General features: G+C 38.1%; 2 protein-coding genes and 1 pseudogene across 3 annotated transcripts; 1 reads left to right on the plus strand and 2 right to left on the minus strand.

Moving 5' to 3' along the window:
• Nucleotides 1-3,897: 3,897 nt before the first annotated feature.
• On the minus strand, nucleotides 3,898-41,027 carry FHL5 (four and a half LIM domains 5). The gene is made up of 7 exons (XM_080938688.1): nucleotides 40,922-41,027; nucleotides 40,659-40,732; nucleotides 15,302-15,472; nucleotides 14,391-14,565; nucleotides 12,275-12,444; nucleotides 7,693-7,879; nucleotides 3,898-4,297 (listed from the first exon to the last, which is right to left on the minus strand). Exons 2-7 carry the CDS (start codon nucleotides 40,695-40,697, stop codon nucleotides 4,134-4,136), a joined length of 906 nt encoding a protein of 301 aa, XP_080794814.1. The 5' UTR covers nucleotides 40,698-40,732; nucleotides 40,922-41,027; the 3' UTR covers nucleotides 3,898-4,133.
• A 6,321-nt stretch (nucleotides 41,028-47,348) lies between these two features.
• On the minus strand, nucleotides 47,349-81,644 carry UFL1 (UFM1 specific ligase 1). The gene is made up of 19 exons (XM_080938485.1): nucleotides 81,508-81,644; nucleotides 80,510-80,655; nucleotides 79,263-79,291; nucleotides 78,479-78,576; nucleotides 77,887-78,001; nucleotides 76,137-76,267; nucleotides 71,253-71,311; nucleotides 68,350-68,496; nucleotides 67,029-67,204; nucleotides 65,580-65,759; nucleotides 63,426-63,546; nucleotides 62,642-62,764; nucleotides 53,672-53,789; nucleotides 52,465-52,628; nucleotides 52,253-52,383; nucleotides 50,690-50,770; nucleotides 50,384-50,469; nucleotides 49,780-49,960; nucleotides 47,349-49,146 (listed from the first exon to the last, which is right to left on the minus strand). The coding sequence occupies exons 1-19, from the start codon at nucleotides 81,582-81,584 to the stop codon at nucleotides 48,928-48,930; spliced, it is 2,382 nt and encodes a 793-aa protein (XP_080794611.1). The 5' UTR covers nucleotides 81,585-81,644; the 3' UTR covers nucleotides 47,349-48,927.
• Nucleotides 68,930-70,203, plus strand: LOC308437380 (small ribosomal subunit protein mS25-like; annotated as a pseudogene). The gene is made up of 3 exons: nucleotides 68,930-69,011; nucleotides 69,079-69,112; nucleotides 69,701-70,203. The product of its transcript is annotated as a small ribosomal subunit protein mS25-like (transcript).
• Nucleotides 81,645-144,179: the final 62,535 nt, after the last annotated feature.

The following is a 144,179-nucleotide window of genomic DNA, read 5'->3' on the forward strand; positions in this document are numbered from 1 at the left end:
AGCAGCCCCCGGACATTTCTTGATGGTGAGGTATATAACATGTTCATAGTTTAATGACAACTGGTAGTTTAATGAGAACTAAAGGTCCAATGTTCCTTCAGGGAAACGTTCAGGATGAAGGCAATGTTCTGAGCCCCCATGATAGTGATAGATTGGCTCTAATAGCAGAAACAATACTTGAAGACACAAGGTCATACATTTCAACTTTTATGTATCTATATAAATAATACAACTTTTAAAAAGTCATTAAAATAATAATATAAACCTATAAATGTCTGTTTAGAAGTATTAGTTTTCAAACCATTTATTGGTTCACACATTAAATGTATTGTCTACATTATTACAGAATGAAACAGTATGAATTTCAGAAAAATTTTGTGGGTACAAAAGCCTTGATTTCAATAAAATAAACAAGAACTTAAAACTACCAAGAGTTTTAACAGTTCTTCTAACTCAGAAACCTGAGTAGAATATAGTGAAAATCGTCTGAGTTATGGCAGGTATATCTTTCTAAAGTGAGCTGTTTTCCTGATCTCAGAGACAGTAATTAGAAATAAAAAATGTTTTAACTTAGTAGTCTTCTAAATCTGGCCACTATAAAAAAAGTCAGGGAGGACATAAGATTATTTACTGATAAAGGCATTCTTTTTGGATCAATATGTAGTTAAGGTATTTTTCTATTCGTGCCTTGAGATGATTTTCAAATGTAGTAATTTATCTATTATAAAAATAATAAGAAAGATGCATGAAATAGAAGTAGACATACAAAAGAAGTTGTTCTTTATTTGTTGCATTTACAGCACAGCTAATGTAAAAAATAAATCTTCAAATCGATTTCAAAAATATCCACCATGTGAAGTATAAGAAACTTCTGACAAAAACCACCATTTGTAAAACAAAAAGCTGTACTGTGGCAGCCACAGATATGAAATACCTATTAAAGCATTAGAGAATAATTTATATGCTCAGTTAAATATAACCGTATCATAGTATAAAATCCATTTTTAAATTTAACACATGAGCTATGTCAGTATGTCAAGAACTTTAAAAAGTATTTTTACTCTTACATTAAAAAGTGATATTACTAACATCAGAAATGCTTTGAGGCTGATTTTTCATGTTGGCATTCCGCAGTGGTTTTTTTAATGAAGGTCTTTGTGTTCAGAGGCCCACATTTTTCACCCTGACTGATCTCTTTTACCGCAGTGTATAATGTAGTGTTCCTAAACTCATCACGACTGCGTTTGGAACCCATGATTGTGACAGGATTATGTCTCAGTTCCCCACTAGTGCTAATTTGTCTCCGTCAAGGTTTTGAATGGTTTTGTCAATTCAAGCTCCAACCCTTGTGGGGATCCTACCCTTTTCCCTCGAAAGGGGAAATCCTGTTTTATCACCTTCAGATCTCACAATGTGTCACCTACATCATCAAACGCACCACCAGGCTTAACTTCCTGCTGCTCGAAGGTTGTCGCCTCCTTCCCGGCGCACAGGTGGAGCAGTGGGAAGGTCAACTCCTACCCTCTCTTCTCTGATCCTCTGCCCCACAGTATGCATGCCGGCATAACTGTCTTTGAACACCGTCAGCCTTTTCTCAGTCCTAACCGAGAATGCTGGTCACTTCATTGGCATGTTACATGCTTTTGCACCTTTCGTTCGGGCAGTTAACTTCCTCCCTTCCACTGACTTTCGGTTGCAGCAACATCATTTCTCTCTACTCTATGGTGCAGTATCTTGGCAGCTGCCAAGCCATCAGGCGAGAGACTAGATTCTGACGACTTCCTTGCCCTTGCAGATGTCCCCCTGCATTGTGGATTACCGCTGTTATCTGGATGCTGTCTCGACAGTGGCACATTCCTTAAGCATCAGGGAAGGGCTCTTTGCAAGGGACACTTCGAATTTTCGAACCTAGATCTGTCTTTCCAACTCAGAGTTCCAGAAGTATGACATTTATTTCTGGCCAGCACACATTTGATATATATTTGGCGACTAAGCAGTGTTAAAATAGTTAAATATTTCTATATATTTATGAACTATACTTAAAACACGATAATAAAGTGTTTATCTAGCATGTAATTCCATGCACTTAATTGTAAGAGGTGAAAGATGTGTCCCAGTGGCAGGCCCCATGTTTTAGGTCCAGGGTTTGATTTTAATTATCAGTAAAAAAAAAATTAAATGCAGTCTCTACATTGCCACAATAAACATATAGTTTTGTAAACTGTTTAACCAGAAAATATCACATACTGCATGTTTATCTGTAGTTGGCTAATGGAGAGAATGCTGTGTCTTGTACATGTATGTAAGTTTTGAAGGACTTAGATTTCTAAAGAAGTAAATGCATTATTATTTTCTAGATTACAGAACTGTCAGTATGTCTAGTGTTATCTGTGCCATGTCATTTAATGCATAAAAATACCAATTAGTCTGCATGTTACAATGTTAATATGAGAAAACATTTTGGCCATTGTTACTTCAAGCATACAAATGTGGTTTTCAAATTTTCTATGTGCCAGGCATTCTAGTAGTTTCTTGAAGTTTCTAACATTTCTAAACATCCCTTATAGTTTACACTATTTTAATTGTTGCAATAGCTGTTGTCATGGCATCTCTGGTGATGCAATTTTCACCGATGTCCCCTGGCATGGCCTTTTGGGCTACTTTTCTTAGAATCTTAACACTTAAAGCTTTTGTGCTAGTCTGAATCTCAACATATTACATTTCTGGGAGAGTTCTTCTCCTGAACTTCCTACAGATGAGTGATTGTAACCAAGGGTGAAGACCAAGCCCTGAGAGAAGAAAGGACTTTGCATTTGTCCTAAGCTAGAGAGGTCTGTGATCAATTGGTTTTTGAGACAGAGGTTGTTCATATAATGGAAGAATCCCCACTAAATTTCCTTGAGGACAGAATAAATGTTGATCTGCAGACTGGTGTTCAGTGTTTGGGAGTCTTGGGCATGCAGCAGACTAGAGCCCTGGGGTTGCTTGTTGGCTGTAGGGCAGGTGGATGGTGTGAGCATCCCCTGGGGAGGTGGGGAGGTTGCACTGTGCTTATATGCAGGTCCTGAACAACCTGCAGTGAATTATTATTTGTAAGTGAATTATTTGTAAGTTATTACTTTCATGAGCTTTCTTGAAATTCCACTTTTATGTTCTACCAATAATCATCCATGGGAATTTTTTAAGGCAAAATGTGTGGAGTTTAGACACAATTGTGCGTTCTATGATGCCTTGGATATCTGGATGAAAGTCATGTTCTAACATTGAGTTAATTTCCTAACATTCCTTTTTTTAATGAGTGAACATCTAATGATCTATTTACTCTAAAGTTTTGCTTTTGGAGAGGATAATTATTCTGGTTAGATTCACTTAAAAGAGGAGATAGAATCTGTAAGCATTTAGAAAAGTCACTGTGGGCTTTGAAAATACAATTAATGTAAAATGTGTCAAAATCTGTGGTTGGCTCTCTCTAGGCACAGGTGTAAAGGTCCTATAATTGTTTCATTCTCTTGACTAAGGGACCACTGGTGGTGGAAAATTTATATATGATGAAAATCCACAGTTTTGTTTTTCAACTCTAACTCATTATTTGTGAACAACGAATGACTCCAAAACCATCCTAAAAGAATGATCCTAAAATGTGGTGATTACTAATTGGTCGTTTCACAAATCTGTTCTTTGGCTACTCATATTCCAACTATCCTGTTAGATATAACCAACTGGCTTAACATGCAAACATGTATCTCTTGTATGCTTCTCAATTGGATCTTGCTTTCCTTCTGCAGTTTTGAAAAATGTCTGTCAGCAGGAGCATTCACAATCACTAAGTATAGGCCATATGTACCCCCCCCCACCCCATCCCCAAAGTATAATCCTGTTTCGAACAGTAGAGTGCAGTATTTTGCAAAGAGATATTGGTTTGAGGCTTAGTACTTCATTTCCACTGGACTGTGGTTTTTGTGTGTTTCGTATTATAGAGCTCAACTATAAAGTGAGCTAAACCTTTTTTTGATATATATCCCACACTAAACTACTTCCTAAAATATAAATTAAAAAAAATTGGTGCCGCTAAGTTCCGGATTTAGTGAGAACAAGGGCAAAGTGGGTATCAGTGGGGAAAGACTTGTCTCTTTCTACATGTCTGTTTCTGCTCCGGAGCCACACTTGCGGCATAAGATTTCCGTGTTCTGGGTCAAGAATCCTTCACCCACCAAGGAGACCGAGCACTTCCCACAGTTGAAGCATTCACTGTGCCACTGGCGGTCTTGAAAGCAGATGAACTTGGCTCCTCTGAGGCCTAGAAAGGAATTGGAAATAAAGAGTAACTCATTCTTTCCATGACCAAATTGGAAAGTCAACAAAACCTCTAGAAACTCCTGCATAGAGAGCGCCAGTACAATGTAAACCCGAGTAACTCGGCACTGTGTGGCCCTCCGGCCTCATGTTCAGCTGAGAATTTCAGTCACAGAAGATTCCAGACTCAATTATGCTGTCATCTAAGGAGGTAAAATAAGATGGATATGCATTAAAATTATTTTGGGGATGAGGCAGGTGAAAGCTATGTGACAAGGTTAAAAAGCGACAGCGCAGAGGAGATGTGGAAACCCACAGTATCCAAACACGAGTGTAGTTTGCCCTCTGCTTCATGCGATCAACTTTCCTCAGCTGCAGATTGGAAGTACAACGAAAGCAGTGTATACTTCTGGATATATTAGTGTCCTTGAAAATACAGTGAAAACTGTGTATACTTCTAGATATTTTAGTGTCTTTCTCATTTTTCCATGCTTAACTTTACGTTGAGTAAGTCCTATTTTGGGAGGATTAAGGCACAATTTTCCCGAGACATGAGTTGAGAATTTCCTCCAGACTACTTTAGAGCTATTCCTTAGTAACAATAGTGCGTTGCCTTGCTGCAGCTTCAGCTCAGAATTTGGATGGAAATAGAGGAGTCTCCTCACTCTAAACACCTGGCCACTTTATTCAGGAATGAATTCTAAGATGTGTGGCATACCGCAATAATCAAAGGAAAGTGTCTATCAAATTAAGAGTGAAGGGGGAAGTAGGAGGAACTTCGGAAGAGGAGATGGGAAGGGACATAGGGAGGAAAGTGAATGGAAGAAGTGATATGATTATATTTCAATTAAAAATAAAACAGAAGAAAGAAATAGTCATATCTGAAGTTAGTTCAACTGAAGCCAATTCATTGTACCAGCATAAGCAAATTACATGCTGTAGGTAGATTTAGTTAACATAGGGCACTATACTAAAAGCATTCTAACATAGATTCTTCTAAAATTAATATTGATTTCAAATTGTATTTTTCTACGATATGCAGCATGATGTCATACTCAAGCATTATAGAATGCTTAAATCAATATAATTAACATTACTCTAGATACATCCTTTAAAATTCAGTCTTTTTTTTTTAGATTTTCAATTATATAATAGGTTATCATTCACTGTAGTCAGCACAGCGTGCAATAAGCTTTCCAAACTTATCTGTAAGAATGCATTGCTCCTTAGAAACCTAAGGGTTTCCACAAATTCACAACTCTCTGAACCCAAAAAAAAAAAAAAAAAAAAAAAAAAAAAAACCAACAACAAAATAAAGTTTTCCCAGCATTCCCTGTTGTTTGTTATCTCAGAGGGCTTTGGTTTGAAGAAGCCCAACTTTGGGGCTCTTCATATATTTAAGAAATATTAGAATAAGCTTGAAGTTTTTGCAGGCGTTTCAGTCTGGAGTCAATTCTTAGAAATTCATTTAGATTGTGTCTTCTCATTTAATTGATACCACATTGAGATTAGTTTCTAGTCTGGTATTTCATTTTATGTTACTCTGTAAAAAAGTGTTGGTTTCTTTCTATATTGATTGACAATATTCTGTCTATATTGATTGAAGCTTAACGCAGGTCCTAGATGGCATATTCACTAGAAACATCACGTAGGTCTGTCATGGATCAGAATTGAACCCCATCAAGTTAAGAGCTTGTGTAGGCTCTGTGAGATCGCCGTTAACTGTTAGAATTCTCAAAGAGCTGTAAAAATATTTTGAATTATTTAACATCTTAATTTTCTCATGACAGGGCCTCTTTTTCTCGCCCAATTCAAATGAAATTGGAGCCGACTGTGATGGGAGGGTTTCTTCAAGAGACTCTGGAGTTCTTGTGCTATTGAACATTGGGAAGCCCCTCATTCCAATTGAAAGGGATGGAGCTGGTAACTGCCACCCTTTGCTGGAGCTTCTAGTTGAACAGAAGGCAAGAGTGTTGAGTGGTTAGGGGCAAGCTCAGAAGCCCAGAAGTCCAGAATTGTTCATGTGAGACCTTGAAAGAGCCAAGGACATAGGTAACATAGCTTATCCACAAAGGTGGCATGTGCGGAGCAAAGAGGACCTGCCCTGTAACAGGGCAGCCGCTCTGCTGCTCAAGAGAGTGACTTAGGAACTGTGAAGGTAGCCTGGCTGTGTCAAGCTCTTAATTTGCTTTTAGTTGCAACAATGGATGTGATATTAGTTCCCTCCCCAACCTTGCCAATTAAATATTGGCCGAGTAAAACCTGTCTGCTGGCCAAACACTTCCATGGACCAGTGTGAATCTGAAAAACATGGTGCCCCTGTATAGACAAACAAGATTGAGCTTAACCTGGAAACCACTTCCTCCTTTTGCAGGTGGAAAACCTTCCATTTTTGCTTAGCATAGTAAGTATTTTCCTTTATTTGAATATAGATTCAACAGAGATTAGGAGAGGAAAAGGGAGGAGAGGAGGGAAGGAGAGAGAGGCAGAGAGAGAGAGGGAGGGAGAGAGAGGGAGGGAGAGAGAGAGGGTTGAGGTTGGAGGAGGACAGGGAATAAGTTTGTTGTTATGCAATCTTAGCTATAAATGAAATATGATCTAAGAATCTTGGGACTGGAAAGTGGAAATACAGCTCTGTCACAATACTAATGACAATAAATTGTCTGGAAGGAGAGCTGCTGGGTTTCTCAAGTCTCATGCTGGCTTCAGCCTCTTTCCCACAGGATTAACATTTAGAGACAGTTCTGCGAAAAATATAATGCACTCTTTCAGCTCTGTGAGAAGCTACTTAATGTGGATCGATTTGTCATCTGCATTATTTTTTTTCAAGCCATGTCTCATGTACGTTACTTCTTTAGTAGAATACTATATTGCTCTTTCATAATCAAAAGTTGCTGTAAGTGAATACAGATAAGGAAGTAATACATTTGTTAAAAGCATCTAAAAGAAGAAATCCAACTATTTCCTGTTCTGTGTTACTCTAACTATAGCTTTGGCCATTTTTTAGAGTAGTTTAATTTATCTAAAACCTTTTGTATTTAAAATCTGTTTAGGCTTTCGTTGGAAAAAACAACAAAATTTAATAGTACCCCTTCTGACTCTCAAGTTGGACCCCTTATTACAGCCTTCTCTGACCTTTAAGCTTACCTGTTTTCCTACCTTGGACCATGACTGTCCTTAGAAACCATACTAGTAGGTTTAGTATTTACTTTTTACAGTGTTAACATCTAAACGATATCCTGACATTTCCTTGAGTGGCCCATGTAAAATTTAAAATTGTAAGTGAGTATCTACTTGTGTTTATCTCAAAAGGTGTCATTGAAAGAAATTACATATTTACTTGTATTTCCATAGTTGTCACAGCATCATGGTAGAACTAGAGTAAGATGAAGCACTTACCAGTGATGGGTTTGGTGCAGGCTGCACACTTTTTAGCATAAAGATGGTTATAGCAATCCAGGCAGAATGGGAAATCATCCTTTGACATAAATGCTTCCTCATAAAGCTCTTTCCTGCAGCCGCTGCACAGAAAACACTCTTTATGCCATATCTGGTCACGGAAGGTTACCCCACCAGAAGTTATCACCTGCCAAAGCAACATCAGAAAGGCAATGAGCATGGGTACCCTTGCAATTCAATCTTATGTTTCTCTGTCTCCACACTGGGTGCCCTGAACTATGGACCACACTGTGTGAGGATGCTCTGCGAGTTTTTAGAAAACAACACGAGAAACCAAATATTATGGAGATCACACAGAACATCAGAAATGAAAATACGTCCAATTTTCTTAAACCATGAGTCAGAGAAGAGGCAGAACCACTTTGGACTCTGGGACGCTAGAAAGGAAGCAGGTTCTCGATTTACTTCATCTTTAAATAGGTTTCTTATTTGTCTCTTCAAAAATCTTTTGCTAGGGCTATCATAGTTCTACCCAACATATTTATATCAACTTCTGACCTCATAGAATGCTAGAAAACACAATAAAACAAAGGAGAAACTGTAGTACTTTTCTTGAAACATCTTAGCGTGTCTGAGAGAACACTGAGGGGTGGAGATCATGGGTAGAGCTGACCAGCATAGTTGTAGGGAACAATGCCTAGCTTTTTACCCCATCCGCAGTACTGGATTAAGGAAGACCCTTTCTGGATATCCTCAGCACCTCTACAGGGAATAAACTTGTTCTTTCTAGAGACGAGAAGTCCTTAAGTATTTGATGATGACAGGGTTCTTTGCTACAGCTACTGAGAGATAGCACTGAAACGAGCACATACTCTGTGCGTTCAGTCTTGTTGGAAAGCCATGTTAATGTTGTACTTTGAACAAGAGAGGAGTTGAAACAAGTGACTTTTCAATTTTAATTCACAGAATCGGTAGCATTGTATATTGAGCCTCAGATGCATATCAGGTCTTCATTTTGCTTGTCCAGTGTTGGGGATTGAACCCGGGGTCCTGTAGCTAGGGGGATGTTTTATGACCTAGCTAGCCCACACTACAACTTTTTTAAAGCCAGTTTAATCTTCATGTTATTTTAAAGGTTGGAACATCTTTATTGAGTATCAGGTTGATAAATACTTGCTATGTCTTCCTTACAAGCATCTCTTATTTGAAATCCACTGATGTTAACCCTCATAGAAGTGCTGAGGAAACTGAAATGTGTTCATGTACATTTCTTACAAAGACCATGGAAATGCCATATTGAAGGTATTAGACTGCCACAGATCTGTATCAATTTTACTAGATGTTAAAAAAGTAACCCTACATTAAGCCATCTTTGCTGACAAACACAGACATATTGTTTGTCTACCATACGGGTTTTTGAAAGAGTATTTTACACACACTTTAACCTTATATCAAGATTCTTAGAAACTAAAGATTTTTGGTATGAGTCAATTTTTCTAGAAGTTCGAAGCATCTGATGATGTTCTGAATACGTAAATGAGGAAGGAGCACAGTGGTATGTGAGAAGTAAAGCAACTGAGAATGCCTCCCACTGACTTCAAATGGCTGTCAGCAGGCACAGGCAAAATCATGCTTCCTTTGATTGTTTGGTCAAATGATTTGTAGGCTGTGCTTAAAGGATCAGAAACTTGAAAAATGGATTCTCTGCAAAAAATAATATATCCCAAAGCTCTGTAACATTTGAAAAAAAGTTTGCTCCTGATTATATTCCTTTTGACGAAGTAGGCAGCATAGATAAAATCTAATATCCAAGTCTGGCTTGACCACTGACTTCGAATAAGTATCTTTCCTGGAAAAGTGGAGACAGTAATGTGTGTGTGTGTGTCTGTGTGTGTGTGTGTGTGTGTGTGTCTGTGTGTGTGTGTGTGTGTGTGTGTGTGTGTGTGTGTGTGTCCGTGTGTACAGGTTAGAAGGTTATCTATTGCTCCCCACCTTAGTTTGGGAGACAGGATCTATCACTGGACTTTGAGTTTTCCATTTCATCTGGACTGGCTCTTGTTGCATATTTGTGCTACCAGCCCCAGCTTTTATGTGGGTGCTGGGGAACCTGAACTCTTATTTTCAGGTTTATACAGTAAGTGCTTTACCCATAGTGCAATTTCCTCAACTTAAAAGTAATGGTTTTGAACACAGAAGAGAGAAACTAAAGCACTTAAGAACACATTTAACTCTATTTTTACTGTTAAGAATTCTTAAGAAGTATTAAGCTTGAAATACACAAGGCACAATCGACAGACTATATGGAGCTCACAAAGAAGGATGTCAAAATGTGGATGCTTCAGTCTTTCTTAGAAGGAGAAACAAAATACTCACAGGAAGTAGGGTTGGGAGGAACTTAGGAGTAAGAGAGGAGTGGGGGATGGGGAAAGATCAGTTATGGGAGGAAATGGGGATGATATAGAGAGGGTCAGGAAATTGAACAGAGGTGTGTAGCAATGGGGATGTGGAACTGGGGGTAGTCACCAGCAAGTTCCAGATGCCAGGAAAACAAGAGGCTCTCAGGACACAACAAGGATGATCTGAACTGAAATGCCCAACAATGGGGAGGGAGAACCTGTAGACACCATATCCAGAGGTTAGGCAAAGCCCCCAGTTTGGTGATGGGGCCACCCACTCATCTCTAAGTTTTTAAGCCAGGATGGCTCCTGCCTACAGGAAATACAGGGACAAAGTGTGGAGCAGAGACTGAAGGAAAGACTATCTAGAGATTACTCAAACCTGGAGAGCCAAGAAACCTGTTATAACCGTCTTCTGAGAGGCCCTGACAGAGTTTGACAAATACAGAGGTGGATGCTCACAGCCAACCATTAAACTGAGCACTGGGACCCCAATGGAGGAGTTAGAGAAAGAACTGAGGGAGCTGAAAGGGTTTGCAACTCCATAGGAAGAACAACAATATTAACCAACCAGATCTCCATAGCTCCCAGGAACTAAACCACCAACCAAAGAGTACACATGGAGGGACCCATGGCTCCAGCTGCACATGAAGCAGAGGATGGCATTGTCTGGAATCAACAGGAGATGGGGCCCTTGGTGTTGTGAAGGCTTGATTCCCCAGTGTAAGGGAATGCCAGGGTGGTGAGGTGGAGGGGAAGCACCCTCATAGAAGCAGGGGGAGGGGGGCAGTAGAGGGGATTCTGGACGGGAAACTGGGAAAGGAGAAAACATTCGAAATGTAATTACATAAAATATCCAATAAAAAGGATTAAATTTGAAGCGCAGTTTGGACTACCAGTTTTTTAGTAGAAAATTCAAGCATAACAAAAAAAAAATGGGGGGAAGGGTATTTAAAGGTATGGATGTCAAATAGTTTGGCTTTATTTAAGCAAAGTTTTTTTTTTTTTTTTTTTTTTTGGTTTGAATTGAGAAGACTCCTTTCTCCTTTGCTTTGATCACAATTGTATATATCCAGCTCTTTTATAAAAGGAGTGTATAGTTTAAAATTTAAATAAAAATAATCTGAGTCATTCTCTGTATACAAGCCAGTAAGAGCATTTCATTAGCTTCTAATACTTCAAATCCTATCTTCCATATAGCACAGTCTTCTGCAGCCTGGGAAACAGAGCCATCCAGCTGTCCAAATGCAAATATAAAAGTGGTTTTAAGAGAGCTGTCAGGGCAGTTAAAGCATCCCAGTATTCGGGAGCCAGGGTACCAACACATCACCACGATTCATTGTTCTCCAACATACACTGCCATTCTAAACTCATGATGTTGCCTGTGTTAAGGATCTCTTCGTAGTATCAATACACGTTTTATAAATCACAGACAGGATTTATGGAGATGATGGGCATGTGTTGCTTTTCACATCAAAGCACTTTTTACATCGAAGTGTCAGGTCACGTGTGTTTCTTAAAAATAACGTTTTCCTACTATTAGAAAGAAAGCAAGTCAGAGTACGATTTATTTTGTGCTGCCCTGAGAGATGAAAGAAGTTGTAGCTCTTGGGTTTTCTCTGTCCGAATGCCAACTCGATTTCTCTCATGATCTGTCGCCTACTTAAGTCTACACATCTCCTCTCGGAAACACAGAGCCTGGGGCCCAGAAGAGATAACTAGTTACTAGAAGATATAGGGAAGGTTTCCTAGTACCCTCTTTCCCTCAGTCACTCTGAGAGAAGCAAATCCTTACTTCTCTAAAACACATACTAGTAAACGGATCAAAACTGAACACTAAATGGATCAAAGCTGTCTTCTAGGAAGCAAAGAGAAATGTACCTGTACCAGAACAAAGTGAATGGGACTGAGAGATCAAGTCATGTGTTTATCATTGAATATTAGATCCATGATATAAGGTGGAATGTAGGGCTACTAAAAACAGTAGGTCATCTTCATGGTGACAGTTTTAGTTTGGGATATGTTGAAATTTAAAGATTACCTCATGCATTAGACATAGCATCACAGGGTCACTTCATTCCAAATACACAAGGCAGCTAAAAAACAAACAAAATCCAAAACAAACAAACAAGCAAAAAAGTAATGTTCTGTAATGTTCTGAAGCTTCACCTTCTTTAGATAGTTACCTTCTTACAGAAGTTGCAGTAGTGAGCAAACTCCTTCTCAAAACAAGGCACACAATAATTGCCACTCTCTTTGGAGATCAAAGGCTTGGTTCCTATTGGCTGTCGGCAGTGCTCACACACGAAGCAGGTTTCATGCCAGTAATTGCCCTTAAATTCCATTTTCCGAGACCCTGCACCCCAAAGTAAGACACTGTTAATAGAAGCCGTATACTCTTGTGTTTACTAAGAAAGTGTACCTCAATATTTTAGGTAACAAATGGATTGCACTTTGGAGAAACATTTAGTGTTTCCTGAGACACTAGAGAAAAGAGGAATTGCTGGAGATCTGCTAATAATAATGGGTGCCCATAAAACTTCTTCCCATCTCTGCATAAGCCATGGGAAATCCCTGCATGTAGAATTGTTCGTGGTTTGGATACATTGAGTTTTTGTCATCATCGGGGACAATTATCAATGCCCAGGGCACCACCCCTGAGATTCATATAGTGAGAATGCCTCCTGGATTTATTAGAATGAATAACTGTGAGAATCCTGACAGTAATAATACATAGAGTTGGGGGATTGACTGACTCATGGCATATCAGAGAGAGAAGAAAGATAATGAGAAACAAGAAATCTGCTGTCCATCTGTCCCTTTTAGCTATGAGATAGGAGCTGCCTCCATGAAATTGTAACAACTTGGATGCCTAAATTAGACCCGAACAATTCAGGACACAGTGGATGTTCTAACATGGGGGAAATTTCATCAGGTCTCATGTCTAGGTGAGGAGGTATGATTAAGAGATGTTAAGAGAGAACCTATTAGTATGTCTCAGGGATGAGCCCTGATGAGTTTTCTAATACTAAATAGCCAGTCCTAGCATACATTCTTGCAGGGAACACGCAAAGGGCTCAATGGGCTGTGTTTATACGCTTACTTCTTTATATGTCTATGTAGCAACAAGAGCTAAATAAGAGGATGGAAATTTGAGAGGGGACAAACTTAGGAGGGGTAGGCGAGAGAAGATTAAAAAGGAAAATGAAATAATTGTATTTTAGTTAAAATTTCAAGTGAAGTTATCCCCATGGACCATTTTCCTTACTTCTTCTCAAACCAGTTTGTATGGAGCCATAGAATGATGCCTTTTGGTCCAGTGAAAAGGCCAGACTATGAAAGGAGCTTTTGGTTATACCTAATGACTGAAAGAAAGTTGATCTCTGGATCCCATATGGTAGAAGGTGAGAACTAACTCACAAAAATTGTCCTCTGACACTCCCAAAAGGAAAAAAAATACACAAATGAATGAATGAATGAATAAATGAATGAATGAATGCTGAAGAGTGAGGACTATGACAATTGTCTTGTAAAGATTGATCCCTTAAATGCCCATGGCAGGGTGTTTTCAGGTGTGCTTTTGTTATAAGCTTTATCCTTCAGTTAGTTCTATCTCTCTGGATCAACAAGGCTCCGTGAATTGGGTTCTATGAAAAAGATGACATTGATCACTGCAATAATGTTACAAAATGGCAGAGCACTATAATTTATTTGTTTAAGAAGAATAGAGGAATTGAAAACCAGAGGAAGAAAGCCAGAACAACACTTCTTTTCTTAAAGCAGCTTTGTCTGAATTTTATATTCTGTGTATCAGTGCTTATGTGAGTACAAAGCTGTCTCCCTACGTCTTTACAAATATGGCAATATTTTGTATAACCTTGTAATTTCTATGCCAAACTTAGCCCCTCTCCATCTCTATCTCTCTCCTTCTCTGTTTATGTGTTTGGTATCTTCTAAACAAACTTACGAATCATTTTGGAATATTCCATTACATGTATAAACAGACTTTAATAAATTGTACATATATATTTTACCAAATTCTCTAATTACTTCCATAATAAAATTTTGCATATACTTGGGCCTCTGCTGACTACCTTAATAAATATTTCATTTACTTTTTTTAGGTCAATAGTGACTACATGTAAACATTACTTTGCTACTCTAAGTATAATTTTTCTCTATAAAAGACTTGAAATGAAATTTGTCATAAAAGTAGAATGGGAAAAGAAAGCAGTGCTGTGAGCCAGGGATGCTATGTGAATAGAGATGCAGTTTCCTTAGGCATTGCCGACAGGGTCTCACCAGGCATGATGGGTCTCTTGCAGTGGAAGCACTTGGAGGAACACTCGTTGGAATAGCAGTCAGTGCACAGCAGACGCTCATCCTTGGCAACAAAAGGCTTCTCCACCAAAGAGTGATGGCATTTCTTGCACCTGAAACATCCTTCATGCCAGTGACGGTTTTTGTAACAAAGATCCTTTCAGACAGTAAATAAAGTTAATTAAATGTGTTTGCAGTAAAACAAGCTGTTTTCTAAGACAAGTTGCGACATTCTTGGGACCTAGTACCAGTAACTTGTGCCACTAGCTTGAGGCAGAGTTGTTGATATGTAATCTATAGAAAGGAGACTGTCTGGGACAAAAACCTGGGGCCACTAAAGGCCACCGAGACAATAATGTCACTGTAATTTGTCAATTTTCTCTTTCTTTTACAGCATACCAGACGGGTTTTATAGGGAACACTTTTAATTTTTTAGTTGCAGTATCTTATTGTCCATTGAGACGTCAAATAAGCAAATGGCAACACTTAGTTAAGGCAAAGGCAAGGAAGAGGAGAAGTCGAAGAAGAAGGATAAAGGAGGAGAGTGTGAGGTGAGAAGGTGCAGTCTGTGGGGTTGAGGGAACAAGGCAGACTTTTAAAACACAGAGCACAGGCTTCGGATTTCTGTTTCTTATGTTTCCAGTTTTTAATGTATTTTTACATTCATTAAATGTTGTAACTCAACATTTAAGCTGTAAAATTCTGCAGAAACAGTTTAATTTATTATTATTATTTAAACTCATCCTAAAACTTCCGCCCACCACCACCACCACCACCACCACACAAATTGTCTTAAGTATAGTGTGTAAATGTCAACACAGAGAAAAGCAGCATCCTTAAACAGTTACCTACTGAACACCAGCCGTAGCTGTGTGAACAGAAGTGATTCCTACCTTAGAGTCTGATTCAATTGGCCCTTTACACTGCTCACAGTAGTTAGAAAAGATACGATCATAGCAGGAGATGCAGTATAGATTATCATCCTTGAGTACGTACTTCTTCCCAAGAAGGGACACTGTGCAGTATTGACAATCAAACGGAGTACTTGTCATTTCAGTTTTATCCTGTGGATTAAAAAAATGATTTTGTACATTACATAGTGGCATTATAAATGGTAAGTTCTTTATAAAATGTGAGTCAGGCATTTGAGTTTATACACGACTAGGGAAAATTTCACAAATTTAGGAAGTTGCTTGTAGTCATGGTGATTCAGGAAAGGCTTTGAATTCACGGCAGTTCTTTTAAACTCTCTCTCTCTCTCTCTCTCTCTCTCTCTCTCTCTCTCTCTCCTCTCTCTCCCTCTCTCTCCCTCTCTCTCCCTCTCTCTCCCTCCCTCCCCCTCTCTCTCTCTCTCTCTCTCTCTCTCTCTCTCATTTTTTTTGTTTGTTTGCTTGTGTAGCCTTGGCTGTCCTTGAATTCTGTAGATCAGGCTGGTCTTGAACTCATAAAGATCCACCTGCTTCACCCCCATCCCAAGTCCTGGGATTAATGATGTGTGCCACCACTGCCTGGCCTTCTTTTTCTTAAAACTAAAAGCATCCAAATCCTGAAACAATTTTTTTCTCACCCATATACCAAAGTGGAAATCAGTGAGACATGGTAAACAGGAGCTGTCCCACATGATGTTGGGACCTGCAGACAGCATGGTGAAGGCTGGCATTACATAACTATCAGTGGAATTTCATAGAAATAACAATTCATTTCTCTTTAAATTTGCATAATTAGTGCATTCCCATTTTTACTTCTTTTTTATTTCTAAACATATTAAATTCCCAGTAGGGGTCTTTCATATTAATCCTGAGGACTTCCTGTTTTTTTTTCTCCTCACCTGCTGTTCTAGATAATGACTCAAAAAAAAAAAATACCCTGCTTCCTGCTAGGTTTGGTCATCTAGAACTGTGCATTGAAATGTCCCCCAATCTGAAAACACAAAGTTCCTCTGCAGTGGGATTCATCCACATGCTACACTTTTATGACTTTGGTTGAGCAACGTCCCAAGTATGCAGGTAAAACTATAGAATTCTTTCAACTCCAGCACAAGAGCAGCCTATATATACATACATACACACACACACACACATACACACACACACACACATATAAATCTGGGGTTAGGATAAGACTTTGATTTATTTTATAAACCCAGAAAGGCAGTGAACATGGTATTTTCATTATAGCCAAGAACAATAGCACTAATTCTCTTTGGAAAAATATAATTTGCTATTTCTGGATTTGTTAGAATGTGTTCTGATTCTCTCATCTAGATGTCTTTCATTTTAGAAAAACCAGTAGATCGGGTAATTCATCTGGCGCTGCTTTAAAATATTCGATGCTAATGCTTGTCTACTCCATGTAAAATGCTATTATTAAACCTCTTTTTCTGATTTCGCGGATGGAGTCTGTAGCAGTTTCTTGGCAAGTCTGCATTATTGTTCATTCCTGGTGCACTGATTTTGTTTATTGCTCTTCACAACAAAGTAGAGGAAAGAATGAGGTTATGGAACACAGGGGTCTTTTCCCAGGAAAAATACAAACTCAAACTAGAAAGTTCCCAAAGGGATATGGCCAAAATTATCTGCAAGGAACATTGACTTCCCTATTTGATTAATTTCACAGAAATGTCCATTCCTAGTGAATACGAATCTATTCAAAGGAGCCTGAAAACAGCAGGAAACAGATGTATTCCCTTGAAACATTAAAACTATTTCAAATTACATTTACATCAATCCATAGGATACCATTAACTTCTTTCACTGAATATGGAAATATCATTTTTGTTATGAATATGTATTTAGTTTAAAATGAAAGAAGCATGGGTTTCCTCCTGGGTTGGGAACACTCAAAAAAACTTCCATTTTTCAAGATTTTGGTGTACTGATAAAATAAAGACAAAATTGTCCAAAAGTCATGCTACTCCAATAGTTTATTTAAATCAATAATTTACATTCAACACTCTAAATATAAGGAGAGGAACTCACCATCCTCCCTTCCCAACTACACGGCAGCCTTGTTCTACAGAAAAATTTGCAAATAAGCTGGATCATGTTTCCTTACTTTTTAAAAGACTAAGAACGGGCTACTTAATTCTCATTTTCATACTCAAAAACAGAGAGTTGGGTAGGTTAAAGACAAAGTTGGTTCAGTGTTTGAAAACTCTTATGAGCTTTGCATGTATAGCATTATACTCAATATTAACTCAGTGGTAGCTGTCTTCCTTGCCTTAACTGAGACATAGTTTCCTCAGCTAATTCAGGGAACCGTGACTTCAATCTGAAGTAAGCAAGCAAACCCAATGTTTACTTTTGTCTTCGCAAAAAAAAAAAATGCAGGACTTCATTTTATGATGGCCACTAGTTAACTATGGACGCATAAATACATTCAAATATTTTACTAAAAGTAAAAGGTCAATGTTTATATCTCTATATCTATCTATCTATCTATCTATCTATCTATCTCTATCCATCCATCCATCCATCTATCTATCTATCTATCTATCTATCTATCTATCTATCTATCTATCTATCTATCTAATACACAATTCTTTGGGAGTCAATAGAAAGACCAGTGGGAAAAAAACTTGGAAGATATTATGAGGGTTCGGGATCAGGTGTGGGGTGAGATAGGAGAAAGGGTGAGACAGGAGAATGAATAGAAATCTGTAGCTGCAGGTGTGGGGAGTGGTAGAGGGCATCTCCAGTATATACCAGAGACCTGGGATGGGGAAGGCTCCCAGGAGTCTGTAGGAATGACTTTAACTGAAACTCATAGCAGTGGTGATATGGAACCTGAAGAGGTCATCTCCTGGTACCAGGCAGAACCCCCATTGGAGGGATAAGAACACAGAGATGGAGTAGAGACAGATGAAATGCCCAAGCAATAACCGGCCCAACTTGAGAACCATTCCACGGGCAAACACCAACCCCTGACACTATTAGTGATTCTCTCTTATGCTTGTAGACAGGATCCTAGTGTAACTGTCCTCTGAGAGGCTCCACCTGGAAGCTGACTGAAACAGAGGCAGAGACCACAGCCAAACATTGGCTAGAGCTCAGGGACTCTTATGTAAGAGTTGGGGAAGGATTGAGGACCCTGAAAAAGATAGGAAGTCCAACAGAGTCAACTAATTTAGACTCTTGCGGGCTCTCAGAGACTGAACCACCAACTAAAGAGCATACACGGGCTGGCTCTAGCCTTTTCCCTCAACCCCACACGTATATAGCAAATGTGCAGGTTGGTCTTCATGTGGGTCTTCCGACAACTGGAGTAGGGGCTGTCCCTAAAACTGTTGCCTGTCTGTGGAATATGTTCCCCTAACTGGGCTGCCTGTCTGACATCAGTGGGAGAAGATGCACTTAGCTGTGCAGACTCACTGTGCCAGTGTGGAGGTATCGGGGGAGCAAAGGAGGTGTGAGGGGAAGACTGGGGGAGGGCAGTGATTGGAACATAGAGTGAATGAATGAATGAATGAATGAATGAATGAATGCTTAACAAAATACAGGAAGGAAGAACAGATGAACAAGCAAACAAGAAAGTAAGCAAGCAATCATTTTCAGTTTACAAGGAAGGAGAAAAGACATGTAAGAAGTTGCTTCAGGAACTGAGAACAGATTCTTACTGGGGTTGATGAGTCATACAGGAAGACCTTGAAGTTATAGCACTTTGAACCTCTGACTAAATGCAGTGAGATGGAGAGATTAGACCAAAATAAATAAAATAAGTAAGTAAGTAAGTAAGTAAGTAAGTAAGTAAATAAATAAATAAATAAATAAATAAATAAAGGTCTGTTTCAGTGTGTGTGTGTGTGTGTGTGTGTGTGTGTGTGTGTGTGTGTGTGTGAGCATCATTTTGTATTTTTCTTTCTTGTGTTTGGAATCAACATTTTTTTTTTTTAAATCATAGAAGAACTGCATTGCCCTATGGGTAAAGCTGTGGGCTAGAGGATAGGCGTCACCCTTTCCTGCTGCTAACTTGTCAAAGACAGCAGGAAAGTTTGTTTTTTGAAGGTTTAAAATCCTTGAGCAAACATGCTGTCTCATTATGAGCCTTAAGAACTATTAGTATTAGTAATGTGTCCCTCATGGGGTAAGTCAACACATGTAGGTATGCATGCCTAGTCATTCACATGTGCGATACAAGAGAGACATTGTGTCAAGCTTTCAAATTCATCCCACAGTTGATATAAATTTAAGCTCATATTTTTATCCATCTGCACTATACAGGTTTAGAAGTGAAATGATGTATCACCCAGCACAGGAAGATAAATTTCTTTCCTTCCTTCCTTCCTTCCTTCCTTCCTTCCTTCCTTCCTTCCTTTCTTTCTTTCTTTCTTTCCTGTCTGTCTTTCTTTCCTTCCTTCCTTCTTTTATCTATCTTTCTTTCAAAATTACATATATTTTATTTATATTTAAAATGTTATCCACTTTCCTGATTTCCCCTCCATAAACACCCTGTCCCACCCCCTTCCCCTGCTTCTATGAGGGTGCCCCCTCATCCCCTCCAACCTGCCACCCTGACTTTCCCTTATACTGAGGCATCGAGTCTTGGCAGGACCAAGGGCTTCTCTTCCTATTGATGCCCAACAAGGCCATCCTCTGCTACATGTGCAGCTGGAGCCATGGGTCTGTCCATGTGTACTCTTTGGATAGTGGTTTAGTGCCTGGGAGCTCTAGTTGGTAGGTATTTTTTTAATTGGATATTCTTTGTATTTACATTTCAAATGTTATCCCTTTTTCCCCCACTTCCATCCCTCCTCTCCCTCCCCTTGCATCCATGAAGATGTTCCCTTTCCCAATCACCCTCTCTACTTCAGTGCCTTGCCATTCCCCTACACTGGGAGAACAAGCCTTCACTTGGCCAAAGGCCTTTCTTCCTATTGATGCCAGACAATGCCATCCTCTGCTACGTATGCAACTGGAGCCATGGGTCTCTCTCCATGTGTGCTCAATGGTTGGAAGCTCTGGAGGGTTTGGTTGGTAAGAATATTTCATCTGTCAAGTTATATTTTATGGTGAGGAGCTGATGAGGAGACCGAAGTTACGAGCAGCATATCTACTTATATTCTACTCTGCTGGGCAGAACCAAGAGGTTCACCACAGGGATACTTGACAGATCATGCCAAGCAAGGACAGTGAGAACTGGCTGCCATCCTTGAGGACCTTACTATGCTTCCAGGGCATTTACATGCCTTTCATTTATCTACAAATTCAATAACTATATAAAGTATATTTTATGTAAAAGAGCCAGCTAGAGGTTGTAAAGGCTATATAAAAACACACAAAACTTACAACATGTTGGCAGAGAGCATACACATAACTTACTAAGAGGCTTAGGGCATTTTGTAAACCTCCAAATAAGGTTAGAAAGTAGCTAAGTGAAACAACAAGTTACAGTAATTGAAGCAGCACTCTATGTTTGACAAATGTTCAATCCAAATCAGAATGTTTAGGGGTGGAGAGTAAAAAATAAATCTTTTTCATTTCTTGTATGATTTATGTTCAGCTGAAAATTACCTCCTCAAGAGAGGACACAGGAACTATTCTCAGCAACCTAAGATTCAGGAGCTCCTTGGAGAAGCTGAGCCTGCATAGGTGTAATGTGCATAATATAGATCGTCAACTTTGGCTCTGTTCTCTTTCTAGGCAGAAACATTTGTCAGCCACAGTGATCTCCTCAGTCTCCTATCAGTGAGCGAGTGTTCCGGAAACTCATTTAGCTCTGCTAACTAGAAATCCAGAAGGCAGATGTTTAGTGAAAAGAAGTGTCCCTAGTTTTTGTATAGCAATTTCCCTTGAGCTGCATCTTGGAAGAGATTCTCTGACCTGTAACAGGATACGCAATGTACTCTAGGGTTCCCGTATTCCTAAAATGTAGCCTATGCAGGGTGAGCTTCGGGAATGCAACTGTCTTGGATTCGTTCCCACACTCCTTTAAGGGACTCCAATACACTGGCTGGTTCAAGTTCGGTAGGTAGTATTGTTGCTTTTGTAGCTACCCTTCCTGGAGTGAACCTATTGATAGTGTCACATAACATGCTTTGAATGGTTTCCTACCATTTCAGGATGCCTACAGTTAGTTTCCCAGGTGCTATAACCAGATCAGTAGTGGAGTTAGAGGCAGAAATTGGAAAATGGGCAGGCTGACTTCTGAAGCAGGGCAGACAAAACATGAACTTGGCCGGAGGGTAATCAATACCACCCTTGGTATAACTAACATTATCAAGGGGGTATAGTGCCAATATGCATAAATTCCTTTTACCTTCACAAAGATCCACCAAAGCATAGAATTCGTTTTCTCATTTGGCAGGTAAAGAAACTACTTTTTGAACCCAAGGTCATTATGATGATGAAATGCATGATCTAAGAACTCAATTCTGTACTTTAAAAAACCTGGAGTCTGGTATCTTAACCACATAAATATCTCTGTTCTTGAGTTTATGGGGTAGGGCATTTACTATGGGCTAACACAACTGGGAAGCACACTTATACATATGAGGCATTCATAGACAAGAACAAGAAATTTATGTCAAGTGGCTTGCAAACAGGAGATGATATTGTATTAGTGAACACATTTGGAAAGTTTAACTGAAGTAAATAGATTTGTTGCTTTAAGATTCAATTTATAGTTAGATTTTTTAAAATAGTAAGTAACAGGCTTCTAGGTGACATTTTTGAAAACCTAACAGTAGTGATAGGAATGATTAGAAGGTACTTTAAGAAAATCAACCAGAAGCTTCTATTCCCACTTGATTAATAAATACTGTCTTCATCTTTAAAAGTTGTTACTATCTTTGAGAGGAATATGAAAGAGATTCAATGCTGTCTTTTACATAAAAAAAGTTATTAATGGAAAAATTAGAATAAAACACAAATAAATTCACATTAAATCCTAACACATGCATATATTAAATTACATAGGCTTAGATATGATTTATACAATCATATCTGGCTACAGGCACAGATTTGTTCTGAGAAATGTGTCATTAATCAATTTCATTCTTGTAGTAATGGCTAGAGTTTGTTCATATAAAGTGTAGATAGTATATAGTGCATCACCCAAAAAATTGAAGTTAAAATAGTAAGAAATCAGTAAGTTAGGTAGAGAGACAATCTCAACAGAAACTTCCATCCCACAGAAACCTCACCTGTGGTGACACCTAAGCCAGCAATGGTCACCATGGCAACCAGTGAGGAGTAACTTCTGAGTTCATTAGGTTGTAGTTTAAAAGACTAAGGTTTTAGTTTCAAAGACTACTGGAATTAGGTATTGTCCATCACCTGGCTTGAACACAGGATAACTTATAAAATATCTATGCCATTCCATGCCTGAAAAATTTAAATGAGAGAATAAAAATGAAGGTCAAAGATTGGGAAAGAAAGGCATTGGCTAGCATTAAAAAACAAATTATTCATGTGAGAAAAATGTGATTTAAAGCCATTTTTAATCCAAATCTCATTGTCATTCTTTTACAAGAAAAACACAGCATATGAGTTGTACTTGTGGTTCTTAGTTCCGAGTCTTCAGATGTGAGGATATAACTTGGAGGAACTACAAACACCAAGAAGGTATAAAATGCATGCCAGTTGGGGAGCAAGAGTGCTTGGTAAGAGAATAGAAATTAGCAAAGAATGTCTGCAGTGTTTATTGCTATTCAGCTTCGCCAGGAAGTCACAGACTGTATCAAAGCAAAAGAGGAAAAAGAAGATCAAGAATAGAAAGGAAACAAATGCATTATATATATTTTTTGGTAATCTGATTGGGGAATTAGGCATATTATGCTTTTAGGTTATTAGAATGAACAAAATATGAACATGAAAATCTATCCAATTATCATCCAATGGCAATAATTGGACAGTAAAATTATGAGTGTGATTTTGACTCATCATACATGCTCCGCTACTTTGTCATAGGTCATCACATAGAAAGTTATAAAGGTTTTGATGGAACACGAAGAAAACCCAAGTGGAAGGATGTAAGATATTTATGGAGCTGAAGATTCGCTGTTCTGAATGTGCTGTTGTTTTTCTCTCTCTCTCTACTTGCTTTACAGATAAAACTAAAACACTGTTGGGCTATTTTTGGTGGAGTTTATGAGCTTGTTCTATAAACCACATAAGAATGGAAAGCCTGAGAATAATAAAATTACATTCAGTCAAGAACAAGATGGGAATGGTCCAAGAGTCAGATGTCAGGCCAAGCAGAGCTGCTGCAACACACAGTGTGGCAGAAACACTGTGTTAGCTACACAGATCCCTGGAACAGGAGGTCACTCAGGAATGTACCTACCCATATGGACATGTGATCTGAGAGACAATGTTGCATGTGCCAAGTTGAGAGGGTCTACTGTCCAAAATTAAGTGATGAGGGGAAAAAATGGTCCTTTCAGTAAAATATTCTGGGGCAAATGAATTTCCAAGTGAAAAAGCATGACATTAGGTAGGCACTATTTTTCTTCATGTGAAAACATCATTTCTGCTAGATTATAAGGTAGGTCAAGGCAGAAACTATGACAATACAGACAGTATGAGTGTGTCCATGTAAAAAAGTTCTCAAGACAGAAAAATACCATCCACATGGGATTCCATGCTAAGTTACACATAAGAACTTCTATTTGTCAAAGAAACTAAATTAGTGAAAATAGGCCACAGAGTCAAAGAAGGGTTCACACCCAGAACATGGGAGGATTCCAACAAATGCATAAGGAAGAAAAGGTAGGCAGCTTAAGAAAGACCCAAGAAAATGCACAAGAGGAGAAACAAGAAACGACTTGGAAATGTTCTCAGTCTAATCCATAGTTACTGAAAGAGTTCTGCATGTTCAACAATACCAATAAATAAATGAATGAATGAATGAATGAATAAATAAATAGATAAAAACACAATTATATATGTATGCTCAGAACAGCAGGCTAGTTATATAGCATGACACAGCCCATGTGTCCATGGGAGACAAAATAATAAATAAATAAATAAATAAATAAATAAATAAATAAGTATAATTATATATATAAATATATGCTTCTCTACCATATCATATGGTAATAAAAGGAGATAAGGCATATACATTCTTCCCAACACCAAACTTTACAACCTGTAAAATAGGCAATGGTGAAAGACTCCATAAAGGCTATATAAGTCACATAAATTCTAACCAGCGAAAGACAGTAATCAGAAAAATTTACACACACACAAACACCCCACACACATACACATATGTGCAAACACATATACATCACACATGTGTGTAATGTACAAATACACTCATACACATACAATAAGAAAGAAGGATTCTTTTTAAACTATGGTGGTGTTTATATCATCAGAGTTCAGTTTTAAAATAACTTTTGACTCTGAGTTTAGGAAGTTAGATAAAAGACTAAATATTCAATGAATTCTACTGTATACAGCTGATTTGTTATTCTTGTATTTTACACATATATTATTTTCCAATGTGCAACATGTTAGCTAATTCAGTTTTATACAAACTAAGGACTATTACAGGTATGCTTTCTTACTTTATCTTTTAAATCAGAGCTACCAGGTTTTCACGTAAGAGCTTTTACCGTTTGTTTTGTGATAAAGATTAAATAAATTTGACCCTATGGATTCCAACAATAGCTCTGTGCAGTTCTGTTTTTTTTTAAGGAAATTTATCTCATTGTGTTCTAGCCTGATGGAGTTTAAATATCATATATCCTCTAGTCTAAGTCCAATTAGAAGCTAACCTCATTGATTTGATCATAGCTTTGTTTTCACCAAGGAGGTAGTAATGCTGTTTAAAAATAAGCTCAGTGGTTACCTGCCTTATACAGAGAACATGTGGCCAACGGTATTTAAGATGGCTTTCTTCTCTAATGCATTATTTAGCTGCATAGATGCTCATAAGTTACTTTCACATAGATCAGCCATTTTCAAGCTGTGGATCATGACCCTCACATGGGTTGCATAGCAGCATATCAGAATTTACACTAAGATTCACTGACAGTAACAAAATTACAGTAATGAAGTACCAACAAATAACTTTATGGTTGGGGAGTCACTAGGACATCAAGAAACTATATTGAAGGGTGACTGAGAAACGGCTACAGATGCAAATACTTGTAGTCTTTAGACTCTGCTGGGGTTTCTGGCTGAATTTCATTGTTTTCAGACTACCTTCTGGGGATGATTCATTTGCCTTAGATGTGTTTAGGGATAAATGGGATTCAAAGAATAAGCATGAAGACATTAAAATGCTTGAGGATAGCAGTGAAAAAAATTGAAATCTGAAATGTGTCCGCTGCATGGATGAAACTTGGAGAAGCAGACTGAGTGGGGGATTCCTAATTTAAAATGCACGTCATTGGGTTTACTTTCTCACTTGGGGTCTTCATTTTGAAAAATTTCCGGAAGGTCAGACAGGCATAAATGTGCAGGCAGAAGCATTTGGAAACATCATTGGCCGAGGTATGATATGCACTATTCTTTGCAAAGGGTAGTGGATTAAATCTACAGTACATAATGGCCACCCTTTGCTTGCTGAGGCAGGTGTTCCATGTGCTCTAATCTCTTCTCTGCACCCTTACACATGTACTCAACTGAATTAAGCCACACAATCTACAGGCATGTTTTCTGTCTGCTGGTAAGAACAAAAGAGTTCAAGAATATGTTCCTTAGCAGTAAAGGGCCAGGTAGGCTTTATGAACTCAGTTTGATCCTGAACCCACATGAAGAAGAAACAGAAGTTGTCCTCTGACCTCCTCATGTGTTTTGTGGATTGACACTAGCCCTACATACCATACACACACAAACACACACACACACACACACACACACACACACACACACACGCTAAGAGTTTATGAAAGAACCAGAAAAACTACAAGTAGTATCATTTATACTTTTATGATTTTATACATTTTATACATTTAGGAGTTTTTCATGTTTTTCCCTGGTTCTAAAGATAGACAAACTTACATGTAGTTCCTTCCTTGCTTGTTTGTAACCAAAACATGGGAGAAATGCTGGCTTGGAACTTAGAAGCAGAAGATTCTCACATCACTTAAGTGCAAACCTTTAATTTGTTTTTACAAAATTCATTTGTCTTTTTTGGCCCCTATTTTCCTTAAGCACAAAATCAGAATTCTACTGGCTGCTTATAATTCTACCCAAGTATGCAAAAATGAAGAAGTCTTGGTAGCCTGTAGCTAGAAACTATGGTTCACATTTTGAAGGAGTAGCTATTTTTGCCCCCTCAAAATGCTATTGTAAAAAAAAAAAAAAACAACCAAACAATCTTAAAATAACCAAAGCCATAACTTTCAGACATCAATCAAAAATAACCTTAAACAAGCAACAGAGAATTGTGGTGGAATGTTTGATATTAATCTCTAGGGAAACTTTGCAAGCCTAGATTGTTGGAAGCTTGATGTTTTGTGTGGAGAGTTCAAACATGAATTCTCCTGAGAGCCAATGAAGTACTCTCCCATGAAATAGAGCAGCTCACAACTGCTCCATCTGTTAATTTATTCTGTGGAGATGAGCAAAGAAAAAAAAAAGTACTTTTTATGGTTTCATGGAGAGATTACATTTAGAACTGTTCGGTGATAGTAGCCATTAACTGAAACAGAGTTAAAATATCATTCTCTTGAATCTCTGAATGTAACATTTTATCAGTCATTTTATTATTTCAGAAGTAAACTCATAGGCTTCATAATGCACTTGATTTTTAATCCACTAATATGTAAGTAACTTTCCCTTCTATCTTTCTTTCTTTCTTTCCTTCCTTCCTTCCTTCCTTCCTTCCTTCCTTCTTTCTTTCTTTCTTTCTTTCTTTCTTTCTTTCTTTCTTCCTTCCTTCCTTCCTTCCTTCCTTCCTTCCTTCCTTCATTACTCTCTCTCTCCTCTCTCTCTTCTCTTTCTTACTCACTTTACATCCTGCTCTTTGGACCTTCCCAGTCACCTCCTTCCACAATTCTTCTCCCCTTCCTCTTCTCCACTGAGCAGGTGGATGCCCTCCCCAGGTGTCCCCCTACCTTGGCACCTTAAGTTTCTGGAGGGCTGATGCATCCTGTCCATCTGAGTCCAGACAAGGCATCCCAGCTAGAACATATCCCACACAGAGACAACAGCGTTTGGGATAGCCTCTGCTCCAGTTGTTCAGGTCCCACATGAAGACCAAGCTGCACATATGCCACATATGTGCAGCCAGCCCATGGTTGGTGGTTCACTCTCTGAGAGCCCCAAGGACAGAAGTTAGTTGATACTGTTGGTCTTCCTGTGAAGTTCGGTGGGGTCTCAATCCTTCCTCCTATTCTTTTATACAAGTCCTCAAGCTCCTTTGCTAGTAAGGTAATTGGATCCTAACATCCTAACCACATCTCTTTACTTTAGTCTATCATTACAAATGGAACAATGAACATTTCTGAAGATGTGATTTGAACCTGTCCTACTTTGTGTGTTCTTGCTTAGTCATTCTGGAAAAGATGTTTTAGAAAATCAAATCCAACTCCTGGGTTGTTTTAATCTCTTTGAGGCCTTTTCAGGAATCTTTGGATCAGGCCTTGTTGAAGACAAGCTTAGAGACATGACTCATCCAATAGTACCACTTAGGATCAGTGTATATTGGGGGGCAAAGCAACCCTGTTTCCTAGTGATAAAATCTATCAGAATAAATATAATACACACTGGCAAGTGATCCCTAGCTTTGTATATCCTCAGGTAGTCAGCAACTAATATGTGAAGTTTTACAGAGCTATTAATCATATCAGATTTTTAATTTTTGTTTTTGGTCATCCTTTCTATCTAGAAATTGCTCCATTATATTCATAACCACTGCCAGCTAATGGCTGATGTGAATGGTGCTAGACAGTCATGCCCACCCAACTTGTTCCTGATGCTTCCCTTGCTCCTAATGACAAATGCAAGATGGCCAACAAAAAGTGTATGCACTCACTGATAAGTGAATATTAGCTCAAAGGCTCAGAATACTGAAGATATAATTTACAAACCATTTGAAGGTCAAGAAGAAGGAAGACCAAAATGTAGATGCTTCAGTCCTTCTTATAAGGGGTAACAAAATACTCATGGGAGGAAATTTAGAAACAAAGAGTGGAGCAGAGACTGAAGGAAAAACCATCCAGATTCTGCCCCACCTGGGAATACACCCCATATGCAGCCACCAAACCCAGTCACTATTGCTGATGCCAAGATGTGATTACTGTCAGGAGCATGATACATGATGTCTCCTGAGAGACTCTGCCAGAGCCTTACTAATACAGATTAAAATATTTGCAGATAACCATTGGACTGAGCATGGGGATCCCAATGGAGGAGTTAGAGAAAGGACTAAAGGAGATGAAAGGGTTTGCAACACCATAGGAAGAACAACAATATCAACCAAGTAGAACTCCCAGTAACTAAACCACCAACCAAAGAGTACACATGGAGGAACCCATGGCTCCAGCTGCATATGTAGCAGAGAATGGCATTATCTGGCATCAATAGGAGAAGAAGCTCTTGGTCCTGTGAATGCTTGTTTCCCCAATGTAGGGGAATGACAGGGTGGTGAGGTGGGAGTTGGTGGGTGGGAGGGGGAGCATCTTTATAAAAGCAGGGAGAGAGGGGGGAATCATAGGGAGGAACAGAGAAAAGGCTTTTAACATTTGAAATGTAAAAACATAAAATATCCAATAAAAAGTGTCATCTGCCATTGTAGAAATTTAGACCAGTGAGGACAAAGCAAGCCTGTTAGCAGGGCTACGTCTGTACCGCATGCTAAGTATCTTTTATCAAGACTGACATTTGGGTAGCTGCCTTGGGCTGTGGAAGCAGAATCAGAAGAGAAGCTGTGGCCTTTCCATGAACTTTCTGTCAGTGATCTCAGGGTTAGAAGCCATAAGGGGGTGAGGAGCTGAGCACCAAATAATCAAGGTAGTCAGTTTATTTTCTCTATATTTTAACGTAACTTCACTACTAATGAGCAAAGTCAATTCTTTTTCCATTAGTCACCATAAAAATATGACAAATATACCCATTAAAGCAGTTGCTCCAGAGCAGGGCCAATTAATAATTTCTATTCTAGGAAACTGGAACATTGCTTGGGGCTCCAATCACTATGCTGTAGTTGCTCAGTCCAAACATGGTATAATCTTTAAAAAGCATGGAAAAAAATCATACTATAGCACACCCAACCAAAATTATCCCTTATGATTTTTAAAATAATTATGCCTTTAAGTTATAATTTCTACTTCTGCTTCATATGGGTAGTATTGGAAATTGTTTAATAAAATGAATAAAATGAAGAATATGTTTAGTGTATCATAATTCGTAATGATAATTTATATATTCTTTGTTTAATAGTTCCCACATTCTTTCAAATATCTATAATTTACCTAAATCATAGCTCTAGAATAAAAAAGGGAAGAGCTTTTAGCCATTCAACAAAAAGTAATAAATAAGTTTTTACAACTAATCACATATTATTCTCTGATCTTGTAGCAAACTAGTCAAACAATATGTTTACTTTTTACATTTCCTCACATTGACATGAACCCCTTGGTTTATGATATTCCTAGTTTATGATCTTAAAATTCATTAAACACAGGAATGAAAGAGATTATTTCTTGTCCTTTTAAGAAAAACCTTTAACATTTTCAATTAAACGACTTATGAGAGCACATTTAGAAATTATGTAATTTGCAATCCGTTTAATTAAAGTGATTTATGATTCTCTTAGAAAGGTTAAACTTATACCTTGAATTGCACACATTTCACCCTAAGCTCAGTATGACAAATTACATCTTCTTGATGCTAGTCCTCAGGCTGGAATCCAGTATCACCTCCCTTCTAATAGGTAATTAAAAATGCCTCAGATGACACAGCAGTTGGTGAAGGATTCCTATTGCAGAATATTTGATCACATTGTGAACCCCGAGACTGTTTTATTTACTGAAAGCCCTGTTTCTAGTTTTAGTGTGGCTTAGTACTTCTCACAAGTTTGTCATCCCTCTGGTTGGAATACAGATATGCCCTTAGTACACACCTTAATCCAAAACAATAAAGTTAATGCTGAGTTGTAGAAGGAGGCACTCGTATTTGTATGTGGCATCTAATTCAGTGGCAGACAGATGAATCAGAGAAAGATTTGACACAATAGGTTATGTCCAACTCTCACAAGAAGAGAAAGAAAAGGGAGGCTACCTTAGAGAGAACAGTGCAGAGGAAGAAGGCATCTTTACTGGGACAGCAATAGAAAGACAGGTTATAGAGAGTAAGAACAAGCTAGACACAGGTGAAGACAGAAAGAGAAGGAACCAGAGATTAGATCATACTGCCAGATTTAGTCTGAGGCCAAGCAGAACAATTCAGGAGAAGCCAGATTGAATCAGCCAGTTTGGAAAACATTTTTGAGCCAGAACAGCTGAGTTGAACCAGCCAGCCAGAGATCAGAAAGAACTAGGAAGAGTGAGCTTATTCACCAGCAAGTCTCAGAGGCTGCAAACTACCTAGGCCTAGATTAGACTGTATGTGTTAGGGCCTAGGTAAAGTGTTAAGGCCCAGGTAACTGTTACCTGGGTAACCTGCCATCATAAGGAAATTTCTCCATATGTTCTGTTGGGTAGAAACTTTCTAATGCCAAGATCGAGTACATATTCTGTGCCCTTGGGAACAAATCACAATAGAAGTCAGCAGAATTTTGTATACTTACCTACAACAAACTTGGACATGAACCAACCACCCAGAAGTACTTTCTGCACCTATGTATAAGCTTTTATGGAATTTGCCTTCATAAGCTTCCCATGAAATAAATGCCACACCAGAGAGACACTTGCACCAATTTAAGAAACTATTTGGAATAAGACTTCCATTTTGAGTAGTGGCCTTGGAAAGCTGAAGTTCTCAATGCCTCCCTGGGAACTGACATCGGACTTGGCAGAAAGAGACATGAGCCTGGGTAACTGACATCCTGGTTGGCAAGTTAAGACATGAACATTGGAAATTACTCAAACTCTACCCTGGTTTCCGGTCAACCAAGATTTTACTTAAAAACACAAGAGGCATTGTGATGATAATGCCGGAAGACATGCTTTACTTTTCTCAGGAGGGTCTTTCACAGCCTTGGAATTTTGTGTCACATGCAGGAACTGCGGGTCTCAAATTCTTAGATGTCAACATGTATCTGCGTGCAGTCTTGGTGTTGAGCATGAAATGTAAAAACTCAGTTAACTTTAACATTGTCATGTTACACATAGGGACTAAGCTACAAAGAAGGCATCTACCATACCTTCAGTCTTCTTTCCAGTGGAGTCTGGGAAATTTGAGTGCACCTTTAAATCAGATTTTGCGAATGTTTAATACAACAGCTTTACACTGTTAACCAAATTTACTTGAATGAGCTTTGCTTTTCCTTGCAAAATGTCCATGTATGATCTTTCAAAGTCCAAGCTTAGTTAACTAGGGGGCTAAGGATGAGTCGTTTCCTTTCAGATCAGCTCAAATTAAATGCTACTGACTTATACTTGTTACTGTTGTAGTCTTTTCACACAAATTGGTACTCTGCTTCATCTGTGTGAGCTCATTTCCTCTGCAACATAGCAGTTATACAGCTAATTAATCGTTCATGCAATACCATCTAAAAAAGTTAAACCCTCAGGATAGAAAGGAAGAGAAAGAGAAAAGGAAGGAAAAGGGCAAGTAGGGAAGGGAGTGCTGAGTCTTAGGAGATTCCTTGGATGGCTGGCAAGCCTGAGACAGTTGTCTCTTAGAGCTCATTTTATTTTCTCTTAGAGCATACTTGGGAACTCCCTTTCCCAGATCCTGTCTGGGAGCTGAGGCTGGGAACTGGGGATGTTTGAATTCCTTAGTTTGTTCTGTTTTGTTTTTCTCATCTAACAAATGGGAAAATTGGGTTTAGAAGAAAACACTCCCCCCCCCCTCTCTCTCTTTCTCTCTCTCTCTCTGTCTCTCTCTCTCTCTGTCTCTCTCTCTCTCTGTCTGTCTCTCTCTCTCTCTCTCTCTCTCTCTCTCTCTCTCTCTCATTTTTTTTTTTTTAAGATAACAGTAGTTAGCAAAAATGCTTCAGTATAGTTTAGGTTCCTGGCACTTAGATAATTTACTTTGTGTTGTTTTTCTACAAGGTAAAAAGCTTTTTCTTTTTTTTTTTTTTAATGATGGCTTTCGTTTCAGATGTGGTTTATGAAAATAGAAAAAAAATAAGCTGCTATTTGCAATCCCTCTCCAGGTTTTAATTACCATCAGGTAACAGCATCATAAATGCAGCGGTTTGTCCCACAGCAGAAGCCAACCCACTGGCAGCTGTACAAAGTGAAATAAATATCTACCAAAGAAAATACAGTCTCACCCACCATCCAGTGCAAGCCGGTGTTTGTTTGTGTTTATTATGAAAATTATTGGATTAGTATGGCTATTGGAAAGAAGACACAAAAAGTGGGTTTTGCTTTTATTTCTGTCTCATCAGACAAAATAATGTGGTATGTAGTCTATTTCCCACCAGAAAGTGGTTAAGAATAGTAACACCATAGCCCGAAAGTACAGTGGCGATAACCCCAATCAGTAGCTGTAAACTCTTTTCTTTTTTTTTTTATTGGAGAATTTTATTTTAAAAAACAAAGATAAATGTACAAATTTTAAGCATTTTTGCATAAAAGTATACGAATACATTTTTGTCATTGCTTGTCTTGTTTTTTTTTTTTTTTTTAAGGTTTGATAGTGTGCATTAAGATCTTACTAGTTACAGTGAGCATAAAGTACATGTAAAACAGGATGTAACCTGGAATTAGTCAAAGTTTTCTTGGTGTGTAAGGAGTAAGCATAATGTTTCTTTTCTTTTCTTTTTTTTCTCTTTTCTTGAACTTCACACAGTCTGTGAGTTGTTTCTGGGGTGTTCAGAGCTTTCTGGGGTTAGTATCCAATTATCAGTGACTGCATATTATGTCTGTTCTTTTGTGACTGGGTTATCTCACTCAGGATGATATTCTCTAGATGCATCCATTTTCTTAAGAATTTCATAGAGTCATTGTTTCTGATAGCTGAGTAGTACTCCATTGTGTAAATGTACCACAATTTTTGTATCCATTCATCTACTGAAGGATATCTGGGTTCTTTCCAGCTTCTGGCTTTTATAAATAGAGCTGCTATGAACATTGTGGTGCATGTATCTTTGTTGTATGTTGGAGTGTCTCTGGGGTAAATGCCCAGAAGTGGAATAACTGGGTCTTCAGGTAGTACTATGTCCAATTTTCTGAGGTATCGCCAGACTGATTTCCAGAGTGGTTGTACCAGTTTACAACCGCACCAGCAGTGGAGAAGTGTTTCTCTTTCTCCACATTCTCACTAGCATCTGTTGTCATTTGAATTTTGGATCTTGGCCAATCTGACTGGTGTGAGGTGGAATCTCATGGTTGTTTTGATTTGCATTTCCTTGATGGCTAATGATGTCGAGCACTTCCTTAGATGCTTCTCAGCCATTCAATTTTCCTCAATTGAGAACCTTTTCTTTAGCTCTGTACCCCATTAATAGGGTTGTGTAAATTCTTTTCTTGATAGTTTAAAATTTGTTGGTCATAATGATAATGCTAAGTGAAGAACAATGTTTAACCTGCTGTTTAAATTTTCATTTGTTCTAACTCTCAAAGATTAGGCAAATTGATCCTCAACATTGGTCATGGTCTTTGTCATAGCAATAGAAACCAAACCAGGACAGAGACATAACGTCTTTACTCCATTCTTCTTCTAGACTAGACTCTGGGTCATGGCTTCCAGAACGTTAGCACCCGTACCTCTCATCTTCTCTAGCTAACAGTTGTTCACAAAAATGCAGAGCAAAACCTGTTTTCACCCAGGTTCCTAACATGGGGAACACTCATCCAATGGTGGTGAGGGTGCAAACTCTACAGTCACTATCAAAGTCAGTGAGGTGGTGGTTCTTCAGGAAGATGGGAATCAATCTGCCTCAACATCCAGTTATACTATTCTTGGGCTTAATGACAAACTAAGGTCAAGCACAGCCCATCATTGATGTATAATTCTGAGTCCCCTGTAATATCTGTAGATGCAATGGAGTGTGGAAATAAAGGAAAACAGCTTCTTAAAAATGCTCTATTTATAATAGCCAGAAGCTGGAAGGAACCCAGATGTCCTTCAGAAGACGAATGGATACAAAAATGGTGGTACATATACACAATGGAATACTACTCAGCCACCAGAAACAATGACTTAACCAAATTCTTAAGAAAATGGCTGCATCTAGAGAAGATCATCCTGAGTGAGATAACCCAGTCACAAAAGAACAGACATAATATGCAGTCACTGATAGTGGGATGCTAACTCCAGAGGCTTGCACTCCCCCAGAAACAACTCACAGACTGTATGAAGTCCAAGAAATAAAGAAAACAAAAACTATACATATATTCACAAGAGGACTTTGACTATTTCCATGTTGCGTTTTGTTTTGCATGTACTTTACACTTATTGCAACTAGTACGTTTTCAATGCATACTGTCAAGCCCTTGAAAAAAATCAAGTACTGACTAAAAAACATATTCACATGATTTTATGTAAAATTTATTTTAATGTCTGAAAAAGCAGTACTGACAAAAATGTATAATTTTAAGCAAAAAATGTTTAAAATCTTTAAAAAAATAATAAGCTGTTAGTCTTTTGTGTAGATGGAAATATCTCAAGAAACACTTCTTGTTATGATTAATAATTTGAGTCTTATTTGTAACAGATAAGAGACCAATGTATTTTCCATGTATTTTCATGTTTAAAAAAAATAAATCTTGTTTTGAAGACAAAAAAAAAAAAAAATGCTTTGAGCTGTGTACAGGGTGATTGTGGAAGTCACAAACATTATTAGAAAAGTACAGGTAAAATTTAGAGTTACGTTTTAAAAGCTGAATAGTAGAGAGAGTCTGAAAGAGTTTCTGAAGCTGAGGGTAGCAACAGTCATGATTTATAGGATGTTAATAGGATGGAGGAGTAGAGGTGTATTACAATGGAGCAGAGTCCTAGAGAGTGCTTATAGTAGTTTCCTTGTCCATGCCTGTAAAACGGATGGTCACAGGTAAAGCTGTTTCCACAGGCCTTAAAAGCTCAGCTTCACACAGCCACTACCATCTAGGCCACAATTTGCTTCTTGGGCAACTTTAGAGAGTATTGGAAAAGCAGGTCCATTACAGTAACTAAAATTCATATCTTGCTTGTTGTTTCAACAATTTTATGTGTGTCTATTTAAAACAGAACAAGACTGCAGTTTGAAAATTAAAGATTCTATAACAGAAGATTTATCCTTCCACATTCTTGTGTTTTGCACGAATTTCTCCCATTTGCAAATACTGGGAATAAAATTTTCTACTCTTAGTTTACTCATTCTAAATGTTCCAAGTTACCTCAAGTCTAGGTAAGGGAGAGGAGTGTTCCCACATGGAGCACTTCTCATCTACTCTCCTGAGGATTTGGGTGCCCTGATCTTGCTGTGCTCCCTTTCCTGCAAACAGCTCTCAGTATCTTCCCCGATTATGAAGGTCCTCTGCCTGAGTTTACCTTCTGGGAAAAGATGAGGTTCGTGGCAAGTGTGCATCCTTCTCTTTCCCACAAGTTGTGCTCTCAAGACAGCTTTAATTAACAATAATAAAGTTAATTAAATAATAAACTAATACATTGATCCATTAATTACAGTTGTATATAATTTTGATTGTTTCATAAGTTCTAAAAGGCAAACATATAAGTGAAAATTCCAAATCTACATATACAATATAAAACAAGTTACTTCATGTTTATGTAGCTTTGAATGTGTGTATTGAGAAAGAAGAATCAAGGGTGTAAGAGTATTAAAAATATTACATTCAAGCTTTTTTACACAAAATATTATGTGTGGAAACATGATCTATTCTTTTTTTATACTGGTTATTGTAAAATATCACAAGAATAACAAAGAAATTCCCTCCAAAATGAATTAATTTTTTGATAGGGTCACACTAAGAAGCCATGGCTGGCCTGGAACTCATTATGCAGACCAGAATGGCTTCAAATGCATAGAGATCCACCACCCTAAAAGATCGAATTAAACTATATATCCCAGTGAGTTTTCTTAGAATAATCATTAATTTGTATTTAAAGTATTCTTGAGGTTTAACTTAATTTTTCTTTAGGTATTACATTTGGGCATCTAGAGTATCTGATTTTTCATGTATAATATAATTCATGTCTATTTTGATGTCAAAATAAATAATGCCATGAATGAATGCTGAATATGCATTTTAATAGTCATATATACTAGACAAAGTACATTTCTGTATAGTATTCAAAAAGTTTCCTTATTTTATTTTAAAATACTTCAGCATTAGATAAAATCTACTTGCCATTTTTTTAATGAAAAAGTACATGTATGTGTATGCTCACAGAAACTTCTGAAACTCAGGCAGATAGAGTTTCTAGGTTGAGTCTCTAGAGCAGGTCTACAGCTTTAGCCAAATCTCAGCACCATCTGTTTGAATGTCTTGAATCTTAAACATACTATTAATATTTCTAAATGACAGAAATCACAGTGTAACATTTTGACATATATAAAGCTCAAATTCAATTTCCTAAATAAAGTTATATGAAAATACAGCTATACTCATGAACTTTATTATCACACTCTCCAGTTACAGTGGAAGGCAGCCATGCACGCATAACATAGCACACTGTATTGCAGTGTTGAGTTGCAGTGGGGAGAAGCCACACCCACACATAGCACACTGTATTGCAGTGTTGAGTTGCAGTGGGGAGAAGCCACACTCATACATAGCACACTGGCTGGCTGCAGTGGGGAGAAGCCACACCCACACATAGCACACTGGCTGGCTGCAGTGGGGAGAAGCCACACCCACACATAGCACACTGGCTGGCTGCAGTGGGGAGAAGCCACACCCACACATAGCACACTGGCTGGCTGCAGTGGGGAGAAGCCACACCCACACATAGCACACTGGCTGGCTGCAGTGGAATGCATCTATGTTCACACATAGCACTCTTGCTTGGCCTACATGGCAGCTGCATCACTAGGGTCAGTAGTTATAAGGCCCAAACTGTTTACTTGTGGCTCCTTCACGTGAAATATTTGTTGACCCATGGTGAATACTTTCAAAGTATATTTTGTGCTTTTAATTATAAACTATTTTAATCATAGTTGCTAAGATAAGCTTACATTTGACTAGGATTGTAAAGGGTTTTCTTTAAGATAACACTAGACATCATTGAATTGTGTTTAACAGCATGACTTTAAATGACATTAAATAGAATAGAATTAAATACCCATTACATCAATATTTTTAAAAAGTTAGATTAACACATGCTCTGATGTTAAACCTCTTAACTGAGGTCAGTTTTAAAAAAAAATTTTAATCTGCGCATAAGAAAAGTACTGGATAAAATTAGAGTACAGCTGGTCAACTTAGAAAGGTAAAGGTTAGAAGCTTCTGTCATAGTATAATTATAAAAATGTTCCTGGAATAAACAAGTATGTGTAGTATAACTGTAGAACTAGAAGTCACTTTAAAAACAGAATCTTAGAGTGCATAGCAGCTTAGTGTCACCTGCATTTACATTTTCCCAGATAACAGTTACATCACACATGTGGATGCTTCAGTTTTTCTTAGAAGGGGAAACAAAATACTCAGAGAAGGAAACACGGAAACAAAGTGCAAAGCAGAGACAGAAGGAAAGGCCATCGAGAGACCGTCCCACCTGGGGATCCATCCCATATGCAGCCACCACTATATCCATCTTTTATGCACCCGGTCACTATTGCTGATGCCAAGAAGTGCTTGCTGACAGGAACCTGGTATGACTATTTCTTTAAAGGTTTTGCCAGAGCCTAACAAATACAGAGGCAGATGCTCACAGCCAACCATTGGACTGAGCACGGTGTCCCCAGTGGAGGAATTAGAGAAAGGACTGATGGAGCTGAAGGGGTTTGCAACCCCATAGGAAGAACAACAATGTCAACCAACCAGAACCCCCTCCCCGAGCTCACAGGGACTAAACCACCAACCAAAGAGTACATACGGATGGACCCATGGCTCCAGCTGCATATATAGCAGGAGATGGCCTTGTTGGGCATCAATGGGAAAAGAGGCCTTTGATTCTGTGAAGGTTTGATGTCCCAATGTAGGGGAATGCCAGGTTGGGGAGGTGAGAGGGACTGGGTGGGTGGGGAGCACCCTCATAGAGGCAGTGGAAGGGGGCATAGGATAGGGAGATTTTGGAGGGGAAACTGGGAAAGGGGATGGCATTTGAAATGTAAATGAAAACAATATCCAGTAAAAACAATCAGAGAAAAGAAACATTAAGAGATCATTTCTCGTGAAGAGAATGTGCATATATTAGAAGCATTGTTAGTTCTGTACTGGCAGGAATTTAGCCAGAACTTATGATAGAAACCCACTGCCCAATCACCTGAATTGCATGTCAGTTATAGGTTTGCTCACTAACATTTTTTAAGAGTGCTAATACTTCTGACCAAAGTACTAAATTTTCTTTTTACAGAAAGGAATTTATGCCTACCTATAGTCTGTTCATTCATGTATTATCAACTCATCTACTCACCAACTAGATTTCACCAGTACAGCACTAGAGAAAAACTGGTTAAGGCATTCAGCATCTTTTTTTAATGTCTAGTGCTAATAACAACCAGAGATTCTCTGTTATTTGGGCCCATCCAGTGACGCCTATAGACTAATAGTGTTAGGGTCATCAGACTTGGAATGCAAAACTGTCATGGTGGGGGTTGGGTTCATGAGGCCTCAACAAGAATTTGATAGAGATGGGGGAAAGCCATTCACTCTGCTAGAGGCAGGGTGGACAGTTGAAGGGCTAATGTTAATAAGTGAAAGAAGATGAGAGGAAGAGAAGGAAAAAAAATTATTCTATCTTGTGTCTGTGTTGAGCCACGAGGTGACTCATGGTATCTTTGTGGAGGAGTGTGCCTGAGAGAAGAACTCTTTGAAGCAGAGTGATTATAAAGTTTGACAATGATGCCAGACAACCAAAGAGAGATGTGAAGCTGGGGCCAAAAAGGCAATGGATGGAAATAATATAAATTACTAGGGCATTTTGTTTTGGAAGGTGACTTAGGTATTGTCCAAGTTGGAATCTTTAGCTGCTTTGCCCTGGATGCCCCTCACCATTACATTCAATTTATTACTGTTATTCTGAGAAGAGTCTGTAGGTCACATATAAGCTCACTGTGGTCTGATTGAGAGGTGCATATACTCTTGAGCTGATAATTTTAAGAGGGTTCGAGGTATTTTGGGGGAAGCGTCCCTCATCCACTCCCTATCCTCTTTAAAGGTCCTTCCAGTGGTTACCCAAGAAGCAGACAGGAAGACGTTATTTATAAAACCAATGAAGTGCAAGCTTAGTTTAACTGATAACTGATTCTATACTTCGTGTATTGAAAACCATCAAAACAATCAGTGCTTCCATAAAATGCTCTATAAAAACCGTGGTAGGGATGAGAGGAAAGTTTATCATTAGACATAACTGTCATCCAGCTAAGGCCAACATGGGACATCTACAGACATAGAAGACAGACCTGAGTATACCTTTCCCATGATGCAATTTGTCTTGTGATTTCAGGCATTTATCTTATACACATTCTTAGAAATATTTTGTCTGTGATTTGTGCTAAGTTTGCTAGGATTTACACATGACAGTATTGTAAATCTGAAATAGTGGCCAAAACAACTTAATGCTTTTCTTTCATTATAGAATGATGAATTTTACATTTCATTGATGTTTTAAGCTCCCACATTTCTATACTCCAAACAAGACAGTATGCTGAGTTTGGCTTCTAATGGATGCCAGGTACCAAAGAGATCCAACTAAAAAGGGAGACAGATGAGCACTTCATGCCTAAGTAATGGAATCTTAGTGTCAAAGAGTAACACTTCAGATGCTGTACTGGTGTGGGTAGGAAGCAGCATTTTACTTCAGTCCTTGGAAACAGATTAGGAAATTGCTTTATGCCTGCTTTTAGAGAGTAGTAAGATTTTTCTAGAAATCAGGCTTCTGATTACCTACTTTACATAAAGGCCTTAACATGTGTCCTATACTTAAACACTTTAACTTGCTCTGTATAAGGAATTCGGTCACGAAGCATCCCACGATAACGTTATTCACACAAACAAATTAAGCAGAACAAGAACTCGGACTATTTCCTCTCCCCCCTTTATGACAGTAAGAATGTCCCTGTGTTAAGATGATTACAGACCCAGAGAGGCAATTTCAGCTGTCTGCCACGGCGCTGCATCCATGAGTTTCACCAAAATGAGGAATGTGTAAAACCTAGAAAGAAACAAAGAAGTACCAATCAGCTCTAATTGCCAAGACTCCATGGTTTGCACACATCTTCCAAGCAAAAGTTTATCTTGAGAATTTTCCGGGAAGTTTGTAAAATTCTCATTCTTAAATATTTTTTTAAAGCCAAAATGCCACATAACCAATCATAAAAGCAGCACTGGGGAGAAAACTCACTTTTTCTTCAGCTGCTTTTTCCTTTGACTTACACTCTGGGAGAATAGATGTGGATTTCCCTCTCAATCACAGACTCCAAAATGAACAGAATGCTCGTCAGCATTACATGAGGACTGCTCCCTACAGCCTTTCAATTTTGTAGGAAAAAAAAAAAAAACAAGTTCTTTCCTACAACTCTGTGACACGCACCCAAGACTCCTCCTAAGCCAAAAACCATCACTGGTCAATTCTACTTAAAACCACAAGGAAAACGTTCCCTTCAGAATATCCTTAAAGGGAAATTTGACTAGTGTTAGTATTTGAAGTATCTGGCAAAGCCACAAAGTTTAAAATATAGAACATTTATGCAGACACACACCCTTGAGAATTTCCACTGACTAAGTTCAATTAAGGACATGACTGTACACAAAATGTTCTCTGAAAGTATGTACTTTGTATTTTTCTTCATCAATCCATTTTTGGCTTTGTTCTCTGGTAGCTACAAAACTCCTCCTTTTGGTGGGAAACATCTGAAGGGCAGCTCTATTCTGGCGAACTGTCTGGGGGCAATGAGGAGAACTCTTACCTTTGGAGTTCTTTGTAGACCAGCAGATGAGATGTTCTTGGTTGCTGCTATCAGTTCTTTCTTGAGAAATTTGAGAACTCTTTGAGTGTTGGATTTGAATAAAGTAACTCAGGATAGTTAGCTGCTTTCTGTACTGCCAGTGTGGTCGGACTTCTGCCTGGGGCCCCAGGTGGTGGTACCGATTGTTATGTCATGATTCACATTGTGTGACTTCATGTAAGCTCAGCCTCAGCTGGTCTTCTGAACTCTTCAAAATATGACATGTTCAGAGAAGTCAGATTATATCAGGGTAGAGGTCTGGTTTTGAACTAATCCATCACAGGAGTTCTCAGTGGGTCACACTGACCTATATGACAAGTGGCATCTGTTCTTAGAATTTCCATTTGAGACCATTCTTTCAGTTCAGAAGGTGGGAGAAAAGAAGAAATGCTCTATCATAACTCCATTTATTTCCTGACCACATTTTCATGGTCGTTATTTTATGCTATAAAGGCATTTGTCAATATTTCTAGAAATCAAACTTAGCTAAATATAACCAAAGAACTGGGATATATAGAGGGAATATAGGCCAATTAACTGCTTTTTCATTCACACAGATTTGAATAGTAAGACATGAAAACAAAATATTAGGATTAGCAAGAACAACATCCGATCAACAAAATTGTATCTGCCTGTCACTGGTGATAGAATCTAGTATGTGCTCAACAGGCATTTTCTTCTACCTTTAAGAAAGGAATCAGTATTGGTGATGTCACAGGGCCTCTCCCGATAAAGTTATCAGGCTACTGACCTCTGGATTTACCTGTGCACTTTTCAAAAGGATAGTTTACAGTCAGATTCACCCTCCCTGTTCCCCTCAATGTATCTTTTTGCTTGAACTACTCCAGCAGAAAGTAGAAGACAATCTTTAGGGTCACAAAGTACATTGAGTAGAATCTTCCAGAGCACTGTCAGACGTGACAGGCAGTTCCTCTGCTCAGGCCTAGCCTTGAAACCTGCTTCCTTACTTTCTCTTGGTTAGACGTCCAGTTTCCCCTCTTCCCTGGCAGTTTATTCTTTGTTCTGTGTTTCTCTGGGCAGTCCAGGTTCCTTACTTTACAATTACATTCTATGACCATCAGATCTTCAGTGTCATCTGACATGGCTCTACTAGGTACCCTGGGAACTGCTGGAGTCTTTGTCTGGGGTTTGCAGCCCTTGCCACAGTGAATGAAACCATTTATCATCTTGGTCCTAGTTCTCAGAGCATGACACTTCCATCTACTAATTGTCATCTTAAACCTTAGGTTCCCTCACCTATTCTCAACCTGCCTCTAATTTTAACCCTTTTGTTGGATTTATTAAATGACATCTCTTAGGCGTATCATTATCCTTTCATTACAGACTCAACATAACTATATAAATTGTGTTATCAATTATAAGCATGTGCTTCTGCCCCAGTGTGGTTCTCATTGTCCTTTCTTTGTATTACTAAAAAGCAATGTTTACTTTAAAATGTGTTATTGAGTTACAAAAATGCATGCTGCCAACAATCTGGAAGAGAGAGAATCTAAAACTACTTGCATTCTTAGGAACAGGCATAACCTCAGTATTTATATTTTTCTCTAGAATGTTGTATGTATATGTTAACTACAAAGGGCAATATTTACATATTTGTATAAATGGTTAAATATAGCTTCAGAGGTACACAACATACTTAAGTAAAAAAAAGACCAAGCAAGTGAAAGATCTGTATGACAAGAAGTTCAAGTCTCTGAAGAAAGAAATTGAAGAAGACCTCAGAGGATGAAAAGATCTCCCACGCTCATAGATTGGTAGGATTAATATAGTAAAAATGGCCATAGTTCTAAAAGCAATCTACAGATTCAATGAAAAATTCTAACTCAATTCTTCATAGAGTTAGAAAGAACAATTTCTAAATTCATTTGGAATAACAAAAAACCCAGGAAACTATCCTCAAAATGAAAGAACTTCTAGGGGAATCACCATCCCTGACCCCAAGCTGTATTAGTGATCAATCATGATAAAAACTGCATGGTATTGGTACAGAGACAGGCAGGTAGATCAATGAAATAGAATTGAAGACTCAGAGATGAACCCACACACCTATGATCACTTGATTTTTGACAAAGGAGCTAAAACCATTCAATAGAAAAACAGACAGCATTTTCAACAAATGGTGCTGGTTCAACTGGCATGTAGAAGAATGAAAAAAAAAAGATCAATTTTTATGTCCTTGTACAAAGAAAGCCCAAGTCCAAGTGCATCAAAGACCTCCACATAAAACCAGGTACACTGAAACTAACAGAAGAGAAAGTGGGGGTGAGCTTAGAACACATAGGCCCAGGGGAAAACTTCCTAAACAGAACACCAATGGCTTATGCTCTAAGATCAAGAATTCACAAATGGGACCTCATAAAATTTCAAAGCTTCTGTAAGGCAAAGGACACTATTAAGAGGATAAAACAGGAACCAAGAGACTGGGAAAAGATCTTTACTAATCCTACATTCAATAGAGAGCTAGTGTCTAGCATATACAAAGAACTTAACAAGTTAGACTCCAGAGAATCAAATAATCCCATTTAAAAATGGGGTACAGAGCTAAACAAAGAATTCTCAACTGAGGAATATCAAATGGCTGAGAAGCACCTAGAGAAATGTTCAACATCCTTAGTCATCAGGGAAATGAAAATCAAAACAACCCTGAGATTCCACCTCACATCATCAGAATAGCTAAGACCAAAAACCCAGGTGACAGCAGATGTTGGCAAGGATGTGGAGAAAAAGAAATACTCCTCTATTGTTGGTGGGATTGCAAGCAGGTACAACCCTCTGGAAATCAGTCTGGAACTTCCTCAGAAAATTTGACATAGTACTACCTGAGGACCCATATATACCACTCCTGGGCATATACCCAAAAGATGCTCCAACATATAGTAAGGACACATGCCCTACCATGTTCATAGCAGCCTTATTTATAATAGCCAAAAGTTGGAAAAAACCCAGATGTCTTTCAACTGGGAAATGGATACAGAAAATGTGGTACATACACACAATGGAGCTATTAAATATAATACTCAGCTATTAAAAACAATGACTTCATGAAATTCTTAGGCAAATGGATGGAACTGGAAACTATCATTCTGAGTGAGGTAACCCAGCCACAAAAGAACACACATGATATGCACTCACTGATAAGCAGATACTAGCCCTGTCCTTAGAAGTGAGAACAAAATACTCACGGGAAGAAATACAAGGACAAATAGTGGAGCAGGAACTGAAGAAAATATTATCCAGAGATTGTCCCACTTGGGGATCCATCCCATATGCAACTACCAAACCCAGTCACTATTGCTGATGCCAAGACGTGCTTGCTGACAGGAACCTGATATGGATGTCTCCTGAGACGGTCTGCCAGGGTCATACCAATGCAGATTAAAATGCTTGCAGCTAACCATGTGACTGAGCACAGGGTCCACAATGAAGGAGTTAGAAAAGGGACTGAAGGAGCGGAAAGGGTTTGCAACCCCATGGGAAGAAACCCCTCAGAGATCCCAGGGACGAAAACACCAACCAGTTTGCACACATGGAGGGACCCATGGTTCTAGCCTCATATATAGCAGAGGATGAACTGGCTAGGCATCAGTGGGAAGAGAGACTTTTGGTCCAATGAATGCTTATTTACCCTGTGTAGGGGAATGCCAAGGCAATGAGGTAGAAGTGGGTTGTTAGGAGTGGGGGCATCTTCCACGGAAAATGGGGAGGGGAGATGGGAGAGGGGGAGGAAGGGGATAACATTTGAAATGTAAATACATAGAATATCCAATAAAAATGATATTAAAAAAAGAAAAGACCAACTATAAGCTATACAGAAGAATTCCCATTGCTGGGTTCACAGATATAAATGCAAATTAAAGAAAGAGCATATGTACTCGTAAAAGAAAAAGACTATGCCCAAAGCCACCTATAGAAAAAGAACTCAAACATCTAGAGGCAGAGGAGTTCATTACTATCATGACAGGCAAGTATGGTGGCAGGCAGTCATGGTGACTGGAGCAGCCACCTGAGACCTCACATCTCAGGAACAGAGCACATGAAGCGCCATGCAGCTCTTGAAACCTAGGATTCTGCCCTAGGTGACATTAGGACGAAGTGGTCTTCCTTTCCTCACAGCCTGCTGCTCGTGTCTGTGTTTATTAGCCCAAGAGTCACAGGAAACTGGTTTAGGTAGAACGGCTAGGACAGAGAGTCCACTGCATTAAGTTAATTTACATTTATTAAATACCACACGAACAACTGCATGTTCCCGTGTCCATTTTGTCTGAAGCATCTGCCATGTAGCTAAGATTGGCTTTGATCTTGTAATCGACGAGGCTATAGGTAAGCACTATCATGCTTTACTGAAACACGTATTTTCTGTGCCAACCTCACTTTATGTCTTTAGTTCTTTGTCCAACCTTGATGTCTATAGGAATTAAAGGCCTAAAGGCTCAGAGTTTTCCTTCTGTCCTTTTGGTTGGTTGAGGCAGATAAAGGGTTTCTATCTTGCGCACTAGACTGTGAACACGAGAAAAGTATAGAAATCTAATACATACTTAATCAAATGTGACTTCTTGTGTATGATGCTACTGTGTCCTGCATGCCTGAAAGTCACGGTTCTCATTGAAGGTATAAGGCGCTCCTGTGTATTTTCTCATTTCTTAACTGTCCATGAAAGTAGAACAATGTGTATAACTCCTTTTAAGCCTACTTATTATTTGAATTTCTTAATAGTTAAAAATGGTTATTCATTAAAAAATAACAATCACATCAATGATAGTGACTCAATGCATGTGGAGTATCATACCAGAGTTTTCAATGTGTACTTTTACTTTATCTCTCACGTCCATGGAGGCAAAGACTTTATAGAATTTAAGGAAAACAAAGCTTCCTCTTCACTGTCCTTTCATCCAATTTCTCAGAGTTTTTGATAGAAACACAATAGCAAAACATTATTCCTGTGGTTGCCGGCAGCTTGACAAAACCAGTGATTGTTCATTGGTACACTTTGACTTCATTACCTTAGTAAAGTACTAACATGTCCAAGGTGACCCCGTAAGTTAGACACTTCTCAGTATTCTATAGCATTGTGGTCCTTGCTCTAAGCACAGGGAGAGTCTATCTTTTAGGGCAGTGGTTCTTAATGCTGTGACCCTTTAATACAGTTCTTCATGTTGCAGTGACCCTCAGCCATAACATTATTTCATTGCTACTTCATAACTGCAACTTTGCTACTTTCATGAATTAAAATGTAAACACATGTTTTCCGATGGCCTTGAGAAGCCTACATGAAGGGATCCTTGAGTACTAAACGTTTCACAACCCAAAATTTGAGAACCACTGTTCTAGGGGGTCGGAGTGGGTTTCTTTTATGATGGTGTAAAGACAGAACACAGCAGAACATGAAAGCTACGGCGTGTTTTCCCATCTCTATTATAGTGGCAAGAGTTATCACACCCGAGAACGTTATATATGTGCTGAAATCTGGTGAAGAAATAATTTAGTAAAATAATTTTTTTGTAAACTTTCAAGCAAACAAAAAAATAAAAACAAGAATGTTAGGAATTATTTTTGTGTAATAAGAAAATGTCACCTCCTTTAACAACCAGTATAATTCAAAATATAAGCATTATATAGACTGCATTTAATTACTTTCAGTGTAACATATAAAATAGGATAGACAACTTTATTTTAAATAATGTTCTTAACTCAGTCCATTAAGAAAATATCAGAAGTTACGTCTTTACAGACAAAATCAGCTATACAATTTATAAACGCTTTTTTATTTACTAAAGAAAATATGAACTGTTTGGCAAATAAAATAAATGCAAATAAGATTAATATAGCTTTACATTTTTCTTTCATTTTTGTAAATTAAAATGAGTTTAAGTGATCACATATTTATTTTAATGATAGAGTGTGAAGTAGATATGGATCACTTTTGTATTTGAAACAATGTTACTAAACAAAAGTTAAATAGGTTGGGTACTAATTTGGAAGCTGGATAAGAAAGTAAAGCGATTTTGGAGTCACAGAAATTTATTATTTTTCTTCCTTTGCTTATATGAAAATATACAACAAAAGTTACCCATATAAAAGCATTTACATTATTATCTTGTATGTGTACAGGTGTTTTGCCTGCATGTGTGCCTATACATCTTGTGTATGCTTGGTGCCTACAGAGGCCAGAAAACATCAGGTTTTCTGGGGTTGGAGATACAAAGCATCCATGTGTGCTGGAATCAAAGAGGCCAATGTCCTACCTACTGAGCCACCGCCTCTCCAGCACCTTAATGTTTTCTACAAAGTTTTATCACCAACTTTAACAAAATGTTAGTTAGTAATTAAGCACTTCTATGCCGTATTAACACTTCATCATTTCAGGAAAGAGGCAGTCTTACTTATATATTTAAATATTTTAAAATGTAAAAATTTCATTGACATATAAAATAGCATTCCTTAAGCATTAGGGTTTTAATTTTATTACAATCAGAATAACTAAAATTTTGACAATAGGTTGTTGCTAACAACTTGCTTTAAATTATTGTTCCAAGAAACTGTTTTAGTATGTCTTACGTAATAATCACAGAAAACAAAATATTAACTTTTAAACATGTCTACTTTTAAATAAAATCTCTGCCAGGTTTAAATACACACAGATTCCATGTTCACCAGCACAGCCTAGCTACCTGTTACCCAGGTTCCAGCAAAGAACTAAGAGCAAAAGCAGCCACTGAAATCAAAACATCTGTTCTTTTAGCCACCTAAATCCACGCAGGCTTTGCAGTGTCCTCCTCAGACTTCCCCTCGCTGCGCCCCGAGGCTTGCTTTAGTCATCTGCCCCAGTGCATGCTTCTTCAGTGTTCTCACTTGTCAAACCACTTCTGAGGTCTCTAGAGACATGCATGCAGGAGGCCTTTTACCTGTCCACAGCAAGTACTACAAAATGTATTTGAAAATTTCTACTTCTAAAGCATTCTCTATATTTAAAAAGTAAAATGATTCATTTTTATTTCAGACATATAAACATTTTCTTGTAAAAAATATACAATATAAAGTAAATAGCAAACAAGTTCTTTCCTAGAGATAAAAAGTATTCTTTTTTATTCTTCATTTTAACATCTGGAAGAACATCAAAGCATATAATATGTTCTACATTCAAAACTTTGTGAAGAAACTTTATTACATAAAAAATTACACATAGAATTATGTGAAAAGAAAATGTTTCATGGAGAACTCAGCAGTAAAGCTTCCCATAAAATTTCCATCAATTGCAACACCACTATTTATTTGAACTGTGTGGGGAGGGCTGACGGGAGAGTAGGATGTGCGGAGTGACTAATTTTGTGATCACTCAGCTACTTTGGGGAAAATACTATGCAACAGAAGTAAATTAGGGGCACTATTCCTCCGTCACAGATGATTTCCTGGACTTCAGAACAAGGTCCTTAATGGATAACGACAGTTCCTGAAGCTCTTTCCGTGTAGTATTGGTGACATCGTGTTGTTCCTTGTCTGATTCATCGCCTGACGGATCCTCTCCCTGCCCACTCTTCTTATTTTGACTGACTAACTGCTTCACAACCAATCCTTGGTATTTTACCAAAAGAGTGTGTTGATCCTGTGAGAAGAAAAAAGAAACTGTACCAAGCACGTCTGATTTTCTGTCAACAGAAAGTAGAATTTGTCTGACAGTACAAATGGAAGGGCCTTATGTTCACCAAACAACAGCCGCATTGGTGGAAAGCTGTGTCTTACAAGCAAGGTCTGTGTTCTCAGAGTGTGCATCAGGAGACAGAGGTCCTGTGCAGACCATGCCACAGGAGCCTGGTTTAGCCATGTTCTATGACCTAAGACACACCATAATGAGAACTAAAGAAACCAAGCAGCTTTTAGCTAGGGGTTGGATTCCTTAGATGAAGTGGACAAGACTTCTAAAGTGGGGGGCTAAATCAAAACTAGGGAAACTGAGACCAAAGTTCAGAGATTCTTGCATCTTTCCTCAAAACTTAACCTGTAAAATCAGAGGACTTTTCACCATGGATCTTATAGAATGCTGAAAGAGTCTTAAAGTATACTCAATTAAGAAAAAAAAAATCAACTCCTAACTCTGTCCCCATTCTTGTCTGCATCAGACAGATGCTAATGGCTTCTCTCTCTCTCTCTCTCTCTGATTGGGTACTGGCAATGATTCACATTCAGGACACCCTACATTTAAAAGCCTACAAGTTTTCAGTGTATTAAGATGTAATACCTCTGGGATTTTGTTGTGCAGAAAAGCGATGATCTGTGGGACACATCTTCCAGGTGCATGGAGCATGCTGTGGGTTGAGAACTGAAATAACAGGACTGATGTGAGGTGTAAAATCAGAGCAGGGTCTTCTGTGACCTTCAGCTGGTCAGCCAGAGCCTGCCGGTGCTGGAACAGGATTTGCCTGCAAAACCAAAATCACGAAAATACATAATTAGAGAGATCTCATCATTTAAATATTTTCTCTTTCACATTCATTTTCACCTTCTCTAGTTTAATGATTTGATTCCACAGCATTTTAAGGAGTTCTTTAAATACGGGTGATATGATTACATTCTACTTTAACTTTAGTTGGCTTAGGTGGATTAACATTACACAGAAAGCTATACAGCAAGTAGACTCAACACATACTATTGCTCTTAGGTTGCTGGGATCAAGCAAGGTATACTGACTACAATAAGGTGTACTGTAATGAAGGTCTCAATCCTAATGAAACACACTAGGATCAGGGGCATGAGTCTACAACTCTATAAATGGCCGAGACAGTCCTTCTCGGTCTCAGTTGTGAAGCTCATCTTAGGAGTAGCAACAACAGAATCAGAGTTACCTTTCCCTTTTCTTGTCTCCCTTTTTCACCATAATGTCACAAGCTTCTGTTGCAGAATCCAGACAAGAGAGAAAGTCTTCTATGCTCTGGAAACATGTAATTCCATAAAATACTTGTATAGACACCTAATACTGTTTTGTAATTTTACATCCTAAACACATATAACTTTTAACAGGGCATTTGGCAAACAGAAACTGATTCAGGATTAAATTTTAAGTGCTCCCATCCTCCTCTTCCCTCTACCTTCCCCGAGGATCCTGCACACAGAGTACTGATTTTACATTAACTGCAGTCACAATGACTTACTTTTTCATTCAGAGAGTTGTGGAGTTTTGTGAGAGCTACTTTGGTTTCTTCTGTCAATTTACTTAAAATTTTTTTTCTTATCTGTAAGGGAAAACATTGTTTTGGCACTGTGTTTTTGATATACGGTGGATATAAGATCAAACAGACAAACAAAAATACCCATAAATTCAGTAGTGGAATAGAATGCTAAATGTAATATTATTTGGGGTTTTGAATGTTAGGTCTCAAACCAGAAATAAAATCGTTAAACTACTACAGAGTCACAGAGCTCAGCCCTCATCTTCACAGCCTCCACTAGACTAATGACGGGCCGTGTGGAAACAGAGAACTTGGATAAGAACACTGTCTGTGGCTGCTCTTTTCAGCACCTCCTGAAGCGTGTTTACAGCCACATGGCTCTCACACAGAAGGGATGGCTGTAGGAAGGGCAGGGGGTCTAGTTCTGTGGCTAGACACTTGTACAGTTGTACGTGGTATAAGGAAGCTTTCATCATCTCTCTGTGGATACTGTGAATTGTGGGGTATCGTATACCAGACAGGCCATTCCTTCTAGTGATGTATATCAGGAATAATGACCCAAGGGGCATACTGTGTCTGTGAAGACAGACTAATCAGGGCTTCCTTCTTCCATCTCTTAGTTCTTTGTTAGGCCAAAGAGCAAGAATGGCAATATTGCATTTTTTTAGAAAGGAAATTGGTAGAGACAGGACACATGAAACATTCTAGACAGTTGGATACTGTTGCTCAAAATGAAGGAGGAAGAATCCATTATCTTCCAAGTAGTAGTAGGAGGTAAATAATGCGCTTCTGTCTGGGATTGTAAGACGGACTTTATTATGTAAGGAAGGAAGTACCTAAAATTAAAACATACCAAGAAAAATCATGCCACCTCTGTGGCAACAAACCATAGTTACAGAGGCCACAGCATTAGGTAGATGTGGTTTTGCCACATTCAAAGTCAGTTATAAATGCAGTCAGCCACATGAAGACTTTCTCACTCAGCGTTCCTGAATCTCTAACTGTAAGACAGTCCCAGAAGGATGAGAAGGAAGAGCAAGAGGAGGACTGGTCATTATCACCATAGCAACAGCCCACACCCTTCTACCTATAGGTAACTGGACCAGGCTCAACCATGGCTCTACCTCTCATGGCAAATGCAGAAGTGAAGGTCTTGGGCTTTAGTTTAAGGTAACAGTTTCAAACACATAAACTCAGGAGTTTTATCCTAATATTTAAGTGGTACAGTGCTTTCAAAAGAAAATGGCTGAGCTTCAGAAAACAGGACTAATTATTAAATAAATCAACAAGAAAGTGGAGAAGACTGACAGAAACCATTAGAAAAAAGTCATATTTTATAATGTAATTGAGCCTCTTTACTATAAGTAGTTTGGTCAGATTATCCTTGTAAAATTATGTAAGAATTGTATGATTACTTAAATTCTTTAGTATTTTTCTATATAAAAACTGTTACCTTACTCTTCCTTTAAACTCGTTCAAATGAGAGACAATAAAAACATGCTCAGACTCCAATTACATCAAGCAGCAGGCAATTCCCTGACATACATCACTTGTAATGGCTGCAGGGTCCTCCACTGCCATCATTAAATCTGAGGCTAGGAAGTTGAACATGAGGTTAGTGATATCGGTACACACTGTCTTCAGCAAGTGCTTGGTGAGAGCAGTCTGTGTGTCATCTGGAAAAGAAGGACACTTTAGTACAACTGCCTTCCCTGCAGAATTACAAGAATCGGTGAGGAAGACACTGCTAACGATACCTGCGAAGTGTTTCGTCCCCTTCTCAAACAGTCTGACGTTACTGTAGAAGTTGGACACCTCTTCCTGTAAGTCCTTGACCGTGCGCTTCCTGCCGGTTCCAGAGGCAGACGCGGATGACATGAAGACTGAGCGCACGACCTCCAGGTACATTCTATTAAGGGGCCTGGGACAAGGTAAGTATGTTTAATTAAAATATACTACACTGAAATTAGATGAGACATTTTGCTTATAGTAAAATACCAATTTAAAACCCCCCTTCTTTCTCTAACAGTTAAAATTAATTTGAAAGAGGTTCAGTGAAGAATTTATTTTATAGATCCAAAAATAATTTAAAACAATTTCACAATTTTAAAGCATTCAAAGTAACTGCAGTAAAGATGACAAGAATGACAGTAGCAGACACTCCATGAAGCAGACCTCTAAACATTAATTTGGAAAGTAGCAGAATATAAGTGTGTTCCTCATCTTAAAAATTACCACAGAAAAACTCTCAATTTCTAAAGTACTATTAACATAATGTATTTTAAAAACATCTCTATGATCTACAATAGATTATTTTTAAAAATGGTGTATAGCTAGTAGTATTTATTTTCTATTTTTACAGATTATGGCTCTTTATACATATTTTTATGTATAAAATTTACTTATATTAAAAAAAATCTCACTATTAAAGTTCTACTCTAAAATAAAAATTTAGATTTGCTGAGCTCTTGGATTATCTCTATGAGACTTATGTACTGGGTCTGACCTGAGGGATGACTAGGTATGGTTAATAGAGACTAAGTTATGTAAAATTCCCTTTAGTTTTCCATGTAAACTTAGCTTGGCTGATTCACAGGTTGTTAGTTTCTACACTTACTGTATTGAGGCCAACTTTTCCCCCTCCAGAGACTAACAGTAACCTGTGTTTACTTTTGGCTAAATCAAAATAGAAAGATTGCCTTCTCTTTCAGGTGCTGCTTTTCATGCTATGTAAAGGAGGAGTTAGTGTCAAATAAGACCCAAGACCTACGTGAGCACTTCAGAGGTCCTCAGTGTCGCCGTCCGTTAGTCAAGAGCATCTAAATAAAGGCTGAATGTAACTGAGTTTGGATTCATGATTAAATTAAATCTGAAGGGTTGGAAAAAAGCCTATAACCTGTTTAAGAGGATCTTGGTGAAAATTCCATGCTGTCAGAAATGGGAAGAAGTATAGTTTATACTTGCTTTATTAAGTATTCTGCGAGCTCTGAAATGAACTCCTCAGGAGCATCTTGAATGTGTTTCCTTAAGCAATCTTCAATTTCATCCTGGAACATGAAGGTGATGTCCGGCTTCTTCTTTCCTGTAACATATGTCAGCAACGGGAAAATAACCACCGCAAACAAGACCAGGAAGGTCCTACACACCTCACCAGGCAGCAGCTCTCTCATGTCAGCAAAACTGCTACTTCTACATTCAGACATCCAGTAACATCTCACTGTAAAACTTCAGACGGCAGATCCTTTTAGGTGACCATGTTTTAACTTCCCTCATAAAAGGCTGTTTTCTATAAGACAGCCAGAAGACAAGGTGAACTCTTCCTCCCTTCGAACTTGGGAAACGCAACTAGCCAGACATCAGATGAAGTATATCATCTTTTAGAAACTGTGACGTCTCTTCATTCAACAGCAGACAGTGCAGAGAATTTCCTCCTTCACAAAACTGTGTACTTACTGAAGTCAACAGCTTTTGAATTTACAGGAGAGCTTCAGAAAGAGGCAGGACTTAAATTAAAATTTATATTTTTGGAAAAATACAAATGAAAAAAAAACCCTTATTATTAAAAATAAATTTATTGGCTCGGACCATCTACCACCAGCACCAGCGGACCCAGATATACAGGCCTGGTGAGAAGGGGTTGGCAGAGAGATCTCTGCTGAGCATGCACAGAAAACGCGCCCACACCCTGCCTGACCCAGGGACCAGGAACCCAGCATTGGGCCCACTGTTCCCAGCCAGCGGCTTTGGGACACAGAACAGGTCTTGGACCATCCGCCACCAGGAACAGTGGAGATCCAGGGACACAGGCCAGGTACAAGGGAAAGGCAAGAACATATCACTGACAACAAGATGGCAAGAGGAAAGCGAAAGAACGTACCCCAGGGAAACCAAGACAACCTGGTAACACTAGAACCCAGTTCTCCCATCACGACAAACAGCGGAATGAGAAACACTCCAGAAAAAGAAGACTCAGACACAAAATCCTACCTCAAGATGATGATAGAGATCCTTAAACAAGAACAGGAGGAAAAGCATAAAGAATTAGAAGCTTTTAAAGAAGAAACAAGAAAAACACTCAAAGAACTCAAAGAACTAGAAGAAAACAGAACCAAAGAGATGAAGGAATGGAAGAAGGAATTCAAATAGGAAATAAACACAATAAAGACAACACTAAAAGAGACAACCCTAGAAGTAGAAATCCTAAAAAAGAAATCAGGAGTCACAGATGCAAGCATTTCCAACAGACTACAAGAGATGGAAGAGAGAATCTTGGGGGCCGAAGACAACATAGAAAACATAAACAAAACAGTTATAGAAGATGCAAAAACCAAAAAGCTCCTAACCCAAATGTCCAGGAGATCCAGGACACAATGAGAAGACCAAACCTAAGGATAATAGGAATAGAAGAGGGAGAAGAATATCAACTAAAAGGCGCAGTAAATATCTTCCACAAAATTGTAGAAGAAAACTTCCCTACCCTTAAGAATGAGATGACCACGAGCATAAAAGAAGTCTACAGAACTCCAAATAGGTTGGACCAGAAAAGAAATTCCTCCAGACACATTATAGTCAAAACACCAAGTGCCCAAAGCAAAGAAAGAATACTAAAAGCAGTAAGGGAAAAAGGTCATGAACATATAAAGGCAGACCTATCTGAATCACACCCGATTTCTCAACAGAGACTATGAAAGCTAGAAGAGCCTGGACAGAAATCATGCAGACCCTAAGAGAACACAAGTGCCAACCCAAGCTGCTATACCCAACAAAACTATCAATCACCATAGATGGAGAGTTGAAGATATTTCAAGACAAAACTAAATTTACACAATATCTGACCACAAAACCAGCACTACAACGAATTTTAGGTGGAAAACCCAATACAACGAGGGGAACTACATCCTAGTAAAAACAAGAAAACTCCTAAGCAAGAAAACCAAAAGGAGAAAGAGACACAGTCACAATTCAACCTACAAAAGTAATAATAGCAGGAAAAGAAACCACAATTTCTTGATATCTATTAACATAAATGGACTCAACTCCCCAAAAACAGATATAGGCTATCTGACTAGATACATAAACAAAACCCAGCATTTTGCTGCATACAGGAAACTCATCTCAGAGACAAAGACAGACACTATCTCAGAGTAAAAGGTTGGGAAAAAAACTTTCAAGCCAACGGCTCCTAGAAGCAAGCTAGAGTGGCTATTCTAATATCGAATAAAGTAAATTTCCATCCAAAAGTTACCAAAAAAAAAAAAAAAAAAAAAAAAAAAAAAAGGAAGGACACTTTTTACTCATTACAGGGGAAATCTGTCACGAGGAACTCCCTCAATCCTTAATATATATGCTCCAAATACAAAAGCACCCATATTCATAAAAGAAACCCTACTAAAGCTCAAAAAATACATTTTACCCCACACAATAATAGTGGGAAACTTTAATACCCCACTCACACCAATAGGACAGATCATGGAAACAGAAACTGAACAAGGACACTGTAAAACTAGCAGAGACTATGAACCAACTGGAATTAATAGATATCTACAGAACATATCATCCTAAAACAAAAGAATACACCTTCTTCTCAGCACCTCAAAGCACCTTCTCGAAAATTGACCACATAATTGGACACAGAACGAGCCTCAATAGACATAAGAAGATTGAAATACTCCCATGCATCCTCTCAGATCACCATGATCTAAGGCTGTTCTTTAATAACAACAAAGACAAGAAAAAGTCCATATATACATGGAAACTAAACAATGCTCTATTAAACGATAGCAGGGTGAAAGAAGAAATAAAAAAATTAAGGATTTTCTAGAATTCAATGAAAACAAAAACATGACATACCCAAAACTATGGGATGCAATGAAAGCATAACTGACAGGAAAACTCATAGCTCTGACTGTTTCCAAAAAGAAACTGGAGAGAGCATACACTAGCAATCTGACAGCACAATTGAAAACTCTGGAACAAAAGGAGGCAGATATACCCAAGAGGAGTAGAAGGCAAGAAATAAACAAACTTAGGGCAGAAATAGACCAAATAGAAACAAAAAGAATCATTGAAAGAATCAACAAAACCAAGAGCTGGTTCTTTGAGAAAATTAACAAGATTGATAAACCCTTAGCCAGACAAACTAGAGGTCAAAGAGAGAGTATATAAATTAACAAAATCAGAAAGGAAAGTGGAGAAATAATGACTGAATCTGAGCAAATCAGGAAATTATCAGATCCTACTACAAAAGCCTATACTCAACAAACCTGGAAAATCTGGAGGAAATGGATGAATTCCTAGACAGATAAAAGATCCTAAAGTTAAACCAGGACCAGGTAAACCATCTAAATAATCCCATAACACCTAAAGAAATAGAAGCAGTCATCAAAAGCCTCCCAACCAAACAAAGCCCAGGTCCAGACGGGTTCAGTGCAGAATTTTATCAGATATTTATTGAAGACATAATACCAATACTCTCCAAACTATTCCACAAGATAGAATCAGATGGAATACTATCTAACTCAGTTTTTGAGGCTAAAATAACCCTCGTTCCTAAACCACACAAAGACCCTACAAGGAAAGACAACTTCAGACCATTCTCACTTATGAACATTGATGCAAAAATACTCAACAAAGCTGGAAAATCTGGAGGAAATTGATGAATTCCTAGACAGATACAAGATCCTAAAGATAAACCAGGACCAGGTAAACTATCCAAATAATGCCATAACACCTAAAGAAATAGAAGCAGTCATCAAAAGCCTCCCAACCAAAAAAAAGTTCAGGTCCAGACGGGTTCAGTGCAGAATTTTATCAGACATTTACTGCAGACATAACACCAACTCCAAACTATTCCACAAGATAGAATCAGATGGAATAATACCTAACTCATTTTTAGAAGCTACAATAACCCTCGTTCGTAGACCACACAAAGACCCTACAAGGAAAGAGAACTTCAGACCAATCTCACTTATGAACATTGATGCAAAAATACTCAACAAAATCCTTGCAAACCGAATCCAAGAACACATCAAGATGATCATTCACCATGACCAAGTAGGCTTCATCCCTGGGATGCAAGGATGGCTTAATATACAGAAATTAATCAATGTAATCCACCATATAAACAAACTCAAAGAACAAAATCACATGGTCATCTCACTAGATGCTGAGAAAGCATTTGACAAAATTCAACACCCCTTCATGTTAAAAGTCTTGGAAAGAACAGGAATCCAAGGCCCATACCTAAACATAATAAAAGCAATATACAGCAAACCAACAGTCAACATCAAACTTAACGGTGGGAAACTTGAAGCAATCCCACTAAAATCAGGGACTCGACAAGGCTGCCCACTCTCCCCCTACCTATTCAACATAGTACTGGAAGTCCTGGCTGAAGCAATTAAGACAGCAAAAAGAAATCATGGGGGTACAAATTGGAAAGGATGAAGTAAAAACATCACTATTTGCAGATGACATGATAGTGTACTTAAGCAACCTTACAACTTCCACCAGAGAACTCCTACAGCTGATAAACAAGTTCAGCAAAGTGGCTTGATATAAAATTAACTCAAACAAATCAGTAGCCTTCCTATATTCAAAGGACAAACATGTGGAGAAAGAAATTTTGTGACTTTACAATAGTCACAAAAACCATGAAATACCTTGTTGTGACTCTAAGCAAGTGAAGGACCTGTATAATAAGAACTTCAAACCTCTAAAAAAGGAAGTTGAGGAAGATCTCAGAAAATGGAAAGATCTCCCATGCTCATGGACTGGAAGGATCAACATTTAAAAAATGGCCATCTTACCAAAAGCAATCTACAGATTCAATGCAATCCCCATGAAAATTCCAACTCAATCCTTCATTTAGTTGGAAAGATCAATGTGCAATTTCATCTGGAATAACAAAAAACCTAGAATAGCGAAATCCATCTTCAACAACAAGACAACTTCTGGGGAAATCACCATCCCTGACCTCAAGCTATATTACAAGGCAATTATGCTAAAAACCACATGGTACTGATACAGAAATAGGCACATGGATCAATGGAATAGAATAGAAGATCCAGAAATGAGCCCTCACATATATGGTCACCTGATTTTTGACAAAGGAGCTATAAACATTCAATGGAAAAAGAACAGCCTATTCAACAAATGGTGCTGTTCCAACTGGCACTCAGCATGCAAAAGAATGAAAATAGACCCTTTCTTATCTCCTTGTACAAAGCTAAAGTGTAAGTGGATCAAAGATCTCCACATTAAACCAGGTCCACTGAAACTATTAGACGAGAAAGTAGGGAAAACCTTAGAACACATAGGCACAGGGCAAAATTTCCTGAACAAAGCACCAATGGCTTGTGCTCTAAGGTCAAAGATTAACAAATGGGACTTAATGACATTGCAAAGTTTCTGTAAGGCTAAGGACACTGTCAAGAATACAAAAAGGCAGCCAGCAGAGTGGGAAAAGATCTTTACCAACTCCACATCTGATAGAGGCCTAATATCCAAGGTATACAAAGAACTCAAAAAGCTAGACACCAGAGAATCAAACAACCCTATTAAAAAATGGGGTACAGAGCTAAACAAAACATTCTCAATTGAGGAATATCGAATGGCCTAGAAACATCTAAGGAAGTGCTGGCATCATTAGCCATCAGGGAAATGCAAATCAAAACAACCCTGAGATTCCACCTCACACCAGTCAGATTGGCCAAGATCCAAAACTCAGATGACAGCAGATGGTGGTGTGGATGTGGAGAAAGAGGAACACTTCTCCACTATTGATGGGGCTGTAAACTGATACAACCACTCTGGAAATCAGTCTGGTGATTCCTCAGAAAATTGGACATAGTACTACCTGCAGATCCAGCTATTCCACTTCTGAGCATATACCCCAGAGAAGCTCCAATATACAACAAAGACGCATGCACCACAATGTTCATAGCCAGAAGCTGGAAAGAACCCAGATGTCCTTCAGTAGATGAATGGACACAAAAATTGTGGTACATTTACACAATGGAGTACTACTCAGCCACCAGAAACAATGACTTAACAAAATTCTTAAGAAAATGGTTGCATCTAGAGAATATCATCCTGAGTGAGATAACCCAGTCACAAAAGAACAGACATAATATGCAGTCACTGATAGTGGGATGCTAACCCCAGAAAGCTCTGAATACCCCAGAAACAACTCACAGACTGTGTAAAGTTTAAGAAAAAAAAAAAAGTTATGCTCAATCCTTACACACCAAGAAAACTTTAACTATTTCCGGGTTACATCATGTTTTACATGTACTTTTTTCTCATTGTAACTGTAAGACTATGCACACTATCAAACCTTTGGGGGAAAAAAAAGCCAAGCATGGACAAAAATTTATTCGGATACTTTTATGCAAAAATGCTTAATATTCGTTCTTTTATCTTTGTTTTATAAAATAAACTTTCTCAAAAAAACCCCTGTGAGCTTCTAGAAAAAAATTATCTTTTGCCTTTTCAAAGACAATTCTATGCTAATGAACAATAAAATTAGTATATGGCTACAATAATGGAAATGTTAATTTTGGAAATGTCATGCCTAGCCACTTACTTGAAAAGTATTGGTAGCAGAACAAATAATATTTCCATTATAAATGAGAAAGCTACACCTTTTATATAACTGATCATTTTTAGCTAAGTCAGATTATTGATTCTACAGGTAAAAACTTAACAAAAAAATGGCTCAAAAATCAATTTTTAGTCTTAATGAGTATCCAAACAGTTGAAATCATAGCTTTAAGGTAGACACTCAAAGTTCTATTCTCTTCTGAGATCTGTTCTCCAAACCCGATGTTCACACTAGTCTTTTCCTGTTTGTTTTCTGTAAGCCTTTTACAAGTTAAATTACATTTCCTCCAGTAATCTGTCATCCTGACTTGATTGTGTATTTTAGTTGAGAACCTAATTTCACCCGCCATTTCAGAGATTACAGCATCACCCTTTCCAAGGCACTAGATTGCAGTTAAGGCAGAATGGTTTTACTGCTGTCATGGTGCCTCAATAATCTATGCACAAAACAATGTCACATGCCTCATTTCTCTAAGATTACAGGTGTTAGAGAATAACTTTTAAAAAATTCCTCTTTATCCTTGTTCCTACTACACCTTGGGAATTCATAAATAAACACAGTGAGAAATGACACACATAAAGCTGCTTAGAATAAGGAGAGACAGAGTAAACAGCTTCCTTCATCCTTTAACATTATTTGTGTACAGTACAATAGTAGTTTTTTTAGTCTTTCTTAGTATATTTTAAGGAAAGCCAAAGCATTGTGATGCTTCCAATAGAAGTGCATTATCTTTGTGTGTGTGTTTGTATGTGTGTGTGTGTGTGCATTTAACTGTTGCTGGGAATATAGGGGGGAGTAGTATTGTTTCCTAATCCTTTCTTAAAAATAAGAAAAACCGTATTTAGAAAAGTAAAATATGATGTCTTTTGCAGTTAACTTTGGCAAACATTAAGAAGTCTAGGAACTAGAGTAACCTAACTGCAAAGGCAGTTAATTAATTCATCTCAGATGTACCTAACAAGCCAGCCACACATTGTCTAAGTTCAAACAAGCACATGATTCTCTGCCTCAGCTTCTAACATCGATTCTTCACCTTTCAGAATCTTCAGTTACTTCCTAGAGTTCTTTCAAGGTGGAAAGGTATTGGGAGTGTAAGTTCTGTATGCTCACAAATAGCACCAGGGAAACAAGGATGTTAAATGTGAAGAGCTGCTGCTCCAAAGGAAAAGATGTGGAAAATGGAGGTGGCTAACAGCCTAAGGTGATCCAGGACTGGGCCATACCAAGCTTACGCGTGCATGACCACATGCGCAACATGTCCAGGTGACCTCTGTGTTATCTGTATGGACAGGGACTCCCCCAAATTCCTATAACGAGGGCTGGACATGGCCAATAGCCTAGATGACCTCTATAAAATCTATGATCAAAACCATACCAGATCATGCCTTAAGATGATACATGTAGCTTATTTCTAGAACCCAAATGCATTCAAGAAGTAACATGTACTTTGAGAAGAGTTTTGAAGTAATCATGTCTCTTTGTTCACTGAAGATTTGTGATGAATGAAGACACTTTTGCCAAATTGTACTGTGCATAAATATGCCCACAATAAGCGACCTGTGTCAAGACACTAGACTTTTGAACCAATGCTGGCTGTTGAGAAATGCTGAACCGATTTCCTTCGTGCCTCACATGGCTCAACACTCTGCTGACCCTGGTGGTCAGAGACCCTCCAATCTTTTGCTGTTAGTCTTTTGGGTTTTTTCCCCCCTATTTCACATCTTCTAAAAAATTCTCAACCCTTTTGTTAGAATTCTATCAGTAAACGAGCCAATACTAAGTTCCTCCATTTGCAGCTAATCTCAGGAAAGTAGTAGGATTTCCCAGACACTACTCCAGCATTAAGCTTGATTTCAGTTTTGATTTAGTTGAACCGATTCCCCCTCTACTCTGTATGTGCTGAGATTATAACTGCTTGCCCCCACGCATGGCTTGATTGTAATTTCATTTCTTGTGTTACCACTTTTCAGTTCCTTTGCCTTTTAACTGTCCAGTTTTGTAAACTGTCACATGGGTTTATCACTGGGAGATGAGAGACAGTTAACTAAAGGCTGTGTTGTTTTTACAAGAAGAAATACTACATAACAACAAACCTTAAAATGAGACTTGAATGTTAAAAATCATAATAGTCCTTTTCTGTTTATATGATAATTTCTGGCTTGAAATCTGAGACAGGTTTAAAATTTATATTATTAAACTGTAAACTTTGTGGTCACTAAAAATGCAAAATAAATACCCTTTTTATAAACACATGTAGCTAATTATATTCCCCTTAAGAAAAATGTTAATAAAATCATCTACACACAAATAGTGAACTTGAGGCTACATACCAGCATGCGACGACTGAGCGTCATCATCACTGTCCTCGTCTTTTCTTCCCTTCTTCTTGATTTTCTTAATTTTGTATTCTCTGGCATTGCCCCCTCCTCCTCCTCTTACACTTCCAGAGCCCTCTGGTAGAAATATATCAGTATTATTAACAAGTTTTGAAAAATGATGATACCATATTTCTATATAAAACTATATAACAGAACAGTAAAAAGCAAACTAAAGAAAAATATAAATTCTTTTTAAGATCATTCTTCATATTAATGCACTAAGGATAATAACAATAATAAATCAGATCACTAATCTTCTGGTGTGTCTGAAGAGAGCTACAGTGTGCTCATATATGTAAATAAATAAGTCTTAAAAAAATTAAACAAAACCTTAAAATTTAATTTAGTAGCAAGATTTGCTTCAGATTATCTGTTATAAAAAATGAATCTATTAAATAAAAGAAAACCTTCAAATAGCCTAAGTACAAAGTTCATGCAAAAAAAGTAAAAATTTTCCCAGCAGTACTTGCTAAAAACATCATATTTTTTGAATGTGTGTTTTCAGCCCCTTTGTCAGGATCTGACATCCGTGTATCTAACTTGTGCAAGTACCATGATGTTTGCCCCACACTATGTCTTTGTGGTGCATGTATTCAGCTCCAGCTCTGCTTTTACCTCAGGCTTGCTTTCAGAAGGGGCTATCTGATGTGCAAGAACTGAAATGTGCAATGAAATGCCTTGGACCCTGAACACATACATACACACATTGTTTTTGGTCTTATCAATGATTTATTACCTGTTGCTTTCTTCCTGCGTTCATCTTTTTTATCCTTTTTATTTGTATTAACACTTTCTAAAATGGAAATTTGTTTCAGATCTTCTTCAGTGATTAAATGCACAGGATTATTTTTCATTTCCTGAAATAAAACATTTTTTTTTTTTTTTTTTTTTTTTTGTGGGCAAAATATATGTAACACTTCAAATAGCGGAGAAGTTGCTTATTTTCTTACTCATCCTATTTTCTTATTCTGAGGCTGTCTGCCTTCCTAAGGCATCAACTGCATCTGCTGCTCTTTCAGCTTTGGTACCTGTGCCCGCTAGTGAGAACAAGCGGTACGTACAAACACAACAGCTGAGTGCGGAGCAGCAGACACAGGTCTCCAGTGGTTACTGGCTGGCTGGCCATGAGTAAGAGAAACCCTGGTCTCCACTCCCCCTGCTTTGCTTTCTGAGACTCTTGAGCACAAGGCCACCTGAATACTTGAGAGGACAAGAAAGGCACAGAAACCGCCACCACCCCCACCATCACAGGTTGTAATTCAAATAAATCTATTTCCCTATGACTGAGTTCTTGGTGATTTCTACTGTTTACATTTTAGCAAAAGCAACAGTGAACTATTTCCAGCTTCAGAAATCAGTTCCTTTTAAAATGAGAAATAGTTCTTAAATTTCTAGTGACAAAAGAAGTATTTTTACAGTAAAATTACTATCATTTCCTTTTTGGTTTTCTAAGAAAAATGCTTAATAATGTGAATTCCAATAAGATTGCCTTTCTTTAAACTAATTTTTCTTTAAACAAAGTATTCAAAGAAATACCTGATAGCATGCACACACACACACACACACACACACACACACACACAAACACATACACACACATACAAACACACACACACATACTCACAAACACACACACACACACACACACACACACACACTTCTAGCCTGTATTTACATATATCCTTTCCAGAGTATTAATTTTAAATAAGCAATATAGAGGCCTACTTGTCCAAGTACAGAATAAACATATTTCAATTAACACTTACTAATGTCACATCTATATATTTTTTTTCTTGCCTGCCTAACAGGACAATTGGAGAAAACTATCTCATACTTGCACTAGTAAAGTCTAAAAGCGTATAGCTAAACACAAATGATTTATACATTTAGCAGGTCTGCATGAATTCTATAACAGTATATTAGGACATAGGCTTGTTTTATCCAAGAAGAGGCTTTATACAAAGATCATGGTTTTAACTACAACCATGAACTGGATGGCTATGAAGATAGTCCTAGCAAGCACACTGTTTCAACATACTTTTAGACACTAGTTAAACACTAAAAATCTAAAAAACAAAATTTCTCAGGGGTTGGAGAGATAGCTCAGTGGTGATGAGCAACAACCGCCTCTTCAGAAGACCCAGGTCTGGCTCCAGCACCCACATGGCACCTCACAATAGTCTCTGCTGACCTCTCAGGGCATCCACATACACCTGTGCACACACATACATGGACACACAATGATAAATAAAAATAAATATTTTTAAAAGCATCATTTTTAGATTAAGATAGAATCTTACTATTTATACAGCCCAGGGCAGACTTTGAGCCCAAACAGACTCAAACTATGGCTTTTAGCACCTGAGGACTGGAATTATAGACATGCACCATCATTCTTGAAAAACTAGTAAACTTTGATAATAACATTTCTTTTCTCGTTGAGTTGCCCTGCTTATTCTAATGAAGTAAAATTAATGAGGCTATGCTGGATTAGTGATTGTCTGTGGTGCTTTGTACTAAAAATACGTACAAAGAAATTGCTTTTCTTTCTTTGATCTCCGAGCACAAAATAAGTTTGATTTACACATAGGTAACACCATTACAAACTTCAGTGTTTTAACAGTGGATCAAATCCTTTGGCAACTTAATCTGAAAACTAATTTTATTGGTAAGATTTTTAATTTGTAAAATTAGTTCTCTAACTTTTAACAGGTTCTAATAATCATAAAGAAAAAAATAATAAATCCTAGAGGAGATAAAGAAAGAATTATATAAGATGAGATATTCCTTGGTGGTCAGACTGTTTATTGTATTTCCCAAAAGGTAGCAGGTGATCCAGACGGGAAAGAAAACACTGTTAGGATTTCAGGTGGAAGAAAACCTGGAATACCTTTTCAGCCTTTTGGTGCATCCGTTCGCTGAAGAGTTCTGTACAGTCGTTCACGAATTTCTCACTGACCACCACCGTGTCCCTAAAGACTACAGCGGAAGTGTGTTTGCCGAATGGTCGCATCACCTGCTGAAGTAGCATAGCAGCATCTTCCACCGACAAAGAACTGGGAAGCAGAGGCTAAAATTATGAGCAAGAGGAAAATGAGAAAAATGCAGGGAAACACAGGTTACCTGTTTCGAATGTATAATATAATATACGTGAGCAGACATAAGTATGATTTCCCTCAAGTAACCGCATTTAAGCCAGTGGCTTTCAGAAGCAGTCATGATCATAACTTCCAAGACTGGTTTCTGGGTCCGTTGGCACTTGGCACTCTAAAGTCATCTGCCATTTTTAAAAACCCAATTTCTCTACTTGCACGTCCTGTACAGATATCGAGTCTGGCAAGCCACCACCTGACCGCACAAGACCCTTCATACTTCTTCTCTTCTAAACCTACAAACAAGTCTCCAGCAAGCCCCGATAACTTACCTGTACAAAGTTTCTTTTCAGCTCTATCATCCAAATTATTATTTTGAATTACTATTTTACATCTCTCCCTATGTGCTGCCTGTCCTAAGAGAAGACGTTTGTTTGCCATTTTTATAGCATATACATACAGAACAATGATGCTGATGCATGCTAATACATTAGCTGAGATTACTGGAGAAGAATAAGCAAATACAACAGGATGTCTGCGGCCAGGGCAGTTGTTCATGCTTGGTAAAACATCAGAATGGTTACTTTCAGCCAGTAACTTGACACAGTATAGAATCACCAGGGAAGGGAGTCTCAGTGAGGGACAACCTAGATCAGGTTGGCATGTGGGCATGTCTGTGGAGGTCTGCACTGACTCTGTTACTTAGTAAGGGAAAACTCAGCCTAAGAGTTATCAGCACCATTCTCCGTGCTTAGGTCCTGAGTTGGATGAAATGAAGTAAATCAAGCACTAGCAAGCATGCATGCCTCAGTTTGGTCTCTACTCTAACTGTGGATGGACTATGACCAGCTGCTTCACAATCCTGCTCCTGTGACTTCCCCGAATAATAAATAGATTAGCAACTTGGAACTGTAAGCAAAAACATGATTGTTTATCCTGAAGTTGGTTTCATCAGCCTATCTGTCACAGGAACTGGAAAAAAACCTGAGACAGGTGTACAGAGTTTCAGCACGATGGATGTGGCTGTTATATTATTTTCTTGTTAGTTCTGAGATTTACAGAGTTTTGGATCTGGTAATGAACACTAAAAAAAATCAGCCTAAAATAATAAAATTTCGATTGTAACAATGACTGTTAGAGGTAAGACTATCTTTACATGGCCTATTTCTGAAATGTTAACATCCTAGTAAAAGATCACTTATCATTGGTTTAAGCAAAAATGAGTAACAGAAAAAGGTTAAACATACCGAAATGTCAACCCATGTCCCTGAGCTGATGGCTTCCTCTACTGACGCTTCCACCTGGTCCACGAGTCCTTGGCCAACACAAGTCGCCTTCAAAAACAAGAGTGGGGTATTCTTATACCTTTTCTTTATATAGTTCACAGCATCTGGGATTCCAAGTCTGGATAAAGCATCAAATTCTAGAAATACACAAGGAAGTTGAATACAACTGTCAATCACTCACATCTTCCAGAAGCCTCACAAAAAGTTAAGTTATACACAAACCCATTTTTGACTATGGATGTAATGTACGCTAGTGTTTTCAAGAAATGTAGTGTAACTTGTTCTTTGGGTATATTCCTAGATGACTATTGCTAAAGGTGTCTGTTGGAAATCTGCTTCCATTGCTCCGTGAATACAAGTTGCGTGGCCCCTTCTCCAGCTGGAGGGTTGACCAGACTGCAGAGCAATACAGTGGAAAACAGCAGTGAAGGAAATGGAAACAGCCAAATGTAAAAATCAAAACTGGGATCTAGCTTGCTCATTTTGGTTAAAAGGATGGATATTATTTTTCAAAATGTGTTACTGTCCAACCGGACAGAGCCATTCTCTAAAGTAGCCGATTTAGCATAGCAGACTGAGTTCCGGATGTTAGCGGTATTGATGGTATTACGGCTATTAGGAAGATTACGCTCTAATTCTAATCTGTTAAACGTTGAACACACGTCATCAGAGACCAAGGCCCATAAGCACAGCTCTGTATCTAAGTGTACGTCCAAACCGTTCCTCACACACATGGGAATGTGCAACACTATGCAGATTGATCAGGACTGTATTCAGCAAATCAAGTGGCCACTGCTTTCCGTCCATCAGTCTCCTGAAATCGTGGCAGAACCTCAGAAACACACTGAAGATTAATATTATTGTTTCTGAGTAGTACACAGCTGACAAAGTAAACAGTGAAGAGCTGTCAATAAATATTTCTAAGGTGAAGTAACTGAGAAGGAATAATAACACTTAATAAAACAATAAACACACTACATTAAACATATAATACTTTGGGGATTAAAATCTTAAATCTTTTATCACCTTTGTACATACTGAAGGTTAATGACTATCAATATCTTTTGGTATTTTAAAATTTCAGTATCTCAGCAATAGTAGAATTATCTTCAGTTCCTAAGCCCCACAGAATTAAGTGACAACTTTCAAGTCAAAGGGAACCATGACAATCTATGTAGGCAACCACAGGGAAATGCATGTGGAGACTGGAGTATAATACTTTCTAATAATATTTCAGTGTTAGGAAGACATTTTAGTTTCAAAGAAAAGAAAACATAGTTACCTAGATAGCCATTCTGCCTGAAAAAGGAATCCACCCAAGTGCTCTGTGTCCGGGAATAGATGTCAGGAACAAACACTGCTTTATCCTGTCGCCCGCCAACCACAGTGCCTCGTAAGCGGCCAGTGCTAACCAGTTCCTCAAGCACAGCTTAAAGCAAATGCACATAAGACACACAGATCAGAACGGGGACACAACTTCAAAGGCCGTCTTCCTAAACTTTATGCTTTTAAAAGACAGTTCAAAATTTTAACACCATACATAAAATTACAGTTCAAACAAAAAAATGCCTGATATTTATGACACCACTCACATTACAATTCAGAGCAAATTTAGAAGCTAGTGAAACTCTAACCAGACAATACGCACACACTGAGTAACTGTGAACACAAGTCAACATTCTGGTCATGAAACCGAGGCCGTGGGAGTGGAGGATGCAGTGTAAGAGGGGGTAGAGGAAAGGGGCTATTGGGATCCACACCACATAAAGCAGAAGGGGGGGCTATTTCGGGAGGGAGGGGACCAGTGAGAGAGAGTAGTAGAAATAGAGACAGCTAAAATCAAAAGCTGACACACATCCATAATGAAACCCATGACTCTGCTTGCTAACCAAAGCTTAGTAAAAACACATTTCATCATTTACTTCGTTATCCGATGTAATGCAGGTGACCAAATAGAATAGTTCATGTTTAATCACCATGTTTAATCATCATTCAGTTTTCTAACATGTAGGAGAACCAAAGCACTGGGATCCAGTAGACCCAGTGTAAAGTCCTAGCACTTTCCTTTGCTAGAACATTTCAGATTGATATGAAGCAACACACCAACTATTCCTAAAGCATAAAGAAATGCCACAGATCAAGGGTGGGTTCTGTAGCTCAGTGCTAAAGACAAACCTCAATTCTGCCATCTATCTATAAAACACTGCATAAATCATTCCTTTGTGCCTTTATTTTCTTATCTGTGAAATGGGAATAATAACAATACCTATGCCATAAGGTCCCGTGTTTAAGTAAACTATTAATATCAGCTGGTATATCATAAGCATTCAATAAATATTAGCTACAATTACGTTATCACCTGTACCATTCTCGTAATTCTAGAGCCAACTGGAAAACTAATTGGACCTTAAGCATGCTCAACAAGAGGGAAATCCTGCCTTGTATGGTTATGAATCTGGGGCTAGTGAAGTCCTGGATCTTAGAGGAGGACCAACAACCACCACTTTGCTAAAACCAGCATAGTCCAAAGCTACACTCTGAATATTTGTCCATTGTGTAGTTCCAACTCATTGAAAAACCTCTGTTGGCAACACACTGAGACCTTATAGAAAACCCCAACCAATTAAAAACAGCTGTGGTCACTTCCCTATCCACAGAACGCTGCAGTACCTGGGTCAAAGAGTTGGTGAAGGTAATGGCCGTGAACTACAACATGCACGGGGAACTGGGTGAAGGTGCCAGAAAATTCGTGTTTTTCAACATCCCTCAGATCCAGTATAAGAATCCTTGGGAACAGATCATGCTGTTTAAGAACATGACGCCATCGCCCTTCCTGCACTTCTATCTAGATTCTGGGGAGCAGGTCCTTGTATATGTGGAGACGAAGAGTAATAAGGAGATCATGGAGCACATAAGGAAAATCTTGGGCGAGAAAGAGGAGACCCTCAGGGAGGAGAAGTGACAGGGCTTTCATCCAGGCAACTTTGGCCCCACGTGTCTGCGCGAGTGCACGTGGGAAGTAGAAGGTCGGGTGCCCTGGCCTGACCTGGCACCCTTACCCAAGGAGAAGACAGGGAAGTACAAAGCCAATCTATTTAAAGGGCATAGGATGAAGGATGGGCTTGCCAGCTGCTGAACAGATGTCAATAAAAGACTCAGTCTTCATATAAAAACAAAGAAACAAAGAAGCAGAGCTGTGGAGCCCAGCTACAGTGGGCATCTATGAAACAATGCCTGCACCTGACGCTCAGGGACCGTTGTGGATGAGAGGGTGAAAGAGCCAGAGAAACAGGAAATTTACTATGAAACTCAGTTTCCTAGGAATGTCAAAATCTTACATGCTAATGTGGATTGCGGATTGAAGAAAGCCCAGGAGGCTTCAGTCTTAACACAGGCAACTAAGAGATGCTCAGAGCAGGAGAAAGTCTTCCCCAGGGAACAGATTGCCAATTAATTATCCAATAAAACTCACACACACACACACACACACACACTCACTCACAACTCACCACCACAACTAAAGAACAACAATTAATAAAGATGCCATGAATTTGCAAGAGAGGAATATATATGGGAAGTTTGAAGGGAAAAGAAGAGAAAGAAATTACATGATTACATTATACTCCTAAATAATAAGACATAATAAAAGAGAAAAATGAAATCACTGTTTCATGTTTGGTCGATAAAGCAGTGTGTACTTTGGATGCTGAATATCTTCTTAGTCCTAGAGAGGTACTACTGGGTGCTGACAGAGCCAGTAGGAGGTAGAACCTACGAGGTTCTTGGGCATTAAGTGTATGCTCTTTAAGAGATTCTTTCTCTCTTTCCTGTGTTCCTGACATAGTTTAATTCTGCCAAAGTATCTTCACCACTATCACCCCACGATACCCTCCTGAGATCCAAGGAAATGAGTCCACCCAATCTCAGATGGGTGCTTCCAAAACCACGTGAACGGCAAAACCAAACCAAACCAAACCAAACCACCTCTCTTCCTCTGATTTCCACTTCTTTCTCCCTCTTTTCTTCACCACTCCCATTTTTCTCTTTAAAAAAAACAAAACAAAATAAAAATAACCTTCTCTCTCTCATCCCTGGGGAAGAAAGTCAGGTACTTGTGAATTCTCAGAACACACTCTATTACTGAATTACACCCACAAATTTAGTACAAATTTAAATGAAACTTACAATAAAGGAGCTGCTCCTGAAATCCATATTTGGAAACCAAAGAATTCACTGCTGTAGGCCTTTATGGAAAAGTAAAAGAAAGAATTTAAAACTAATTTAATGCACAATTATATATGATTAAAATAAATAAGAACTAGAGTTTATCAAAAGAAAACCATTAATTTATTTAAAGGAAAAAAATGACAGCAAAGTTATAGCAAATTTTAGACACCTGATCAGGGTTGTGGTACCCAGAGAGCAGGACTCAGTCCTTGTCCACAACTCAGATCAGTTTCTAACAAGATTCCACCAGGTGCTTCCTTTCTGCCCTTCACTGGGCAGCAGTGAGATCCCAGGACGTTCACATGCCTCATAAAATGCTGTAAGGTCTCCCTATACCCTGCACACTCACCACTCCTAGACCTCCTGATCTTCTAATGCAAGATGTTATGTGAATGTGTTTAGTGCATAAGTAACTTTCTTCCCAAATATTTCTGGTTCATGGTTGCATCCAAGAACGACACAGAACTCAGACACGTGAGGACTGGGTGTGTGTAATTTTCCTTATGGTGCTTTCCTTCTCTTCACTTAGAAATGTTTAAGTGGGTGATGCAGGATCTGATTTTCGAGATAGTGTGATAAAATATGTACTTAAATGTATTTGGAACAAGGTATTTCTAGTCAAAAGTGTTTGACTGAGAGAAACTACTTTACAAATGCTCTCTTTCACTTATGTGTATTTTCTGTAACATTTTCTAAACTTTTAATAGGATATAATCTACATATAACATCTACTCAATTCCAAGTACACTAATCAATGGTCTTAATAAATTTACAAACTTGTGTTAAGTGTCGCAAGAATCCAGCTTCATAATTGACAGCAGCTTTTGCAGTTGGTCGTACTGCCACGCTGAAGGAGAATCATCTGTTTTCTGGGGCTGTAATTTGCCCTTCTAGACATTCAGTGTAGTCGAATCAACAAGAGGCCTCACATCTGTCTTCTCTCTCAGTATTGTTACAGGACGCTCATCAATAACGAGGCATGTACCAAGTGCGCAGTCCTGAACAGCGCTCTATCATGCACATAGTCCACTCTGTTCTTATTCTCATCAGCTGACAGATGTTTGTAGTGTGTGTCAGAACAGCCTGCGGCATTATGAATGGATTTAATGAATATCATGTATTCATGTCCTCTGTGTGGGCATCGTAATGATGTGGTAGTGAAGTAAATGTGTGGTATGAATTCATCCCCAGGCCTGTGCACGTATAGGTAACCCTATTATGTATAAGTGACTATCACTAATTTATATCCCCAGTCCAAAATATTCTTTAGCTAGCTGACACATTTTCAAGTGTATTTCTTTGTTTCACTGTGTGTGCTTGTCTGTACATGTGCGTCTTCGGGCATGTGGACAGTGTGAGCCTGTGGGGCCAGAGGGACAACTTTGGATTGCTTCCTCTGTCTCTCCACTTTATGTTTTCCAGACAGAGTTTCTCAGTCATTTTGGAGCTTCCTGTTTAGCTATAGTGGCTCGGTAGAGCTCTCCGGATCTGCCTGTCTCCGCCCGACATACTTGGGTCTCACACGTGTCTCCACGCTTTGCTTTAAACAGCCTGCTGAGGCTCCACTCAGGTTTGTTTGCTTGCAAAGAACGAGCTTCACTCACGGAGCCATCACTACAGGCCTGCATTGACTTTTCACTGCTTTTAAAGTAACATTCTGTTTCTCTTGACTTTAAGCCTTCACTCCTGTTCTTCAATTAGCTTCTATTTTTATGCATACTTAATTCATTTAAATAATTCCAACTTTTCAATGCCTTACTGATTATGTAGAATGCCACAATTTTCTTTTCTTTTGAATCATTTAAGAAACTTGGTAAAAATAGAAACACTTATTTTAAAAAAATGAACAAAATACTTAAATCTCCTCCTGTGTTTGGAGAATGCTGACTAAATTATTTAACAAAATTTCACGTAGATCAGTTTGCTTTATTAAATTGTTTGAATTAGATCCCAATATGCTGTGAATTGTGTCATCCCTGTTTATCTTACAGTAACCATCACAACCTTCTTACCTGTTACTCTCTGAGGGTTTTCTCCTCCTAGTAAGACAACATAAAAACAGTCCTTCCTTAAAGGACTCCACCTTCGAACTCTTAGGTTCCATTGTGCATATTCAACAAATATACTGTTTCTAAGTTTTCGTATGTATCAGTTTGGAACAGAATGTGGTCTAGTGTTCATCTCAGTGGTTACTTCCATATTGCTTAGCTACCTATCGCGACTGCCGATGTGACCCTGTGGATGCACATGGCTTCAGACCAGAAAAGGGAAGTGGCTCCTCAGTTTCCAGCCATTATACACATACAGTAAACTGAATGCACTAACTGGAAACCACTGGTCTCAGCAATAGCTTTATCAGTTCAGAAGTAGCTTTACTCTGTAGTTTGACAGAATCTCTACCCATAGCTCAGGGCTACTATGAGAGAAAAACAAAATAAAACTGCTGATAACGATAAAATTTCCACTTGCTCCAGTGATCAGCAAAATGTAAAGGGCAAATATGTTACCCAAAAAGTATTTTTAGTTTTGGACTAAATGAGAAACTCAAAGGGCGTGAAAGTTTCAAACCAATCAGCTTCCCAGTTCTGCTCCCCCTAAAGACGAAAACCTCCTTGAGTTTGGAGGGAGACAGTGCATGAATGGTCAGAACCCACGGAGGGGAGGGAACACGGAAGAAACTATAGCAGCAGCAACAAGTCAGGTACATAGCGGGAGTTAATGAGATAAACAAACAGGTTACAAGCGATAAATGCTCAGTCTCCCATGGTGAAAGAAGAGAATTACAAATACAGGAAGTGAAGAAAGGAAAGAAAAAGGAAGTGAGGATGAAGTGAAGCTGAGTATGTGAGTTGGGGCGATCAGCTTGAAACATGGTTTTGTTGTATATGTCTACAGTTAAATCCACAGACTGTGCACACATCTGTGCCCATGCGCACTCTCCTCTTTCCCAAGAGTGCCAAGGGACAGTGAGACTCAGACAGTGTGAGAAGCACCTAAGTACCCAGATATGCTCCAAAAGAGGAAGGGCTAGGCAGGGAACTAAGAAATGAACCTAAAACATTCTGTCGTATCTGTAAAAAAAGTATACCACAGAGGAATGACAAGATCATTCCAGAAGGTCAAAGCCAGCCTAGGGCCATCTTCCAGTAAAATCAAGGGTGATCTGAAAATGTAATTTATAACATCCTAAAGTCAAATAACAAACATAGGGAACACTAAGTCCCCTGTAATAAAAACAAACAAATTTTAAGTGTGAGGAGGAATGGGGTACACAGTCCTATAATTTCATCCCTGTACAGGACTATTAGTCTGTTTTGTTTTTTTACAAAGGAAAGCAAGCACCTTTACAAGAATTTTATCAGATAGATCTGCTAAGTAAATTTAACATATCCATTAGTAATTGAAAAAATCTAATTGTATATCATCTGCTAAGATTTAATTAGAGGAATAAAGTGTCTCTCGGTGTGTTCCTGAGTGATGGCAATGTACATACTGACACTGACATGCACCAGCAAGCAGACCGCAGACAAGACAAGCCAACGTTTTAAAGAATACCTGATTTGTGACCTTTACAACATTGGTATCAGGAAAGTCAGAGGAAGACTAAACAGTGTTCCAGACTAAAGGTGAACAAAACCTTGTAGCAATTCAAAGAAACACGTGATTCTGAACTGAACCCGAAATGGTTAGAAAGGGCAGTGCTAAAGCAATCTGCATATTAAAATAGATCCAAAGACTAGATGACTGAATGCATCAATGCCAATATTCTGACTATGAATTCTGTACTTTATGGTACAGGATAATGCTCTTTTTTGTAGAAAACACAGACACAATTATTTGTGGTAACATTTAAGCAACTTCAATACTGGTCATAGAAAAATTCTCTAATCTATAAATTTCAAATGATTTAAGAATAGAAAAGAAAAGAAATTGTTCTACCAGACTATCAGTTTCTCCAAATCTTTCAGTCTTTGTTCTCCTGCTTTGCATGTGTTCAGTATTCAATAAATGCATCCTTGTTAAATGACTACAAGTCCCCTATCTAAAAGACGTGTGTGTACAAACGCTGATGTACAGACAAGCACAACACGGACAGGAATAGGCATTAGGTTGGTGATACTGATACTGTGAGCAGTGGGAACCAGACTAGTGGCCTGAGAAAGGACAGAGGGTAAGAATGGAACAGGTATGAAATGGAGTGTGGACATCCGGAGAGTCGTTTGAAATGAAAATCCAGACCTCTCAGACTCTGATAGAACAAAGACAACTAACAGAATCAGAGGGAAGGTGAGGAGTTAAGAACGTAGGCTTTCTGAGTTTATGTTTAAACAAATCTACACAGGCAATACACTTAGTTTTCAAACGTCCTTGTCTAATGTGATACTGTTATTCCTTAACACTATGGACTCTTAGTAAAAAGGATCCTAAAACCAGTGCCATCTAAACTCCAAGTAAGTTAGGCTACTGACTCATCTGCCCCACGTCACATGGCTACTGGACAACATAACAATGGACCCAAACTTCCACTTTAATAACGGCACGACCTTTCCGTGATCTCAGGGTGATTAGTATGTGGCAGTGTCAGCATCAGATTTTAAACTGCTTCCCAAACAGGACAAAAGTTGTTGGAGCAGGAAAAGGAGGGCAATGTGTGGAGACAGGCTGAGGTTTGGAACTCGGGAGGTTTTCTAGGCTCTTTCTAGAGACGCTCTCCTTCTTCCTGTTTAACAGACTGGGATGCTCAAAGACAATTTGCTTCAAAAAGATTCAGCTGCTAGGAAAAAGTGCAAATTGTGTCAAGTAAAGATGTAAATTTCTATACACACTTGGAAACATGCTTACCGGGTAATAGCGCTGAAGAGTCCACGGATGCGTGCTTTATGGCGAGCCACAAAGGCCTCGGTGAAAATCACTCCTCGGTTGTCAAGGTCAAGATGGCCATTGATAATCCGACCAAGTCGCTGAGTTAATGCCTGGGAACAAGAGGTCAATTTTTATTAATTTGAAATAATAAAATTAAAATGTGCATTTGTATAACCCTACTTACTCATTTCATGCTACGTTCTGACAGAAATCTCAACTGTACAAAGTACATGGAAACTGAGCTAAAGTGACCAATCAATATCTAGAAAGCTCCATCGTCTCATAGCAGAGTCATGAAACATGCCAAGTTATTAAAGGACTAGTTACAATAATAATTATTATTAACTGATAAAGGTTTAACTACAATAATAGCTCTTCCTTATAATCCTTATTACTAAAGGAAAAGAAAAATGACCGATCAATCTTAGAAAGGACTCTATTTGCACGTTTGGACACTATAGGAATAAATGTTACTCCATGATTTTGCAACTAAGAGAAACCTAAGTCCTGAAAAATGATATTCTCTAACAGTAACAAGACATTCTCCTGATTTAAACTGGCAGATATCTGGTTTCTTGACTCGTTTTAAAATTGAGATAGTATTTATTTCTTCTCAGCTACATGACATCTGAACAAGTCCAAGCGAAATAGGTCTGGACACATTTCATACCTCCCTCCAGTTGGTTTGATAGATTTACAACAAAGAAAATTGTAATAAAGTTTTGAAGAACACATTTGTGATATTCAGAAAATAGAACTAGAAACTCTTAAGTATCTAGGAACACAGTTACAAAAGAAACCATGTGTCCTAAGCCTTATATTGTTTTAAGCTTGACTTTCTGTGATTTGTAGTTGCTCAGGTAAAATAGGATTTAGATCTCTAAAATGCTTTGTAAGACATTTATACTTTCTAAATTGTGTTTTAAATACCACCAGGGAAGCTTATTCTATTACTACAGATGAGTGAATAAATCTATACTACACATTGGTCATTGGGCACATAAAATTATGGTTTGTTAACTTTCTAAAGTTAGATTTCCTTAAGGTAAAAGATGGTTATAGTTGCTTGAATGAGAATGGCCCCCACAGGTTCCTGTGTTTGAATGCTTGGAACCCCTGTTAAAGGAACTGTTTGGGAAGAATTAGGAGGTGTGGCCTTGTTGGAGGGGACATGTTACTGGGGGTAGGCTTTGCGATTTCAAAAGCCCAAGCCAAGCCAATATCTCTCTCTATTTGACTGCCTATCTGTGGATGATCCAGGAAGCTCTCAGTTCTATGCCTGCCTGCATGGCTACTGCCATGCAATGGACTAATCCTCTGAAACTGTAAGTAAGCTCCCCATTAAATGCTTTTCTCTTAAAGGAGTTGCTTTCTATTCATAGCAACAGTATAGTAACAAAGACAGTAGTTAGAAGGAGATCTGGCTGCTTTCTTATTTTAGTAATTAAAAACAAACTACTGTTCCTAGGGTGCTGCTCTTGGGCTACCATTTCATTAGGTATCTCATTAATGCTTATGCAAAGGACATTGTTATTCCTTCTCAAAAGACAGAGCCCTGGAAAAGTGTACAGATGAAACCACCCCTTTCTAAATGTCAGGTAACTAAGAAGTCATGTTGACAGAATTCAAATCTGGGTGTGCGTGTCAGTGCTCTTAACCGCTGAGCCATCTCTCTAGCCCCTTACTCAGATTCTTTAAAATTCTTTACATTATTTTAAAAAAAAAGTACCTGTGTCAGAAAATCCCCAGGAAGGTCATAGGTTTTACACAGTTCTGAGACAGTTACTTGACCACTTTCTTGCAATTTATCATTCACCTCTTCTGATAACCGATCCAGATAGTTCCTAATGTTGGAAAAAAAGGTTTTTGTTTTTTAAAATTAAACATGCTTTCCTTCTGTGTCTTCCCCTTTCATGCTTTTCTGCTACGGTGTCACAGGCCCCCAGTAATGGATGTGAACAAGCGTCACTCCTTGCTCCGATTCTAAACCTTAGTTTTTCTTCATGGGTGTAATTAAACATAAGGTCAGTCAAACAGCAGTTTTTTCCTTTTGCCAGTTGAAATTTTATAGTCATTTGACATTATTTTTGGAACATATATGCTTCGAGTTCAGTTAATTCACAATAAATAATAAGTTAAAATTTTGTATTGCTTTAATAGGAACTGAATATGTATTGCCCATAATTAGCACTTACTTTTAAAATGGAATGGTTTTTATAATGAATGTCTGTATTACACGAGTTCTAAACAAAAAGCCTAGCTGGTCATGCCTGGCCTAAAGCATCTGAAAGGAGGAAAGCGCCTCAGAGCATTATACTTACTCATCTATCAGCTGTCCCAGTACGATTTGCACATGCTTCTCTGATTTAACAATGTCACTGACTCTATTTTCAATATGAGTCAGGTCCACATTAATAACCTAGAATTACATAGAAAATACAAAAAATTTCCAGTAGTTATAAAATTTGAGACACCTTGACATTTAAAAGTACATTTTTATATATTATATAAATATTTATATTATTTATACATCCTTTATATATCACTCTTAGATAAATTTAAAATTATTTAAAAAATACTGATTGCTGAATATTGGGGCAAACACCTATAATCTCAACAGGCTGAATAACAACTACAAGTTTAAGGCCAGTGTGGTCTGTATAGCCAGTTGCAGGCAAGGTGAGACAGGGCAACAGAGTAAAACAATCTGTGTGTCTGTGTATGTGTGTCTGTCTGTCTGTATGTATGTATGTACATATACAGATATATTATATTAATTTGTTAGAGGAAGAATGTTACTGTGGGAGTGGGAAAAGAGCTTCCTCCTAGCTGCCTGAGAATGCCAGTCTTCCCATCTGCCTTCAGAACAAAGATGTAGACCTCGTGGCTTCTCCAGTACCATGCCTGCCTGGATGGTGCCATGCTTCCTACCATATTAGCAGACGGAACCTCTGAACCTGTAAGCCAGCCCCAGTTAAGAGATGTCCCTTATAAGAGTTGCCTTGGTCATGGTGTCTCTTCTCAGGAATGAACTCAACAAAAATCCATAGTATTTATAACTTAAGAAAGCTTTAAGAAATCTAAGGAAAATTTTTGTAAGTTTACCTGCTGTAAGTCGACAATGTTTACTCGACCTTTGAACAAAAGAGAAGAATTTAAATTACACAGAAGTGCTGGTGAGCAGCTTCAAGTCTAACAGACAGTTGCCACTGTAGGTCCTGCTGCAAAGGACATAGATCTCAATAACTGACTCGATCCACCATTGGTTCACAGGCAGTACTGCTTTAAAGCTGTTTTTATCACATCTGACTGGTTATGAACATCAGCAGACACAATGTGGACAAACCTATGGGAGGCATTCACTTCTTCTCACAGGTCAGTTTTGCTAAAATGACCAGAGGAAATATCTGCAACTAAATCAAGATGATTTCCCTGTTACAGGAAATCGAAAAGAGTATCTATCAGCAAGAGAGAATCTGTTAAACACTGCAAATGTTGTAAATCACAGCTCACATTTGATTAGCATTACTGTAGAAAGAAACAAAACACCAAGGCCATACTCAGTATCTAGTGACGAGTTGTTTCTGTTTAAATCAAACTGTGTTCGATCTGTTTAACACCATGTTGCTCAAATTTCAAAAGTACAAACCAAAACAGTATTTTATGTTTGATGGTACTAACCGCACTTCATGATATGATGGGCCTCAGGCCATAGTACATCAATTTACAAACATTTTTTTCAATTAGTAATGCAGCTTTAATAGTTGAGATTTTAAAATCTTATGAAATTTTTATTCCTCCTTTATAATTAACTACCTGATCACTGGTAGCTAGGTACTCGCCCCTGGGTTATGAAGTAAATTAATATACATATATCTATATCTATCTAAATATATCTATCTATCTATCTATCTATCTATATCTATCTATATATATATATATATATATATATATATACATACACACACACACACACATACACACACACACACCCTTACATATATAGTACATTTAATTCAATACAATTAAAACATGGTATTTGTTAAGTGGCAACAGTTAAGATCATATTTGCATAAACCTGTAAGATCATGCTCATATGATCGTGCAAATGCTGACTGCATGAACCTATGAAGGCTGATTATCAAGTTATCAGTTGAGATGGGTTTCAGTTTGTGGTAGTATTTGCCTAGTATGTGCCCTGGGTCTGATACCCAATACAAAGAGGAAAGACAAAGGAACCATTGAGGAGACTATTGTAAGCCACAGATCCATGGAACTATTTACTTACAATTTTAATGCATTTCCTTCAAACATCCAGTGAAGATGAAACACAACACCGAGGGTTTACTTACCACCTCGGACATGTAGCTCATCTCTCATTTCTTTACTGATTTGGGCTGGAGTGATATATTCCTTTCCATCAAGCGTATGGACTACTTCCAGCTGTTTCTGGGAGATCAGTTTATTCACAATCTCGATGCAGTTCCGCTCTGACAACCTTCGAGAAACCAGAAGTTTAAGAGTATACTTGATATGGTTCAAAAAAAAAGTACTTGAAAGTAAAATTTTGAGTGCCGTCTACATTACAAAATCTGTTCTTTATTAGTATAACAATTTTGGTAACTTAAAACAACTTGAGAGTACGTAAGTTCACATTCCCTTAAATTACTTACTTAAGTCACACACATCACTGTATTATGATTTTAAATATGTTCCCTCCTAGTCTTGCCTTCAAATGTCAAGATTTTCAGCTGAAAACAAACTTTTCTTAACAATCAGTCTGTTGGCCTTACTGGTGTATAGACAGGACATCTGATTCAGCAAAACTATAGTTATACTCTTAACCACTCAGAGTTATCTTGCACCAGATGTGGTTTCTTGCGTTTTGTTGTGAGCGTGGATGCATGTCAGCAACTCTCAGTGTTATAGAACAGCATCACGGATTAGTGTTTTTAGGTCCGGGAGAAATAAAATACTACAAGAACTCGTTTACAAGGAAGAAAAGTCTATTCCCTTTACATATGTGATCTGTAATCATAGGCGCAGAGTCAGGGTATTTTGGCCACTCCCCCAAAGGTTTCGGAAGTGTAGAAAAGTCACTGTCCGGGAGTCCCTAAAAATGACAGATGGCGTGTGCGTCTGGCTTAGACCGGTGGCCGCAGGTAAAAAGGATTTAGAGGACGGACAGACTACTTGCTGCGCACTGCACTGGGGTCTTTACAAACTCGCTCTAGGCCGGGCAGCGAGCGCCTCTACCGACAGCCGCAGCGGGCTCCCGGGTCCCACCGAAACCCAGCAGGCAGTGCGGGACCCGGGCCTAAACCGGCTCCACACCGCAGAGAACCAGCACCTTTGCGTGGACTCTGCAAACTGAGCCCGCTGGAAGTCAGCCGCCAGCCGCCGGATCTCCTCCCAGGCGTCCGCCATCACTGCTCCGCTCGCCCCAACACCGGGAAACGGCAGACACGTCAGCCTTCAGCCAGCAGCAGGAACCCAGGGACGGGCCGTGCAGAGGGCCAATAGACCGGCGTCAGGGAAAATCGCGAAGCGAAACGCAACTGCCCAACTCTCCGCCCTCACTTGGGCGTGGCCTGCGGGAAGAGGCTTTATAAACAAAGCCCTGCCAAAGCTGACTCTGTAATCCTTCTTTTTGCCAGGTTCCCATTTCTGCCCAGCAATCATCAAATGATCTTCCGCCCTTGCTGAGTGGACGAGACACACTTCTTTTGTCGGGCTATTACAAGCGTGACTCATTCACTTTGAACAGTGAATGGGGCTTTTACTTGAGCCAAGAATGATATCTGTTTTGGAGAAACTTGAGCCACTCTACTGCATCAGTTTGAGTTTTGGTTTTAGAAAATAAATTTATCTGGATATTGCAAACAACATGAAGTTGAGTCCATCTGTTCTAGAGATTTATTTATTTATAATAATAATAATAATAATAATAATTATTATTATTATTATTATTATTATTATTAATTACTCAGACAAAGAAAGGACCATTACTGAGAGTGAAGCGGGAAGGCACTCACATTGTACTTAGACAAGCTAACCGCTGCCACTGTTTATTTACACTCTACACTTTCCCATCTTAATCAGTGGCAAAATCAGAAGCCTGATTGTACTTAGTAAAGAATATTTTACTTCTTCCTTATATCAATATGTTGCTCTATATAACATGTCCACGACATAAAGCCATTTCTCTTCTCAAGTGCCTAGCTTTTATTAAAATTTAGAGCACTCCATCACAAAGCTTGGCTTTATATATACACCTTATCCTTTGAAGCAGGGTCTATCAGTAAGGTAGGCTTACTGGACAGCAAGCCTTTGGGGATCCTCTTGGATCCCCAAAGAACCCAGGCTCCTGCTAAGACCAAGAATTGCTCTCCATAAACGGATAGTGGGGCCATATTGTCTAAGACAACACCCATATGGCTTATAGAACTCAGAGAAGTCCAGCTAGTGCCTATGTAGAGCTTTTGCACCCGTGTTCTAGTCTCTTTGTTTTGTGAAGGCACTCTGCAGGTTTCCAAAAGAGAGATGTGGACACCGACCCAGCCACAAAAACCTTAAAGAAAAATGTGTCCTGCCTTAAAATTATGCTAGGGCAATGGTGGTACAGAACTTGTGGGAGTAGCCAAGCAATGTCTGTTTTGACATAAGGCACACTTCACAAGAGGGAACCCATGTTTGACACCACTTGAGTAACCAAGAACTAGAGACTAGATAGCCAAGAGACCTAGGTTAAAACCAAACACTTATAGTCAAAAAAAAAAAAATCAATAAGATGTTCTAATGATATCCCTAATGATATTCTGCTATAGTCATAGACTATTGCTTTATCCAGTCATCATCAGAGAGGCTTCCTTTGGCAGCAGATGGAAACAGATGCAGAAAGCCACAGCCAGATACTACATAAAGAGAGTGTCTAAATGGGAGGTATCCATCAAATACCACCCTTCAGAGCTGCTGGGAGGGAGGGGGAATGAGGAGGAGGAGAGAAAAACTGGAGCCAGAACAAATAGACTTAGACATGAGCAGACATTATGTGGAAAGAAGATACATCGTGGAAAAAGATGATGGTAATGTTGCAGATGAGGGAGCAATGCATGCAGAAATTATAGATTCAGAATTCAGACCAGGAAGGCTCTTCAATATACCAATAATGGCCAACCTAACCCAGGAATAAATGCCTTGTAAAACCATTTCCTGCCATAAGCTGGCAGATTCATTCTTTTTGTTTTCCTTTCTTGAACTCTTTAAGTGCCAAGAGGACTGGTTCTTGAGAGCAACCCATGCAAGGAGAGACCTGTTAGAACTCTAAAGTCTATAGGAAAGCAAGATCGGTTCTGTGCTCTCTCTGTATTTTCTTGGGTGATATACAAAATAGATAGTTGTAACATTTCTTTTAAACAACAGCTATTTGAATATATGTCTTTCTTGCTTGCCTTTTCTAACTTGAAAATCCAAGTTATGTCTCCTGGTAATAGTTTTATACTTGTAAATTTTATGGAGTGGATTAGCAATTTACTGATGTAAGTTTTGAAATGTGATGTCCATATGGAATTTACCACTTTATACATAATATGACAAGAGCTAATAATAGCAAGATTTACTTTGCTGGATATTTTCCTGTTAATTATAAACTATTTCTGGTTGATATGTATCTAAATTGCCATAAAACAAGTTTTAGTCTGTTATTTATCTGAAAAGATTATATATAACTATTTTCTCTTATTCTTTAACAAATAATTTATGATGTAATTATTTCTTTTTAAATACATTTTTCAGCAACAAGAGTACATTTATGATTATAGCATTCAGAGACATAAAACATTTTTGGGGGGTTTCAAGCTCCTGGGATGCTGTATTTTAAGATTCAAGTACAATAAATCAGTATTCCTAAGAAATCCCAGAAGTTTTAAAATTATGATTAGTTTAAACATGTATCTAACAATCCTCACACTCCATTATTTGGCTATCCTAAGTCCATGTTTATGGAGTAAAAATGCATTAAATTTTAAGATGCTTACAAAGAACTAGTCTACAGAAATGTTCAAACTCAATGCCATTTTATGTTCTTTGATTTACCTTTTCATGTCTTTCTTTATAAACATTATACTGTACCCACACATTCATTGCTTACATACATATGTGTATATGTTATAGACTAGAATTTACATATGGGGGAGGACATGTGGCTTTTTTCTTTCTGAGATTGGGTAACCTCCCTTAATATTATGCATTCTATATGTATTTTTTTTACCAGCTTTGCATTATCTGTTAATCTTCTGATGGGCAACTGTTGAATAAAACAGCAATAGCCATGGGTTGAGACATCTCTGTGTGATTCTCTAAGTACAAACCTGGTGTTGAAATCGCTTGTTCATACAGTAATTATAATTTAAATGTTTTAGAACTGCAAACTCATTTCCACAATTGTTGTACTCAGTTGAACTTCATCAGCACTGAATAAGGTTCTTCTTTCTTCACATCTTACCCACCTTTTGTTTTTAGGTTTCTTGTTGGTAGTCATTGTGGGCAGAGGGCTGGGAGGGTTTCGATGATATCTCAAAGTAGTTTTAATTTAATTCTTGGTGTTGCTAGTGATATTGAACACTTTAAAAAACTAGTTATTGTTATTGAAGCCCAACCTTAGTCTGTACTCCTCCCAGGCACAGAGGAGCCAGTGCATGACTAAAACTGCTCCTGCAAGAAAGAGGTAGAGTTGGAGTATGTTAGCCAGGCTGAGCTACAGTGGCCTGGTGGCTGAGATGAATGTCAGGAGGGGGGCACCTCTCCACCTTGTTTGCAGCTACCATACCCACCAAGGCCACCCTGCCCAGACTCTTGCTTTCTAAAGAGAAAGTGCTTTCAAGAGTGTTTAGATTGGGTAGCTAAAGGATGTATCAGCTGAAAAACTTCTTACTCAGTCTTTGTGGGGAAGGGCAAGATTTGTTTCTCCTCTGCAAAAGCAGCCTACTTTTTGGAAAGTCCGGGGAATTCTAGCCCTTCAGTAAGGAGAATTGAAAGACAACGCTCAGTGAGGTTCTGCCACAGATTCTCGGATTTTTTCCAATCATATGTGTGTGTGTGTGTGTGTGTGTGTGTGTGTGTGTGTGTGTGTGTGTGTGTGTGAATGAAATATATAAGAACATGATATAAGAACTCACATGGTATATACTCACTGATGAGTGGATCTTAGCTTAAAACTAGGAATACCCAAGATACAATTCACAGACCATATCGTATGAAGCTCAAGAGTAAGGAAGACAAAAATGTGGATGCTTCAGTCCTTCTTATAAGGGAGAACAATATTTTCATGGGAGGTAGTAGGTTTAAGGAGCTTGGGAGGAAGAGAGGAGGAGGGAGAACATGGGGTGCAGGATCAAGTATGGGAGGAGACTGGGATGATGTGCAGAGGGTAAGGAATATGAACAGGGGGTTATAGCAATGGGAGATGGGGAACTGGGGGTAGCCAGCAGCAAGTTCCAGATGCCAGGAAAGCAAGAGACTTCCACAACCCAACTAGGATGAGATTAGCTGAAACGCCCAACAAAGGGGAGGGAGAACCTGTAGATGTAGAGACTATATCCAGAGGTTAGGCAAAGCCACCCACTCATCTCCAACTTTTTAACCCAGAATGGCTCTTGTCTAAAGAAAATACAGGAACAAAGTGTGGAGCAGACACTGAGGGAAAGTGTCTGAGACTGCCCCACCTGAGAATCAATTCCATATGTAGCCACCAAACCCAGTCACTATTGCTGATGCCAAGAAGTGCTTGCCGACAGGAGCCTGATATGGATGTCTCCTGAGAGGCTCTGCCAGAGCCTGACAAATACAGATGCAGATGCTTGCAGCTAACCATTGGACTGACCATGGGACCCCAGTGGAGGAGCTAGACAAAGGACTGAAGGAGCTGAAGGGGTTTGCAACCCCATAGGAAGAACAGTATTAACTAACCAGACCTCTCCCCAAGAGCTCCCAGTGTCTAAACCACCAAACAAAGAGTACACTTGGAGGGACCCTGACACCAGCGGCATGTGTTTCAGGGACTGTCATTGTCTGACATCAGTAGGAGAAGCCCTTGGTCTTGTAAAGGTTCATTTCCCCAGTGTATGGGAATTTCAGGGTGATGAGGTAGGAGTGGGTGGGTGCGGGGAGCATCCTCATTGAAGCAGCAGGGAGGGTTATAAGAGAGGCAGAACCAGGAAAGAAGATAACATGAAATGTAAATACATAAAACATCCAGTAAAAAAAGAGAAAAATAGCTATTGGCTATTTCTGTTTTTTTCTTCAAAGAAACAAAGTAGCAAACTGTTATCAGCTATTTATTGGCAGAAGTTTTATTTCCTCAGTGTTTAATTTCTGTAATTCTTTGAAGTGTGGATATTTGTCCTGTGAAGTATTGCAGGCAAAGAGTGTCTCCCATTCTGTGGGCTGTCTATGTACTCTGATGATAGTTCCCTTGCTGTGCAGAAACCTGTTTTACATCTGTTGATGCTTGGGGCTAGTTTCGAGTGCTATTGGTGTCTGCTGAGAAAATTACTGACTACCCAATGTGTTTTTTTTCCTCACAATTATCAAAAAATCAAAATATACTTACCCATTTTCCCACCTCTCAGTTCCTTCTAATTTCTCTCCTTCCCCCTGCACTCCCTCTCAAATCTGCGTTCTCTTTTGTAAAATTATCATTTTATGCATCAAGATCTTTGACATATTTCTAATCAATTTCTTATACAAGATGAAAATTATGAACCTAATTTTACTCATCTATAGGTAATAACCAGTTTTTCCAGCACCATTTATTTAATAGGCTGTCTTTTCCCTAAAGGTTGTTTTGTCTCATTGGTTAAGAATTTGGTTGGCAAAGTTTAATAGATTGATTTTTTAGGGGGTCTTTTATTATACTGTGTTGGTCTACCTGTCTGTTTTTATGCCAGGCTGTCTTATCACCATGTCTTTGCAGTATAATTTGTTGTAAAATTTGAGATAGGGTATTCAGCCCTTCCAACCTTTATCAAGAAGGCATATTGAACTTGCTCAGTGACTTTTCTGCATTAATTAAAGTAATTATGTGTTTTCTCTCTTTATGTTTTCTTACGTGGTGCATTATTTTTTTTTAAATATACATATGTTAGAACAACATTGACATTTCTGGGATGAATCCCACTTGGTCATATAGTTTTAATGTGTTCCTGGATTTATTTTGAGAGTATTTTGTTGAGAAATTTTACATTTATGTTTATCAAAGAACATTACTTGTGGTTATCTTTCTTTGTTCTGTCATTACCTGGTTTGGGGGATGAGAATGATATTGGCTTCAGAGAATGAATTTGCTAGTGTTCCTTCTCTTCCGATTTTATTAGCTAGTTAGCAAGAATCGGCATGAGATCTTTCTTGAAATTTGATAGCATTCAACTGGTCGGGTCCATCTGTCCTGAGCTTTTCCTTAAGAGGAGGCATGGTTACAATTCTATTACATTGCTCGTAATGGATCTGCTTGTTAATTTTATCTTCTGGCTTTAATTTTACAGGTGCACTTAGGAATTTTATTTATTTTGGCTTATCCAGGTTTTTAGAGCATACATTTCATTATAATACTTAGAAATATCCTGTATTTCATTAAAATCTGTTGTAATGACACCCTTTGAGTGTGTATGTGTGTACATACATGGATAAGCATCTATCATCTATCTAATCAATAACAGATCATCTAACCTATTATATCTATCTGTTTGTCTATCTATCTGTCTGTTTATCTATCATCTGTCATTTAGTTGTTTCTCATTCATCACCAGCATATATTTGTTACCTCATACATTACCTCATATATAACCATAGTTTATCTTCCCTCCACTCTTTCTTGTCCCTCCCCCAACCCTCTGCCAGATTCACTCCTCCTTGATTTCTCTTCAGAAAAAAGCAAGGCCTCACAGGGATATTAACTGAACAAAGCATACCAAGTTAGAGTAAGACAAGGCGCATCCCTTCACATCGAGGCTGGACAAGGCAACCCAGTAGGAGGAGGAGGGTCCCCAGAGCAAGTAAAGAGTACGGAGACCACCCCCAGCCTCGCTCTTAGGAGTACCAAAAGAACATCAAGACAGGCAACCATAATATATATGTAGAGATGTTTTTTAAGCTTAGAAGCCATATATATATATATATATATATATATATATATATATATATATATATATATATATATATATATAAATTAGTTTTTATTAGATACTCTCTGTATTGACATTTGAAATGTGATCCCCTTCTCCCATCCCACTCCCCTCCCCTCCTACTTGTCTTCATGAAGGTGCACTCTCTTCTAATCACACTTTCCACCCCATGCCCTTGGCATTCTCCGACATAGGGAAAACATGCTCTCCCTGGACCAAAACCCTTTTCTCACATTGAAGCCAGACACTGCTGTCTTCAGCTACAGGTGCAAATGGAGCAATAGGTCTCTCAAAGTGTGCTCAATGGTTGGTGTTTTAGACCATGGGAGTTATGGAAAGTTTGGTTAGTTGATAATGTTCTTTCCATGAGGTTGCAAGCCCTTCCAGCTTCTTCAGTCCTTTCTTTAGCATCTTCATTGGAGTCTCTGAGTTCAGTGCGATGGTTAGTTGCAAGCATGTTCAGCTGTATCTGTGTGACTCTGGTAAAACCCCTGAGGAGGAGGAGGCATCTTCTTATGGTTCCTATCAGGAAGTATTTTTTGACATCATCAATAGTGCTTGGGTTTGGTGGCTGCATATTTGGTGAATCCCCAGGTGAGGCAACCTCTGAATGATCTTTTCTTCAATCCCTGTTCATCTATTTAACTTGTATTTCCTCTTGTGAGTGTTTTGTTCTCCCTTCTTAGAAGTACTGAGGCATCCCCATTTTGGCCTTCTTTCTTATTAGACTTCATAAGGTCTGTGAATTGTTTCTTGTGTATTCAGAGGTTTCTGGGGCTAGTATCTGCTTATTAGTGAGTGAATACTATGTGGGTTCTTTTGTTACTGGGTTACCTCACTCAGGATAATAGCCTCTAGTTCCATCCATTTGCCTATGAATTTCATGAAGTCATTGTTTCTATAGCTGAGTAGTACTCTATTGTACAAATGTACCACACTTTCTGTATCCATGCCTCTGTTGAAGGAGATTTAGATTCTTTCCAGATTTTGGCTATTATAAATAAGGCTGCTATGAACATGGTGGAGCATGTGTCCTTGCTATATGTTGGAGCATCTTTGGGGTATATGCCCAGGAGTGGAATAGCTGGGTCTTCAAGTACTATTATGTCTAATTTTCTGAGGAATGGCCAGACTGATTTCCAGCGTGGTTGTACCAGTTTACAACCCCACCAACAGTGGAGGAGTGTCCCTCTATTTCCACATCCTCACCAGCATCTGCTGTCACCTGAATTTTTAATCTTAGCCATTCTGACTGGTGTGAGGTGGAATCTCAGGGTTGTTTTGATTTATATTTTCCTGCTGACTAAGGGTGTTGAACATTTCTTTAGGTGTTTCTCAGCTATTCAGTATTCCTCAGCTGGGAATTCTTTGTTCAGTTCTGTGCCCCATTTTAAATAGATTTGTTTGATTCTCTGTAGAACTCTATTTTTTTGAGTTCTCTGTGTTTATTGGATATTAGTCCTTTATCAAATGTAGCATTGGTAAAGATCCATTCCTAATCTGTTGGATGTCTTTTTGTCTTCCTTAGCCTTAGAGAAACTTTGCAATTTCATAATGTCCCATTTGTTGATTCTTGATATTACAGCATAAGCCATTGATATTCTGTTCAGGAAATTTTCCTCTGTGCCTATGTATTCTAAGCTCTTCTTCACTTTCTTCCCTAATAGTTTTAGTGTAGCTGGTTTTATGTGGAGGTATTTGATCCACTTGGACTTGACCTTTGTACAAGGAGATAAGCGATCAATTTGCATTCTTCTGCATGCTGACTGCCAGTTGAGCCAACACCATTTGCTGAAGAGGTTGTCCTTTTCCCACTGAATATTTTTAGCTTCTTTGTCAAAGATCAAGTAAACATAGGTGTGTGGGTTCATTTTTAGGTCTTCAATTCTGTTGCATTGATCTACCTGTCTATTTCTGTACCAATACTCTGTGGTTTTTATCAAAATTGCTTTTTAATATTGCTTGAAGTCAGGAATGGTGATTCCCCCAGAAGTTCTTTTATTGTTGAGAATAGATTTCTCTATCCTAGGTTTTTTTTTTATTTCAGATAAATTTGAAAATTGCTTTTTCAAACTCTACAAAGAATTGAGTTGGAATTTTGATGAGGATTACATTGAATCTGTAGATTGCAATAGGCAAGGTAGCCATTTTTACTATCTAATCCATGAGCATGAGAGAGCTTTCCATCTTCTGAGACCTTCAATTTTCTTCTTCAGAGATTTGATGTTCTTGTCATACAGATCTTTCACTTGCTGGTTAGGGTCATAACAAGGAATTTCATTGTTTGTGACTATTGTGTGGTGTGTCTTTTCTCTAAGTCTTTTTCTCAGCATGTTTATCTTTTGAGTAGAGGAAGGATACTAATTTGTTTGAGTTAATTTTATAACCATCCACGTTGCTGAAGTTGTTTACCAGCTTTAGGAGTTCTCAGGAGGAATTTTTGGGATCACTTATATCTACTATTTTATCATCAGGAAATAGTGATATTTTGACTTCTTCCTTTACAACTTGTATATCCCTTTGACTTCCCTTTGTTGTCTAATTGCCAGGGGCAGGATTTCTAGTACTATATTGAATAGGTAGGGCGAGAATGTACATACAGTCTTGTATAGTCCCTGATTTTAGTGGGATTGCTTCAAGTTTCCTATCTTTTAGTTTGATGTTGGCTACTGGTTTGCTGTATATTGCTTTTACTATGTTTAGGTATGGGCCTTGGATTCCTTATTGTTCCAAGACTTTTTACATAAAGGGGTGTTGAATTTTGTCAAATGCTTTCTCAGTATCTAGTGACATGATTATGTGGTTTTTTCTTTGAGAATGTTTATATGATGGGTTACATTGATCGATTTCTATGTATTGGACCATCCCTGTATCCCAGATATGAAGCCTACTTGATCATGATGAATGACTGTTTTGATGTATTCTTAGATTTGGTTTGCATGAATTTTATTGAGTATTTTTACATTGATGTTCATGAGAGAAATTGGTCTGAGGCTCTCTTTCTTCAGAGGGTCTTTGTGTAGTTTAGGTATGAACAAAATTGTGGCTTCAAAGAACAAGTTGGGTAGTGTTCCTTCTGTTTCTATTTTGTGGAATAATTTGGAGAGTATTGGTATTATGTCTTCTATGAAAGTTTGGTAGCATTCTGCACTGAACCCATCTGGTTCTGGCCTTTTTTTTTGCTTGGAAGGCTTTTGATGGCTGCTTTTATTTCTTTAGGTGTTTTGGCCTGTTTAGATGATTTATCTGATCCTGATTTAACTTTTGTGTCTGGTATCTGTCTAGAAATTTGTCCATTTCCTCTAGATTTTCTAGTTTTGTTGAGTATAGGCTTTTGTAGTACAATCTGATGATTTCTTGAATTTTCTCAGGTTCTGTTGCTATGTCTCCCCTTTCATTTCTGATTTTGTTTATTTGGATACTCTCTTTGCCCTCTAGTTAGTCTGGCTAAGGGTTTCTTGATTTTGTTGATTTTCTCAAAGAACCAGATTCTGTTTTGGTGATTCTATGTATAGTTCTTTTTGTTTCTACTTGGTTGGTTTCTGCTCTCAGTTTGATTATTTTCTGCTGTCTACTCTTCTTGGGTGTATCTGCTTTTTTTTTTTTTTTTTTTTTTTTTTTTTTTTTGTTGTTGTTGTTGTTGTTCTAGAGCTTTCAGCTGTGCTGTCAAGCTGCAAGTGTATGTTCTATCCAGTTTCTTTTTGGAGGCACTCAGCTATGAGTTTTCTTTTTAGAACTGCTGTCATTGCATCCCATAAGTTTGGGTATGTCGTACTTTCATTTTCGTTAAATTCTAAAAATTCTTAACTTTTTTCTTTATTTCTTCCTTGACCATTTTATCATTGAGTAGCGCATTGGCATTGTTCACTTTCCATGTGTATGTGAAGTTTTTGTTTTTTGTTTTTTTGTTTGTTTGTTTGTTTGTTTTTTTGTTGTTGTTAAAGACCAGCCTCAGTCCATGGTGATCTGATAGGATACATGGGAGTATTTTGATCTTCTTATGTCTGCTGAGGCCTGTTTTGTGACCAATTATTATGGTAAATTTTGGAGTAGGTACCAGGAGGTGCTGAGAAAGAAGGTATATTCTTTTGTTTTAGAATATAATGTATTGTAGATGTCTGTCAATTCTACTTGGTTCATATCCTCTGCTAGTTTTGCTGTGTTTCTCTGTTCCATTTCTGCTTCCATTGATGAGAGTGGGATGTTGAAGCTTCGCACTATTATTGTGTGTGATGCAATATATGCTTTGAGATTTAGTTGGTTTTCTTTTATGAATGTGAATGTGTCTTTGGATGTTTAAGACTGAGAGTTCATCTTGATAGATTTTTTCCTGTGATGAGTGAAAAGTGTCCTTCCTTATATTTTTTGATAACTTTTGGCTGAAAATTCATTTTATTCAATATTAGAATGGCTACTTCAGCTTGTTTCCTGGAACCATTTGCTTTGAAGTTTTCCCCCAGTCTTTTACTCTGAGGTAGTGTCTGTCTCTGAGATGAGTTTCCTGTATGCAGCAAAATGCTGGCTCCTGTTTACATATCCAGTCTGTTAGTTTATGTCTTCTTATTGGGAAATTGAGTCCATTAATGTTAAGAGATATTAAGGAATAGTGATGGTTCCTATTATTTTTGTTGTTAGAGGTAGAATTATGTTTGTGTGCTTTTCTTCTTTGTGGTTTGCTGCACAATTATTTTCTTGCTTCTTCTAGGTTGTAGTTTCCCTCCTTTGTAGGGCTGGACTTTTGGACAGATACTGTGTAAATTTGGGTTTGTCCTGGAATATCCTGGTCTCTCTATCTATGGTAATTGAGATTTTTGCTGAATATAGTAACCTGGGCTGGCTTTTGTGTTCTCTTAGGATCTGTATGACATCTGCCTAGGATCTTCTAGCTTTCATAGTCTCTGTTGAGAAGTCTTGTGTAATTCTGATTGATCAGCCTTTATATGTTACTTGTCCTTTTCCCCTTACTGCTTTTAGGATTCTTTCTTTGTTTTGAACATTAGGTGGTTTGACTATTATGTGTTGGGAGGTCTTTCCTTTCTGGTCCTATTTATTTGGAGTTCTGTAGGCTTCTTGTATGTTCATGGTCATCTCATTTTTAAGGGTAGAAAAGTTCTCTTCTATGATTTTGTTGACGATATTTACTGGGCCTTTTAGTTGGGAGTCTTTGCCTTCTTCTATACCTATTATCCTTAGGTTTGGTCTTCTCATTGTGTCCTGGATCTCCTGGATATTTTGTGTAGAAGCTTTCTAATTTTTGCATTTTCTCTGACTGTTGGGTCAATGTTTTTTGTTCTCTTCTGCCCCTGAGATCCTCTTTTCCATCTCTTGTAGTCTGTTGGTGATGGGTAAGGCTTGCATTTGTTACTCCTAATTTTTTTTCTTAGGTTTTCTATCTCCAGAGTTATCTCTTTTGTGATATATTTATCTTTTTCTATTTCTGTCCTCAATTCCTTCACCTGTTTGGTTCTCCTTTTCTGTAGTTCATTGAGTGATTTTTATGTTTTCTCTTTAAGGACTTCTATTTGTTTACATATGTTTTCCCGATTTTTCTACACATGTTTAAGGGAGTTATTCATGCACTTCATCATCATGAAGTTCAATTTTAAGTCTAAATCTTGTTTTTCTGGTGTGTTGGGAAAGCTGGGTTCTGATGTTGCCAGGTTGTCTTGGTTTCCATTGCTTAGGTTCCTGTGCTTTCCTCTTGCCATCCTGTTACCTGTGATTATAGGTGATCTTGTTGTCTCTGACTGGAGCTTGTCTCTCCTGTGGGTCTGAGGGCCCATGGGCTCAGAAAGGATATTGCTCTTGTGGGTTCGTCTCTTTGCATGTAGGCAGTGAGTTCTGATAGCAGTGAGTTGGTTCTATCTCTGTGAGCTTGGGTGAAAGAAAGCTTGTGAGGCTCTTCTGGGTGCTCAACCTTCTGTGGACAGATCTGAGTCCTAATGGTGCTCACTCAGCCATCCCTCTGGGCCAGAAAGGACCAGATCCCAGAGAGCACCACTCTCTCTGCACTTTGAGAGTTCCTGGGATTCCCACCCTGAATAGTTACCTTGGGGGCAGGGGGTGGCAGGCTCACAGTGACCTCAGGTGGGGGAGCACTTTTGAGGCTGTTCTGGAAGGTCAGCAGTCTTGATGATGATCATCTGGCCCTCTCTCTGGGCTGGAAAGCATATGCAGAGATCTTGGCTCCATCCCTTACAGAGCCCTGACAGTTACTTCATTCTCTGAGAGCCCCTGCTTAGTTTGTTCTGTGCACTACTTTCTTGTGGTGTCCTTAACTCCTCAGGCTCCTACAGTCCTTCCTCCCTGACTCCTGTCAGGTTCCCTGAGTTCCAACTAATGTTTGGCTGTGGGTTTCTGCATCTGTTTCCATCAGTTGCTAGTTTAAGCCTCTCTAATAATGATTAGGCTAGGCCTGGTCTATGATCATAGCCAAATATCACTAGTAACTATTTCATTGATGACCCCCTCCTCATCCTTCTCTTCCTCTTTCTCCCCCCCCAGTTATGTTTGGTTTTATTCTAGGGCTCTGGGCTATTCAGACTCTTGAGTCTGATCAATCAGACTGTCAGGCATGGGCTCCCTCTTGTGGCATGAGCCTTGAGTTGAATGACCACTCTCAAATGTGTAATGACACCTTTTTGATTTCTAAATTTTTAAATTATCTCCCACTTCTTTTAAAAACATTTCTGTATTTTATTTTGTGGCTGTTTTCAGGTTCTTTTCTATTGTGGTATGATGGGTCACAGGCAGTTATTTTAATTTAATTTTATTTGTTGACACGTGATTTGGATATTACAATATGATAGATTTTGGAGTTAGTTTCATGTATAGCTGAGGGAAAAAAAACACGTGTATTTCCTATCTTTTTGGTGGAATATTCTACATACAACTTTTTAAGTTTATTTGATTTCTGGCATGTTCTACCTCTGAATATTCTTTACTCATTTATAATCTAGAAGACTTATATAAATAAGAGAGTTGGGTATTGAATAATTATTTTATCAAGGCTTATGTGTCTTTAATGCCTTTTAGTGTTTGTTATTTGAAGTCAGGAGCTCTAATATTTGGCATATCAATGTTTATAGTGGTTACATATTCCTGGGGAGCTGTTCTTTCTATTAATATGGAGAGCTCCTTTTTGCTTGTATAGCTATCACATGTGTGCTTGATTCTCATGCAAGTCATAAGAGGTTATCAGATTTCCAATGTCTGAAGTTGTTTATGGTTATGAGTTGCCATATGGGTGCTGAAATAGACTACATTCTCTTAGAGAGTAATAAGTGATCCCAAAGAACCCAGTCAACTCTCCAGACCAAATTTTAGGTTTTAAGCTAATCCCTTAATCTGTTTGTTCTAGTGATGAGTAGAGGCAAGTTACGTAGATTATTGTCTGTAAGCCGGTGAAGGCAGGTGAAAGATAAGGCTAGAGCCTGTGAAAAAGAAGGCAGGCTGAGAATTTTAGAAACAAGTACAGAAAGACAGAGAGACAGAAGAGGAGACAAGATGGAATCTATAGGAGAAGAAGGGGAACAAGAACCACACAGTCCTGGGAGCCATAAGTATTGGGCATTTCTAAGATAGATGGTTAAATAATAAGGAAAGTGCATTTGCCCCATCTAGGTGTGTGGCTTGTGTTTATATCAACTGAGTTTTGAGTTCACTGTGTGGGCATTTTGTGGGTTGAGAATTTACTAATATAGATCTGACTGATGAACTACAAGCCTCTAGCATTTTGATTTTATTGGGGTACAGGGATTTGTGACAGCTAATCACAGGGGGTGGATGGCTGGGAATATGAGCAGGATCTACCACAAGAGAACAGTGGGTTGGGCAGCCAACAGCATGGAGACCCTAGTGGTGAGGAAACTGCAGTACTAGAAATTAGTCAGTACTATTGCGGGTGCTTTTTTGTAATATATATATATTACAAGTTATATATAGTTATTAAAAGGGGACTTTGAAGTGGAAACTTGAGGGTTCTTTGGAAATTCGGTTGTGTTAGATGGTGTTTCTGGGTCTTCAATTCTATTCTTTAGATCTACATTCCTGTCTCTGTACTAATACCTTACAGTTTTTTTTTTTTTTTTTAAATCACGATTGCTCTGTTAAACAGCTTGAGATTAGGGATCATGAGTTCCCCCAGCATTTCTTTTATTGTTGAGAATTCTTTTAGTTATCCTGTGTTTTTGTTATTCCAAATGAACTTGCAAGTTGCACTTTCTAACTCTATGAAGAACTGAATAGTAATTTTGATGGGGATTGCTTTGAATCTGTAGATTGCTTTTGGAAAGATGGCCAATTTTACTATATTAATCATACCAATCCCTGATCGTGGGAAATCATTCCATTTTCTGAAATATACTTCGATTTCTTTTTTCAGAGACTTGAAGTTCTTGTCATTTGTGCACTTGTTTGGTTAGAGTCCCACGAAGGTATTTTATATTGTTTGTGACAATTTTTACAGGTGTTTTTTCCCTATTTTTTTCTTTCTGAGCGTGTTTATTCTTTGAGTTGAGGAAGATTACTGATTTGAGGTAGTTTTATATCCAGCCACTTTGCTGAAATTGTTTATCAGTTTTATGAGTTCTCTGGTAGAATTTTTTGGGTCAATTAAGTATACTACCATATCATCTTCAAATAGTAATATTTTGACTTCTTTCCCAATTTGTATCCCTTTGACCTCTTTTTTTATGTCTAATTGCTCTGGCTAGGATTTTGAATATCAAGTTGAATAGGTAGGGAGAGATTGGGCAGCCTTGTCTAGTCCCTGATTTTAGTGGAATTGCTTCAAAAGAAGAGAAAGAGAAAGAGAGAAAGGATGGATAGAAGGAAGGAAGAGATGGAATATTACTCTGAATATTTTCTTAGATATTCCACCCCTCTGCAACTTTGAATTCTCTGATTTGAGAGTTGGCTGGTTGAAGATGGTGGGTCTCTCTCTCTCTCTCTCTCTCTCTCTCTCTCTCTCTCTCTCTCTCTCTCTGTGTGTGTGTGTGTGTGTGTGTGTGTGTGTGTGTGCATGTGTACTTGAAAATGTGTGTATGTGTGTATGCACATGTGTTTATATCTGTTAGAGTAAGTTTTGCCTTTTAGTCTTAATTTTTCCTTTTAAGCCTATTTAAGTCTTGTTTCTGTCACCCTTCCTAGAGGGTATTTGTATGAAGACGCAGTATGGGAACTGGAGAATCTTGGTGTTGATTGTCAGATGTAATAGCTTAGGTGACCCCATTTTGTCTATGTGCCAATAAGCCAACAAGACTCCCTTAGTAAGGGGCTGTGTTGCTGTGAAGAGACACTATAACCAATTCTTCTTTTAAAATTTATTTATTTCATGTATATGAGTACACTGTGGCTGTCTTCAGGCACACCAGAGGAGGACACCAGATCCCATTACAGATGGCTTTGAGCTGCTATGTGGTTGCTGGGAATTGAACTCACGACCTCTGGAAGAGCAGTCAGTGGTTCTAAATGCTGAACCATCTCTCCAGTCTTGTCTGACCATTTCTTATTAAAGAAAAATAAGTGTGGCTGACTTACAGTTTCAGATGTTTAGTCCATTATCATCAAGGCAGGCAGCATGGGCGCACACAGGCAGCAGAAGGAGACTGCTCCACTAGACCTCGCTTGAGCATAGAGAACTCAAAACCCTCCTCCACAGTGACACATGCCTCCACAAAGGCCACACCCACTCCCGCAAGGCCACACCTCCTAGTAGTGCCACTTCCTATGAGTCAAGCATTCACACACATGAGTCTGTGTGGGCCTTAACTATTTAAACCACCACAGGGACCAAGGGTGAGGTATACATTACCCTCAAAGAAACATAATGGAGTAAAAAATTTGGTCACTCTTTAAATTTTTTGAACTGGTCAGGAACAGAAGACCCAATGTCAGACAAGTCTGTATACTACCAGTGGACTAGTGTTAGAAGTCCAGGCCAGAAGTGACCTCCAGGTTCTGTAGTGACCACTGGAACCCCAGAAGTCAAATTCCATACCCATCCAGAGAAAAGTAGAACTCAATCTTTTTAGCTTTCCTCAAAGGTTTTGCACATGCTGGAACCAAAGCTTGGTTCCTGCATTCATCTCTGAGGTCACTGTGTGTATGGTCCTCTTCACTCCTGTGGTACTCTCTGCACCTGTATTAGCCACAGCACTGGTTGCAGGATGCTCTTGGCTCCTTTAAGTGAAACCAGTTTCTATGGTGATCTCTGGTCCAGTAGAAGTGGGAGGCCCAACACAGGGCTCTCCGAAAATGCAGAAAACACCTGGTCAGGTAGCAGGATTTTTGTATAATGTTATCTTTGTTCTGGGAGTATTTTAGAAAAGTTTAAATCTCTTGAGCTCACTCTAAAAATCATGTCTCATTTCACATTGTCACCAGAGATTTGATAAGGATTACACATTTATCAAAGTGGGTAACAATGTTGATTGAGAAAATTAAAGACAGGCCAGTGATCCAATTCATTTGACTCCTATATTTTTAAAGCAAACTGGAACTAGAGGCCACCAGATTTATTTGTTTTATTTTAGAGGTTAAGACATGCATTTGGTGCTGGAGAAATGGCTCAGTGGTTAAACAGTTGCAGAAGATCAGAGTTCAATCCTCAGCCCTTATGTCAGGTGGCTCAGAACTGTCTGGCGATCTGATGCCTCTGGTTTCCTCCCACAGGGGCTTCACATACTCCACGCCCCTCCCCACGGCACCCACAATTAAAAAAAAATCCTTGCAAAGCTCCATATTTCAATGTTTTGTCCCAAGTCTCCCACCACTACTGGAAGGAAGTCAAAGTTATAGAAGTTCTTTGTTAGTTTTGTAAGTTTCTCTAGTTTGATGCTGACGCTTAATCATTAGTTGCTTTAATGTAAAGCTGTGACCTTATTCTTTCATTTGTTTAGAATTACTCTTATTTTGTTGCTGTTTTCCAAAACCTCCAGCAAAGTGTAAAGTCCTTTTGCTAGCAACCTGTTTTCTTTCTTTCTTTCTTTCTTTCTTTCTTTCTTTCTTTCTTCCTTCCTTCCTTCCTTCCTTCCTTTCTTTCTTTCTTTCTTTCTTCCTTCCTTTCTCTCTCTCTTTCTTTCTTTCTTTCTTTCTTTCTTTCTTTCTTTCTTTCTTATTAGTTTATCCTTTTTTTTTTTTTAAAAATAGAGTCTTCATCCCCCTTTCCTGGTATCCATCCCATATCTTCTCCTCCCATCTCCAGGAAGATGTCCCCACCCCATCAGACCTCCCTACTCCCTAGGGTTTCAAGTCTCTTGAGGGTTAGGTGCATCTCCTTTCACTGAGAACAGACCAGGCAGTCCTCTGCTGTGTATGTGTTGGGGGCCTCATATCAGCTGGTGTATGCTGCCTGGTTGGTTGCTCAGTGTCTGAGAGATCTTGGGGATCCAGGCAGTTGAGACTGCTGGTCTTTCTATGAGGCAACTCTCCTCTTTGGCTTCTTCCAGCTTTTCCCTAATCTAACTACAGGGGTCCCTAGCTTTTCTCCATTGGTTGGGTGCTAATATCTGCATCTGACTCCTTGAGCTACTTGTTGGGCATCTCTCAGAGGACAGCCATGCTAGGTTCCGGTGTGTAAGCACACCACAGATCAGTAACAGTGTCAGGCCCTGGGGCCATCCCTTGAGCTGGATCCCAATTTGGGTCTATCACGGGACCTCCTTCATTTCAGTTTCTTCTTTGTTTTTGTCCCTGCAGTTCTTTTATAAAGGAACAACTATGGGTCAGCAATTTTGACTGTGGGATGTTAACCCCATTCATCCACTTGATGTTCTATCTTTCTACTGGACGTGGACTTTACAAGGTATCCCTTCGCAGTGTAGAGCACTTCTTCCAAAGACCCTTTGAGTCCTAAGAATCTCTTGCATTCTAGAAGGGGGCATTCTAGAAGGTCCTTCCTGACTTCCTACCTCCTGAGATTGCCTGTTTCCATTCATTCTGCTGGTCCTCGGGGCTTCAGGCCTGTTCCCCCTCCCTATACCTGATCATGCTCTCCCCTTCCCCTCACTGCTTTCTCAAGGGATGAGGAGCTCTGCTCTCATCATTATGGTCCCCAGCCTTTGTTTTACTAAAAACAGTGACTTATGATTTTTTTCTCTCTATCATTTAATTATTTCGTATATAATTTTTGTATTCTGACCTATGCAATCTATGCAAGTGCCTTTAAATATATAAATTATCTCTATATCTCTCTATTTCCATTTATTTTTAACCAGTATTATTTGTGATTATGTTGTCAGAATTACATCTTGGCACCACAGCTTTGTGAAGATTCTGCAGTAAATATATTTTTTTCCAGAAACAGTAAGTATTCTTTTGTTTCCAAGGGAACAAATTCTATATTAGTCTTTTCTTTTTTTCTCAGTCTTGCACAATGTCAGATTTATTAGCTGCAGGCATCATTTTCCTATGAACTTCTGTACATTGTAACCCTCAGGCAAATGAGAAAAGGCAAATCCACAAAAGAATCATAGTGTTTTTGTCAGGGCTTGGATTTGTCTCAATCCCAAAGGAGCTGAAAAGTCTCCTATTTCATCAACAAAATGTGATTTAAAAAGATATACTGTTAACAGCAATCTCATTTTTATGCGTTTTTATTTTTAATTGGATACTTTATTTATTTACATTTCAAATGTTATACCCTTTCCTGGTTCCGCTCTACAAACTCCCTATCCCTTCCCCCCACTCCCTTGCATCTATGAGGGTGCCCTCCCACCTTCCCACTCCTGACTTCCCACCCTGGCATCCCCTACATTGGGGAAAGGAGCCTTCATGAAACCAAGGGCCTCTCTTCCCACTGATGTCTGACTATGCCATCCTCTTCTACATATGCGGCTGGGGCCATGTGCACTCTTTGGTTGGTGGTTTAGTGCCCGAGAGCCCTGGGGGGGGTCTGGTTGGTTTAACTTTTATCAGTGCTCTGCACCAGTGTTCACTGTAGTGGTAACAGTTGTAGGAACACATTAAATAAATACAAAATATCTTACCTTGGAAGGAGGGGAAAGCCAAGGCTTTCCTAGATGTTTAGAAAGAACTTATGTCCTCCTTTATTCCCTGTTCCTTCTTCATCTTCTCCATTTATTCCCCTATCCTTCATGCAGCAGGGATCAGACACATCAGTGAGATCATAAACTATAATTAAACTTACAGAAGTAAAACAAAACCGATGTTATACTACAGCAGGAACAGTGAGAGCATCCAGAATAGATTGGAGCCACGGGTGGTATTCCTAAAATCTTCCTTTTCTGTATTTCATGCTAAAAACTCCATTTCTGAATACAAGATCTGCCTAAGCTCCCGAAAGTGACAACGTTAATGGGAGTTCATCTTTAGTTGCTGTGTTAGCTTGATTTTTATTTTTGTGATAAACAACATGACCAAAAGCAATCTGGGGAGGAATCGGTTTCTTTCAGTTTACAGTTTATAGGCTATCGTGGAGGAAAGACAGAGCAGGAACTAAACACAGACATCTAAAAGCAGAAACTGAGGCAGAGATGAAGTTAGAATGCTAATTAATGGCTCACCCAACCTTGCACTGAGCTTTAATAACCCCCTCACTACTCCCGGTAGGCTGTCCTCTTACCACATCATAATTAACCAAGAAGATAGCACACAGACCTTGTTCACAAAACTAGTCTGCTGAAGACATTTTCTTAATTGAAATTTCACTTTCTAGATGACTTACCTTGTGTTGAATTGCTAAAACTTAACTAGAATAGGTATGTCAATTCATAACCCCTGTTGCTGCAAGCTTCACAGAAATGAATACATCCTTAAGTCTTTGTTATCATTTTAAGCAGATGTGTTTTCCTATTGTTGGCTTTTGTTATTTTTTCACATAGTAGTTGTATTTCTGTGCATTTTTTTACACAGATAGACATTTATTGTCTTGTTCTCGATGTGTTTGACCATAGTGAGCTTAATTTATTCCATAGCGTCAGCAAATGCACTGCACAGAAGCTAAGATACACTGACACACCACTTATCATTGATGACATCTGTCTTACTAAGCCAGGAAACAGCTTGGGAATCCTTCTAAAACAATGCTTCAGCCAGCCACTGACATTGTATTAAAACTGATGCTTGCTGTGAGATATGTTTGCCATCGCAGAGCAAGGCCATGTTCTGATGAATAGTATCAACTTTAAAGTAACCTTTGACTGGTGGCACCAATAATAGGAGGGCCACTGATGAGATCAGAAATCTCTCTGAAGAAGAGTTGCCAGAAAGTCACTACAGAGATGTCACCGTTTATTATTAGCAGCTAGAAATTAGCAGACGTTTGGCTGTAAGGTAGACACAGAATGGAAGTAAAAACTAATGCACAGTTTTTGGCAGTGCTCCTAGATCCATAGATTGCCTGCCTGGGATACTATTACCTAGATTCTGATCATTCTACTGAGTGAATTTTTATATGACCCAGTGTTGTGCCGAATGGTGACATCATGGGTATTTCCTATGATCAGTGATCCACAGGACTAGTGAGAAGGACAGGCTCAACTTTTGCTTTAGTTTTCTCATAACATTGAACAACGGGCCATGTTCTTGATCTCATAGTTCTTATTGTTTTGTCTTAAGAAACTTGTAATGCTAAACATTCAGGAAGTTTTTAGTCACATCTAGAGGCAAGGATAGAGAAAAAGCTAATGCATCATGCCTCTTGGTCAGCACATCCTTCTTCTGTCATTTACAGTCTAGAACTCAAGCCCCAGGAATCAATTTATCCACAGTATTCTGGGTCTTCCCACATTATATAATGTAATCAAGACAGTCTGCCACATGCCTATTCTCATAGGCCATCCTGATTTTGACAATTGTAAATTGAAGCTTCCTTCCCAGATGGTCCTTTGTCATGTCAAGTTGCCAAATAAAACTTACTACCACAAATGTAATATTAGTTTACATCGAACTTTGTATTGACAAGAACCGTCATGTTATGTTTTCTCAAATAATTTAAATATTTGGCTTACTAGAATCCTGACAACTGCTTCATTTAATTCAAAGCATTATATATGCTGGCACAACCCTAACTATACCTTCAGTACTCTTTCCTTGTTTACCAGGCTATAAAGTTAGCTGATTTGTTCATTTTTTTAAAGATTTATAGAACACATGTTCTGGAAATAGGACATGAACAAATAATTATGATAGAACCAATTACTACACTTGTGCTGTTACATTGTAATTGTAACAATGTTTATTACAAGTAAAGCTTTGAGCAATACTTTAGAAATAATAGAAATATAATAAAATGTAGTAATAATAGAAATAAAAGAAAAATAGAAATAACCAGCTACATGATTACTTCGGACCAAAAACTTAAAAGAAATCATTAAGGAATACAAATGTATTTTGAAGATGCATTAGGAATTTTTCATTTAGTAACATCATAACTGACTTTTGAAGCTTTGTTTCTATGGGCTTTGCTAATAAAATATGAGGGGAGAGGAATAAAAAAGTAAGTACATTTAAAAATATGATATGAATTTCTTTTAGGGGAAAAGTATAATCTAATTTTTCCAGTTGTTTTATTTGCTTTTCTACTGCTGTGACAAATTACCATTACAATGGCAGCTTATAAAAGAAAGCATTTAATTTGGGGCTTACAGTTTAAGAGGGTTAGAGTCCAACACTGTCATGGCAGGGAGCAGGGCAGCAGACAGACAAACATGTTCCTGGAGCAGTAATTGAGAGCTTAAATCTGGTCCAGAGCATGGAGCAAAGAGAGAACATCCCCAATGACACACCTCCTTTAAGAAGAATACACTTCCTAATCCTTCCCAAAGAGTTCCAGCAACAGAAGTACAATCATTCAAATATACGAGCTTATAGGGGCCATTCTCATTCAAACCACCATATCAGTTTTATGAGCCAATGATTTCAACCTAAAATTAAATTCCTTTCTTTCTCCTATTCTAATGTTCAAAGTGCCAACCTTCCCAGTTATTTAGAAATGTAGGATTGCCTACTGAAACCTGATTCAAACATTTTTTTTTTTCTATAGCAAGAGCCTGAGAAAAATGGAAGGCACAGTACACCTAAAGTGAATTTGATTCTGATGCAGCTGGTAATTTAAAGTCAACTTTTAGAAAGTTTTTATCATTTCTTTTCAAGAAAGGGAACAATAGATATGAATCATGGGCTAAATTCTGCCTTTCCAAAGTTTATAGGTTAAAGGTCTAATCTCCAGAGCTTGGGAATGTGCTTGGCTGTATTTGAAGTTTGTAGTTTGTCTGTGGCTTTCTAAAATATGCTTTGGCAGGTGAAGATGGGTGGGTGCTGGGTAATGTTTTCAGTTGATGAGAAGATGAATTAATTTTACAGCAGATGGGACATTCAATTAATTACAAATTCATTCACAAAACATGGCTTACTGGAGTGTTTTATCTATGTAACAGAGAGACACACCTGCCCTTGCAGTATAGAAATCTCATCTATTGAACAAATGAAGCCTGCTGGGACGATGGCACAGAGAATCTCTTTTATGCATCCAAAGCCAAACCAGTACACGGAGGCTTCACATGATTTACTTTTGCCATTAAAACCCCGTTTGAAAAGAAAATGACTCTCTGAAGAGGGAAACAGAACCCACATCCAGCAAGCATTCCCTGGGAACCTGAAAGATACTTCTGCCAGGGAAGGAGGTAGGCTGATTGCTGAGCTATAGCTCTCTGCCTTCGCTTCCAGATTCAATCCTCCTGTCTCATCCCCAGCTGTGCAGCAGAGTATGTGCTGCCCACTTCCTTCCTGTCCTGTACCTATCTAAGTGAACAACACAGATCTACCCACCTAACCTTCCCCCATCATATTGCTATATCTAAGCCCTGCCTCCCTCTGAGTCTAGCAGGCACTACTCACAGGTCACTCCAGACAGGGAAGTAACTAGACTAACTACAAATCATTCCTGCTCCCTCCACTACTGTAAGTCCTATCCCCCAGTCTCATCTCCAGCTCTGTAACAGGCCACTTGCTCTGGCCTCTCCTTATTCTCTGCCCTTATTCCCAGGGGAATAAGCAGATCCTGGTGGAACACCCTGTTTTCCTCCCTCCTGTACATATTGTCATTCCCCATAAGCCATTCCTTAGCCCTAACTGACAGCTCCCAATACCCAGAAACACATTTTACCTGGAATCCCGAATGGCCACACCTATCAGGACTCCAGAAAAATTTCCGGAACTAGAAACAAGAACCAGAGAACAAAATACACACCCAACATAGACAAGACCAGATATCAGCACTGAGAATTACAAGCTTTCCAATTCCAAATGCCTAGGCACCAGTGTAAAAACACAAGAGATGGAAGAGAAAACTTCCACTGATATGATAGAAGAAGTAGATAGGAGACAGGATAAAAACAGAAAAAGTACTGTCCAATTCCTTTTATGAGAGTATAGTTATCCTGATACCATATAGAGACACAACAAACAAAATTACAGGATACTTTCTCTTATAAAGAAAAATGTAAAAATTCTCAAAAAAATAATTGCACACTGAAGCCAAGAACACTTCAGAATGATCTTCCAGTGGGCTTTAACCCAGAGATATAAGGATAATTCAACATATATAAGTTGATATGTTAATCCACTATATAAACAAACTGAAAGATAAAAACCTATATGGTCATCTCATTAGATGAAAAAAAAAAAAAAGAAGACTTTCTAGAGTTGACTGAAAATGGAAACACATCATACCCAAACTGGGGGACAAAATGAAGGTTGCTCTAAGGGTCAAGTTCATAGCATTAAATGTCTACATGGGAAAAAATGGAAAGAACTTATACTAGAAGTTTAATATTGTACTTGAATGCTTTAGAACAAAAGAAGAGGTTTTTGTTTTTTGGTTTGTTTTGTTTTTTTTGCTAAGGAAGCCAATACTAAACATCATAAAAAGACAGAATTCTTAAAAATTGGTGCTGGTCAAACTGGCAGCTGCATATAGAAAGATACAAATAGACCTATATTTATCCCCTGCACAAATCTCAGCTCTAAATGGTCAAAGACCTCAACATAAAGCCAGATAGAAGAGAATCGGTTTCAGTCATTTGCACAAGAAACAGAACACTTCTATCACAGGAACATAGAGTAGCGACTAATAAATAGGTTTCTTTATAGCGAAGTACACTGTCATCAGACAAAATAAAAGGCTACAGAATGGTAAAAGATGTTACCAACTCCACATCCCACAGAGGGCTATGTCCAGAATATGTAAAGAACTTAAGGAACTAGATCTCAAGAAAAGCGATGACTCAATTAAAAATGGTATAGATATCTACACAAAGAAATCTCAGGGAGAAGTGCAAATAGCTGAGAATCACTTAAACATTCAAATTCATAGCTATCAAGGAAATGAAAGTCAAAACTACTTCGATATTATACACACACCTGAATATCTAAAATCAATAATCAAATGATAGCTCATGAGAGGGTGTGGAGTAAGAGGAACACTCATCCATTGCTAGTGGAAGTGAAGACTTATACAGCCACTGGAAATCAGTGTGGAAGTTCATCAGGAAGACGGGCATCTATTTCCCTCGAGATCTATTTATATGACTCTTGGGCTTATACCCAAAGAAAGGCTTATCTTACCATAGACATGCCTTTTCACTCATTTATTCATAATAGTCAGAAATAATCCAGATGTTCCTCAATAGGATAATGAATAAAGAAAATGTACATTTATATAATGGAATATTACTCACCCCCTAACCCCAATCATACAATTAACAAGTAAATGGATAGAACTAAAAAAAAGGGGGGGCATGGAAGACACCAAAAAAAAAAAAAAAAAAAAAAAAACACAGCAGGACTAATGCACATATGAACTTGTCATTGTGTGGGAAGCCAGGAGCTAACATTAAGATGCTGAAAACATATATATATATATATATATATACATAATATTATATATATAATATATTATAATTATACATAATAATATATTATATATATATATTATTCTTGGTAATATTCTCTTAGTAGGAGAATGAAGCAGCCTTGACCAAAATCAAGGAATCTTCCTTCTAGAAAAAGACCAAGTGATTACAAAAGTGGAATTTTGCAGTGACTTTTATGATCATTGGAAAGTGTTTTACCATGTATCATTTCAGTCATTGTAACTCCTCACTGTGTTTTAGGTCTTCTAATCATTTATTGATCCGACAAGCAGCACAGAAGTTCAACAATATCCTATTTCTGTCCAGATGAGCAGCTGAGCCTCAGTACCTGCTGGGAAAAGAATTAAGTATGTATGAACAAGATTTGTTGATTTCACCTCCAGAATATTCTAAAACAAAAATAAAAACAAAACAGTAAACAAAACAAAAGCCCCTCATTTCAGGAAATCCAGAAAAAAAAAAAAAGAGAGAGAGAGAAAACAAGGAAAAATAACAAGAATCCAAAGCAATAGCAGGAATGTAGGCTGAAAGGATAAATAGGATAAAAAATGTCCTTGACAATTGTAAAGGTCAGACCGCACACAAAGGATTGCCAACAAAATAAAAAATAAAATAAAATAAGAAATAAAAAAAGGTTTGGTGAGAAAGCATGGGAAGTGCCTAGAGTCAATTAAGTAGCTGTTGACTTGATTTTCAGCTCTTGGCATCTCCTGCAGGACTTGGCTCTGGGGCTCCTAACAGCTCAGCACCCTGGGCAACTTTCTGATGAGCATTAGGTAAGTGACATGAAGCCCTACTTAGCTTAGTTGTTCGATTTAATTTTGGTATTGATAATTGCAGAGTTTGCCGTTTTTTTTTTTATGGCACTTTATCATTGTGGTACTTGTTTGGAAGACTGAGAATTAGGTATATTTCTGGCCTATAAAAATTGTTCAGATTGTCCCCCTGTAGACATTTCTGTCCTCATTTTCTGACCCCAACTTCAGGAAGTTTAAAGAAGTTATTTCTTTCAAAGTTCTAGGATTGCTGAGCCCCATAGCATCAGCTACAATATTCATTCAGCCCCTTAGTTCTTGTCTGGCTTCAAACAGGACACAGTGTATACAGAATTGTTGAAAACTGGTAGACACTTGATTAAGAAAATCACAGAGGGTTGTGGTTTTTATTTACAAATAAGGCAAAGGCTATTAATTCTTACAATATATGATAGCAGAACTTATGTAAGTAGAGAGCAAACAAGAAAGTAAGTATGTAAGAAAGAAAGAATGAGAGAAAGAAAAGAAAGCTAGAAAATACATTGGTCCTTCAGGTTCTTACAGATGTTGCTTATGGGTTTTATATGACATTCCTGTGTGTCTAATTATCTTCTATTCCAACAAAGAGATGCTAGCTGGAATAGGTGTATCAACTGAACTCCAAAATTCCCTTACACCCTTAAAGCCAAGAGAGCTGGAATCATTTCTATCTTATTTTTAGCCTTGGCTTTCTATATCCAGCATAAGCCTACTGTATAATAGCAGCTCAAGGATATTAAAGAATAAATGAGTGGAAATTAATTGACCCTAATCAAGAAGCACAGATTTAGCTGATGAACAAAATGTCTGATGTAACCTTAAAATATGAAACAACTCAGTTAACTATCTTAACAGTGTTGCCTTTCAGAAACAATTCAAGAAGGAGTACTCTATGCTTTTCTGAGGTTTGCCAGCTCTGTCTTGAATGACCTCTACTACAGAAGTTTGAATTGCTAATATAGAGATTCAAAACAAAATTAAGCCTGAGAGTGTAGTTGACAAAAAAACAATCAAAAACCAAACAAACAAATGCGTATCAACAACATAAATGGAAACAAATGAAAATAGAAGATTGATTGGTATCTTTAAAATGGGACTTTTAAACCAGGTTTGTAAAAAGGGTCTTACATATCCTTAGAAAACTTAAATATTACATTATGATGTACTAGATCTACACAGTGTCCCAACAAAAGGACTTTATTTTTGAGAGACATGGTCTCCTTATAGGGCCCAGGAGGAACTCATACTTCCTCCACAGCTGAGTCTGGCCTTGGATTAAAGCCTCTCATCTCAGCCTTCTCAGTATGGAGGTGATAGTCTGGCACTACTAAGGCAGCTGCCTGCAGGAGACTTTCCATCAGGGTAAAAATCTACTTCCTGTTTCAGCACAAGAGCTAACACTGCTGTGTCCCAGGATCAATTCCTGGGATTGCCATATTCCCCGAGGATCATAAACTCCTTCTGTTTCTTTTGAAAGAAAGGTATATAAAGGATATAAAGGCACCTGAAGCAGCAGAAACCTGTGTCTTCAGAACAGTTTTAAAGAGGCTGAGCATACATCAGAATACATAGTGTGTGTTGTAACCAAGGATTTACCAGAGGAGAATTTATTCAGTTTGAATGAGAGAGCTAACCAGAAGAACATACATTGGCCGTGAGCATGATGGGACTGGCGCTGAGTGAACAGCTGTGTGGCTTTAGTGACTCAATCTTTTATGGTCTTAGGTTCCTTATCTGAACAATGAAACAGATGACACTGTTATCATATCTGATAATACGATAAAGCTCAAATGGGTTAATATGAAGTCATAGAGAGTGACTAAAAGACAGTAATTGCTAGAAGTGTGTTTTGTCTCTCATTTTTCAACAGTCTATACAAAGCTATACTGATTTTCTGTGAGGCAGAAGAAGAGCAAGCAATCAAAATATTAATTCTATCAGTAACTTTCTTATCTTTTCTTTATGCTAGTAATCTTTTCATGAATTCCTGTTGTGAATTTACTTTCTTTCCAGCCCCTGGGATATTGTTTTATGTTGATAGTCCTCTATTCATGAGCAGTTTAATGAGTTCCTTAGAGACTGATATGTCTTTTGAGACTCAGATTGAGACATTATATCCAGCTTTTCACCTTGTATTCTGGGAGACCATTGTATTTCTCATCCTTGTCATAGTGAAAAAAGCCTGCCATTTTGCTCTTGCCACCAGAGATCCTGGACTAGATTTAGGCACCAGATTCTCAAGCCCTCTCACCTTCAGGACACTTTCAGTATCTCTACTGAAGGCCCTCTTTGTTCTTTTCCTCACGAGTCCTGTAAACTCTCACATAAGAAATTCTCCCACACCCTTTCTCTTTATGCACCACTGGCATGATAATATGTTGAGTAATTGTCCAACTTCTTCTCAACCATATCAGTTTGCAAATGTGTAATTTCTTTATACTCTTAGCTCTTAATTTAGATTCTGGTGTTTTAATCATATAATAATGTGTTAGTTGAAGTTTCCTGCTATATGTTTTGTAGAAATAAAAGTGATGTAATAAAACAAAAATTTTAGGGGCTCTGAGACTTTTCCAAAACACCCCATTCTTAGAATGTGAGACCCTAAAAACACAAAAATGGTTAAAGTCAGACTCGGAGATTTTCCAATCATCTCAAGACTGTGAGATCTTTCCTATACCTGACAAATAAAAACAATGGCCCCGAGTAGTTCTCAGAAAAAAAGCACAGAATATACTGACTGATAGCCACCCGGCCTCTAGAAAGCCCTAGATAGGGTCCTGACGCATGTAGTCATTAACTCATGCCCTAATCACCCAATTCTGAGAAACAAACAAAAAAAAAAAAAAAAAAAAAAAAGAAAAAAAAAGGACAAAACCCCTCAAAGTTTTGAAATATACAAACAAGTTTCTAAAAATGTAAAAACAAAGTTTTAGTGGCCAGGTCAAGCTATACTGACCAAGCTGAGTTAAGACAAAACAAAAATGACTGCTTTAGAAAAAAAGAGCCCCTCTACCCCTCCCGGTGATAAATTCTGAGAAAAAACACCAAGAGTCATCCTGACCCTGCCTGACCACCCAGTTCCTCTCCCCTTGGAAATATTTCCAAGCCAGCCTTTTCTAAGGACATATGGAAGAACTAGAAGAGAAAATGACTAACTAAACCAAGAACAGCCCCTTGAGCAGGCCTAGCCAATGCCTAATTTTTTTGTCCTAAGATCCACTAATGAGAGTAACCCAATTACTCTGTTGCTGAAATCTGCCAACTGTAAAGTATAAAAAAATATATGCTTTTTGAGTTCAGGGTTGACTCTCCCTGTGAGGATGAGCAACCCCATGTATGTGGAATAAAAGCCTCCTGTTATTACAGCGGTGTATTGTCTAATTGTGTTCTATGGGTTGCTCTCCTGAGCTAAGACTCCTAAGGGTCTCACCTTTCTCTATAGAAGCCCTCTCCCCCTGCAGCAAATGTTGGCTACTCTAGGGACAGACAACTGCTCAAAATGCAAAGATTAACTGACAATGAGAACTCAAAACACATAGGCACAGGGGAAGATTTCCTGAATAGAACATCAATGGCTTATGCTCTAAGATCAAGAATTGAGAAATGAAATTGCAAAGTTTCTGTAAGGCAAAGAACACTGTCAAGAAGACAAAATGGCAGCCAACTGATTGGGAAAAAAATCTTTATCAATCCTAAATCTGATAGAGGGTTAGTATTCAATATATACAAAGAACTCAAGAAGTTAGACTCTAGAGAATCAAATAATCCTATTAAAAATGGGCTACAGAGCTAACAAAGAATTCTCAACTGAGGAATATCATATGGCTGGGAAATACCTAAAGAAATGCTCAACATCCCTAGTCATCAGAGAGATGCAAATCAAAACAACCCTGTGATTTCACCTCACACAAGTCAGAATGGCTAAGATCAAAAACTCAGGTGACAGCAGATGTTGAGGATGTGGAGAAAGAGGAACACTCCTCCACTGTTGGTGGGATTGCAAACTTGTATAAACACTCTGGAAATCAGTCTGGCCGTTCCTCAGAAAATTGGACATAGTACTACATGTAAAGTCAACTATTTCACTCCAGGGCATAGACCTCCAAAGATGCTCCAACATATAACAAGGACATGCTTCACCATGTTTATAGCAGCCTTATTTATAATGGCCGGGAGATGGAAAGAATTCAGATATCCTTCAACAGAGGATTGGATACAGAAATTTGAGTACATTTACAAAATGGAGTACTATTCAGCTATTAGAAACAATGACTTCATAAAATTCATAGGCAAATGGATGGAACTTGAGACTATCATCCTGAGTGAGATAATCAAGTTACAAAAGAACACACATGGTATGCAATTACTGATAAGCAGATACTAGCCCAAGAAAGCTCTGAATACCCAAGAAACAGTTCACAGACATTATGAAGCTCAAAAAGAAGGAGGGCCAAAATGGGGATGTCTCAGTCTTTCTTAGAAGGGAGACCAAAACACTCACAGGAGGAAATGGATGGGCAAATAGAGGAACAGGAATTGAAGAAAGAGGCTGCCTTACCTGGGGATCCACCATATATGCAGCGACCAAATCCAAGCACTATTGTTGATGCAGGAACCAGATAGAGATGCCTCCTCAGGGACTGTTTTAGAGTCATATGGATGCAGCTGAGTATGCTTGCAGCTAACCATCAGACTGAACACCAGGACCCCAATGAAGGTGCTAAAGAAAGGAGTGAAGGAGCTGAAAGGGGTTGCAACCTCAAAGAAAAACAACATTATCAACCAACCAAACCCTCCAAAACTCTCATTAACTAAAACACCAACTTTTTAGCACACATTGAGAAACCTATCGATCCAGTTGCACATGTAGCTGAAGATATCAGAGTCTGGAATCAATGGGAGAAGAGACCATTGGTCCAGGGACAGAACATTTTCACAATGTAGGGGAATGTCAAGGCAATGGGGTGAAGAGGGTGATTAGAAGGGAGTTCACCTTTCAGAAGGCAAATGGAGTGTGAGGGGGGATGGAAAAGTAGCAGGGGGAAAGAGATAACATCTCAAATGTAAATACAGTTTATTTAATAGAAAAAAAGAAAAAGAAAACATTTTAACAACAAACAAAAAACCAAACAAACAGGAACTTCATCTCCTCTTATCCAGGGTTTGTTAGCATTTTATGTACACAATCAAGTGAAAAACACAGAGGACAACAGATCAGAGAATAATTTACTGGGTTTGAAATCATTCTACAAAAAAAAAAAAAAAAAAAAAACAAAATAATAGCCCAGCTCCATTTTATAGACCTTGAAAAGTTGAAGATAATGATCTTTCTGGTGCTTATGTTGTATATATAAAATCTAAATCTTCCCATCCTATACTAATTGGAATTCATGTTTATGTGCTCATTAAAATTTTTCTTTATGTAAAAGGGATGACAATGGGGGTTCTTTGCATAACTGGTTGTCTTAGTCAGGGTTTCTAATCCTGCACAAAACATCATGACCAAGAAGCAAGTTGGAGAGGAAAGGGTTTATTTGTTTATTTAGCTTACACTTCCATAATCTGTTCATCACCTCACCAAAGTTTCACAAGGCAAGTAGGCAAAGTCTCACAAGGTAGGCTGGCAGAGAGAGAGAGAGAGAGAGAGAGAGAGAGAGAGAGAGGGAGAGAGAGAGAGAAAGCCTTCCTTGTTCCAATATCCTTATGTAGGTATCCAACAGAAAGTGTGTCCCAGATTAAAGGTGTGTATCACCACACCAGGATCTGGGACTTGCTTGTCCCAGACGACCTTGAGCTCAGTGATCTTCTTGCCTTAGTTTTCTAAGATTCTTAACCTGTGTGCCTCTGTATCAGGATCAAAGGTGGGCCTCCCAATTCTGGATTGTGGTTGTTCCAGATATAGTCAAGTTGACAACCTGAAATAGCCACTACAACTCTCTATCAGATGTAGGATTCGTAAAGATCTTTTCCCAATGAGTTGGTTGCTATTTTGTTCTGTTGACAGTGTCTTTTGCCTTACAGAAATTTGCAATTTTATGAGGTCCAATTTGTTGATTGTTGATCTTAAAGCATAAGACATTGGTGTTTTCTTCAGGAAAATTTTTCCTATGCCCATGTGTTCAAGGCACCTTTCCACTTTCTCTTCTATTATATTCAGTGTGTCTGGTTTTTGTGGAGGGCTTTGACCCACTTAGATGAGAGCTTTGTAAAAAGTGATAGAAATGGGTTGATTTGCATTCATCTATGTTTTCTATATACAAGTTTTATCAGTAATATAGCTTGAGGTCAGGGATGGTGATTCCCCTAGAAGTTCTTTTATTGTTGAGAGTAGTTTTTGCTATTCTTGGTTTTTGTTATTCCAAATTAATTTGAGAATTGCTCTTTCTAACTTCAGGAAGAATTGATATGGAATATTGATGGGGATTGCACTGAATCTGTATACTTCTTTTGGCAAGATGGCCATTTTTATTATATTAATCCTGCCAGTCCATAAGGATGAGAGATCTGTCTATCTTCTGAGATTTTCAGCTTCTCTCTGCAGAGGCTTGAAGTTATTGTCATACAGATCTTTTATTTTATTTTTGTTTATGGTTGGAGTCATACCAAGGTATTTTATATTGTTTGTGATTATTGTGAAGGTTGTCATTTCCCTAATTTATTTCTCAGCCTGCTTATTTTTTGAGTACAGAAAGGCTACTGCTTTGTTTGAATTAATTTTATATCCAGCCACTTTGCTGAAGTTGTTTATCAGGTTAATGAGTTCTCTGGCAGAATTTTTGGGGTCGCTTAAGTATCCTACTATATCATCTGCAAATAGTGATATTTTGACTTCTTCCTTTCCATATTTATTTCCTTTAAATTCTTTTGTTCTCTAATTGCTTTGGCTATAACATCAAGTTCTATATTGAATAGGTAGGAAGAGAGAAGGCAGCCTTTTCTAGTCTCTGATGTTAGTGGAACTGCTTCAAATTTCTCTCCATTTAGTTTAATGTTGCCTACTGGTTTGCTCTATGTTGTTTTTAGTATGTTTAGGTATGGACATCAAATTCCTCATTTTTCCAAGACTTTTACCATGAAGGGGTGTTGCATTTTATCAAAAGCTTTTATATCATCTTATGAGAAGATCATATGGTTTTATTCTTTGAGTATGTCTATACAGTTGATTATGTTGGTGGATTTCTGCATATGGACCCGCCCCTGCATCCTGGTGAATGATCGTTTTGATGTATTCTTGATTTCAGGTTGCAATAATTTTATTGAGGATTTTTGCATAGATATTCATAAGGAAATTTTGTCTAAAGTTCTCATTCTTTTTTGGGTATTTGTGTGGTTTATTTATTAGTGTAACTGTGGCTTCCACAGAAAAAGTGGTACATTTACACAATGGAGTACTACTCAGCTCTTAAATCAATGACCTCATGAAATTTTCAGGCAAGTTCATGGAACTAGAAAATATCATCCTGAAGGAGGTAACCCATTCACAAAAGAACACACATAGTATGTACTCACTAATAAGTGGATATTAGTGTTCAGTGAATCTAATGGTAGGTGTGTGAGGAACAGGGTGGGTCACTGTACATAGACTTTTATCCAGACACTCTGTGAATAACTTTATATATCCACCAATACATTTATTTGATCCTGCTCCCAATTTCTAAGCCTTGCTGCAATGTTGAAAACTCAAATTTCCAGATAAGCTTTGCAATTTCCCATATTCAAACAAATGTGTTTTATTTCGCACTTAGTCCAAAGATTTGCATGCTCTAATTTTGTTGTAGTGTTTCCCTCCCTCTTTTATACTGTGAACTTCTAAGAAAAAATCTTTCTATGTCTTCTGTGGAAATTTTTTTTTGTTCATATAAGAACACTCAAGTTCCTTACACATTCTTTAATATACTACAAATACCACTTGCTTTTGTTTCAATGAACTCTCACAAAGTGTGATAGCTTCTGGCTTCTTTATAAAATTCCTTGGCCTTGTTAAAAGACTGTGCACTTTTTCACTATGAAATCTGAACTAAAGGAGGTATATACATTAAAACCATAAGAATCAGTAAGGTAACTAAGGGACAAAGGTATAACTAAATAAACGACATGTGTGACCTCTGGATGAGTACCTAACATTATTCAAGGATTCATGGTATAAATTTGTCTAAAGGGGCAAATAGGAAAGTAGAAAAAAGTAGAAAAGTCAGGTAGGGCAGATTTTCAAACTGAGAATTCTGGATGCAAATCTATAAATAATGATACTCAATGCAAAGGTTTCAAGGTGAGTATCGTGAACAAAATAAAATATCATGCCATTAATAAAATAAGCCTGGGTTCCATCCAGAGAATATATTTGAAGAGAAAAACTTATGTTAACAAATATTAAAGGTTCTTGGGAACTAGTTAGATATTCTTGCCATAGCTCTGACAGATGACTTGAAAGTAAATGTTGAGAAATAGACTTCCAATCCCAGTAACTGCAGAAAATTAGACCAATGTCTTTACAGACATGTTTCTCCCACCAACCCCCCCATGTGTGTGACTGTGTGTGTGTGTGTGTGTGTGTGTGTGTGTGTGAGACACATGTGTGGAAATGCACACACAGACACAAGTGTTTTGAAGATAATGGCAGATGGTCAGATGCAGGCTGAGCTTGGAAGGGAGTTAACCATTGTAAAGAATACATACTTCCTGGGTGACAGTGACATTCATAAGGATTTTCTAAATATACAATTTATTCTACCACCCAGATGAAGCCTAGATTTACAGTGAACACCCACACTATAATGGCGTGAAGAATCAGATTGTGGAGTTCAGTAAGAAAGTGTTTGGAAATGAAAGACCTGGAATATCTGTAGACATGTGTAGTCTACCAAAGGCCCTCATACTTTTCTGAAGACCTTGACTGGCATGTGAACTCTGAAGTCACAGGAGAAACATGAAGGCTCCTCCTAGAAAGTTGCCACTAAAAGCAGAGGTAAAAGTGTTCAGAGTCATCTTGTGGTAAGAAAGACAGTATTTGGGATGTGAGTCTTTCCAAAATCAACCTTCACAGGCTTCCCACCCATTCTCCAGCATACTACTTCAGGTTCATTCAAGTTCATTCAATCCAGGAATTTAACTCATCTTCAGAACAAAATGTTTTCCTGAAGCAAAGAATAGGCTCATATTTCTCCACTGATAATGTAATGTTTTGGAGAAATACAGTGCACAAACAAGAAGAGCCTAGGGGAAACTCTGGCTATAAGACACTGAAATACAGAGAATCTCAGATGACAAATTAAATTTAAATGAGCCAAGGGCTTATATGTAATTCCAGCGCTTAGGTGGGAAAATAACAAGGGTTGTGACTTTTAAGCTTATACAGAGCTATGCAGCAAATACCAGCCAGGGGAAAATGGGGAAGAAACTATTTTAAAGATTCAACTATGAAAAAATACTAGATATTATGTAACTGAAAACTATATTTCCTAAATGAAAAGTTCACTAACCATCTTCTCAGTAAATTGGATGTCATGTCACAGAAGAAAACCAATAATGTAGAAGGCAGATCAATGACAATTATCCCATCTGAGTAGGGGGGGATTGACTGCAGAAAGATTTACATGGCTTTAACAGCACAGGAGATAGCATGGGGCAGTGTATGATGCCTAATTTGAACTATGGAAAGAGGGAAGGCACAGAATGAGCATGACATACGTTTGAAAATATAGTGACTTCAGTGTTTAGATGGAGGAATCAGTTGACGCTAGTCAGCATGAGTGCACATAGAGCCATATGCACATCTTAATCAAAAGGTACAGAAACGATAAGATAAAGGAAAGAATTTGAAGGGCATTGAAGGAAAAAAAAAGAGCATTATATATGTAGCCAAAGTAAAGCCAGCACATTGTATAGTCCCCTTTGTTTACTTGACAAAAACCTAGATATATCTGGGATGAGGGAATTTCAATTCAGGAACCCACTCTATCAAATTGGGCTGAGAGCATGCCTTTTGGATATTTTCTTCCTTTTTAATTTACTTTTTTTTTTTTTTTTTTTTTTTTTACTATTTATTAGTTCACTTTACATCTCAATATTTGCCCACCTATAGTCTCCTCTATGCACAGCTTCTTCCCGTATTCTGTTCCCTTCTCCTATGAGAAAAGGGCAATCCCCCGGCTATTACCCCACCCTGGTACATCAGGCCACTGCAGAACTAGGTGCCTCCTCTCCCACTGAGGCCAGACAAGGTGGGCAAGTTAGGTGAATAGGATCCACAGACAGGCAACAGGTTAAGGAACAGACCCCAGTCTCATTGTTGTAGGACACACATGAAACCAAACTTCACATTGCTACATATGGGCAGAGGGCCTAGGTACAGCTATGCAGGCTCTTTGGCTGGTGGTTTAACCTCTGGGAGCCCACAAGGGTCCATGAGATTTGACTCTGTTGGTCTTCCTATTGAGTTCCTTTCCTATTCGGGTTCCTCAATCCTTCCCCCAACTCTTCCACAAGACTCTCCAAACTCCCACGTAATGCTTGGTTGTGGGACTCTGCTTCTGTTTCAGTCAGCTGCTAGGTGGAACCTCTCAGAGGACAGTTACACTAGTCTCCTTTCTGCAAGCATGACAGAGTATCATTAACAGTATCAGGAATTGGTTCCTGCCAATGGGATGGGTCTCAATTTGGGCCAGTAATTGGTTGACATTCCCTCCATCTGCTCCATCTTTGTTCCTACACACTTTATAGACAGGAGAAAGTTCAGGTCGAAGGTTTTGTGGGTGGATTGCTATCCTTATCCTTCCACTAGGAGACTTGCCTGGCAACAGGCAGTGGCCACTTCAGATGCCATATCTCTCTCTGCTAGGACTCTCACCTACAGTCACTCCATAGACTACCTGGAGACTCCCTGCCCCATACCAGGTCTCTGGGCACATTGAATGTTTTCTTATCTGCTAATTGATGTAGGTGGTCTTAGCCCACTGCGGGAGTTCTCATCCCTATGCACGTGGGACTCTGCTGTCTATAAATGGAAGTCAGAGCAAGTCAGAAGAAGCAAGATTCTGCGAATCACTTCTCAGTAGTTTCTGCCTTAGTTCCTGCTTCCAGGTTCCTGCCTTGAGTTTATTCTATGTCTTTCCTTTATAATGGACTGAAATGTGGAGGCTAAAATAAACCCTTTCTTTCTCCAAGTTGCTTTTAGACAGGATTCATCAAAGCAACAGGGAACAAACTAGGACAGCAATTGTTTCCTTATCATTATGCTGAAAGACTAAAACAGAGGTGTGCTGTAGAGCGCTGGAAGGTAATACAGCTATCTGTGAAGAATTTTATTTCCAGTAAATTATTCTTTAAAATGAGGATTAAGCAAAGAACATTTTACTAAACCAAAACTGAGATATAATAATCACAAGGGCTATGATTTTACTACTTGGCAAAGAGTGATTTTCCTCATGAGAGGGAAATGACATTCTAGGGAAATCACACCCACTGGGAAGTAAGAAAAGAATATAAGTAATGAGTGCAAATATGTAGGTAAATATAAGGGAAAGAGATACATTTTATTTTTCCAATATAGTTGACATTCTTTTCTTTATTTTTTTAAATTGATTTTTTTTAAACTTACATTTCAAATGTTATCTACTTTCCTGGTTTCCCCTCTGGAATCTCCCTATCCCATCCTCCCTCCCCCTGTGTATGAGAATGTTCCTTCACCCACTACTTCCCTCCTACCTTCCCACTCTGCTATTCTTCTACATCAGGGTATTGAGCCTTCACAGGACCAAGGCCCTCTCCTCTTCTTGATGCCTGATAGGCCACACATTTGTGGTTGGAGACATGGATTTCTTCATGTGTATTCTTTGGTTGGTGGTTTAGTCTCTGGGTGCTCTGAGGGGTCTGGTTGGTTGATATTGTTGTTCTTCCTATGTTGTTGCAAACCCTTCAGTTCCTTTAGTCCTTTCTCTAACTTCTCCATTGGGGACCCCATTCTCAGTTCAATGGTTGGTTGAGAGCATCTGACTCTATATCTGAGGCTTTGGCAGAGCCTCTCAGGAGACCGCTATATCAGGCACCCTGTCTAAGATACTTGACTTTGGAAGTTAGCAATATGTTTATAATACAAAAAAAATGTTTGTAAACAATAGCACAAAATGGAAAGAGGACAATAAAATTTTATTTTTGGAAAATTTTTAATTATACAAAACCTAAATTAATTGCTGGTATAGTCACTTAAAATAATCGAACAGCCATAGATATACAGTAAGCAATTTAACTGAAATATGTTTAAAATTATTTGAATAATGTCCAACAGCAATAACAGGAGAAGTAAATCCTAGTGTGCTTAAATCTCCCATAAAGTAATTGCATTGAATTTTGGGTCTAGAAGAGCACACACGAGACAGAGCAGGTGAAAATAGAGAAAGAATTAAAGTGAATAAGGCTAGGGGTAAAATTTTGCTATCTACTTAAGGCATATATAGTAAAAATCTGTTTGATATATAATTTGGTACTGCTACATCCTATCTCCTTTACTTGCTGTCTTAGTTAGGGTTTTACTGTTGTGAACAGACACCATAACCAAGGCAACTTTTATAAGGTGAACATTTAATTGGGGCTGGCTTATAGGTTCAGAGGTTCATTTCATTAGCATCAAGGTGGGAACATGTCCTCATCCAGACAGGCATGGTACAAGAGGAGCTGAGAGTTCAAAATCTTCATCTGAAGGCTGCTAGCAGAATACTGGCTTCCAGGCAGCTAGGGTGAGGGTCTTAAAGCCCATACCCATAATGACACACTTACTCTAACAGGGCTACACCTAATAGTGCCACTCCCTGAGCCAAGCATATACAAGCCATCACACTTGCTATCAATCTTACAAATTCCATAGATTCATTAGACCTAGTTTTGAATCACTAGGTGGTTAATTGTTTATATATTTTTAACTCGGTGTTGTCAATTGTTTATTTATTGTTTCTTCATTCACTGTGGCCTCAAATATTCAGGTCCTAAATTAATTTTTTTGGATATTTATAGTCCAGAAGGTACAAAAATATCTAATGCTTAATGAAGCAAAAAAAGTTGGTTTGGTATAGTCATGATTGGTTATTTCCTGTATGATTATGTTTACTTAGCACCATATAGCACAATAACACACACGCAACACACACACACACACACACACAAACACACACACACAATTCTTAATTATGCCACCATAATACATATCTAAATTATTAAAAGATAGACAGAATGTAAACATGATAAATGACATAAACCCCACAATGAATGACTTCACTTCATAAAAATGAAGTTTTCATTCGTGTGAAAATTTTAAACAAGAATATGGTAGAGGATAGAATAGGATATGTTCAACTCCTATATTTACTCCTTAAGTATTTATTGGTCCAAGATAGTGGCCATAAAATTTTAGTATTAACTGTAAATTTGACATAACCTAGAATCAGATGAAAAGACTGTAATTGAGTATTTATCTTCAACAGGTAGGTCTGTGTCTGGTACATCAATCAGGTAGGGCATATCTTGGATGGATTGTTTTAATGCTAATTGATTTAAGAGGGGCCAGGCCAAAATATGTGGTATCTTTCCCTGGGCATGTTGTCCTGTAATGTATAAGGAAGGTACCTAAGCATGACCTAATGAGCCAGCCAACTACAAAGCAGCATCCTCCATAGTCCCCAGTGGGCTTCCTTAGAAGTGAGTGAGTCTCTATCAGAGGCAGTTCTCGGTGGGGTAGCAAGCAACCTAGGCTTATGGTTTCTATCTGGATTCCTGCCCTCATTTCTGTCAAAGATGAGCTATGACCTGAAAGTGTAACATAAAATAAATATTTTCGTCCCCAAGTTGTTTTTGTTCAGAGTTTTTTTTTTTTTTTTTTAATTAAAACAAACAAAAAAAAAAAAGGAATTTGTACATATTAAGATTGGGGTGTCCATATTCTAACAGGCAGTATACCTTTGTGTGGAAATTGCCCCTTATTGCTCTCAGTGTCTATTTTAAAAGCTGTGTTCTATGTAAAAGCCGGAAGTCCCACAAGACCTTGCTTTGAAATTATCAACTAATTTTTTAGTGGTTAAAACTTTCTGAGCTAGCCAACAATTTATTCATTTAACACTCTTCATAATTCTTTTTAAAATGGCTTCAAATTGTTGTTCATAAGCAAATGCAAAGAACATGTTGCTTTTTAAAAATGATTTATGTATTTATTACATATAAGCACACTGTAGTTGTCTTTAGACACACCAGAAGAAGGTATCAGATCTCGTTACAGATGGTTGTGAGCCACCATGTAGTTGCTGGGATTTAAACTCAGGACCTCTGCTCTTAACCACTGATCCATCTCTTCAGCCTACTTTTCATAACTTTAACCCTCTTCTGTAAAAGATACTGGATTGTATTCTCAAATTTGATTGTAGATCCCAGATAACATTAAAGGATCTCATTATTGATCAAAACCCTAATACCTATAAGTAGTCAAGGACACATGTAGCTCAAGACAGTTCATAGATACTTGACAGGAACAAAGCCAGAATTCCATGGATTCTTAGAATTTTTATCCAAAATAACACAATAGACTAAGTCCAAGTACTCCAAAAATTTCCTCGGACGTTATCCAGTAAAAAGATCTGATTCATGAGACTACAAAATCCAGTTCCATATTTTTTTCTAGATATTCCTTGGTAGCCACAGTTCCTTTGATCTGTTAAGGTGACATAAATCAAAGATAAATTAATCACAACTCCAGGATCTCTTATGGTTGCTTGCCTCGTGTATACAGGATTATAAAAAAAAAATCTTAAAAGAATTAATTTCTTTTTATTTTTTTCATGTCAAAACATCTTTAATTCAGCTTCCAAGTCAATTCCAGCATTAAATATAAAACGTGTTCTTTTTTTATAAAAAGGAAAGAAGCAGTTTTATCCTGTGCTTATATTGTGTTTAGGCTAAGGCAATTTGCACTCTAAAGTTTCCAGATATGTACAGGTGCTCTAGAGATTATGTTGTCTGAATTTTATCAGTTATTTTTTTCTGGAATAAGTTAAGATAAAGATGTGTTTTTGCTTTATCATACAGAGTTGAAATAGGCCTAGAGCCAAAATAAAACATAGGCTGAATCTTCTATAGGAATATTATTAGTTTATTTTGTGGAGGAGGAAATTGTGTATTTGTCGCCCATTCCTGTGAACAAAGAAGAACTAATAAAGTTAAGTCAGTGTCAGCCTTTAGATCTGTATGTGCTCTCCTGGGGACTCAGAGTGTCTTATGGAATTGAGTGAGTGGGAGGCTGTATGGTAACTGAAAGTTCATACTACAGTTGTAAAGCTTTCACACTGAAAATACACAAAACATAACATTTCAACAGCTGTTACAACTCATCTAATATTAGGATTGCCTTATTTGCCTTATAAAAATTGATCTGAGAATATTCACATCCTGACTTTACCAAGTGAAACACTTCATTCGGAAAAAAAACATTTTTCCAGAGAAAATGGATTGATCTGGAAAGTATAATAAACGAGGGAACCTCAAACTCAGAAAGACAAAATGGACACATCCTTTCATACACGAACCAAGTTTTAGTGTGTATATGTGCAGATAGAGAGGCTTACATTTGGATAGAGCCCTAAAAGCTAAGGAGAACAACTGAGTGCCGAGAGGTGCTGAGGAAGGTGATGGGGAGCAGCTGACACCTCACAGGGAAGCAGAAGGAGACAGAAGGAGGGGTGAGATCCAGAGAGGGGCTGGATGTGGGGCAGGCCGACTCCACCAAAACGCTTTACTTGAATGTGACACTGATGATACCTAATGATTTCTTGTTTTTTATTGTCATTTTTATTAGATATTCTCTGTATTTACATTTCAAATGTTATCCCCTATCTGATTTCCCTACCCCATCCCCTTGCTTCCATAAAGATGCTCCTACTCCCAACCGTCCAATCCCACCTCAGCCCCTAGGCATTTCCCTACACTGGAAGAACAAGCCTTCACTGGACCAAAGGCCTCTTCTCCCACTGATGCCAGACAATTCTATCCTCTGCTACGTACACAGCTGGAGTAATGGTTCACTCCATGTGTACTCAATGATTGGTGATTTAGTCCCTTGGATCTCTGGGGAGTTTGGTTGGTTGATATAGTTGTTCTTCCCATGGGGTTACAAACCCTTTCTGCTCCTTCAGTTTTTTCTCTAGATCCTCCAATTAGGTTCCTGTGCTCAGTCTGATGGTTATTTTAAAGCATTCTCATCTGTATCAGTATGGTTCTGGCAGAGCCTCTAAGGAGGCATCCATATCAGGCTCCTGCCAGGAAGCACTCCTTAGCTTCAGAAATAGTGGCTGGGTTTGGTGACTGCATATGGGATGGGTATCCAGGTGAGGCAGTCTCTGGATGATAGTTTCTCCAGACCCTGCTCTGCTATTTGTTCCTGTATTTCTTTCCTTGATTATTTTGTTCTTCTTTCTAAAAGGACTGAAGCATCCAAATTTGTTCTTCCTTCCTTTTGAGCTTCATAACTTCTGTGAATTGTTTCTTGGGTATACTGAGCTTTTGGACTAGTATACCCTTATCAGTGAATGCATACGATGTGTATCATTTTGTGACTGGGTTACTTCACTTAGGATTATATTTACTAGTTTCATCCATTTGCATCAGAATTTTATAAAGTCATTGTATTTAATAACTAAGTAGTAAACCATTGTTAATATACCAAATTTTCTGTACTCATTTCTTTGTTGAAGGACATCAAGTTTCTTCACTGCTTCTGGCTATTATAAATAAGGCTGCTGTGAACATGGCGGAGCATGTGTCCTTGTTATATGTTGGAGCATCTGGCTCTTCAGATAGTACTATTTGCAATTTTCTGAGTAAATGCCAAATTGATTTCCAGAGTGGTTGTACCAGTTTACAACCCCACCAACAGTGGAGAAGTGTTCCTCACTCTCCACGTCCTAAACCATCATCTGCTGTCACCTAAGTTTTTTATCTTAGCCATTCTGATTGGTGTGAGGTGGAATCTCAGGGTTGTTTTGATTTGCATTTCCCTGATGACTAAGGATGTTGAATATTTTTTTAGGTGCTTCTGAGCCATTCAGTATTCCTTACTTGAGAATTCTTTTTCTTTTCTTCTTCTTTTTTTTTTTTAGCTCTGTACCTCATTTTTAATAGGATTATTTGATTCTCTGGAGTCTAACTACTTGAGTTCTTTATATATATTGGTTATTAGCTCTATATTGGATGTAGTATTGGTAAAAATCCTTTACCAATCAGTTGGTTGCCTTTTTGTCCTTCTGTTATCTTACAGAAGCTTTGCAATTTTATGAAGTCGCACTTGTCAATTCTTGATCATAGAGTATGAGCCATTGGCATTCTTTTCGGGAAAATTTCCCCTGTCCCTATGTGTTCCAAGCTGTTGCCCACTTTCTATTCTATTTGTTTAAGTGTAACTGGTTTTATGTTAAGGATTTGACCCACATGGACTTGAAATACATACAAGGAAATAAGAATGGGTCGATTTGCATTCTTCTTCATGTTGACTGCCAGTTGAACCAGCACCATATGTTGAGGATACTATCTTTTTTTTTAAATTAAATGTGTTTAGCTCCTTTTTCAAAGATTAAGTGACCATTGGTGTGTGGATTCATTTCTGGGTCTTCAATTTTATTCTATTGATCTACCTGCCTGACTCTGCACCAATACATGCCATTTTTATTACGATTGATTTGCTTGTGGTCAGGGATGGTGATTCCCCATGAAATTCTTTTATTGTTGATCATAGTTTTCTATACCCTGTGTTTTTTATTATTCCAAATGAATTTGCAAATTGCTCTTTCTTACTACATGAAGAATTGAGTTGAAATTTTGATGGAGATTGAATTGATTTTGTAGATTGCTTTTGGCAAGTGGACCATTTTTAGAATATTAATCCTGCTAATCCATGATCATAGGAGATCTTTCTATCTTTTGAGATCTTCTTCAATTTCCTTCTTCAGAGACTTGAAGTTCTTGTCATACAGATCCTTCACTTGCTTAATTAGGGTCATACCAAAGTTTTTTATATTATTTGTGACTATTGTGAAGGATGTTGATTTCATAATTTCTTTCTCAGGATGTTTGTTCTTTGAGTAGAGGAAGGCTACTGATTTGTTTGAATTTATTTTATATTCAGCCATTTTGCTGAAGTTGTTTTTAAGGTCTGGGAGTTCTCTGGTGGAGTTTTGAGGGTCACCTAAGTATACTATCATGTCATCTCCATAGAGTAATATTTTGACTTCCTTTCCAATTTGTTTCTTTGACCTCCTTTTTTGGTCTAATTGCTCTGACTAGGACTTCTAGTACTACGTTATAGGCAGGGCAAGAGTGAGCATCCTTGTGTAGTTCCTGGTTCTCCATTTAGTGTGATATTGGCTACTGGATTGATGTATATTGCTTTTATTATGTTTAATTATGGGCCTTGAATTCTTGATTTTTCAAGCATTTTATCAGAAATGGGTGTTGAATTTTGTTAATGCTTTCTCAGCACATAATGTAATGATCATGTTTTTTTTCCTTTGATTTTGTTTATATAGTGCATTACATTGATATATTTCTGGATATTGAATCCTACTTGCATCCCTGGGATGAAACCTACTTGTTCATGGTGAATAATCATTTTGATGTGTTCTTGGATTCGTTTGTGAGAATATTATTGAAAATTTTTGCATCTATCTTCATAAGGAAAATTGATGCAAAATATTATTTCTTTGTTGGGTTTTTGTGTAGTTTAGGCATAAGTGTAATTGTGGCTTCAAGAAATAAATTGGGTAGTGTTCCTTCAGTTTCTATTTTGTGGAACAGATTGAAGAGTATTGTTATTAGGTATTAGGTCTTCCTAATAGAATCCTCCACTAAACCTTTCTGGTCATGGGCAATTTTGTTTTTTTGGTTGGGAGACTTTTAATGACTGCTTCTATTTCTTTAGGGGTTATGTTACTATTTAAATTGCTTACCTGATCCTGATTGAACTTTGGTACCTGGTATCTGTCTAGGAAATATTCTACTTCATCCATATTTTCTAGTTTTGTTTAGTATAGGCTTTTGTAGTAGGATCTGATAATTTTAAAAAAATCTCCCCAGTTTCTGTTGTTATGCTTCCGTTTTCTTTTCTGATTTTGTTATTTGAATATGATCCCTGTGCCCTCTGATCAGTCTGGCTAAGGGTTCATCAATCTTGTTGACTTTCTCCAAAACACAGCTCCAAGTTTTGTTGATTCTTGTATAGTTCTTTTTGTTTCTACTTGGTTGATTTCTGCCCTGAGTTTGATTATTTCCTGCTGTCTACTTCTCTTGGGTGTATTCGTTTTATTCTAGAGCTTTCATGTGTGGTGTCAAGCTGCTAGTATATGCTCTCTCCAGATTCCTTTTGAAGGTGCTCAGAGCTATGAGTCTTCCTCTTAGCACTGGTTTCATAGTGTTCTGTAAGTTCAGGTATGTTTGGTCTTCAAATTCTAAAACATCTTTAGTTTCTTTCTTATTTATTTCTTGTCCAAGTTATTTTTGAGTAGAGTGTTGTTCAGCTTTCACATATTCATGGGTTTTCTGTTGTTTTTGAAGACCAGCCTTAGTCCATGGTGATCTGATAGAGTGCCTAGAGATTAATTCAATCATTTGTCTGTTGAGGCATGTTTTGTAACTGATTATATGATCAGTTTTGGAGAAGGTGCTGTCACATGCTGAGATAGAGGTATATATTTTGTTTTAGAATGAAATGTTCTATAGATGTCTGTTAAATCTATGTGGTTCATAACTTTTGCAGTTTTACTATGTCTTTGTTGAGTTTCTGTTTCCTGACTCTGTCCATTAATGAGAGTGGGGTGTTAAAATCCTCTACTACTATTGTGTGTGGTAGAATATATGCTTTGAGCTTTAGTAAAGTTTCTTTTATGAATGTGGTTGTCCTTGCATTTGGATCACAGATGTTCAGGATTGAGAGTCTATTTTGATAAATTTTTTCTTTGATGAGTATGAAGGATCCATCCATTTCTTTTTTGATAACTTTTGGTTGAAAATCAGTTTTATCTGATATTAAGATAGTTACTCCAGCTTGTTTCTTGGGACTATTTGCTTGGAAAAAAATTCCCAATCCTTTATTCTGATATAGTGTGTCTTTGTCACTGAGATGAGTTTTCTGAATGTAGCAAAATGCTGGGTCCTGTATAGGTATCCAGTTTATTAGTCTATGCCATTTTCTTGGAGGAACTGAGTCCTCTGATGTTAAGAGATATTAAGGAATAATGATTGATTTCTGTTATTTTGGTTGCTAAAGGTAGAATTATGTTTCTGTAGCTATCTTCTTTTGGGGTTGTTGCAAGATTACTTTCTTGCTGTTCCTAGGGTATAGTTTCCATTAAAATATGGAACACTTCACAAATTTTCATGTCACCCTTGAGCAGGGGCTATGCTAACCTTCTCTGTATCATTCCAATTTTAGTATAAAATGCTGCTGAAGTGAGCATAATACCTAATGTTTTTTGTGCTAATTTTTGCTTGTGTTTGAGATTGTTTATTGGATCTTGAAGTTTTTTTATTGACATTTAGATTTCTGAAACAAAACAACAAGAAAATAATACAACACAAATTTTGTTGATTAAAGAGGATATAAAACCTTAACACATAAAAGTATAAACTAGGAAACAGAATCAGATACACCCAGTTTTATCACATACTAATTCTTTCTATGTATTTTCTTTCTTTCTGTTAGAAAAAACTTTAGACTTACATTTTATGTTAATTTTTTAAAAGAAAAAAAAATCGTAGTCAATTCCTTCTCTGGCTGTTCTAAAGGAAAATGTAAAAATTTGTTTCATCTTCAATGCAGGTGGCACTAAACAATCATATATAGTTCTCAAAATATATGTTTTGTTTTTTCTATGTTGTTTTCTGACAAACCAGATTCAATAGCTCCTTGTAGAAGTCAAGTTAACCTGCATTGATTGGCATCCATAAGTTCTGTTCGTCTTGCCTCTGCCTTTCCCCATGCCATGTGCTCACTCAAATAAGTTGTTCTGCTTGGATTTGCTACCCTTAGTTTAGTTTTTCAAGCACCATCTACAAACCCACTATTGTACACAGCAGAATTTATGGGTTTTCTCCACTTGGAATGTAGTCACATCCTTTCTTCTAACAACTCAAGCCCTCTTTTTGAGTGAGTACATGTTCAAAGGAAGTTGAATATTTTCTCTGAAATACTACCAAATTTGAACATCTCACATTTATAAGTTCTTTCTAGAGACTCATTGAATTGCCTTTGATAACTAATACTTATTATATTCTTTATATTTTAGTTAACCACATAAATACTTATAGTCTATCACACTACATATTTAGCTTTAATAAGATTATACAGATACTTTCAATGACTTTTTCTTTAATGACCCTATGTCAGTTCCCTTAATAAGGAAGGTGTCTGAGTTTATGAATGATAAACACAAAGAAATGCAAGGAATACATGCTACAGGTAAATCTTCATTTTTAGAGAAATTTGCTCACAATAGTATTAAGTTAACAAGAGGAATCTTATTCAGAGTATCATTATAAATCACAAACAGTGTGTGTGTGTGTGTGTGTGTGTGTGTGTGTGTGTGTGTGTGAGAGAGAGAGAGAGAGAGAGAGAGAGAGAGAGAGAGTCAGTCTAGATTTCCTTCTCAGAAATGTTTTGTCATCATGCTTTATTCTTCCCCATACCTTTACAATCTAACAGGCTTTATAAATTCTTTAGTTTTATGCTTTACCTATTTTTTGAAGTATATTCTAATGAAAATCATTCCAAAGCATTATTCATAATAGATATTATAAAATAAATTGAAACATGTAATTGAATATAGAGTTTCTGAGAAATAAAAACATCTTGATTTGCAACCACTTTAAAAGGATGGATTAGAATTGTTTTTGGAGATGAACATGAAACACTGTTATGACAGTGAGAAAGAAACAAAAGGTAGTTTTTATTAGTTGCATGTTGCTATGCCCAATCTAACCTTCTGGAATAAACATAGTATTTTGGTGTGATAACTGCTCATAAAGTAAATCTATAATTGTGTTTTATTTTCATTTTGTCGCATTAAATTAAGTCCTGTCTTGTTATGATCACTGAGATTCAAATTCACATTTTATTTTTAAACACATAATACACCACCTGAAAATATACAAAGCATGCCAGTGTACTACAGTGATCGTGTATTGCCATGAGGATAACTGAGAAATAAGACTGATCTCACTCAGTGTATGATGAAATGTATGTTGACGGTCCTGGTTAGTGTTTTTTATTATTAGTTTCATGCAAACTAGAATCACCAAGAAAGAGGAAACCTGAACTGAGGAATTGCCTTTATTTTATTGGCTTGTGGCATACCTATAAGGGATTTTTTAAAATTAATGGTTGATATGGGGGGTACCAGCCCATTGGGGAGGTGCTACTCCTCAACAGATGGTCTGGGATTATAAGAGAAAGCAAACTGTGCAAACTATGAAGAGCAAGCCAATAAGCAATATTGCTTTGTTGGTTCTTCCTGGGTTCTGCATCAGTTCCTGTTATTGGCTTTCTCCTCTGGGTCTCTGTTCTGGCTTTCTTTGATAACACACTATTTTCATATAACCTACAAAGTGAATCTAATCTCTTCCACTTTCTAGGTACATCTGTGACAGAAGCAGAGCAACAAGCTAGGCCACAGGATAGTGGGCACGGTTGTGATAGATCTGGCCACAAGGTTTTTCTGTCTTGGGCAATTTTGTTGGAGGAAGGTAGGTGGTTTAAGTTGCAGCTCTAAGTTGGAAAAGCTATTGAGGAATCAGAGCTTAATGAATTGTTGTAGGAATTTGGAATACAATGCTTGAAGAAATCCAGGCAATATTGGCTTGTTGGCTTGGCTTGTCTGGTGAAGCTTCAACTAGAAGTTTAAGAGGCCTTCAAAGGTGCTATGAGGGCCATTTTCATGCCATTTTGAGTCTGCAGTTTAATAAGAATCTGTCATTTCTGGTAATCTGCTACCAAAGCTGTGATTAACAAGATACAATCATCATTGAAATGAAACCTTCGCTTAACTCGAAAAGATGCTGGTTAACTAGCACGGGGAAAGACAGCTATGATTAACAAGAGAGCAGGATAACCAAGAGGAATTCTGGTATTTCTTCAGTGTCAATAAACACAGTTGTCATTCAAAAGTTGCCAAGGCATTTTATATAACTTATAGACAAACTTGGTAATATGTAAGAGTCTGTCACATTGTGCTGGTTTTGAAAACATAAGTGTTCATGGAGAGCAACTGAGGGTTGATAGGGATATATAGTACATGTAGATTGGTTGGTGTTCACACCGATTGCTGGCAGGCATTTGGGGAAGGTACAGTTTCTGGTGCACTGGAAAACCCAGACTATTAGAGATGCCACGACCACAGGACAACCATTAAGGATAGATATGGACTGGAGCCAGCCTGAACCTTCAAGATAGACTGAATGTGTTGTGCATGACAGAACTGGAGATGTGAGTCCATCTAGGCCCTTCAGAGTCCAGAACAAAATTAATTAGTCCCAAATATTGGGCACTGAGCTTTTTAAACTGTAAGATTTTGCTTTCACTTTGATCTAATTGTAGCTGTGCTCTGGGCCTTCCCTTTTAGAACAGCAAGTGTGTGGCTTAATTTGGACTTTGCAAGAATTAAGAGACATTGGCATTTCAAAGAGAACTTGAGCTTTTAAAGTGTTGAAATTTTTAATGAAATGTTCAAAAAAAAAAAAAAAGGAAAAGAGGGAAGTATATTATCTTTATATTGCAATATTAATATGATGATGAAGACTGAAAAGTTATGACTTAATAGTGAGATATTTCTCTGTCAAAGTAAAGAAGGGGTCTAATATATTGGTTAGTTTTTGTGAACTAGGAACTAGAAGCAACTGGTATACAAACTAGCTACATTTCCATTGCTGTGATAAAACGCAATGATGAAGACAACTGACAGAAACCATGGTTTATTGGGGTTTGTAGAGGGTAGAGTCTTTGGTGTTGAAGTGGAAGCATGGTGGTAGGTGCAGGAAGAAAAGAGCTCATATCTTGAACCATAAACACAAAAACAGAGAAAAGACTCAAATGTTTTAAGTTATTAAATTCTCAAAACCTTCCTCTAGGGACATACATCCTTCAACTGGAGCATGCCACCTAAGCCTTCCGAACAGTGCTACACCTTGGAGACCAAATACTCAACTGCTAGAGACAAAGAGGACCTCTCACTGAAACCACAACACCTTAGCCTGTAGCAGGTCTGCTTCTTGATTAATGATTACTATTTTGTGATTATTAATCATTTTTGATTAATGATTGATCTAAGAGGATCCCATCCGCTATGGATGGTTCTGCCCTTAGGTAAATAGTGTTGGGTTATATAAGAAAGGAAAGACAAAACAAGGGAAGTCATCCACTACTCGGCATTTCTCTGTGGTCTCAGCTTTTGTTTCTGCCTTGGCTCCACTCCATGATTGACTATGATGGGGAAATGAAAGATGAAATAAATCTTTTTCTTCTCACGTTGCTTTAGCTGTACTGTAACAATAATACAGTAACAGAAATAAAACTAGGACATTAGCTTTATCCCTCACAGCATTGCATGTTTTTATTATTGTTGGACTGTAGCTAGAACACTGCTTGAGGGTAAAATATTTTTAATGCTTTCCTAAATGTGACATTTTTCTATCAAATGTCCTAAAATGCGTCTAATATGTCAGTACTGTTTTTGCCAATTCTTATCATCCCTGGCATGGTGGTGAGGTGTTTTATTTATCTTGTGTCAGTTGATGGTTAGAACAATTGGAGCTGCTGATAAGCAACCATATTTTTTAAAAGAGTAGCAAGAATCAAAGGAAGTAATATTTTTTTAAAGCCACACACATGTCATCTAGAGAGATGTGGAGGCTAGAACACATGTATTAGTTATATATTAATGAAAAGTAGTGGTATTTGAGATTTTTCTGGAGAGGCATGAAGAGATATTTATTTGGGATTTTTCTGGAACAGGTATTTATTTACCTCAGATAGAATACCAGTGATGGGCCAGAGAAGGTTCAATTAGAAAAAAAAACCATGAGCTTATTAGGGTTACTTGAAAGAAAATGAATGAGGAGTTACTTACAATGGCTGTCTCACTAAAAATGACCAAGGGTGATAGATAATTCACAAAAGCTGCAAGTCTGGAGCTTGCCAGTTTACTTTGAGGCAGTTGTACAATTCAGCATCTTCTCCAGATCTGGGTTTGTTGGGCAGTCTCTTCTCCCAGAGATGTTTACTGCTTAAGTTTAAATCTTGTGAATCTTGTAGGTTTAAAGTATTTCCTGAGACTTTTGAGTTGTTTATTTTCTGTGTTTTAATGGGCTACTCTTGAAGGTGGAAGTATTTCAGTTCGGATGTTTTTGCTTCACAGCAACTAGAAATTTTCAATATTTTTGCAGTGCTGTTTTCCTTCCTTTCTTTAGTTGTTTAAAAGCTTATTTTCTTATGGAATATAAATAATAACTTCATTTAAAAATTTCCCCAAATTCATATGAAGTTTTTTTATTAATAGTTCGTTTACATCTCGAATGATATCCCACTTTCTGGTTACCCTCCACAACTCCTCCCCATCCCACATCTTCCTTCTCCCCACTTTGCCTCTATGAGGGTGCTCCCCAACTCACCTGTCCTCTCCCAACCTACTGCTTCAGATTCAGGCTGTTCTTGGGCATCAAAACTGCAGAGGACGAATGGCCTCCTCTCTGATTGATGTCAGAGAAAGCCATCATCTGCTATATATGTCTCTGGAGCCATGGATCCATCCCTGTACACGCCTTGTTTGGTGATCTAGTCCCTTGGAGTACTGGGTTGTCTTGCCAGCTGATGTTGCTCTTCCTTTGGGGGTACAATTCCCCTCTGCTCCTCCAATGCTTCCTCCAGCTCCCCGGTCCAGGTCCTCAAGCTCAGTCTTATGGTTGGCTCCAAACATCCTCAAGCACATTGGTCAGTTGTCGGCAGAACTTAATAAGGAACAGTCACACCAGGTTCCTATCAGCAAGCACCTCTTGGCAACAGCAACAGCGTTGGGTCTGGTGTCCCAGCAGACAGGATGGAGCCCCAGGAGGGGCGGTCCCTGGATGGCCCTTCCTTCAGTCTCTGCTCTATCTATCTATCTATCTATCTATCTATCTATCTATCTATCTATCTATCTATTTATTTATTTATTTATTTTTGTCCCTTTCCCTCAGACAGGACTATTTCTGGGTCAAAAATTTTGAGATGTGTAGGTTGCCCCACTCCTCAACTGGGCACCATGCCTATCTACTGGAGGTAGTCCCTACAGTTTCTATCTCCTTTTCTTTGCACATTTTGGCTAAAGTCATCCCAATTGGGTACTAAGAAGCTCTTGCTTCCCTAGTTTCTGGAACCCTCCAGTGCTTACCCCCGGTTCCCCAATGCCCGACTACTACATATTATTTGATTTCCTGACCCTCTGTACCTCATTCCTGTCTCCTCCAGTACCTGATACTGTTCCCCTTATTTCCTCTCTCTCCTTTCTCCCTCCCAGTTTCCCCCATCCCTTCACCTCTGAGGGAAGACCAGGGTGTGGTGGATGCTTCAATCTGCATTGAGTTGGGGAACTGGCTGATCATATGAAGTTTTAAGTCAGGACAAAACACCACCACGAGCCTAACTACTTACATCACATTGCTTACCATTAAGTTCTGAGTTAAAAGTTAAATCTCATAAAAACAAAAGTAACGAATTGTTTATGTCAGACCACTGGATACACATCCATAATTAATGCAGGATACTGGTAAAATCTTCTATGATTTATTTTTGTTTTCTTGCTTGATAATAGTTGTTTATACAAAATGTCAGTACTTTAGATAGCTATGAAAAATGTGGAGTTTTCAGGTGTCATTTAGAGTCCACATCTAAATTCCATCCTTTCTGCCATTGTCATCTTTTTGTAACACAAGTCCTGAGGTAGAAGCATTTCAAACCTTTAAAATATATTCTTAAAAAACACAATGTGGTGTTTCTGAATTTGACTGGTGATCATTTAGGGCAAGGTTGGCACGACTACCTACTTTTCTGAGAAAATTGATATTTTGTTGAATTTTCAGGACCCATTTGGCATCAACATGAAACCAATTGGCAGGAAAATCTCTATCTGTCCATGAAATACAATGGCTGTGTTTGTGTTCACAGCAGGCCATTCCAAGGATCACAGGTGTTATTTTCCGTGGACCACACTCTGGAGCTCTAGTGGAAAGAAAGCTCTTTCCAACCACACTCTCCTATTGTATGAGTGCAGGCCAGTGAAGCGATTTGACCCTGGGCTATGTGCCCAGTACCAGGCCAGATGGTTTGTCAGTCATTGCTACAGATGCTAATCAATTGCTTTGTATATGCTGGCCTATGCGTGTTTACCTCACAAAAAATTTTTCAACTGATCCCTGAAAATAATCCTGCCTGGGAGGCATTGTTAGTCTCTGTTTGGCTGTTAAAATCCTGAACTCAACCAGAAGTAGTGGCAGAACATGGATTTGAACACAGCTGGTCTTGCTATGGGGTGTTTATTTTACTCTTACACTCTAATCTATGATACACAGTTCTTGCCAGAAAAAGTACCAGATAGAGAGGAAAAAAGTAACAGTGGGTATTGGAGGAGAAACAACTTTAAGTGTCAGGCTCTGCACAATAGTTTTCTGAAGGCTTTGTGTCTACTTTCTGACCTGATACTTAAATTCAGTCCAGCACACATTAATCAAGTGCCTCTTGTGATCTGGGAATGAAGTTAGCTTCAGGGACAGGAATGACAGGGAAGATAAAGATAAGAGTCTGTACTAAATCTTAGAATGATTCCCTCTATTTTATAAATGCCCTTGGATGACAATTCTGTTCTGTTGTCCTTGAAGTAGCAGTGGAAATGCAAAGCTGCAAAGGCAAGTGTGTCCTCATAAGATCAGCATCCTTTTCTGTTCACATCTTGAGTCTTTCAGGAAAGTACAATGAAATGTGACAATATCAGGCTAATCTGATTCATAGTGCCTGGTTATCAATAGTAGGGCATCATTTCATGAAGCTGCTTGGCATATGCCTGCCTTAATAACTAGATTCTCAGAGTGTGCAATAACTATTTTTTTTTTTTTTGCAGTGGGCATTGCTATTTTAATATGTGACAATGAAAAGTTTAGGCTAAAACTAGTGAGAAGAGACAAAGAAGGCTACCTTGTACCCATCCTAAGGGATCAGTGAAAAGCATTGTTTTTCTAAATGTGTATGCACCAAGCATAGGTATAATTAGATGTTTAAAATATTTTTATTGGATATTCTCTGTATTTTCATTTCAAATGTTATCCCTTTTCCTCCTCTCCCATCCTCCCTCCCTCCCTCTCCACTTCCTTCTAGGAAGGTTCTCCCTCTTCCAACCCCTGTCTCCCACCTCAGCTCCTTGGCATTCCCCTGCACTGGGAGAACGTGCCTTTCAGTGGACCAAAGGCCTCTTCTCCCATTGATGCCAGACAATGCTCTGCCACATAGGCAACTGGAGCCATGAGTCTCTCCAAGCATGCTCATTGGCTAGTGTTTTAGTTCCCAGGAATTCTGGAGGGTTTGGTTCATTGATAATGTTGCTTATCCCATAGGGTTGCAAACCCTTTTTGCTCCTTCAGTCCTTTCTCCAGCTCCCTAATCAGGATCCCTATACTCAGGCAGATGGTTAGCTACAAGCATCTTCAGCTGTTTCTGTATGACTCTGGCAGAGCCTCTGAGGAGGCATCCATATCAGGCTCCTGCCAGTAAGCACTTCTTGGGAGTGTGCGGTAACTTTAATGGAAGGCTTGGAGTCAACATTCTTCTTCTAGCCATGTAATTGAGATACTCTTCACATCCTCCAGTTTTGTTTCTGAAACAACAAATACCATGTAGAGTAATATCTGATAGATATTTCAAAAGTATCGTAGCAGAAATGCTTTCTTGGAAATAAAGAAATTGTTGGAACTAATACTACCATGTTAATGCCATATATATATATATATATATATATATATATATATATATATATATATATACATATATATATATATATATACACATATATATATTAGATAGGTATAAATTATGTATATACATGCACATATACATATTATATAGGTATAAAGCTCATCTATTAATTTTATAGCAGGAATTACAACTCAATTCTATGATTATTTTCTGTAAGTCATTTGGAAGTTTTAATTAATATCTTAGGATTTTGTATAACCCTTACTAAATCTGACAAAATAATCCAACAGAGGAAAGACTCCAGATCTCGGTTTCTGAGGTCTCAGTCTATGTTTTCATTGCACTCAGTGGCTGGGCAGAATGATGTTGGTAATGGGAGAATGTGATGGGATGGTCACTTTGTGGATGACCAGAAACTAGACAGGGAGACAGGAAGGGACCATGGATAATATACATCTAATGATCTGACTCTTCATTAGCCTCCAGCTAAGTCACAATCACTCATTTCCAGAACTTCTCTAAGGGAGTGCTACTTGGTACCAAGCAAGCATTCAAACAAGAGCCAATGAAAGGCTTGCACATGTCATATTTAAATCATTGAAGATGCGATCCCAAAAATTGGACGTTATAACTTTTCAAGTCACTTATGAGCAGAAGACTTATAACATCCAAATGTCTCAACAAGTGTCCTCCCTATTAATAGAGATTGTTTTGGACCATACTACTGGAGACAGTTCAAGCATTTTGTTATTGTTGTTCAACAATAATTGAATCAGATTGTGGGCTGTTTATCTCATTTAATGCTCTGAAACATCCTCTTGACAAAAATTTCCTTATAACTGAGGTTATAGATGCTATCTGTCTAGAGTGACAAAGCAACTTTTGGCAGATTAGGGATGCTAACTTTGGAGGCTTGTGTAACAAGCTTGTCTTCCTGTACCTGTCTTTCTCTCACCCAGTCATTTTGTATCTCCTCAATGACCATGTTCAGTGCTCAGTCATCCAGAAGGTGGAAGTTTTAAGTACTTCCTGATTCCTGATTCCACGAATTATATCAGTTTATTGTGAAGAATAGATTCATTTACTGATTAAACATTCCCACTACTCTAGTTATTATTTAAGATTATAATTAGTCATAGTCATCATTTTCCATTCATCTGTGTAGTGATTCTATCATTTCCAGTGTTGTTTATTGGTGTCTTGAGTTACTTAAGAACTTTGTGGTTTAAATCAACATAATCTCTGTTGGTCAGGAATTCAGATAGGATTCTCTAAGGATGTCTTGTTTCTTCTTTGTGGTGCTTGGCACCCCCCTCATCAGGGGTCGAACTATCTATCAGAAGGCTACCTTATTCAGGGCCTCTCAGGTGATGCTGGTAGGCAATTGATCCTCTCACAGACATGATAGTTGGAATGTCTCTGTGTAGTCTTCAGTCCAGATCCTTCCCACAACATTAAAGCTGTTTATAAGGGCAAATAGCTGGAAAGACAAGGGAGCAAATAGAAAAAGGAAAAAGGACAGGGGAGGGAGAAGAGTCATTGTGGACTTTGAGTCATCTTTCCCCTGGAAGGGTGAGGGGTATGGTTTCATCAAGTTATAATTTATTATGCCATACAATTAAACTCATGGCAAATATAGAATAGAGTTTGATGCTTATAGTAGACTTGTAGATTTGTACACATTTTACAAATCAATTTTAGAATAATTCTATCTACTCATGATGCTCAGTTTTTTAACTTCAGCTCCTACTTCCAGCATTTGGCATGGTTAGGTTTCATTCACAGATTTACATGAAATGTAGTCTTCTGGTTAGCATAATGCTTACAAGTTTATTATTTATCATCCATTTACCAAGTTGCTGGTTATTTTACCCTGGCTACGATGTACAGGCACTATGCATGTTCATACATAAAGTTTGAACGGTTATTTAGTCATTAAAGATTTCACTATTGTGGATACCCAAGTGTGTAATTTCATTTTGATGTGTCCAACTAAAAATATTCATTGAGTTCTTTTGGTATATGTAAGTATATTTTGCAGTACACTTAAGTTTATAGTATATTTTAGTTTGTTGAACTGTTTCATTGATCTACAGTTGAGTTTAACTTGTGCTTGTTGTGGGTTTAACCACATAATTCCTCTCTCTCTCTCTCTCTCTCTCTCTCTCTCTCTCTCTCTCTCTCCTGTCTCTGTCTCTCTTTGTCTCTGTCTCTCTTTGTGTGTGTGTGTGTGAATATACATGTGTGTTCATGTATATGGATGCAGGCCCATACCATGACACACATGTGGAAATCAGGACAACATCCTATCCCACATACAGGCAACAGCTTTTTGGATAGCCCCACTCCAGTTGCTCAGGACATACAGGTGTTTAACTTCTTAAGTTCTTTGTACATTTTAGATATTAGCCCCCTGTGAGATGGTGAAGATCCAATTTGTAAGCTGCTGTTTTGTCCTATTGACATTGTTCTTTTCCTTGCAGAAGTCATAATCACCCTGGTACCTAAACCACACAAAAAGTTAACAGTGAAAGAGAACTTTGGACCAATTTCTTTTACAAATACTGATGCAAAAACACTCACTAAAATACTTGTAAACCAAACCCAGTAAAACATCAAAGACATCATCTATCAAGATCAAATAGGCTACATCCCAGGGATGGCTCAATATATGAAAATTGATTAACATAATCCACCATATAAACAAAATGAATAAAAAACACATAATTACCTCAGTAGACACTGAAAAGGCCTTTGATAAAATCTAGCGCCTCTTCATGTTAAAGTTATTAGAGAAATCATGGATATAGGACACATACATAAACATAATCAAATCAATATACAGCAAGCCAATAGCCATCATCAAACTAAATGGAGAGAAACTTAAAGCATTTTTACTAAAATTGTTCTCTATCTATTGAACATAGTACTTGAAGTTTGAGCCAGAGCAATATGACAACTAAAGGAGATCAAGGGGATACAAATTGGAAAGAAAGAAGTCAAAGTATTACTATTTGCCAATGACATCATAGTATACATATGTGACCCCCAAAATTCTACCAGGGAACTTTTACAGCAGATAAACACCTGCTGCAAAATGGCTGGATAGAGAATTAACACAAAGAAATCAGTAACACTCCTTTATATAAACGATAGACGGAGAAAAATGTTGGGGGAAAAAAACCACCCTTTATAATAGCCATGAGTAATATAAATTTTCTTGGGGTAACTCCAACCAAGCAAAGTAATGATCTGTATGACAAGAAATTCTAGGTTCATTTTTTAAAATATTTTTATTAGATAGAAGGGGGAACGGGGAAAGGCAATAACATTCTCACATTCCTCTCTCCCACCTTCTATGAGGATGTTCCCCATCCCACACACCCAGTCCCACCTGAGCACCCAGGCGTTTCTCTACACTGGAAAAACTAGCCTTCATAGAACCAAGGGTTTTCGTCCTATTGATTCCAGCCAATAGCATCCTCTGCTACATATATGGCTGGAGCCATGGGTGCCCCAATGTATACTCTTGTTGGTGGTTTAGTCCGTGGTAGCTCTGGTTGGTGATATTGTTGTTCTGCCTATAAGGTTGCAAACCCTTTCAATGCCTTCAGTCCTATATCTAACTCCTCCACTGGGCCACTGTGCTCAGTCAGATGGATAGCTGCAAACATCTTAATCTGTATCTGTATGGCTCTGGCCGAGCCTCTCAGGAGACATCCCTATCAGGCTCCTGTTAATAAGCACTTCTTGGCATCAGCAATAGTGACTGGGTTTGGTGGCTTCATATGGAATGGGTCCCCACGTGGGGCAGTCTCTGGACAGCCTTTTCTTCAGTCTCGACTGTTTCTTCAGGTATTTCCTCCAGTGAGTATTTTGTTCCCCTTTCTAAAAAGAACTGAAACATCCACAATTTGGTCTTAAGTCTTCTTGAGCTTCATATGATCTGAGAATACATTTCGGGTGTTCCAAACTTTTGGGATAATATCCACTTAACAGTGAGTATAGAACATGAGTGTTCCTTTGTGTCTGGCTTATCTCACTCAGGATATTTCCTAGTTCCATCCATTTACCTAAGAATTTCATGAAGTTGTTGTTTTTAATGGTTGAGAAGTACTCCACTGTATAAATGTACTAAATTTTCTGTTTCCATTCCTCTGTTGAAGGACATCTGGGCTCTTTTCACCTTTTCAGTATTATAAATAAGGCTGCTATGAACATAGTGGAGGATGTGTCCTTGTTATATATTGGAGCATGTTTTGTATATATGTCCAGAGTAGTATAGATGGGTCCTTAGGTTACTATGTCTGATTATTTGAGAAAGTATCATACTGATTTGCAAAGCAGTTGTACTACCTTGGGATCAAAGCAATGGAGGAGTGTTTCTCTTCATGCACATTCTTGCCAGCATCTGCTGTTACCTGAGATGTTTATGGAATCTCAGGGTTGTTTTGATTAGCATTTCCTTGAAGACTAAGGATGTTGAACATTTTGTTTTAACATTCTTGGCTATTCAATGTTACAAAGTTGAGAATTCTTTGTTTAGCTCTCTACCCAAGTTTTAATAGGGTTATTAGGTTCCTGTAATTAAACTTCTTGAATCCTTAGCATATACCGGATATTAGACCTTTATCAGACACAGGATTGGTAAAGAACTTTTTCCAATCAGTTGGTTGACGTTTTTTCCTATTGACAATATACTTTGCTTACAGAAGCTTTGCATTTTTTATTGAATAATTTTATTTTAAAAAACAAAGATAAATGTACAAATTTTAAGCATTTTTGCATAAAAGTATACGAATACATTTTTGTCACTGCTTGGCTCTCTTTTTTTCTTTTTAAAAGATTTGATAACATGCACCAAGATCCCACCAGTGACAGTGAGCTCAAAGTACATGCAAAACAGGATGTAACCTGGAATTAGTCAGACTATTCTTGGTGTGCAAGAAGTAAACACAATGCTTTTTTTTTTCTTTACTTTTTTTTTCTGTTCTTGAACTTCACACAGTCTGTGAGTTGTTTCTGGGATGTTCAGAGCTTTCTGGGGTTAGTATCCAATTATCAGTGATTGCTTATTATGTCTGTTCTTTTGTGACTGGGTTATCTCACTCAGGATGATAGTCTCCAGATGCATTCATTTTCTTAAGAATTCAATAGAGTCATTGTTTCTGTCAGCTGAGTAGTACTCCATTGTGTAAATGTACCACATTTTTTGTATCCATTCATCTACTGAAGGACATCTGGGTTCTTTCCAGCTTCTGGCTATTATAAATAGAGCTGCTATGAACATTGTGGTGCATGTGTCTTTGTTGTACGTTGGAACATCTCTGGGGTAAATGCCCAGAAGTGGAATAACTGGGTTTTCAGGTAGTACTATGTCAATTTTCTGAGGAATCACCAGACTGATTTCTAGAGAGGTTGTACCAGTTTTCAACCCAAACAACAGTGAAGAATGTTCCTCTTTCTCTGCATCTTTGCAAGCATCTGCTGTCATCTGAATTTTTGATCTTGGCCAATCTGACTGGTATGAGGTGGAATCTCAGGGTTGTTTTGATTTGCATTTCCCTGATGGCTAATGATGTCGAGAACTTCCTTAGATGCTTCTCAGTCATTCGATATTCCTCAACTGAGAACTTTTTGTTTAGCTTTGTACCCCATTTTTTAAAAGGTTGTTTGATTCTCTGGTGTCTAACTTCTTGAGTTCTTTGTGTACCTTGGATATTAGGCCTCTATCTGATGTGTAGTTTTTAAAGATCTCCCACTCTGTTGCCTGCTATTTTGTTTTCTTGACAGTGTCCTTAGCCTTACAGAAACTTTGCAATCTCATTTAAGTCCCATTTGTCAATCTTTGACCTTAGAAAAAGAGCCATTTGTGTTCTGTTCAAGAAATTTTCTCCTGTGCCTATGTGTTCTAAGGTTTTCCCTACTTTCTCATCTAATAGTTTCAGTATACCTGGTTTAATGTGGAGTTCTTTGATCCACTTGCACTTGAGCTTTGTACAAGGAGATAAAGAAAGGGTCTATTTTCATTCTTCTGCATGCTGAGTGCCAGTTGGACCAACACCATTTGTTGAATAGACTGTCCTTTTCCCACTGAATTTTTACAGCTCCTTTGTCAAAAATTAAGTGATAATATATGTGAGGGCTCATTTCTGGATCTTCTATTCTATTCCATTGATCTACGTGCCTATTTCTGTACCAGTACCATGCATTTTTTAGCACAATTGCCTTGTAATATAGCTTGAGGTCAGGATAGTGATTCCTGCAGATGGTTTCTTGTTGTTGAGGATGGATTTCACTATTCTATGTCTTTTGTTATTCCTGATGAAATTACAAATTGCTCTTTCCAATTCAATGAAGAATTGGGTAGGTATTTTGATGGGGATTGCATTGAATCTGTACATTGCTTTTGGTAAAATAGTTACTTTTAAAATGTTGATCCTTCCAATCCATCAGCATGAGAGATCTTTCCATTTTCTGAGATCTTCCTTGATTTCCTTCTTTAGAAGTTTGAAGTTCTTGTCATACAGGTCCTTCACTTGCTTAGAGTCACAACAAGGTATTTTATATTTTTTGTGACTATTGTGAAGGGTATCATTTTTCTAATTTCTTTCTCAACATGTTTGTCCTTTGAGTAGAGGAAGGCTACTCATTTGTTTGAGACAATTTTATATTCAATTTGCTGAACTTGTTTTTCAGCTGTAGTTGTTCTCTGGTGGGATTTGTGGGATGCTTAAGAACACTATCATGTCATCTGCAAATAGTGATGTTTTCTTCATTTCCAATTTGTATTCATTTGATTTCCTTTTGCTGTATAATTGCTCCAGACAGGACTTTCAGTACTATGCTGAATAGGTAGGGTGAGAGTGGGCAACCTTGTTGAGTCCCTGATTTTAGTGGGATTGCTTCAAGTTTCCCACCATTAAGTTTGATGTTGGCTGTTGGTTTGCTGTATATTGCTTTTATTATGTTAAGATATGGGCCTTAGATTCCTGTTCTTTCCAAGCCTTTTAACATGTGTTGGATTTTGTCAAATGCTTTCTCAGCATCTAGTGAGATTACCATGTGTTTTTTTTTTTTCCTTTGAGTTTGTTTATATGGTGTATTACATTGATAGATTTCTTTATATTAAACCATCCCTGCAT

This window comes from Micromys minutus (assembly GCF_963924665.1).
Source record: "Micromys minutus genome assembly, chromosome: 26".
Taxonomy (NCBI): Eukaryota; Metazoa; Chordata; class Mammalia; order Rodentia; family Muridae; genus Micromys; species Micromys minutus.

Coding starts and splice junctions, on each gene's coding strand:
- FHL5 (XM_080938688.1), bottom strand. CDS start 40,697: ATGCAGCGCCGTGGCAGACAGCTGAAATTGCCTCTCTGG. Junction 14,566..15,301: donor CAATTGAATCAGACTCTAAG/GTAGGAATCACT, acceptor ACTGTCTGAAAG/GATCTTTGTTACAAAAACCG. Junction 12,445..14,390: donor CAAGAGACCCATCATGCCTG/GTGAGACCCTGT, acceptor TTTGGGGTGCAG/GGTCTCGGAAAATGGAATTT.
- UFL1 (XM_080938485.1), bottom strand. CDS start 81,584: ATGGCGGACGCCTGGGAGGAGATCCGGCGGCTGGCGGCTGACTTCCAG. Junction 79,292..80,509: donor TGAGCTACATGTCCGAGGTG/GTAAGTAAACCC, acceptor TTTTGTTCAAAG/GTCGAGTAAACATTGTCGAC. Junction 62,765..63,425: donor ACGCAGGAAGAAAGCAACAG/GTAATAAATCAT, acceptor TATTTCTACCAG/AGGGCTCTGGAAGTGTAAGA.